The sequence below is a fragment of the Amblyraja radiata genome, chromosome 45 (genome assembly GCF_010909765.2).
Source record: "Amblyraja radiata isolate CabotCenter1 chromosome 45, sAmbRad1.1.pri, whole genome shotgun sequence".
In the NCBI taxonomy this organism is placed as follows: domain Eukaryota; kingdom Metazoa; phylum Chordata; class Chondrichthyes; order Rajiformes; family Rajidae; genus Amblyraja; species Amblyraja radiata.
In genome coordinates this window covers 5428589-5572767 of record NC_046000.1, presented here as the reverse complement: position 1 = coordinate 5572767, position 144179 = coordinate 5428589, and the positions used below count along the sequence as shown (strand labels likewise).

The 144179-nt window shown below is 45.4% G+C and overlaps 6 protein-coding genes and 2 pseudogenes across 6 annotated transcripts; 5 read left to right on the top strand and 3 right to left on the bottom strand.

The window, feature by feature from the left end:
- Nucleotides 1-19032: 19032 nt before the first annotated feature.
- Nucleotides 19033-21350, bottom strand: LOC116968444 (histone H2A, sperm-like). Its single transcript, XM_033015208.1, has 2 exons — nucleotides 21300-21350; nucleotides 19033-19427 (listed from the first exon to the last, which is right to left on the bottom strand). The coding sequence occupies exons 1-2, from the start codon at nucleotides 21348-21350 to the stop codon at nucleotides 19113-19115; spliced, it is 366 nt and encodes a 121-aa protein (XP_032871099.1). The 3' UTR covers nucleotides 19033-19112.
- Nucleotides 21351-34839: 13489 nt separating this feature from the next.
- Nucleotides 34840-35691, top strand: LOC116968442 (zinc finger protein 239-like; the record flags this gene model as incomplete). The annotated part of the gene is made up of 2 exons (XM_033015207.1): nucleotides 34840-34964; nucleotides 35043-35691. Coding segments are annotated over 2 exons (774 nt in total), but the record flags the coding sequence as incomplete, so codon positions are not given.
- A 29245-nt stretch (nucleotides 35692-64936) lies between these two features.
- LOC116968482 (histone H4) lies at nucleotides 64937-65322 on the top strand. The gene has a single exon (XM_033015250.1). It carries the CDS (start codon nucleotides 64957-64959, stop codon nucleotides 65266-65268), a length of 312 nt encoding a protein of 103 aa, XP_032871141.1. The 5' UTR covers nucleotides 64937-64956; the 3' UTR covers nucleotides 65269-65322.
- Nucleotides 65323-65799: 477 nt separating this feature from the next.
- On the top strand, nucleotides 65800-66446 carry LOC116968477 (histone H3). The gene has a single exon (XM_033015244.1). The coding sequence runs from the start codon at nucleotides 65994-65996 to the stop codon at nucleotides 66402-66404; it is 411 nt and encodes a 136-aa protein (XP_032871135.1). The 5' UTR covers nucleotides 65800-65993; the 3' UTR covers nucleotides 66405-66446.
- Nucleotides 66447-71269: 4823 nt separating this feature from the next.
- LOC116968441 lies at nucleotides 71270-71724 on the top strand (annotated as a pseudogene).
- A 3436-nt stretch (nucleotides 71725-75160) lies between these two features.
- LOC116968440 (histone H2B-like) lies at nucleotides 75161-75482 on the bottom strand. The gene has a single exon (XM_033015206.1). It carries the CDS (start codon nucleotides 75416-75418, stop codon nucleotides 75161-75163), a length of 258 nt encoding a protein of 85 aa, XP_032871097.1. The 5' UTR covers nucleotides 75419-75482.
- Nucleotides 75483-78522: 3040 nt separating this feature from the next.
- LOC116968439 lies at nucleotides 78523-80954 on the top strand (annotated as a pseudogene).
- Nucleotides 80955-88351: 7397 nt separating this feature from the next.
- Nucleotides 88352-88846, bottom strand: LOC116968631 (histone H3-like). Its single transcript, XM_033015395.1, has one exon. The coding sequence runs from the start codon at nucleotides 88812-88814 to the stop codon at nucleotides 88404-88406; it is 411 nt and encodes a 136-aa protein (XP_032871286.1). The 5' UTR covers nucleotides 88815-88846; the 3' UTR covers nucleotides 88352-88403.
- Between the last annotated feature and the right edge of the window lie 55333 nt (nucleotides 88847-144179).

Sequence of the window (144179 nt, the reverse complement as noted above, 5' to 3'; positions counted from 1 at the left end):
TAATGTATGTAAAGGAAAATGGTGGTGCGGCTATAGAATGTATGTATGCACCCATCCATGTAAAGATTGGCACGCGGTGTTTACTTCATCAAAATATGGGTGGCATCGGACCACCTATCAAACTGATAGGTGGAGAGTATATCAAAACCCGAACGAGAAATTGCCAGGACGCGTATATGTGAGCATACAGAGTGTCAAAATACAGGAAAGTGGTAGATATTGGATATGTGCAGATAAAACAGGGAAGGACGCATGTCTGAAGTTTGAGATAGAAGTAAAATGAGATGGGAAGATGGGAAGATACGAGGATAGGGGAGAGGTGTTCAAGATAGATGACAGTCAGAATAGGGATCCCGGGGCAACACCAGCACCACCAGTAGTCAGCAATGTCACCAGGGAAAATGAGTCTAAGGATCTGAAGATAATGATAGTAGCAGGAGAAACAGGATTAAGGCAGTAATATAAGAAAGGAATACCAACAGGGGGAAAAGGAGCCAACACCTGGCTTGCCTGGATGATGTACACAGCCAGAAGTATACAACGAACCAATTGTTACACCTGCGCTGGAGCTAGGCCTCAGCTGGTACCAGTACCATTTCCCCTGAATTGGGATAGAACACCTAGGGCTATGACATGTATACTACAGCTATTCACGAATCCCCTCTTACCAAAGAATGTGATATGCCAGAGTTATCATTACTTATTTCTGGCCAGCAACAACAATACGAAGGGCCGAAGGGAAGAACCTCGACCTCCTCCATTTACCATTCCTTTTGGGGAGGAGGGGTTTGAGTGCTATACAAGAAATAACCCAGAGGGACAGGACATGGGGGAGGTGCTCAACTGCAATAAGACATATAATATAACGGCTGAGGAACAGGGGCCGCTGTTCAATAGTTCCTGGCTGAGAAAGCAGATAGTCAGTAGAGCCGATGTCTGGTGGTGGTGCGGGGAGAATACCCTGTGGCCCCGGTTAACGGGAACCTGTACCCTCATACAACTGATGATGCCCTTCACCATAGCAGTAGAACATGCTGTAGAACTCGATAAAGGAAGCCGATGACAAAAGAGAAAGGTGAGAGAATCATTCGACACACACATCTATATAGATGCGATAGGGGTGCCAAGAGGGGTACCCGATGAATTTAAAGCCAGAAATCAGATAGCTGCGGGCTTTGAGTCCATACTCTTCTGGTGGTCCACAATTAATAAAAATGTGGACTGGATCAACTACTTATACTACAATCAACAACGCTTTATAAATTACACTCGAGATGCAGTTGAAGGATTAGCGGAACAACTGACAGCTACCAGCCAAATGGCCTGGCAAAATCGTATGGCCTTGGACATGCTACTGGCTGAGAAGGGAGGGGTGTGTGTAATGTTTGGCGAACAATGTTGCACATTCATCCCCAACAACACTGCTCCGGATGGGTCAGTGTCAAGAGCCCCAGCAGGCCTCACCTCTCTGTCTATCGAATTGGCTGAGAACTCTGGAGTAGACACCTCCTGGACCGGGTTTCTAGACTCCTGGTTTGGGAAATGGAAGCACATCTTTACATCTGCCCTGACATCAGTAATAGTCATGGTGGGGTTATTGTGTTTGTTCGGATGTTGTATCATTCCCTGCGTTCGGGGATTGGCTCAGCGATTGATAGAAACAGCCCTGACGAAGAACAGTGCTGCCACCATAATGGCCTTCAGAACACAGTATAATAATAAATTTTATATTTAATGGGCGCCTTTCATACAAAATCTCAAGGACACCTTACATAGTAAAACATATAATCAGAATAAAATAAGTAATAAAGACATCACAGAGACACAAATTAAAAACAGAATTCATTCCAAAAACAGAAAATCAAAAACACAGTGTGAAGAGAGAGCAGCGGCAACCAATTCGTGCCAGCGTCCACTCTCTCTTCACGGCAGCCATCTTGGACACAGACCTACAGGATTACATTAGACAAAAAAATCATCCCCCCACAGTGGATACCACTGTGGAGGAAGGCACAATGTCCAGTCCCCACCCCATGTTCACCCCAAAGTCAGGCCTATTGAGGCCACCGCAATTGCCTCTACGGAGGCCCGATGTCCCTGGCCGTTCTCACCGGGTGGTCTTGCCCCGGCGTCGGGAGAGTCCTTTCGGCGGCTGGGCCACCTGGAACGGCCGCTTCCTGGTTGGAGCCCGCGGCTGCCGAAGCCGACAAGGCCGCGCCGGTTTGGAGCTCCCAGGCTCCCGTTGGTAAAGTTGGCGCCGCCCGCTCCGCTCCGCAGACCCGCAGCCCGGAGATGTTGCTCTCGCCGGTCCAGCTCACCAGAGCTCCAGCGCGTCGCTCCAGCGCGGCGACCCAGGCAAGGCATCGCCCGCTCCACTCCGCTCCGCGATAGCGCTCCAACACTGTGCCGCCACCGAGGCCAAGCTGCTGGGCGGTGCCCGCCAGGAAACGGCGCTCCAAGCCCGCTGGTAGGCCACGAGGACGGGTCAGCGGGCAGCCCGGAGAAAAAGCTGCCTCACCGACCAGGTAGGGACCTAGAAATAAAGTTGAGACCTACCCCCCACATTAAAAAGTCCATATCCCCTACAAACGAAAAACAGGACTCACTAAAAACTATAAAAAAAACGAATGACCAACGAGAGGAGGATAGGGAGGTGAAGGATCTTCTGCGAGCATTAGAAAAGGAGGAGATAGTGTAAATCAAGGGTGCGTAGCAAAAAAGAAAAGGATGGATTGTGAGGAAAGAGTTAACAGACATGGTTGATTTAGACTAGGGATAAAAATATAACTTAGAAAGAAATAAGGTGTCAGCAGAAGCCAGACTGCTGGTAGAATAGAAAGTAACAATATAAAGAACAGAGAGAAATTCTAGATAAAAAGTAGCAATAGAAAGACTTCAGCAGGAGATAGAAGAGATTTAGAACAAAGGGGAGAGGGACACGAAGTCACGCTCAACTACGCATGCTTGATGAGATTCCATGAATATGTACTCACACCCACTATGACAAGATGCCTAATTTAAATGCACATGCGATGCATGATAGGGGAGGTGCCTTTGACGTTGGGTGGGCGTTCCACGACGTTCTCGTGGGAATCTGGGCTTTATGTTATGATTGGAAGAAGCTCAATGGGGAGAGATGAGAATGTGATAATAATGAAAAGAAATGTATAAAGATAGAAGACATCCCGATCCTCGGTGTGCCTCTAGGGGACATCAGTGGAGAGGCACCTATTCTGCAGAATATGAAATTAATAAAAACACTTCTTTGTCTGAATTTGTCTCAAGAGCATTTGTGATTTTTGAATCTCACAGTATGTTATATTGCAACTTTACATAACACTGGTTCATCCACATCTGCAGTATTGTGTACCGTTCTAGTCACCACACTATGGGAAGAATGTGGTTGGGTTGGAGTGAGTGCAGAGGTGATTCACCAGCATCTTGCCTGGACTGGAGACATTCAGTTGTGAGAAAACATTTCAGATTCTTGTTTTGTATTCCCTGCAGTGAAGGAGATTGATTATTAACCAGATGAAAGTATATAGGGCTGTAATATCTACTGATAGATGAGATCATCAAATTTTATTCACCCTTCTATGTGAATTTAAAACAAGACTTGTGTTTTGATGGTTGACACTTGAATCATGTTGCCAGAGGAGATGGTGGAATCAGGTGCCATCACCGTGTTTGAGGCAATTAGAATTAGAATTAGAATTAGAATTTCCTTTATTGTCATTCAGACCTTACGGTCTGAACAAAATTTCGTGCCTGCAGTCATACATACAATAATACAATAATAAACAACAATAAACACAAATTAACATCCACCACAGTGAGTCCTCCAAGCACCTCCTCACTGTGGTGGAGGCAAAAATCTTAGGGCTGCAGTCTCTTCCCTCCTCTTCTCCCTCTGCGCTGAGGCAATACCCCACCGGGCGATGGTACAAACAGTCCCGCGGCTCACCGAGCTCCGCGAACGGGCCGGCTCAAACACCGCGGCCCGGGGTGGTCGAAGCTGCCGCCCGCGGCTGAACCCCAGACTCAGGTCACCGCCGCCAGAACAAAATTAGACAGTTAAATAGGAAGGTCCTATAGGCCACAGTCCTAAAGAAGGCAGATAGGATTAATATAGATGAGGAAAAGAGATGGACATGGACATGGAGGGCAAAGTTCCCCTTTCTGGGCTGCAGCCTTCTGTCGCTCTGAATGTAGAAATGTCCTTGTTGGGAAAAACAGAAGCACGTTTGGACAGCTAGATCGTTAGGAAATGGCCAAGGGTACACAAATGCGACTCGCTCAGGTAGTCCCTTGGTCAGCTTGAACGTTGGGATGAAAGGCCTATTTCCAAACTGACTAACAATGATTCCATAATATGCTGCCTGTCTGAAGAAGGGTTTCGGCCCGAAACGTCGCCTATTTCCTTCGCTCCATAGATGCTGCTGCACCCGCTGAGTTTCCCCAGCAATTTTGTGTACCACTGAATCTTTTTATGGTTTTCTATTTTTAGTTCAGATTTCAGGATTTTGCTTTTCGTTTTTTTATTTTCAGAGTGTTGTATATTGGTCTGCGGGGAGGGAGCAGGGAATATTATAGTCATAGTGATACATTGTGGGAAACAGGCTCTTTGGCCCAATTCGCCGACATGACCAACAATGTCCCAGCTACACTAGTCCCACTTGCCTGTGCTTGGTCCATATCCCTCCAAAGCTGTCCTATCCATGTACCTGTCTAACTGTTTCTTAAATGATGGGATAGTCCCAGCCTCAACTACTTCCTCTGGCAGCTTGCTCCATACCAGCGATTGGTATGTTAGCTTTCATAGCAAAAGGATTTGAGTATAGGAGCAGGGAGGTTCTACTGCAGTTGTACAAGGTCTTGGTGAGACCACACCTGGAGTATTGCGTACAGTTTTGGTCTCCAAATCTGAGGAAGGACATTCTTGCCATAGAGGGAGTGCAGAGAAGGTTCACCAGATTGATTCCTGGGATGTCAGGACTTTCATATGAAGAAAGACTGGATAGACTCGGCTTATACTCGCTAGAAATTAGGAGATTGATTATAGAAACTTACAAAATTCTTAAGGGGTTGGACAGGCTAGATGCAGGAAGATTGTTCCAGATGTTGGGGAAGTCCAGGACAAGGGGTCACAGCTTAAGGATAAGGGGGAAATCCTTTAAGACCGAGATGAGAAAAACATTTTCACACAGAGAGTGGTGAATCTCTGGAACTCTCTGCCACAGAGGGTAGTTGAGGCTAGTTCATTGGCTATATTTAAGAGGGAGTTAGATGTGGCCCTTGTGGCTAAAGGGATCAGGGGGTATGGAGATAAGGCAGGTACGGGATACTGAGTTGGATGATCAGCCATGATCACATTGAATGGCGGTGCAGGCTCGAAGGGCCGAATGGCCTACTCCTGCACCTGTTTCTATATATCTATACACACACCACCCTCTGTGTGAAAAAAAAATACCTCTTGGATTCCTATTAAATATCTTCCCCTTCACCTTGAACCTACGTCCTCTGGTCCTCGATTCCCCTACTCTGGGCGAAAGACTCTGTGCATGTACCCAATCTATTCCTCTCATGATTTTGTATAGCGCTATAAGATTTCCTCTCGTCCTCCTGCGATCCATGGAATCGGGGAACTGTGATCCATGGGTCACAGTTTAAGGATAAGGGGGAAATCTTTTAGGACCAAGATGAGAAAAAAAATTTTCACACAGAGAGTGGTGAATCTCTGGAATTCTCTGCCACAGAAGGTAGTTGAGGCCAGTTCATTAGCTATATTTAAGGGGGAGTTAGATATGGCCCTTGTGGCTAAAGGGATCAGGGGGTATGGATAGAAGGCAGGTACGGGATACTGAGTTGGATGATCAGCCATGATCATATTGAATGGGGGTGCAGGCTCGAAGGGCTAAATGGCCTACTCCTGCACCTAATTTCTATTTCTATGAATAGTGGCCCAGCCCACTCAACCTCTCCCTAAAGCTCACACCCTCTAGTCCGGGCAACATCCTCGTAAATCTTTTCTGAATCCTTTCAAGCTTGACAATATCTTTCCAATAACATGGTGCCCAGAACTGAACACAATATTCTTATTGCAGTCTCACCAACGTCTTATACAACTGCAATATGACCTCCCAACTTCTATACTCCATACTTTGACTGATGAAGGCCAAAGTGTAAAAAGCCTTTTTGACCACCTGATCTACCTGCCAGTCGACCTTCAAGGAATCATGCACCTGTACTCCTAGAACCCTCTGCTCTACAACACCACCCAGAGGCCTACCATTTACTGTGTAGGTCCTGCCCTTGTTCGACTTCCCAAAATGCAACATCTCGCACTTCTCTGTATTAAATTCCATCCATCATTCCTGGCCAATCGATCCAGATCCTGTTGCAATCGTTCACAACCATCTTCACTATCTGCAAAACCACTAACTTTTGTATCATCAGCAAACTTGCTAATGTTGCCGTGTATGTTCTCATCCAAATCCTTGACATAGATGACAAACAACAACGGGCCCAGCACCGTATTCTGAGGCACGTCACTCGCCACAGGCAACCAGTCTGAGAAGCAACCTTTCACTATTACCCTCTGCTTCCTCCCAATGAGCCAATTTGCTATCCATTCAGCTATCTCTCCTTGGATCACATGTGATCTAACCTTCCAGAGCAACCTATCATATGGAACCTTGTCGAACGTCTTACTGAAGTCCATGTACACAACATCTACTGCTCTGCCCTCATCAAACTTTTTGATCATGTCTTCAAAAATGTCAATAAGATTTGGGAGACATAACCTCCCAGGTACAAACAATGCCTACTATCCCTAATCAGCCCCTGCCCATCCAAATGCCTGTATATCCTATCCGTCAGAATACTCTCCAGTAACTAAGCAACTACAGATGTTCAGCTCACCGGCCTATAGTTCCCAGCATTTTCCCTGCAGCCTTTTCTTGAAAAGAGGTACAACATTTTTCCACACTCCGGTCTTACGGCACCTGTCCTGTATTGAAGGACGACTCATGAATTTCAACCAGGGCTCCCGCTATTTCCTTTCTAGTTTCCCTCAATGCTTTTATTCCCGAGGTCTCACTCTCCCTCTAGTTACCCTTTCCCCCCTCATGTATTTATAAAATGTTTTGGGATTGTCCTTAATGCTAACCACCAGAGACATCTCCTGGCCCCTTTTTGCATTTCTGATATCGTTTTTTAGTTTACTCCTTAGTTCCCAAAACTCCTCCAGGGATCCACTTGATCCCAGCTGCCTATACCTGTCCCATGCATCCTTCTTGTTTTTGATTAACGTCTCAATTTCCCTCGTCAGCCAAGCTTCCTTACACTTGTCTGCTTTGCCCTTCACTCTAACGGGGACGTTAACATCCTGAGCTTTCTTCAGTACACTTTTAAAAACATCCCACTTGGCCGATCTTCCTTTCCCCTCTAACAACCTGCTCCAGTCAACTTGAGCGAGACCTTCTCTCATACCCTCAAAGTTGGCCTTACCCCAGTTGAGCATTTTAATACTTGGACCCTCTCCGTCCCTATCCATAACTATCTTAAACCTAATCAAACTGTGGTCACTGGCCCCAACAGGCTACTTCACACACACTTCATTAACTTGCCCTTCCCAGTTTTCCCTATTTCCCAATACTAGATCCAGCGTTGCCCTCCCACAATAGCCAATAGTTGCAGGACTAGGCCATTCGGCCCTTTGAGCCACCACATTGACTGTGATCATGGCTGATCATCCACAATCAGTACCCCTTCCCTGCTTTCTCCCCATATCCCTTGACTCCGCTATCTTTAAGAGCTTTATCTCGCTTTCTCTTGAAAGCATCCAGAGAATTGGCCTCCACCGCCTTCTGAGGTAGAGAATTACACAGATTCACAACTCTCCGACTGAAAATTTTTTCCTCATCTCTGTTTTAAATAGCCTACCCCTTATTTTTAAACTGTGGCCCCTGATTCTGGATTCCCCCAACATCGGGAACACGTTTCCTGCCTCTAGCGTGTACAATCCCTTAATAATAACCATATAACCATATAACCATATAACAATTACAGCACGGAAACAGGCCATCTCGGCCCTACAAGTCCGCGCCGAACAATTTTTTTTTTCCCTTAGTCCCACCTGCCTGCACTCATACCATAACCCTCCATTCCCTTCTCATCCATATGCCTATCCAATTTATTCTTAAATGATACCAACGAACCTGCCGCCACCACTTCCACTGGAAGCTCATTCCACACCGCTACCACTCTCTGAGTAAAGAAGTTCCCCCTCATGTTACCCCTAAACTTCTGTCCCTTAATTCTGAAGTCATGTCCTCTGGTTTGAATCTTCCCTATTCTCAAAGGGAAAAGCTTGATCACATCAACTCTGTCTATCCCTCTCATCATTTTAAAGACCTCTATCAAGTCCCCCCTTAACCTTCTGCGCTCCAGAGAATAAAGACCTAACTTATTCAACCTATCTCTGTAACTTAGTTGTTGAAACCCAGGCAACATTCTAGTAAATCTCCTCTGTACTCTCTCTATTTTGTTGACATCCTTCCTATAATTGGGCGACCAAAATTGTACACCATACTCCAGATTTGGTCTCACCAATGCCTTGTACAATTTTACAATAATAATCTGATAGGTTTCAATAAGATATCCTCTCATCCTTCTGAATTCCAGTGTATACAAACCCAGTCCCTCTATTCTTTCAACATATGACAGTCCCGCCGTCCCGGGAATTAACCTCGTGAACCTACGCAACTCTCCCAAGAATGTCCTTCCTCAAATTTGGCGACCAAAATTGCACACAATACTCCAGGTGTGGTCTCACTACGGCCCTGTACAAATGTAGAAGGACCTCTTTGCTCCTATACTCAACGCCTCTTGTTATGAAGTTCATTAGCTTTCTTCACTGCCTGTTGTACCTGCATGCTTACTTTCAGTGACTGCTGAATAAGGACACCCAGATCTCAAAGGTATCAAAGGTATTTTATTGGTCACATTCACATACACCGAGGTGTAATGAAGTGAAATGCTTTTTGCCATTTTGCAGCACACAAAGAAAGAATACAGACATAACATCTCGGTGTACTTCCCCTTTTCCTAACTTGAGATCATTCAGATAATAATCTGCCTTTGTGGGGATCTTGCCACCAAAGTGGATAACCTCACATTTATCCACATTAAACTGCATCTGCCATGCATCTGCCCACTCACCTAACCTGCATCCTCCCCTCAGTTAACATTGCCACGCAGTTTGTGCCATCTGCTAATTTGCTAATGTTACTTTTAATCCCTTCATCTACTAAATCATTAATGTATATTGTAAATAGCTGTGGTCCCAGCACCGAGCCTTGCGGTACCCCACTCGTCACTGCCTGCTATTCTGAAAGGGACGCGTTAATCCACACTTTTTGTTTCCTGTCTGCCAACCAATTTTCTATCCATGTCAGTACCCGACCCCCAATACCATGTGCTCTAATTAGTCCCACTAGTCTCCTATGTGGGACCTTATCAAAAGCTTTCTGAAAGTCCAGGTACACCACATCAGGTCCAGGTACACCACAAAAAATTCCAGAAGATTAGTCAAGCGTGATTTCCCCTTCGTAAATCCATGCTGATTCAGACCGATCCTGTTACTACTATCCAAATGTGCCTATGTCATAATTTATAATTGACTCCAGCATCCTCCCCACCATTGATGTCAGGGTAACTGGTCTATAATTCCCTGTTTTCTCTCTCCCTCCTTTCGTCAAAAGTGGGATAACATTAGCTACCCTCCGATCCACAGGAACTGATCCTGAATCTATGGAACATTTGAAAATGATCACCAATGCGTCCACAGTTGCCAGAGCCACTTACCTAAGTACCATGGGATGCAGACCATCAGGCCCTGGGGATTTATCAACCTTCAGTCCCATCAGTCCTGCTTAATAGTCCAGTCCCATAGTCAACACCATTTCCTGCCTAATGTGAATTTCCCTCATTTCATCCATCACCCTGGGTCCTCTGGTCACCAGTACATCTGGGAGATTGTTTGTGTCTTCCTTAGTGAAGTACCATGTTCAACTCATCTGCCATTTCCCTGTTCTCCAGTATAAATTCACCTGTTTCTGTCTGCAAGGGGCCCAGTTGTCTTAACTAATTCTTTCCTCTTCAGGAAAGAAGCTTTTGCTATCCTCCTATATATTCCTGGCGAGCTTACCTTCGTACCTCATCTTTTCTCCCCGTATTGCCTTTTTAGTTATCTTCTGTTGCTCTTTAAACATTACCCAATACTCTTGCTTCACGCTCATCTTTGCTACATTGTACTTCTTCTCTTTTATATTTATAATGTCCTTGACTTACTTTGTCAGCCACGGTCACGTCTTATTCCCCTCAGATTCTTTCTTCCTCTCTGGAATGAACTGATCCTTCTGAATTGTTCCCAGAAATACCATAAAACCATATAACAATTACAGCACAGAAACAGGCCATCTCGGCCCTTCAAGTCCGTGCCGAACACTTATTTTCCCCATGTCCCATCTACCTGCACTCAGACCATAACCCTCCATTCCTTTCCCATCCATATACCTATCCAATTTATTTTTAAATGATAAAATCGAACCTGCCTCCACCACTTCCACTGGAAGCTCATTCCACACAGCTACAACTCACTGAGTAAAGAAGTTCCCCCTCGTATTACCCCTAAACTTCTGTCCCTTAATTCTCGTCATGTCCTCTTGTTTGAAACTTCCCTACTCTCAATGGGAAAAGCTTATCCACGTTAACTCTGTCTATCCCTATCATCATTTTAAAGACCTCTATCAAGTCCCCCCTTAACCTTCTGCGCTCCAAAGAATAAAGACCTAACTTGTTCAACCTTTCTCTGTAACTTAGTTGCTGAAACCCAGGCAACATTCTAGTAAATCTCCTCTGTACTCGCTATATTTTGTTGACATCCTTCCTATAATTAGGCGACCAAAATTGTACACCATACTCCAATGCCTTGTACAATTTTAACATTACATCCCAACTTCTATACTCAATGATCTGATTTATAAGGGCTAGCATACCAAAAGCTTTCTTTACCACCCTATCTACATGAGATTCCACCTTCAGGGAACTATGCACAGTTATTCATAGATCCCTCTGTTCAACTGCATTCCTCAATTCGCTACCATTTACCATGTACGTCCTATTTTGATTTGTCCTGCCAAGGTGTAGCACCTCAGACTTATCAGCATTAAACACCATCTGCCGTCTTTCAGTCCACTCTTCCAAATGGCCTAAATCTCTCTGTAGACTTTGAAAATCTACTTAATTATCCACAACACCACCTATCTTAGTATCATCTGCATACTTACTAATCTAATTTACCACACCATCATCCAGATCATTGATGTATATGACAAACAACAGTGGACCCAACACAGATCCCTGAGGCCTGGTCATCGGCCTCCAACCTGACAAACAGTTATCCACCATTACTCTCTGGTATCTCCCATTCAGCCACTATTGAATCCATCTTGCTACTCCACTATTAATACCCAACAATTGAACCTTCTTAACCAACCTTCCATGTGGAACCTTGTCAAAGGCCTTATGTGTTCCATGTGTTTCATAACCTCATATACTTGCAACAGGATGTTCCTCAGTTTCCTTTATTGCAAGTAAAACAAGAAAATCCTCTCCAATTTCTCCCCATGGCTAAAGTCCTCCAGTCTAAGCAACATTCTGCTGAATCTCCAGCAAAACCACATCCTTCCTACAATCTGGTGACGTTTACTGTTCAGCCAAAATGCAACACTGTGCACTTGCGTTCAATACCATCATCCCTTCCAAGCTGGTTACGAAACTCATGGAACTGGGTCTCTGCGCATCCCTCTGCAATTGGATCCTCGACTTCCTCATCCACAGACCACAATCTGTTAGAATTGGCAGAAACACTTCATCCTCAGTGATAATCAGTATGGGAGCACCTCAAGGCTGCTCAGCCCCCTGCTCTACACTCATGACTGTGTAGCCGGACATAGTGCAAACTCAATTTTCAAGTTCGCTGACGACACCACCGTTGTGGGTTGAATTACAGATGGTGATGAGTCAGAGTATAAAAGTGAGATCGAGGGACTGACCATATGCTGCGGGCACAAGCTGGCTCTCAATATCAGCAAAACGAAAGAACTTATTGTGGACTTTGGAAGAGGAAGGTTGACCACCCACAATCCTGTTTACATCAATGGGACTATGGTGGAGAGAGTCAAAAACTTCAAATTCCTGGTCGTGCAGATTTCTGCCGATCTTTCCTGGACCCAGCACACTGATGCAATCATATAGAAAGCACATCAGCGCCTCTACTTCCTGAGAACATTACGGAGATTTCAGTCTTTACCGCTCCTGGACGTTCAAGTTACCGAACCAGGCCACAATGCACCAGTCAGTATGCTCTCTACTGTGCACTTGTAGAAGTTCAAGAGAATCCTCTTTGACATGTTTGTTCTTTTATTTCTGAGTTTTTGTTATATTATTTATTATGATTCCATATTCTGTTGAGCTGCAGCACATAAGAATTTCATTGTTTTATCCCGGTCACATGACAATAAAACACTCTTGACTTGATTAAGTTCCATTTGCCATTACTTGGGCCTCTGTCACAGCTGATGTAGACTCAGCGTCAATCTTAGATAACTTTATTCACTGTCCACTATACCGCTAATTTGTCATCCATTATTGCGGGATTAACCTGCATTAAGCAGGATGACAAATTAGGCACTTAAGGCTGCTGGCCCTGACCGCATCCCCGGGCACGTCCTCAGGGCCTGTGCTGCGCAGCTGACAGACGTCTGGACTGACATCTTCAACCTGTCACTTGCCCAAGCAGTTGTCCCCACGTGCCTTAAAACCACCTCCATTGTGCCGGTGTCAAAACACTCCACTGCGGCGAGCCTCAACGACTTCCGCCCAGTTGTACTTACTCCCATCATCACCAAGTGCTTAGAGAGGCTGGTCCTGGCACACCCCAAAGGCTGCCTACCCCCCACATTGGATCCCTATCAGTTTGCCTACCGCAAGAACAGGAGTACGGAGGATGCCATCTCAACGGCACTTCACTCCACCCTCTCCCACCTCGACAACAGAGACACTTACACAAGAATGCTGTTCATCGATTACAGCTCAGCATTCAACACCATTATACTCTCTAAACTGATCACCAAACTCGGTGACCTGGGCATCGACCCCTCCCTCTGCAACTGGATATTGGACTTTATAACCAACAGACCCCAGTCTGTTAGGTTAGACAAGCACACCTCCTCAACCCTCACCCTGAACACCGGCGTTCCACAGGGCTGTGTGCTGAGCCCCCTCCTCTACTCCCTCTTCACCTACGACTGCACACCTGTACATGGTACTAACACCATCATCAAGTATGCAGTTGATACAACTGTGATTGGCCTCATCAGCAATAACGACGAGTCAGCCTATAGGGAGGAGGTCCAGCTCCTAGCAGCATGGTGCACTGATAACAACCTGGCCCTTAACTCCAAGAAGACCAAGGAGCTCATTGTAGACTTCAGAAAGTCTAGGGGCGGCACGCACACCCCCATCCACATCAACGGGACGGAGGTGGAACGTGTTTCCAGCTTTAGGTTACTGGGGTCAACATCTCTGATGACCTCTCTTGGACCCACAATACTTCAACTCTGGTCAAGAGACTAAAGAAGGTCCATCAGTCTCGTCAGATTCTGATGAACTTCTACCGCTGCACCATCGAGAGCATCCTTACCAACTGTATCACAGTATGGTATGGCAACTGCTCTGTCTCCGACCGGAAAGCACTGCAGAGGGTGGTGAAAATTGCCCAATGCATCACCGGTTCCCCACTCCCCTCCATTGAGTCTGTCCAAAGCAAGCAATGTCTGCGAAGGGCGCTCAGCATCGTCAAGGACTGCTCTCTCCCCAACCACAGACTGTTTACGCTCCTACCATCCGGGAGGCGCTACAGGTCTCTCTGCTGCCAGACCAGCAGTTCCAGGAACAGCTTCTTCCCTGCGGCTGTTACATTACTCAACACTGTACCTCGGTGATTGCCAATCACCCCCCCCCCCCCACCCCAGGACACTCCTTCCACCAGGGGAAAAAAAATTGCACTATTATGACTGTATGCACGTAAATATATTTATTTATTGCTTATATACTATGTCGCTCTTCTAGGGAGATGCTAACTGCATTTCTTTGTCTCTGTACTGTACACTGCACAATGACAATAAAGTTTGAATCTGAATCCGTTAACTTGCTAACCATGACAATTGTAGATCATCCAAATGATGGACATAGATGATAAACAACAGTGGACACAGGTGCAATAATAATTATAATAATCGTCTATTGTAGTTCACAACCTTTGAGGTTGTAATGTTTAATAGCCTGATGGCTGTAGGGAGGTTGCTGTTACTGAACCTGGGTGTTACAGTTCTCAGGCTTCTTCCCGATGGCAGTGGTGAGGTGAGTGTGTGGCCAGAATGGTGTGGGACTTTGATGATTTTGGCTGGCTTTTTGAGGTAGCGACTACGATAGATCCCTTCGATGATGGGGAGGTCAGAGTCAGTGATGGCCTGGGCAGTGTTTACGCTACCACTCCTCCCTCTCTAGCACCCCTCCCTCTCTAGCACCCCTCCCTCTCTACCCACCTCCCTCTCTAGGGATTGAAGAGGGAGGCTGAAGAGGAGGAGGAAGGAGTGCTGGTGGATGAGGAAAAATAAGTCGTGCCTGCGTAGCTGGGGGCTATGAGTGAGTGGTGCAATATTGCGTTGGGGGAACGGTTTGCGTTGGGGGAACTGGTAAGTGGTAGGACCTCGTGTTGTGGGAGCAGACCCAATGGGTCTGCACTTGGTCTAGTGACAATTAAACGTTCTTGAGTCTTGAGAGCCCTCGGTCGGTGGGAGCGCTGCGAGCAGGCTGCCCTGCCAGCGGCGTATTCGTTATTTCAACATTTTTTGTTTTTTTTGGTGTGCCTCAATGTTAGTTAGGTGTCTCTTGGTGGGTCTTGTGTAGTGGGGGGGGAGGGGGGGGGGGGGGTGTGGGGAACAGGGAGGAACCGTTTTCGGTCGCCTCCTCGACTTACTTACCTGGTAGTGATTCCCACTCACGCTGCTGTCAACGATTTACCACCATTGCCCCTCAGGCTCACTTTGCACGGAATCACCGCTCACCTTCTCAATAAATTTCCCTTTTATTTTATCTCACCAGAATGTTTACTCTTTACACGATTCTGACTGGCTGCATCTCTCGCCTCTTACTTTGTTCTTGATCTCTTTCATTAATTTTTCGCTGATCTTTTTCATTGCTACTGCCTTGGAAACAAGATTTTATTTTGTTCACGTTTCCGTCTTGAGAAAACAGTTTCCAATTTGCTTCCCCAGTTGCAGATTTTACACCAAAATGTCTCCATGAAGCCAGGAAACAATGTGAGAGTCATGTGTTTTAACTTCTCCAGTGACTTTACCACCATCCGGCCTGCACTGCTAGGCAGCAAACTGACGATGATATGTGTGGATGCTCCATTAGTGTCCTGGCTCACCAACTACCTGACTGGATGACCACAATGTCAGGCTACAGAATTGTGTCTCGGACATGATAGTGAGCAACACGAGGGGCTCACAGGGGACAGTCCTCTCTCCCTTCCTGTTCAACATCTACACCACGGACTTCAAATATAACTCGGACTCCTGCCACCCGCAGAAGTTTTCGGATGACTCTACAATTGTGGGCAGCATTTGTGAGGAGAGAGAAGCTGAATACAGAGGTGTTTTCAACAACTTTGTTGGGTGGTGTGGATTGAATCACCCAATTTTCTAGCAAACGTGGTAGCCAGTGCCAACATCTTCACTGTTGTGTGTTGGGGCAGCAGGGCGAAGGCCGCAGACGCCAACAGGATTAACAAACTCATCAGGACCTGGGAGCAAAGTTGGATTCATAAGAGGTCGTCTTGGAGGGGAGGATGCTACAAACAAATGTAGGTCACTTGCAGTCAGCAATAGGTGAATTGATCATGGGGAACAAGGACATGGCAGACCAATTGAATAACTACTTTGGTTCTGTCTTCACTAAGGAAGACATAAATAATCTGCCGGAAATAGCAGGGTACCATGGGCCAAATGAGATGGAGGAATTGAGTGAAATCCATGTTAGCTGGGAAGTGGTGTTAGGTAAATTAAATGGATTAAAGGCTGATAAATCCCCAGGGCCAGATAGGCTGCATTTCAGAGAACTTAAGGAAGTAGCCCCAGAAATAGTGGATGCTTTAGTGATAATTTTTCAAAACTCTTTAGATTCTGGAGTAGTTCCTGAGGATTGGAGGGTAGCTAATGTAACACCACTTTTTAAAAAGGGAGGGAGAGTGAAAACGGGGAATTACAGACCAGTTAGTCTAACATCGGTAGTGGGGAAACTGCTAGAGTCAGTTATTAAAGATGGGATAGCAGCACATTTGGAAAGTGGTGAAATCATTGGACAAAGTCAGCATGGATTTACGAAAGGTAAATCATGTCTGACGAATCTTATAGAATTTTTCGAGGATGTAACAAGTAGAGTGGATAAGGGAGAACCAGTGGATGTGGATAGAGAACTGGCTGGCAGCCAGGAAGCAACGAGTAGGAGTAAACGGGTCCTTTTCAGAATGGCAGGCAGTGACTAGTGGGGTAACACAAGGCTCAGTGCTGGGACCCCAGCTATTTACAATATATATTAATGATTTGGACGAGGGAATTGAATGCAACATCTCCAAGTTTGCGGATGACACGAAGCTGGGGGGCAGTGTTAGCGGTGAGGAGGATGCTAGGAGGCTGCAAGATGACTTGGATAGGCTGGGTGAGTGGGCAAATGCATAGCAGATTCAGTATAATGTGGATAAATGTGAGGTTATTCACTTTGTTGGCAAAAACAGGTAAGTAGATTATTATCTGAATGGTGGCCGATTAGGAAAAGGGGAGATGCAACGAGACTTGGGCGTCATGGTACACCAGTCATTGAAAGTAGGCATGCAGGTGCAGCAGGCAGTGAAGAAAGCGAATGGTATGTTAACATTCATAGCAAAAGGATTTGAGTATAGGAGCAGGGAGGTTCTACTGCAGTTGAGACCACACCTGGAGTATTGTGTACAGTTTTGGTCTCCAAATCTGAGGAAAGACATTCTTGCCATAGAGGCAGTACAGAGAAGGTTCACCAGACTTTCCTGGGAAGAAATACTGGAGAGACTCGGCTTGTACTCGCTAGAATTTAGAAGATTGAGGGGGAATCTTATAGAAACTTACAAAATTCTTAAGGGGTTGGACAGGCTTGATGCAGGAAAATTGTTCTTCCTGTATCTTATAGAAACTTACAAAATTCTTAAGTCTTATAGAAACTTACAAAATTCTTAAGTCTTATAGAAACTTACAAAATTCTTAAGGGGTTGGACAGGCTAGATGCAGGAAGATTGTTCTCGATGTTGGGGAAGTCCAGAACAAGGGATCACAGTTTAAGGATAAGGGGGAAATCTTTTAGTGCGAAAAACATTTTTCACACAGAGAGTGGTGAATCTCTGGAATCCTCTGCCACAGAAGGTAGTTGAGGCCAGTTCATTGGCTATATTTAAGAGGGAGTTAGATGTGGCCCTTGTGATTAAAGGTATCAGGGGGTATGGAGAGAAGGCAGGTACAGGATACTGAGTTGGATGATCAGCCATTGTCTATGTTTCTATGTATGACCGGGCTAAACCTCACTCGGACTGGGCATACGTTTGGCTTCAAGCTGAGTTCAAAGCCGTTTTCTTGTCAGTGAGACAATAACACTGACAAAATCCCCGCCTCAGAGCCCATGCATCAACTCAGTAATATTGCCAAATCATCCGTGTTAAAAGCTGCTGAACGCTGTGGGGTGCGGGTAGGTCGGGGCGCTGCGTATAAAAAGAGATAGCACCAGTTAGATTATCACTGAGCAGCGACTCGAGTGAAGCATCATCATGTCTGGTCGAGGGATTCTTGGGCTGGTAGTTCAGTCACTGAGACCTGGCAGTACAGTCACTCGGACCTGCCATGCTGGCAGCTGAGAAACTGCCAGAAATTCAGCCCAAAACAGGTGACAGACTGTGAGATTGAAGGGGGAGAGGGTGAACTGAATGGATTATTGGGCTGACAGTTCAGTCACTTACGGCTGGTGGGCTGGCAGTTCAGTCACTTACAGCTGGTGGGCTGGCAGTTCACTTACTAACGGCTGATGGGCTGGCAGTTCACTTACTCATGGCTGGTGGGCTGGCAGTGCAGTCATTCACGCCTGGTACGCTGGCAGTTCATTCAGTTATCGCTCCTCCCTTCATCCCCCCCACTCTGCGCCTTGCCATTCCCCTCCCTCCCCCCCACACATTCAGTCCATCTCCCTACAACCTCCCCCCCCATGCACTCTTAGCAGCTCTCCCACAGAGCAGCCATTCCTGCCTATTAGGTTCCCATTGTGATGAAGAACACGCAGGCATGAAAAGTGGAAAAATGATTTATTAAAGTTTAAATTGTGAATAACTCTTAAAATATAAGAACAATATAAATGTTGAAGATGAGAGTTATTAAGTTATTTCTTGTTGTGATCTGCTGCTCACTGCCTCTTGATGGCTATTTGCTGTTGATAAAAAAAGAGACAATTTTAATATAGAGAGATTGAGCGGTTGTAATTTGTTGTAATTGGTGATGCCACTTACTGGGAACTAAGTAATTGTACTCTTGGATCCCTCTTTTCTACAACCAGCCACGGGGCACTACCATTCACTGGTAGTTGTTAAAAACATATATTTTTAAACATTTATATCAAACCAATTAACGTACAACACTGGACGTCTTTTGAGTGTGGGAGGAAACGGGGAGAACGTACAAATTGTGTTCAGGGAAGCGCCCTTAGTCGGGATCGAACCAGGGTCTCTGGCGCTGTAAGGCAGTTGGTCTACCGCTCCGCCACCGTGTAGACAACTCAATGTGCAGTCGGATTTTCGACAACAAGGAACAATTGTCCTGCACTAAACATAATCGATGATCAGCCCTTCCACAGACATGGTGAGTGGCTCTGAAAAGAGCCTTTGGGTCACTATGTTGAGTTTCTCTCGCTTACTTGCTGGCTCCACCGGTTTTCTTGGGCAACAGCACGGCCTGGATATTGGGCAACACACCGCCCTGAGCGATGGTCACCCCTCCCAGCAGCTTGTTGAGCTCCTCGTCGTTGCGGACGGCCAGCTGCAGATGTCTGGGGATGATGCGGCTCTTCTTGTTGTCCCGGGCCGCGTTGCCGGCCAGCTCGAGGATTTCAGCCGTCAGATACTCGAGCACAGCAGCCAGATAGACAGGGGCTCCTGCACCCACCCGCAGAGCATAGTTGCCTTTCCTCAAGTGCCTATGAACACGACCGACCGGGAACCAAAGATCCTACCGGGATCCGACCGGGAACGAAGATAGCCTACTCCTGCGAAATGCAATAGGAGGCCCAGTGTCGCCACCTCTCTGTCAGGCCCTTCCACATATTACTTGAGAAATCGTTCCTGGACACATTTAACAAATTCCACCCCGTCCACCAAAGCGCTATAGGATCTTTGCCGTCCACATAGCCTCGAATCTGTGGCAGACCGAGTCAGTGTAGCAGAAGTTGAAATCACCTACCTGTTATACATACAGCCTTCTGCAACCCCACTCCCTTACATCAGGTAACCTCACTAATTCACTAATTCTGTCTGCGTCTGCATGCGAGTTGTTACAAATCATGCACCAGGACCCTAAGATCACTGTGAAACTCAGACCTTTGTCATCTCTTGGATTTTGGAGTTGATTTATTATTGTCAAATGTAGCAATTTACTGCGACAAAGTTTATTTTGCATGTAATGCAGGGAAATCGTTCACTCATACAATACATTAGTGCAAAAAGAAAATAAAGTGCAAGGGGGCACAACGAGGTGGATTGGAAGATAGGAAACATATGAAAGGTGTCAAAAGTCTGATAACAGCGGGCAAATAGCTGTTCTTGAATCTGTTGCTACGTGATTTCAACCTGTCATATTTTCTACCTGACAGCAGAGGAGAGGAAATGGAATGACCAGGTAGTGAGTGGTCCTTGGATTATGTTGGGTGCTTTCCTGAGGTAGCTTGAAGTGTAGTTGAAGTTGATGGAGCAGGCTGGTTTGTGTTGGACTGGGCTGTTTGCACAACTCTCTGCATTTTTTGAGATACCGGACAGACCAGCAAGCTATGATGCTGCTGGATAAATGATTTCTATAGTGGTGCATAAGCAGAAATTGATAGTCACTGGAGAGCTGCTAAAATGCTTTGTTATTCTGAAGAAGTAGAGGCGCTGGTGTGGCACCTTAGCCCTAGTAACAATGTGGTTGTACCAGGACAAATAGTTGGTGATATGTTTGGAGAATATGCTTCTTTTCCCCACCAAATATGATTGTTATATATTCAGATGGACAGAGTTGTACAGTCACTAAATGGAGCCTTTGGCCCACCTTATTCATGCTGATCTTTTTGCCCACGTACATTAATCCCATTTGCTTGCATTGGGACTTCACCTTCTATGCCTTACCTATTTATCCATCTGTCTAAATGTCTCTTAAACCCAGTATGTATCCAGTTGCACCATGTTCTCTGGCACATGATTCTGACCATTCAATCCCTGTGTAAAAAAAACCTTCAGATTTCCTTTAAAATCCACGTGCCTGACCTCAAACCTGTCCCCTCACGTTTTTGAAATTCCGACCATGGGAAAATAATATTGGCTATTTACCTATTGAACTATTTACCCTTCCATGTGTTTCATAACCTCATATATAGCCATCAGGTTATTCCTCAGTCTCCTTCGCTGCAAGGACAACAAGATCAGCCTCTCCAAGCTCCCCCCATGGCTAAAGTCCTCCAGTCCAGGCAACATCCTGCTGAATTTCCTTTGCCCTCTCTCCAGCAAAACCACATCCCTCCTGCAGTCTAGTGACATTTACTGTTCAGCCAAAATGAAACACTGTGCACTTGTCCAAGTTAAGTTCCATCTGCCATTCCTTGGGCCTCTGTCCCAGCTGATTTAAATCCTGTGGCAATCTTAGATAACCTTATTCACTGTCGACTGTACCACTAATTTATTATTCATCAACCAAGGCAATCGCATACTCATGCAAATCATGGACAAAAATGATAATCAACAGTGGACCCAGCACTGATCCCTGCAGCACACCACTGGTCATAGGCCAAACTCTAAAACAGCTCGACACAACCACGTCTATAGCCAGTTTTCTATCGATTGAATAGCTCACCCTGGATCCCTTTTGGTCTAACTTCTGGACCTGTGTACCATACATGACCATGTCAAAGGCCTTGCTAAAGTCCACGTGGCAACATCTACTGCCCTTCCCTCGCCAATTTCCATGGTCCCTTTTTGAAAAACGCAGTCAAATTCTTGAGGCATGATTTCTCATGCACAGAACCATCATGACTGTTCCTCCTCATTCCTTGCCTTTCCAATTGCAAGTGGATCCTCTCATAATCCCCACCAGTAACTTTCCCACCACTAACATTAGGCTCACTGGTCTGTAGTTCCCCGCCTTTCCTGAACAGTCTTTCTTAAGTAAAGGCACCACATTAGTCTTCCGGTACCTCAGCCATGCCTAACGGTGATACAAATATCTCTGCAGAGCCTCTGCATTTTCTTCCCTGGTTTCACACAATGTCCAAAGATAGCCTTGATCAGGCCCCTGGGATTTACTCTTCTTTATGCAGTATAAGACCACCAGTGCCTCTTTCCAGATTGAACGTAGAACAGTACGGGTCCTTCAGCGCACAATGTTTGTGCCAAACATGATGCCTAATTAAACTGATTTCATCTGCCTGTACATGATCCACACTTCTCTATTCCCTGCACATCCATGTGCCTATCTAAAAGCCTCTTATACATCAGTATTGTATTTGCCACCACCAACCCAGGCAATGCGAACAAGACCACTATTCTTAGTAAAAAACCTGTCCCACATAGTCCTTTATGCTTTCTCCCTCTCATTTTTAGGTGACTGTAGGGATATTTGTCCCTATCTACACTAACTCTGCCCCCATAATCAGATCAGTTTTATTTTATCTCACATTTACTGTTTACACAATTCTGACTGGCTGCATCTCTCACCTCTTTCATTGTTCTTTATCTCTTTCATGAATTTTCGTTGATCTTTCTCATTGCTTCTGCCTAAGAAACTATTTATATTTTGTTCACTTTTCTATCGCAGTTAGTTTCTAGTTCATTTCTCCAGTTGCAGATTTTACAGCGAAACGTCTCTGTGATTTGCTTGTGCGCAGTGACTGCCCGCGGCTGCGCCCCTGATGGACAGCACTCTCTGCCCCTCCCCCCGGGCTGCGGCCGCCCCTGTCACGTGATGCAAGACAACTTCACTGAAGAATCCAAGTCCAAGGTGCAGCTATGGGCACCCGCATGGGCCCCAGCTATGCCTGTTTCTTTGAAGGGTACGTTGAACAATCCCTGTTCAAGGCATACCTATCCCCGAACTCTATGTCTGTTACATTGATGACTGCATCGGTGCTACCTCCTGTATTCATGCAGAACTCATGGACCAACTTCACCACCAATTTTTATCCTGCACTAAAATGTACTTGGACCATCTCCGACACCTCCCTCCCCTTTCTTGATCTCACAGTCTCCATCACAAGAAATAGACTGACTGACATCTATTACAAACCCATTGACTCTCACAACCATCTCGACTACACTTCTTCCCACCCTGCTTCCTGCAAAGGCTCTATCCCTTACTCCCAATTCCTCTGTCTATGCCCGTCCATGCATCTGTGCCCAAGATGAGATGTTCCATACTAGAACATCCGAGATGTCCTCATTCTTCAGGGAATGGGGGTTCCCCTCTCCCATCATAAACAAGGTCCTCACTTGTGTCTCCTCGCTACCCCTTGCTCTGACCTTCCTCCCCCTCCCCTAGTCACAACCGAGACAGAGTACCCCTAGTCCTTACCTTCCACCCCATCAACCGTCGCATACAACACATAATCCTCTGAAATTTCCGCCACCTCCAACGGGATCCCACCACTAGCCACATTTTCCCATCTGCACCCCTTTCCGACTCATGCAGAGACCATTCCCTCTGCAACTCCCTGGTTAACTCATCCCTTCCCACCCAAAACACCCCCTCCCCGGGTACCTTCGCATGCAACTGCAAAGATTCAACATATGTCGCTAAACCTCCTCTGTCGACCCTGTCCAGGGACCCTGACAGTCCTTTCAGGTTAGGCAGAGGTTAATTTGCACCAACTCCATCCTCATCTACTGTATCCGTATTTCAAGATGTGGACTTACAGGCGATACCAAACGCAGACTGGGCGATCGTTTCGCGGAACACCTTCGCTCAGTTCACATGGACCAACCTGATCTCCCGATTGCTGGGCACTTTAATTTTCCTTTCCATTCCTGCGCAGACCTTTCTGTCCTCGGTCTCCTCCATTGTCAGAGTGAGGCTAAACGCAAATTGGAGGAACAGCATCTCATATTCCTCTTAGGCAGCTTACAGCCCAGTGGTATGAATATTGATTTATCTCACTTCAGGAAGCCCCAGCATTCCCTCTCGATATCAAAGATCTGCTATAGGATCTTTGCTCGGTGGGGGTTGCACGCAAGGTTATCGGGTCAAAGCGCGTGATGCACGGAGCAGCTCAATCCATCTGGAGAACATGGCAGCTTCAGGCATCCACTGTTTACACACGAAACAGTACTTTCTTACCTGTTAAAAACAGCCGAAATGGCCAATTTTCCGCTGTAAATAATTGTGGAAGGTGACAGAGCGCTCTGAAACAAATGCTCTTGTATTTTTGCTCTAAACCCGAGCACCAAGGTGGCTGAAGGAGCGCATCCGTCGGGACAGCCTCCACTCTCTCCCCGGGGTCAGCCTTGTCCGGCCACGGTCACCTTCCACCCACCCTCCCCCCACCCTCCTCCTGTGTGGCTGCACTGTCACGGGCTCTGGATCAACAATCCCCACACACGGGGCCGGGTGGAGCGGGGCCGCGGCTCCGTGCAGCGGACACACGGGGACGAAAACCTGGCAACTTCCCCGTCAGCTGCAGCAGAGTTGGGGACAGTCTGGTCTCTCTACCCACCGAGAGTCACTGACCCCCCCCCCCCCCCACACCGAACTCCTCCCCACCCCCGGCCGCGGGGATATATGGCCCGGGATCCGCGAGTGTGGAACCAGTCAGCGTGGAGTCTGGATGCTGGGACAGAAGATGGGCCCGCTACACTGGAATCCATGGTAAGTGTTTACCTGCAGTTAACCGCGTGTACTCCAGTTGGTGTTGTGTGGCAACATTACGGGTCATGGGTCGTGACCCGACTGCCGTGCAACCTCCACCACCCAAGTTGCACTAGCTTCTCATTTTCACCCTATAAACATAGACACATAGAAAATAGGTGCAGGAGTAGGCCATTCGGCCCTTGAAGCCTGCACCGCCATTCGATATGATCATGGCTGATCATCCAACTCAATATCCCATCCCTGCCTTCTCTCCATACCCCCTGATCCCTTTAGCCACAAGGGCCACATCTAACCTTTTTAAATATCGTTAACAAACTGCTTACAATGGCCTGTTTCCTTTATCATCGTTACTTTTTTGCATATATTTCATTCATTGTTCTTTATCTCTCCACATCACCGACTATATCTCACGTTTCCCTTATCCCCAGCCAGTGTGAAGAAGGGTGTGGACCAAAGATCCTATAAGCTCTGCTATAGGATCTTTGGTGTGGACCAGAAACGTCCCCCATCCCTTCTCTACAGAGATGCTGCTGCCTGTCCCGCTGAGTTGCTACATCTTTTTGTGTCCACATTCACTAAGCAATTTGCGCGTTGACGTCACTTACAGAGGCCGCGACCCGTCACTGACGTCGTTGCCACGGCAACCGGCCGGTCCGGGCGCGGGTCGGCGACGAGGCCCACGGAGGGGGAGCGGCCTGGGCCCGGGGATGGAGCCTGAGGTTAAGGACGGAACTGAAGTGGGGTCGCTCGCTCGCTCGCTCGCTCGGTACTTGTGGTGTTTAGACGAATGAGAGGTGATCGCACGGATGCTCTTGTGGTTTGCAGAGATAGAGAAGGCGGCGATTGTATCAGACGAGCTGGTCCTTGCTCTCTGCCATTCTCGTGTGGATCTGCGGCCTGACTGGTGGAGTCTTGTGGGCCTAACTGCTCCTCCACTGTGGACATCCATCGGGGTCTTCTCTTCCTCCTTGCCGGGCAGTGAACAGTGAGTGTGTGTTAGTGCCTCACTCTATCGGCTCCCTCCCTCCCTCACTCACTTTTACCATTCTCATCCTTGTGCAGCAACCCCTCCTTCACCCTCTCCCCTCACTCTGCCTGTAATCTCCTCCATTTCTAGTGACCCCCTGAAACCTCTGCTCGTTGATGTTGATGTTGCTGTTGTTCACAATGTTGGTGGTGCTGCATATGTATTGTGTTCAGATTTAGTCACCAAGGTAAATGAAAGATGCCAGTAAAATGGAAAGAGTGCAGAGGAGGTTTACATGGATGTTGTCTGAACCTGAAGTTATGGGGTGAGATTGGACAGGAACCTTATTCCTTAGATCGTGGAAATCTGAGAATTGGTCTTCGAGGTTTATAAAATTCTGAGGGACATAGAGAGGGTGATCCCACATAGTCCTTTTGCCAGGGTATGGGAATCAGCAACTTGAGGGCATGGATTTGAGGTGAGACAGGAAAGATTTAATAGACACCCAAGGGCCATTGTTTTCACATGGAGGGTGATGGTATATGGAACAAGTTAACTGAGGAAATAGTTCAGGCAGGCACGAACACAATATTTAAAGACATTTTAGGACACTTAAGACATTAGGACATTTCCTAATTTGAGGAAGGACATTCTTGCTATTGAGGGAGTGCCACGTCGATTCACAAGATTAATTCCCGAGATGGTGGGACTGTCAACTGATGAAAGAACTGAGCAACTGGGCTTGTATTCACTGGAATTTTGAAGGATTAGAGGGGATATTATAGAAGCATATACAATTATCCTGCATCTATTGTCTATGTATCTATGTATTTGGATGTGTACATGGATGGGAATGGTTTAGAGGGATATGGGTCAAATAAGAGGAAATGGGATTTGGTTGGATGATATTCTTAATCAGCATGGTGAGTTGGGCCGAAGGGCCTGTTTTCCAGCTGGATCATTCTATGTTGATATTCTGAGGGACCCAGGGGTTTCAATAGAAAATACGTGAAGAAAAGGCCATTCGGCCCTTCGAGCCACATCGACTGATCATCCACATTCAGTACCCCGTTCCTGCCTTCTCATCATGTCCCCTGACTCTGCTATCTTTCAGAACTCTATCTAACTCTCTCTTGAAAGCATCCAGAAAATTGGCCTCCACTGCCTTCTGAGGCAGAGAACTCCACAGATTCGCAACTCTATGGGTAAAATAGTTTTTCCACATCTTCGTTCCGACTGGCCTACCCCTTATTCATGAACTGTGGCCCTCGTTCTGAACTCCCCCAACATTGGGAACATGTTTCCTGCCTCAAGTGTGGTCTCACTAGGGCCTTGTACAACTGGAGAAGGACCTCTTTGCTCCTATATTCAACTCCTCTTGTTACGTAGGCCAACATGTCATTAGCTTTCTTCACTGCCTGCTGTACCTGCATGCTTTCAGTGAGTGTTGAACCCCAGATCTCCTTGTACTTCCCCTCTTCCCAACTTGACACCATTCAGATAATCTGCCTTCCTGTTTTTGCCACCAAAGTGGATAACCTCACATTTATCCACATTAAACTGCATCTGCCATGCATCCGCCCACTCACCCAACCTGTCCAAGTCACCCTGCATCCTCATAGCATCCTCCTCACAGTTCATACTGCCACCCAGCTTTGTGTCATCTGCAAATTTCCTGATGTTACTTTGAATCCCTTCATCTAAATCATTGATTATATTGTAAATAGCTGCAGTCCCAGCATTTCCTCAGGTTAAATGGGATTGTACAGTACAGAGACGGCCCATGTGGCCCTCCATACTGACGATCAAGAGCCCCACTGTACCAGTCCAGTTTATCAACACTTGGTCCATAACCTTCCACACTTCAAAGCTTGAAGAGCTCTTCCAGATACTTGTTCACTAGTTCACTAGTTCACCTTGCATCCACCACATTCTCAGGTACCATGTCCCATATTGCAACCACGTTCTGAGTGTAATTCTCGCCTTTCTTACCTGGTAGTGATTCTAGGTAACTGCATACAATGGTGTCTGTCTTGTGCTTCGTGTGCGTGGTGGTGGAAAGATTGGTGGAAACAGGGCCGCGACGTGAACGCTCTTTCCTTGACCCCAGCTCAATAGATAACGGGAATCAAGGCTGGATGTGAGGTGAGAAGAAGGATCTGAAGAGGATTCACTGAAAGAGTGGGCAGGAAGACCTTCATCAGCCGAGGCACTGTACAAGGATTGGGACGCCATGTTACAATTGTACTAATGGTCCGTTAGGCTGCTCTTGGAGTATTGTGTGCAGTGATGGTCATCACACCACAGAGAGCATGTGATTAAGCTGGAGAGGGTGTAGAAAAGATTCACTCGGATGTTGTCTGCTTGGGATGGCTTGAGTTATCAGGAGAGATAGGACAGGCTGTATTCTATATGCTCTGGAGTAAAGGAGGCTGACATGACAAGATAGAAGCATGTAAAATTATGAAGCATCCTTAAAAAGTGTGTGAAGGTACACTAAATCCTTAAAAAGTTTGTGTTCACAAAATGAATGTTGGTTGTCAGGTGGCTGCTGCCCAATTGTTTGCCTCGCCTTTTAAAAAAGTTTGTGTTCACAAAATGAAATTTGGTTGTCAGGTGGCTGCTGCCCAATTGTTTACCTCGCCTTTTTAAAAAGTTTGTGTTCACAAAATGAATTTTGGTTGTCAGGTGGCTGCAACCCAATTGTTTGCCTTGCCTTTTTAACAAATTTGTGTTCACAAAATGCATTTTGGTTGTCAGGTGGCTGCAGCCCAATTGTTTGCCTCGCCTTTTTAACAAGTTTGTGTTCACAAAATGAATCTTGGTTGTCAGGTGGCTGCAGCCCAATTGTTTGCCTCGCCTTGGCTTTTAAAATCGTTGCAACAATTGGCTGCCAGCCCAAGTATCCATTCGGCCCACAATGTCTATACCAGCCCTCTGGAAACCAGTACCTTCGGCCCGCAACACCCATACTAGCGCAACAGACAGCCCCCCCCCCACTGGCGAGCAATATTGGTGGAGAGGTGGAATATTGCGTTGGTGACCAGCCCTCCCGTATGATGCTTGGACCCAACGGCTGATGGCTTATGTTCATTACATCTTACAGGCAAAAACAAAATATAAAGGCAAATATAATTGCCTTTATGGCTTATGTACATCATGAGTTGCTTTAAATCAAAGTTGCTTCTGATCCATGAGGAACTTTGAAATCTATTATCTCTATCTTGCACCTTACACACACACACCGTTCCCCCCACAACACTAATTAAACCAAAGATCATAGAATGCATATGGTCCAGACACCTTTCATTGCGCATTGTTGCTCATTTTATACGCAGTTTATTTAAAAAAATGTTTTTTAAAAGAAGCATCTTATTTATTATAACCAAAGATCATAATGGTCGCATCATAGACCAAGATAAACTGCAAAATCCAATGGACTGACGTGGATTAAACTGCGAGAGGCAGAACGGGGATCGGGGTCTGATTCCTAAAATGGCGGAGAGACGTTCCGTTGCGTACTACACGTCAGTCCATTGGTCTATCTTTGGGAAGGCAGCGCGGCTGTTACGTCATTTCCGGGCTGTGGCCCTGCTTCGGTCTCGTCTCCCAATGGGATGGTGAACGCTCTCTCTCTTCCCAGGCCAGTCGGTCGTCCAGGCGTGGTGAGCCGAGCGCCGATGGTCCTCCAGGCGTGGGCGCGGGGTGATCCGTGAACCCGGTGAGTGAGTGAGAGGCTCCGGTGGATCAGGGCGGGATTGAGCCGCGGGCGGAGCTGGGGATCGGGCGGCGGCTCCAGTCTCCGGCCTCTCTCCCCTCTCTCCCCCCACCCCTCTCTCCCCCCCCCTCTCTCTCTCTCTCTCTCTCTCCCCCCCCCTCTCTCCCCCCCTCTCTCTCCCCCCCCCCCCACCCTCCCCCCTCCCTCTCTCTCTCTCTCTCTCCCCCACCCCCAACCCTCTCTCCCTCCCTCTCTCTCTCTCTCTCCCCCTCTCCCTCCCTCTCTCTCCCTCTCTCTCTCTCCCCCCCCCCCTCTCTCCCCCTCTCCCTCCCCCCTCCCCCCCCCTCTCTCTCCACTCTCTCTCTCTCTCTCCCCCCCTCTCTCTCTCTCCCCCCCCCCCTCTCTCTCTCCCCCCCCTCTCTCTCTCCCCCCCCTCTCTCTCTTCCCCTCCCTCTCTCTCTTCCCCTCCCTCTCTCTCTTCCCCCCCCTCTCTCTCTTCCCCCCCTCTCTCTCTCCCTCCCCCCTCTCTCATTGAGGGCGGCCAGGTGAGTTTCCCCCCTACCCATTTGGTGTCGGGGATGAGGGGAGCGGGAGCGGTCCGGACTGGGAGAGAAAAAGAGAGAGACAGGTACAGTGAGAGATACAGATACAGAGAGAGAGACAGAGAGAGAAACAGGGATAAAGAGACAGAGATGGTGAGACCGAGAGAGAAACAGAGACAGAGAAAGAGAGAGACAGACACAGAGGGAGAGAGACAGAGAGAGAGTGTGAGAGAGAGACAGAGAGAGACAGTGAGAAAGAGAGAGAGAGAGAAAGAGAGCCTTGGACCTGGTACATAGTTTAATGGTAGGCTCAGAGGGGACTCGCTGGGAAGGTTTACATATTCCTCAGCTCTTGGGTCCAGCGTGGTAGACTACGCAATTACTGACATAGACCCATGCACTATCAGTGCATTCACTGTTAGGCAGCAGTCCCCTCTTTCAGACAATAGTCAAATCAATGTGTACTTAAAATTTCCTGTTCAAACTAAAGACGTAAAAAAGGAACCCAGTAAGCTGTATAAACTAAACCACACTTACAGATGGGCTTCATATAGTGGAGATAAATTCATCATGGCCCTGAACTCAGGTTGGAGGCAGGTGATTATTGGGGTGCCTCAGGGATCTGTTGTTTGTCATGTACATCAATGATCTGGATGATGGTGTGGTAAATTGGATTAGTAAGTATGCAGATGATACTAAGATAGGTGGTGTTGTGGATAATGAAGTAGATTTTCAAAGTCTACAGAGAGATTTAGGTCATTTGGAAGAGTGGGCTGAAAGATGGCAGATGGTGTTTAATGCTGATAAGTGTGAGGTGCTACATCTTGGCAGGACAAATCAAAATAGGACGTGCATGGTAAATGGTAGCGAATTGAGGAATGCAGTTGAACAGAGGGATCTAGGAATAACTGTGCATAGTTCCCTGAAGGTGGAATCTCATGTAGATAGGGTGGTAAAGAAAGCTTTTGGTGTGCTGGCCTTTATAAATCAGAGCATTGAGTATAGATGTTGGGATGTAATGTTAAAATTGTACAAGGCATTGGTGAGGCCAATTCTGGAGTATGGTGTACAATTTTGGTCGCCTAATTATAGGAAGGATGTCAACAAAATAGAGAGAGTACAGAGGAGATTTACTAGAATGTTGCCTGGGTTTCAGCAACTAAGTTACAGAGAAAGGTTGAACAAGTTAGGTTTTTATTCTTTGGAGCGCAGAAGGTTAAGGGGGGACTTGATAGAGGTCTTTAAAATGATGAGAGGGATAGACAGAGTTGACGTGGATAAGCTTTTCCCATTGAGAGTAGGGAAGATTCAAACAAGAGGACATAACGAGAAAGGTTAAACAAGTTAGGTCTTTATTCTTTGGAGCGCAGAAAGTTAAGGGGCCTCCTGCCTCACACACTGTCTACTAGCTTTCTCTATTTGTGTCCCTCCTCCAACCGTTCTAGTTTAAAGTATCCCCAGTAGCCTTTGCAAATCTCCCCGCCAGGATATTGGTCCCCCTCGGGTTCAAGTGCAACCCATCCTTTATACTTATGCATTTTAAATATGTATGTCATGTTTTATACTTTGGCAATATAACAATGTATTTTATCATGCCAATAAAGTTTTTAAATTGAAATTGAATTGATAGGGAGAGAGATACAGAGACAGAGAGAGACAGAGGGAGAGAGACAGAGAGAGAGAGGCAGAGAGAGAGAGAGACAGACAGACAGACAGACAGAGTGAGAGACAGAGAGAGGTGAGGAGAGAGGGAGAAAGGTACAGAGACAGAGAGAGAGAGGGGGAGAGACAGAGAGAGAGAGACAGAGAAAGGGAGAGAGGGAGAAAGAGACAGAGAGTCGGAGCAAGACAGAGAGAGTGTGAGAGACAGAGACGGAGAGAGAGATGGAGAGAGAGCGAGACAGGGAGAGAGAGAGAGAGAGAGAGAGAGTGAGAGAGCGAGAGACACACACAGAGGGAGAGAGACAGTCAGAGACTGAGAGAGAGACACACAGACACAGAGAGAGAGAGACATACAGAGACAGAGAGAGGGAGAGAGAAAGAGAGACAGACACAGGGAGAGAGTGAGACCAAGGGAGAGACAGCGAGAGGGATACAGATACAGAGAGAGAGAGAGAGTGAGACAGAGAGAGAGAGAGAGAGAGAGTGAGACACAGAGAGAGAGAGAGCGAGAGACAGACAGGGAGAGAGTCACAATAATCATAATATGATTAGTTTCAATCTACAATTTGAGAAGGAGAAGGTTAAATCGGAAGTGGCGATGATGCAGTTGAACAAAGGGGATTATGAAGGCATGAGAGAGGAGCTGGCCAAGGTAGACTGGAAAGGGATACTAGCAGGAATGACGGTGGAACAGCAATGGCAGGAATTTCTGGGCATAATCCGGAAGATGCAGGATCATTTCATTCCAAAAAGGAAGAAAGATTCTAAGGGGAGTAGGAGGCAACCGTGGCTGACAAGAGAAGTTAGGGATAGAATAAAACTAAAAGAAAAGATGTATAACACAGCAAAGAGTAGCCAGAGGATTGGGAAACTTTCATAAGACAACAGAAGGAAACAAAACGGGCAGTAAAAAGACAGTAAAAGCTTCTCTAGATATGTTAAGGGAAAAAGAGTAGCAAAGTCAAATGTGGGTCCCTTGAAGGCAGACACGGGTGAAATTATTATGGGGAGCAAGGAAATGGCAGAAGAGTTGAACAGGTACTTCGGATCTGTCTTCACTAAGGAAGACACAAACAATCTCCCAGAAGTACTGGAGGACAGAGGATCTAAGGGGGTCGAGGAACTGAAAGAAATTTTCATTAGGCGAGAAATAGTATTGGGTAGGCTAATGGGACTGAAGGATGATAAATCCCCTAGGCCTGATGGTCTGCATCCCAGGGTGCTCAGGGAGGTGGCTCGAGAAATAGTGGACACATTGGTGATCATTTTCCAATGTTCAATAGATTCAGGATCAGTTCCTGTGGATTGGAGGATAGCTAATGTTATCCTACTTTTCAAGAAAGGAGCGAGAGAGAAAACGGGGAATTACAGACCAGTTAGCCTGACTTCGGTGGTGGGAAAGATGCTGGAGTCAATTATTAAAGAGGTAATAATGGGGCATTTGGATAGCAGTAAAAGGATTAGTCCAAGTCAACATGGATTTATGAAAGGGAAATCATGCTTGACTAATCTTCTGGAATTTTTTGAGGATGTGACAAGTAAAATGGATGAAGGGGTGCCAGTGGATGTAGTGTATCTAGACTTTCAGAAAGCCTTTGATAAGGTCCTGTACGGGAGACGGGTGGCTAAAATTAGAGCACGTGGTATTGGCGGTAGGGTGTTGACATGGATAGAAAATTGGTTGGCAGACAGGAACCAAAGAGTAGGAGTGAACGGGTCCTTTTCAGAATGGCAGGCAGTGGTGAGTGGAGTGCCGCAAGGATCGGTGTTGGGGCTGCAACTGTTTACCATATATATTAATGATTTGGAAGAGGGAATTAGGAGCAACACTAGCAAGTTTGCGGATGACACAAAGCTGGGTGGCAGTGTGAACTGTGAAGAGGATGTTAGGAGGTTGCAGTGTGACCTGGACAGGTTGAGTGAGTGGGCAGATGCGTGGCAGATGCAGTATAATATAGATAAATGTGAGGTTATCCACGTTGGTGGCAAAAACAAGGGGGCTGATTATTATCTCAATGGGGTTAGGTAAGGGGGAGTTACAGCGAGACCTGGCTGTCCTTGTACACCGGTCACTGAAAGTTGCCATGTAGGTAGAGCAGGCAGTGAAGAAAGCTAATGGAATGTTGGCCTTCATAACAAGAGGATTTCAGTATAGGAGTAAAGAGGTTTTTCTGCAGTTGTACAGGGCTCTGGTGAGACCACATATGGAGTATTATGTACAGTTTTGGTCTCCTAATTTGAGGAAAGACATCCTTGTGATTGAGGCAGTGCAGCGTAGGTTCACAAGATTGATCCCTGGGATGGCGGGACTGTCATATGAGGAAAGATTGAAAAGGTTATTCACTGGAGTTTAGAAGGATGAGGGAGATCTTATAGAAACATATAAAATTATAAAAGGACTGGACAAGCTAGATGCAGGAAAAATATTCCTTTTGGGCGAGTCCAGAACCAGGGGCCACAGTCTTAGAATAAAGGGAAGTCATTTAAGACTGAGGTGAGAAAAAACTTTTTCTCCCAGAGAGTTGTGATTTTTTGGAATTCCCTGCCACAGAGGGCAGTGGAGGCGAAATCACTGGATGGATTTAAGAGAGAGCTAGATAGAGCTCCAGGGGCTAGTGGAATCAAGGGATATGGGGAGACGGCAGGCACGGGTTATTGATTGGGGCCGATCAGCCATGATCACAATAAATGGCGGTGCTGTCTCGAAGGGCCTCCTCCTGCACCTATTTTCTATGTTTCTAAAGTGAGAGACAGACGAAGAGAGACAGAGAGAGATAGTGAGAGAGACAGATAGAGAGAGAGAGAGAGAGACAGGGAGAGAGAGAGAGACAGAGAGATAGAGAGGGTGAGAGAGAGAGAAGAGAGAGAGAAAGAAGAGAGAGAGAGAGGGGGAGACAGACAGAGAGACGGAGACAGAGAGAGAGAGAGTGTGTACTCAGCAGGTTAGGCAGCATCTGTGGAGAAGATAGACACAAAGTGCTGGAGTAATTCAGTGGGTCATGTAGCATCTGTGGAGAGAGTGAATGGTGACATTTTGGGTCGAGACCCTTTGGTTTAGTTTAGTTCTGAGATTCAGCGCGGAAACAGATCTTTCGGCCATGGAGTCTGCGCCAACCAACGATCACCCCGTACACTAGCACTATCCTACGCACGTTAGGTTCAATTTAATAATTTTGCGGAGTCCGATTAATTTACAACGCTGAACGTCTTTGAAATGATAGAGGAAACCGGAGCACTCGGAGTAAAAACCCACGCAGGTCAAGGGGAGAATGTACAAACTCCGCACAGACAGCACCCGTAGTCAGGATTGAGCACGGGTCTTTGGCGGTGAGGCAGCAACTGTACCGCTGCGCCATTGTGACTCGCAGAATTATATAACGGTTTCCTCCGCCATAAACGCACCCAATATGTGCTGGTAATGTCCTTTTTGCCAGCGTGCTGACCCTCTGTGTTCCCCTCCTGCAGGGTTTAGGAGCTGTTGCTGTGGACGGAGAGACAGGGACGTGAGCGGCCATTGTGGGCAGCGAGGGTGCCGGTGAGCCTCCCCCTCCCCCCCCATCTGCTCAGTGTGCGGGCTGAGCTCCGAGGGGCTGACCTTTGATGGAGGACCACATGACGGGACACAACAAGGAGAAGCGTTATGAGTGCGACGTGTGTGGCAAGGCCTACCCGACGCCGGGCCGGCTGGAGACCCACCAGCGGGTGCACACGGGAGAACGCCCCTTCGACTGCCCGGAGTGCGGCAAGAGCTTCATCTGCTACGACAACCTGCTGCGGCACAACAGCGTGCACTCCCGCAAGAGGCCCTTCACCTGCTCCGACTGCGGCATGAAATTCAAGACGACGAGTGACCTGAAGGCCCACCGGCGGGTGCACACGGGCGAGAAGCCCTATTGCTGCTACACCTGCGGCAAGAGCTTTGCCCGGATGGCGGGGCTGCGGGTGCACCGGCGGGTGCACAGTAGTGAACGGCCCTTCACCTGCTCTGACTGCGGCAAAGGCTTCAAGTCTTCCACGGACCTGAAGAGGCACAGGCGCGTGCACACCGGGGAGCGGCCCTACACCTGCAGCGACTGCGGCAAGGGCTTCACCCAGTCCAGTCACCTGCTGAAGCACCAGCGCACCCACAACGGGGAGCGCTCCTACACCTGTGCTCAGTGTGGCCAGAGCTTCACCCGCTCCGGCAACCTGCTGAGGCACCAGCGCACCCACACCGGCGAGCGCCCCTACACCTGCAGAGACTGCGGCAAGGGCTTCACCCAGTCCAATGACCTGCTGATGCACCAGCGCATCCACACCGGCGAGCTTCCCTTCACCTGCGCCCAGTGCGGCAAGGGCTTCACACACCCCAGCACCCTGCTGGTGCACCAGCGCACCCACACCGGCGAGCGCCCCTACACCTGCGCCCAGTGTGGCAAGGGCTTCACCCGGTCCAGTCAACTGCGGGAGCATCAGGGCACCCACACCGGCGAGCGTCCCTTCACCTGCGCCCAGTGCGGCAAGGGCTTCACCCGCCCCTCCAAGCTGCTGTACCACCAGCGGGTGCACGCCGGCGACCATCCCTTCCCCAGCCCGGTGTGTGGAGAGCACTTTGCCAGGGGCTCCCATGCCCTGTCTCACCAGATCGTGCACACCAGTGGCCAGCCCTACGACTGCCCGTACTGTGGTGAGGAGTTTGACAGCTCGCGGGGGCTGCGGCAGCACCGGCGGTCCCACGTCGGCGAGCAGCTGCTCCCACTGTGACAAGAGAGCACGGGGGCTGCGAGAGCACCAGCTGATACACACCAGAGAGAGACCCTTTGTGTGCGCTGAGTGTTCAAGGGTTTCACCCGCATGTCCAGCCTGTGGCAGCACCGGTGTACCCACAGCGGTGAGCGTCCCTTCGCCTGCCCGTCCTGTGGTCAGGGCTTCACCCGCCTTGACCACCTGCTGGAGCAACGGCGAGTCCACACCGGCCAGTGCCCCTTCATCTGCCCGCTCTGTGTCAAGGCCTTTGCCCGCTCCTCCAGCCTGCTGGCACACCGCCACATGGATAGGCATTGTTTAGGTAAACACAAAATGGAGGAAGGAATGGGTAAGGTTTCTGGTCGTTTCTTCAGTCACCCATTCAATCTCTCCAGAGATGCTGCCTGTCCTGCTGAGTTACTCCAGCACATTGTTTTTTTTTTTTTTGTAAGCCAGCAACTGCAGTTGCTTGTTTTTAAACCATTCTGGTTAACCATCTCTGCACCTTCCCCAAAGGGGGAGGTACAGCGAGACCTGGGTGTCCTTGTACACCGGTCACTGAAAGTTGGCGTGCAGGTACAGCAGGTAGTGAAGAAGGCTAATGCAATGTTGGCCTTCACAACAAGAGGATTTCAGAATAGGAGTAGAGGTTCTTCTACAGTTGTATAGGGCTGTATACGGGGGCCCTATACAGTTGTATAGGGCCCCCGTCTCTCTCACAGTCCCTCTCTAATGCTTTCTCTCACACACTCCCTCTCTCTCACACACACTCTCTCAGACTCACGCACACACGCCGAACACTTCCGCTCGGTTCGCAATAACCAACCTGATCTCCTCGTGGCTCAGCACTTCAACTCCCCCTCCCATTCCGTAATCCGACCTTTCTGTCCTGGGCCTCCTCCATGGCCAGAGTGAGGACCACTGTAAATTGGAGGAACAGTACCTCATATTTCGCTTGGGCAGTTTGCATCCCAGCAGTATGAACATTGACTTCTCTAATTTCAGGTAGTCCCTACTTTCTACATCCCTTCTCAGTTCTCCCTCAGCCCACTGGCTCCACCTCTTCCTTTCTTCTTCCCGCCCCACCCTCAAATCAGTCTGAAGAAGTGTTTCGACCTGAAAGGTTGCCTATTGCCTCCGCTCCATAGATGCTGAGTTTCTCCAGCATTTTTGTCTACCTTCGATTTTCCAGCTTTCTTCAGTATTTTATAGTGTTTTTTTAAAGACCGTTTTGGCGCATTACGTAACACATTACGTTTTATACTAATCATTGAAACAATGTATTAACATAGAGATGTATTGTCTGGGCACAGCACCATATTAGATATCTGTCTGACCTGTCTGTCCCATCTAAGGACAAGGTAATGGATTTCATCCACGTCTTACAAGCTTGTTTTAGTTCACAGACGGATGCCCATTCTGGAACCAAGATGGAAGTCATTTGAAAACAAAATGGAGTTATTTGTTCTTCTGGAATGGGCAGCTGTACAGAAGCTGTGCCAAGATTTGAGAATAAGGCTGACAATGCAAATATATGTCCAGCCTCCCTTGTTTCCCTTAGATAACGGATCTTTCACTCAGATTTAGAAGGTGTTTTATTGATAAGAAAATGTTTAATTACATTAACTTTCCTTTGTTCTTTGAGTGGAGCCCGAGAAGCACTGAGCAACGTGTGTGCTCTTTGTAGATCTCGCCACTCCCGGTTGGCAAATTGATTAAAAGTTTGTTTTGATTTACCTTTAACAATTTTGTTGCTGTCTGCTTTCTTTAAGAGACAAACTTTGACAACTGTGCTCTTTGGAATTCTTCAGAATTCAGGTTGTGCTATCAATAATGAAAGAAAATGCCAACCATCTCCAGAAATGTTAAGAAATTATTCTTGCCTCCATGCATATCTGTAGCCGCAGGGCAGTCGGACAACTCCCCACAACTTCCAAGATTATTATCTGAATGGTGGCGGATTAGGAAAAGGGGAGATGCAACGAGACCTGGGTGTCATGGTACACCAGTCATTGAAGAAGGCATGCAGGTGCAGCAGGCAGTGAAGAAAGCAAATGGTATGTTAGCTTTCATAGCAAAAGGATTTGAGTATAGGAGCAGGGAGGTTCTACTGCAGTTGTACAGGGTCTTGGTGGGAGTATTGCGTACAGTTTTGGTCTCCTAATCTGAGGAAAGACATTTTTGCCATAGAGGGAGTGCAGAGAAGGTTCACCAGACTGATTCCTGGGATGTCAGGACTTTTATATGAAGAAAGACTGGATAGACTCGGCTTGTCCTCGCTAGAATTTAGAAGATTGAGGGGGGATCTTATAGAAACTTACAAAATTCTTAAGGGGTTGGACTGGCTAGATGCAGGAACATTGTTCCCGATGTTGGGGAAGTCCAGAAAAAGGGGTCACAGTTTAAGGATAAGGGGGAAGTCTTTTAGGACCGAGATGAGAACAAAAAATCTCTGGAATTCTCTGCCACAGAAGGTAGTGGAGGCCAGTTCATTGGCTATATTTAAGAGGGAGTTAGATGTGGCCCTTGTGACTAAAGGTATCAGGGGGTATGGAGAGAAGGCAGGTACAGGATACTGAGTTGGATGATCAGCCATGATCATATTGAATGGCGGTGCAGGCTCGAAGGGCCGAATGGCCTCCTACACCTATTTTCTATGTTTCTATGAACAGTAAGGCGGAATGAAATAATTTAATATCATACTTGTATAATATTATTCTAAATATAGAGATACTGTTGGCAGATGTAATAAGAAGAGAATGGGAACAGGAACTATCTACAAATTTCTAAAGACAGATGGAATAAATATTTGTTTTATGTGCATAAGTGTTCGATTAATGTAAGACACATCCTAATACAATTTAAAATTTTATATAGACTATATTACTCGAAAACCAAATTGAATAAAATGTTTCCAAATGTTTCCCCCATCTGTGATAAATGTCTATCTCAAGAAGCAACTATAGCACATTCCTTCATCTCCTGCATAAAACTTCAAAAATTTTGGAAAGAAATCTTTGAAATCTTCACAAATCTATTCAAAATAAATTTGGACCCCAACACAGAATTGATTATTTTCGGAACAATGGAAGCCTGCTCTGAGCTAACTTCATTTCAAAATTGTTTTCTTAACTATGGTCTGATAACGGCACCCACCCCAACGCTTAAAATGTGGATCACCAGCATGTCCGAAATATTATATCTTGATCAGAACAATTCCTAAAGATATGGTCTCCTTTCATTGGTTTATTACAAGTATAATATAGTGCAACACAACTCAGGAAATTAACAGTTTCAGAACTGGGTGAGGGGTGTGGAAAGATATGAAGTAGGTATATTCCTTTTCTGTTCTGTTTTTCTTTTTTTGTTTATCTAATTCTTCTTTGTTCTTTTTTTTCTGTTGTTTTTCCTTTCTGGCTTTCTGTTTTTCTCCACATCCTTATGGGCTCTTTTTCTTTATCGATCCACAAAATCATTAACTTTTGGGGCCCACACATCACTACTTTACTTAATCTCTTCTTTGTTCTTCTTTTCTTACATTTGTTATTTGTTTATTGATAAATTTAAAACAAGAAGTTGTACACAAAATGTATTATGTTATATGCCATGGTTTATACGACTGTACATTGCTTCTAATAAAAATATTTTAAATTTAAAAAAAAAAGATTTAGATCAGATGGTGCTGCTAGAAGGTGAGCGAAGGAATTCAAAATGCAATTTAATTCTGACAAGTGTAAGGTATTGCACCTCGATGTGTCAAACCAGGGCAGGACTTGTACATTAAATGGGAGATCGCTGGAGTGTGTTCAGAAATACTGGCTCATGGTTCCCAGAAAGTACCAAGTTAGGTGGACAGTGTGGGGAAGAAGACTTTGGCATTGTGAAGGGTATTGAGACATCAAGATTCAGCTGTACAAGTCGTTGCTGGAGTACCGTGTACAGTTCTGGTCAATCAGCTGTAAGAAGCATGTCATTAAACTAGAGAGTGCAGAATAAATTCACCTGCATGTTTTCACGACCTGTGGGCTTATGTTCTAAGAAGAGGGTGGAACTTTTAAACTTTAGGAGGCTTGAGGGGTAAACCTACTGAAGTGTACAAATTCATACGGCCGTAAATAAAGTGAATGCTGTTTTTTTGCAAGGGTAGAGGTTTCTAAAACTAGAGAGCTTGGGTTTAACGCAAGAGGAGAGAGATTTAAGAGACTCATTTCAAGAGACTGTCCAAAATAAGCCCACCTAAAAAACTCTTCTGCACTTTACCCACTGCTACCTTATCCCTCCCTGTAGCCTGCTGACCAGACATAAATAATACTCCCAAGTACAGTCTGACCAACGTTTTGTACAACAGCAATATCCCTTTTTAGTCTGAAGAAGGGTTTTGGCCCGAAACGTTGTCTTTTTCCTTCGCTCCATAGATGCTGCTGCACCCGCTGAGTTTCTTCAGCTTTTTTGTGTACCTTCTCTTTTTAATCATCTGTCTGAAGAAGGGTCTTGACCCGAAACATCACCCATTCCGTCTCTCCAGAGATGTTGCCTCACCTGCTGAGTTACTCCAGCATTTTGTGTCTACCTTCCCTTTTTCACTCTTATACTCAATGATTGGGGCTATAAAAGCAAGCACAACAAATGCTCTCTTCATTGCCCAATCCACTCTTGAGCTACGGATTTGCACCACATGTTCCTCTGTCCACAAATGTGCTTCTGATCCCTGCCAATTCCTCTACATGTTTAATCAGAATTTAATTTCCTTAAGTGTGTTACCAGAGACATGGCTGTATTCCATCTGCCACCATTCCACATGAATTACTAACTGACACACCCCACTGTATCCACAGACAACATACTTCCCTATCTGCGACTCCAACAAATTTCTTGTCATCAATATGCTGACTAATCAGACCAACTACATTCTAATCCAACATTTACATATATACTGTACTCATACTCATACTTACTTTATTAGCCAAATATGTTATGCAACATACGAGGAATTTGATTTGCCATACAGTCATACTAATAAAAAGCAACAGAACACACTAAATACATGTTAACATTAACATCCACCACTGTGACTCCTCCACATTCTTCACTGTGACCGAGGGTGAAAAAAAGTTCAATCTGTTCCCTTCTTTGTCCTCCCGTAGTCGGGGGCCTCGAGCCTTCCGTTGATGGACGATCTTGACAGCCATAGCCGGCAACGTTCAGACCCACCGCGTCGGGGCAATCAAGCTCCAGCATTGGGGGGATCTCAGCTCCCCGTGCCGAGTGATCGGACCCCGGGTCGGGGCTGGTCGAACCTCCTGCGTCCGGGGCCCGATCTACGTACAAGCTTGACAAGCTTAAGCTGAGGGCCTCGCGATTTAGGGGGCCCTCGCAGAGCCGGATTTACCACAAAGCTTCATAGGCTGAAGGCAGTACACCTGCCGTTTAACTCTGGGCGGGCTCCCCTCTCTATCTCTCTCTGTCAATCTCCGTCACCGCCCGCCATCTGTATCCATGTCCAGGCCGCCGGGCTCAACTCGCTCCTCATCCGCCAGCATGGCAGGCTGCCTTGCACATGCGCACTGCTACGGCCAGCACATCCTCCCCCCTGCACATGCGCACAACCACGGCCAGCACATCATTGGCCGCCCTGCACATGCGCACTGCCACGGCAACTGGTCGGCGCTGGGCACTTTTTCCCTCGCTTTGAATTATGGGAGTTCTGGCCGCCATTGCTGTCTGGTCGCCGCCTCGCCGCGGTCGCTGAAAACCAACGCAGAATCACTCCCTGATCATTCCCTGACCCTGGATCTGGAGTAACTCCCTGAACTCCTGGGGAAGGTAGAATGGACAGAATGAGATCGTCAGATGCTCCAGGTCCGGCGAGCAGGAACGAGAAAGCGTCTTAATATTCCTAGGGTTGCACCAGTTATTGTTGATCATGAAGCAAACTCCTCCACCCTTGGATTTCCCGGATTCTTCCATTCTGTCCGCTCGGAAACCAGTGAAGGACTCGGTTGGGCAGATTACCTGATCCGGCACCAGCGGGGTCAGCTATGTCTCAGTCAGACAGAAGATGTTGCAGTCTCATGTCCCGCTGGAATCTGATCCTCGCTTTGAGGTAATCCAGCTTGTTCTCCACGGACTGGACGTTTGCCAAAAGAATGCTGGGCAGAGGTGGGCGGAAGGCTTGGGCTCTCAAACGCGCCATCTTGTTTCCTCATCGCCGTTCTAAATGGCTTACCCCTTTTTTTAAACTGTGGCCCCTGGTTCTGGACTCCCCCAACATCGGGAACATGTTTTCTGCATCTAGCTTGTCCAATCCCTTTGTAATTTTATATATTTCTACAAGATCCACTCTCATCCTTCTAAATTCCAGTGAATACAAGCCCAGTCGCACCATTCTTTCATCAGATGACAGTCCCGCCTTCCCAGGAATTAACCTAGCGAACCTATGTGGCACTCCCTCAATAGCAAGAATGTCCTTCCTCAAATTAGGAAATGTACTAATATCTTAAATGTCCTAAAATGTCTTTAAATATTGTGATCGTGCCTGCCTGAACAATTTCCTCAGTTAGTTTGTTCCATATGGACACCTGGAAGTATGATGTTGTGGTGATCAGTGAAACATGGTTGCAGGAGGGCTGTGATTGGAAACTAAATATTCCAGGATTTCGTTGCTTCAGGTGTGATAGAATTGGAGGGGCAAGAGGTGGAGGTGTTGCTTTGCTAGTCAGGGAAGATATTACAGCAGTGCTTTGGCAGGATAGATTGGAGGGCTCATCTAGGGAGGCTATTTGGGTGGAACTGAGAAGTGGGAAAGGTGTAGCGACACTTATAGGGGTGTATTATAGACCGCCAAATGGGGATCGAGAATTGGAAGAGCAAATATGTAAGGAGATAGCAGATATTAGTAGTAAGCACAAAGTAGTGATTGTGGGAGATTTCAACTTTCCACACATAGACTGGGAAACACATTCGGTAAATGGGCTGGATGGTTTGGAGTTTGTAAAATGTGTGCAGGATAGTTTTTTGCAGCAATAGGGTGATTTCACTAAAGGTCACTGGAGCGTAGATCCGCACCCACGTGACCGCAAAATTTAACTGGAGTACATGCGTCACTTCCGGTACATGTTAGTGAATGGGAAAACACGCACTTTCACACCCGTTAAAAACATCGAAACCGGCCAGTTTTTGAGCTGCAATTAACTGTGCCAGTCGGGGTGACCGTGAGGCACAGCTACCTAAATTTACCGTCCAAAAAAAAGATAGAAACTAAGGTAAATTCAAGAGGGAGCTGAAGGTGCAAAAACAGCGGAATGCTTAGCGGACATTTGCCGTGGAGATATAAAGATCGAAAATATCGGGAATTATCGCGTTTGCTCGCTGCATTTCATCAAAAGTAAGGCATTATTGACGTTTTATCTTTATTCATTTGTTATATGAAAAGTATTAAAAGTTAAAAATCCGTCAGTAAAATTATAAAATCGCCCATGGTTCTCAGTTCAGCATCAACTTGCAGAGCTATAGATGCTTGAGCTGCAACCAAATCTGCTTTAATACTCTCTTCTTGTTGCACGTGCATGGCGTTCTTGTGCACATTGTCTATCCTGCTCACAGTGGGTGCCCAATCAGGATTGTTGACATCATTCCATGCTGCAGGCTTGTCTGTTATTAGAGGATAAAGAAATAAATAAGTAGTTTGGGTGATTGTGCAGGCTTTAAACAAGAAACATTGAGAAATATATTTTGGCAAATAATAAAATGTCCTGCTTTTGTCCAACTAACAGCTGACAATTATCCCATTCCTTAGCTTGCATCTCAGTAAAATTTATTTCAAAACGCATTGATAGTTTACGATTATTTAAATGGTAAATGGAGCTTCAGAAGCATTTTCATTTTGCATGTTAAAACCCACCTGAGAACCATGGGCGATTTTGCAATTTTACTGACGGATTTTTAACTTTTAATACTTTTCATATAACAAATGAATAAAGATAAAACATCAATAATGCCTTACTTTTGATGAAATGCAGCGAGCAAACGCGATAATTCCCGATATTTTCGATCTTTAAATCTCCACGGCACTTCCGCTGTTTTTGCACCTTCAGCTCCCTCTTGAATTTACCTTAGTTTCTATCTTTTTTTTGGACTGTAAATTTAGGTAGCTGTGCCTCACGGTCACCCCGACTGGCACAGTAAATTGCAGCTCAAAAACTGGCCGGTTTCGATGTTTTTAACGGGTGTGAAAGTGCGTGTTTTCCCATTCACTAACATGTACCGGAAGTGACGCATGTACTCCAGTTAAATTTTGCGGTCACGTGGGTGCGGATCTACGCTCCAGTGACCTTTAGTGAAATCACCCTATACATAGAGGTACAGCTACCTACTAGAGGAGGGGCAGTGTTGGTCCTCCTGTTAGGAAATGAGGCGGGACAGGTGGCGGAGGTATGCGTTGGGGAGCACTTCGGGTCCAGTGATCACAATACCATTAGTTTCAATATAATTATGGAAAGGGTCAGAACTGGACCTAGGGTTGAGATTTTTGATTGGAGAAAGGCTAACTTTGATGAGATGCGAAATGATTTAAAAGGAGTGAACTGGGACATTTTGTTTTATGGGAAGGATGTAGAAGAGAAATGGAGGACATTTAAAGGGGAAATTTTAAGAGTACAGAATCTTTATGTTCCTGTTCGGTTGAAAGGAAACAGTAAAAATTGGAAAGAGCCCTGGTTTTCAAGGGAAATTGGACATCTTGTTCGGAAAAAGAGGGAGATCTACAATAATTATAGGCAGCATGGAGTAAATGATGCTGGATATGAGTCTAGATTTACTAGAATGTTGCCTGGGTTTCAGCAACTAAGTTACAGAGAAAGGTTGAACAAGTTAGGGCTTTATTCTTTGGAGCGCAGAAGGTTAAGGGGGGACTTGATAGAGGTTTTTAAAATGATGAGAGGGATAGACAGAGTTGATGTGGAAAAGCTTTTCCCACTGAGAGTAGGGAAGATTCAAACAAGGGGACATGACTTGAGAATTAAGGGACTGAAGTTTAGGGGTAACATGAGGGGGAACTTCTTTACTCAGAGAGTGGTAGCTGTGTGGAATGAGCTTCCAGTGAAGGTGGTGGAGGCAGGTTCGTTTTTATCATTTAAAAATAAATTGGATAGTTATATGGATGGGAAAGGAATGGAGGGTTATGGTCTGAGCGCAGGTATATGGGACTAGGGGAGTTTATGTGTTCGGCATGGACTAGAAGGGTCGAGATGGCCTGTTTCCGTGCTGTAATTGTTATATGGTTATATGGTTATATGGTTAAATGAGGTGCTTGAGGATTATAAGGAATGTAAAAAGAATCTTAAGAAAGAAATTAGAAAAGCTAAAAGAAGACATGAGATTGCTTTGGCAAGTAAGGTGAAAGTAAATCCAAAGGGTTTCTACAGCTATATTAATAGTAAAAGGATAACGAGGGATAAAATTGGTCCATTGGAGAGACAGAGTGGACAGCTATCTGCAGAGCCAAAAGAGATGGGGGAGATATTGAACAATTTATTTTCTTCGGTATTCACCAAGGAGAAGGATCTTGAATTATGTGAGGTAAGGGAAACTAGTAGAGTAGCTATGGATACTATGAGTATCAAAGTAAAAGAAGTACTGACACTTTTGAAAAATATAAAAGTGGATAAGTCTCCAGGTCCTGACAGGATATTACCAAGGACATTGAGGGAAGTTAGTGTAGAAATAGCCGGGGCTATGACAGAAATATTTCAAATGTCATTAGAAACGGGAATAGTCCCCGAGGATTGGCGTACTGCGCATGTTGTTCCATTGTTTAAAAAGGGTTCTAAGAGTAAACCTAGCAATTATAGGCCTGTTAGTTTGACTTCAGTGGTGGGCAAATTAATGGAAAATATACTTAGAGATAATATATATAAGCATCTGGATAAACAGGGTCTGATTAGGAACAGTCAGCATGGATTTGTGCCTGAAAGGTCATGTTTGACTAATCTTCTTGAATTTTTTGAAGAGGTTACTAGGGAAATTGACGAGGGTAAAGCAGTGGATGTTGTCTATATGGACTTTAGTAAGGCCTTTGACAAGGTTCCTCATGGAAGGCTGGTTAAGAAGGTTCAACTGTTGGGTATAAATGCAGGAGTAGCAAGATGGATTCAACAGTGGCTGAATGGGAGAAGCCAGAGGGTAATGGTGGATGGTTGTTTGTCGGGTTGGAGGCAGGTGACTAGTGGGGTGCCTCAGGGATCGGTGTTGGGTCCTTTGTTGTTTGTCATGTACATCAATGATCTGGATGAAGGTGTGGTAAATTGGATTAGTAAGTATGCAGATGATACCAAGATGAAGAGGATTTCCAAAGTCTACAGAGTGATTTAGGCCATTTGGAAGAATGGGCAGAAAGATGGCAGATGGAGTTTAATGCTGATAAATGTGAGGTGCTACACCTTGGCAGGACAAATCAAAATAGGACGTACATGGTAAATGGTAGGAAATTGAAGAATACAGTTGAACAGAGGGATCTGGGAATAACCGTGCATAGTTCCTTGAAGGTGGAATCTCATAATAATAATAACTTTATTTATAAAGCACTTTAAACAACTACAGTTGCCACAAAGTGCTGTACATGAGAAATCATGAACAAAAAGCTATTACAAACAATTAAAAACCATTAAAAACCGTAAAACGAAGGACTATAAAAAACACACTAAAAATTAAAAGACATTAAAAGCACTAAAAACAGGAGCAATGCCTCAGCCAGTGTCGAAAGCCAAAGAATAAAAATATGTTTTTAGGGAGGATTTGAAGATGGACAGTGAGGGGGCCTGTCTGATGTGCAACGGCAAGGTGTTCCAGAGTGCCGGAGCAGTAACAGAAAAGGCTCTATCCCCTCTGAGCTTCCGCTTAGACCTTGGTACCTCAAGGAGCAGCTGATCAGCTGACCTGAGGCACCGGGCAGGAGCATATAGGTGGAGCAGCTCAGAGAGGTAAGGCGGGGCGAGCCCATTCAACGATTTAAAAACAAATAAAAGAATTTTGAAATGAACTCGAAAGTGCACTGGGAGCCAGTGTAGGGAGGCCAAAATTGGCGTAATGTGCTCCCTCTTTCGAGTTCCAGTCAAAAGGCGAGCGGCAGCATTTTGAACAAGCTGGAGACGAGCCAATGAAGCTCGTGCGACTCCAGAGTAGAGTGCGTTACAGTAATCCAGCCTAGATGTAATAAAGGCATGGATTACTGTTTCAAAATGCTCCCGCTCGAGAATGGGCTTCACCTTTGCCAGCTACCTTAGGTGAAAGAAGCTGGACTTAACCACCGCGCCTATTTGTTTGTCTAGTTTAAAATCACCGTCCATCCTAAAACCCAGGTTCAAGACGGTTGGCTTTACAGACAATGCCAGTGGACCCAAGTCAACAAAGGGAGGTTCACGGCAGCCATTGGGGCCAAACAAAATCACCTCTGTCTTCTCTTCATTAAGTCCCAGAAAGTTTAAGGCCATCCAGGACTTAATGTCCTCAAGACAAGACAGAAGTGATTTTAAAGAATAGTCTTCCTCTTTCCTGAGTGGCATATATAACTGGCTATCATCTGCATAAAAGTGAAAGGAGATGCCATGCCTTCTTAAAATTGAGCCCAGAGGAAGTAGGTATAAGGAGAAGAGCAGGGGCCCTAAAATTGAGCCCTGTGGAACCCCATATACCAAGGGAGTGGAGGAGGATTCAAAGCCAGCAAGGCTTACCCGCATGGTTCTGTCTGCCAGATAGGACCTGAACCATCCCAGGGCACTGCCACAAATGCCCACTTGGTGCTGTAGTCTGGAAATTAAAATTCCATGGTCCACTGTATCGAAGGCGGCAGATAGGTCCAGCAAGACAAGAACCACATAATTACCTGAGTCGTTTGCCAGGAGGATGTCGTTGAAGACCCTTAGCAGAGCCGACTCTGTGCTATGCATAGCCTTGAATCCAGACTGGAAAACCTCCCGAATATTGTGCTCATCCAGGAAGAGTTTCAGCTGCGCATAAACTACCTTCTCCATGATCTTGGAGATAAAAGGCAACTTGGAGATCGGCCTAAAATTGGACAGATCAGTTTGATCCAGGCCTGGTTTTTTAAGTAGTGGTTGCACTACAGCATGTTTAAAATTTATGGGGACAACCCCAGAACACAAGCTACTGTTTATAATGGCGAGAACCGACTGCCCTATACTCGGGAAAACCTCTTTAAAAAGAAGAGGAGGGACAGCATCACAGGGGGAACCCGACGGCTTAATATGCCTAACCACATCCTCTAGACCCGACAATGTCAGAGGCACAAACTTTTCAAATGCCACCAGGCATGGGGCCGGAACAGAGGGGTCAGAGGCAGGAGCTGAGATGAGAGCCCTTATAGAAACGACCTTTTTGATAAAGAAGTGCAGGAAGTCATTGCACAATTCGGACGATGCTTCCAAGCAAACAGGCTGTGGGGCATTTAAAACAGAATCAATAGTTTTGAATAATACGCGTGGGTCGTGACGCTTAGCCACTATTATATTAGACAGGTAATATCTTTTGGCCTCTTTAACAGTATTTTGATCATTTCGCCAGCTGTCCTTTAGGATTTGCGATGAAACCTGCAGCCTGTCCTTCTTCCACTTTCGTTCAGCTCTGCGACAATCCCGTCGAGCTGTACGAGTTGCGTCACTAAACCAGGGCTCGGGTTTAGCTCTGGGCTGCAAAGTTTTTAAAGGAGCCACAGAGTCCAGTATAGTTGTGCAGGAGGAGTGGAACCAAGAACTAATCTCCTCCGCACCAAGGGGAGTGGACGCAGAGGGGGCACAGAGCTGATCGAATGCAGCAGAGAATTGGCCAGCAGCAGAAGGGTTAAAGGACCGACAGCGCCGAGCAGACGATACAGGTCTAACTGCAGCACTGGAAAAACCAACATCAAACAGTACAGGCATGTGATCAGAAAACAAACTATCACAGACCTCCAAGTTTAATACAGGCAAGCCATAGGAGAGAACAAGGTCCAATGTATGTCCATGTTCGTGTGTGGCACCAGACACACACTGCACAAAATTAAAAGAATCAATAAGACTTAAAAAGTCCTTCGCCAACGGCTTATCAGGACAGCACACGTGTATGTTAAAATCCCCAACCATAAGGACACGGTCATAGTTGGGCATAATCCCAGCCAGAAACTCAGAAAAGTCAGACACAAAGATAGGGTGTCTATAGGATCATATAGATAGGGTGGTAAAGAAAGCTTTTGGTATGCTAGCCTTTATAAATCAGAGCATTGAATATAGAAGCTGGGATGTAATGTTAAATTGTACAAGGCATTGGTGAGACCAAATCTGGAGTATGGTGTACAATTATGGTCGCCCAATTATAGGAAGGATGTCAACAAAATAGAGAGAGTACAGAGGAGATTTACTAGAATGTTGCCTGGGTTTCAGCAACTAAGTTACAGAGAAAGGTTGAATAAGTTAGGTCTTTATTCTCTGGAGCGCAGAAGGTTAAGGGGGGACTTGATAGAGGTCTTTAAAATGATGAGAGGGACAGACAGAGTTGATGTGGACCAGCTTTTCCCTTTGAGAATAGGGAAGATTCAAACAAGAGGACATGACTTCAGAATTAAGGGACAGAAGTTTAGGGGTAACATGAGGGGGAAGTTCTTTACTCAGAGAGTGGTAGCGGTGTGGAATGAGCTTCCAGTGGAAGTGGTGGAGGCAGGTTCGTTGGTATCATTTAAAAATAAATTGGATAGGCATATGGATGAGAAGGGAATGGAGGGTTATGGTATGAGTGCAGGCAGGTGGGACTAAGGGTAAAAAGTTGTTTGGCACGGACTTGTAGGGCCGAGATGGCCTGTTTCCGTGCTGTAATTGTTATATGGTTATATGTATATTTTTACAATACCAGTCAAAAATGTCATATCTCCACTATTTGAAATAGTATGGTGTTATTTTTTTCAGGGATTGTTACTCAAATGTGCAAGAGATGGTAGAGATAAAATCAAGTTAGGAATTAAATAAATTCCCTGATTCAACCAGTTTATAGCTCAAAAATATCAATTTTATAGTACACCAAAAATGTGTCATGCTTTGACACAATGAAACAAAAAGGCAATTTCTGCATTAATTTCATTATAATTCAAAACATTATCAGGTTTGTTGCTTTGCAGAGATGCATGTCTCACAGTAATAAGCAAAACTGTTGATGAATTTGGCATTAAGTGCCCTGAATGGCCATATTTCAAAGAGTGTAACAGTGGCTACTCTTGGCGTCCACCCTATTTTAGAATAACCACTGTTACACCACAATGGTACATTAAGACCAAAGCTCTTCCCAAAGAGACTGAAAATGTTCGAGTTTGAAGAGCTCAATAGATAATGAAATTAGGAGCAGAAAGTAACCTTAATATCAAGATTCTCTAAAAGCTGCTGCATGCCAAAATGAATATTTTTGGTTTCCACCATCACACGTGTAACACCAACATTTTGCAGTAGCTATATTTCCATCAAATTATGTACCTCTTATTATTTATGGACAATTACTTCCATAAAGTTTATTGAAAACATGAGAAAGAAATTACAGAAAGAGAAATACTGGAAGAAACAGGAGCTACTTTCATTTTGGTGTCCGCCCTTGGACAATGTGTAACGCGCGTAAAGCACGTTTCAGTAGATAACAGGAATTTGCTCATTTGGTCACATACTCCATGTTTTTAGCAATTGTTTTTGTATGTTGAAAAACAGCAAAAGTGAAGAAATCAGCTATCATGTAACCATATAACAATTACAGAACGGAAACAGGCCATCTCGGCCCTACAAGTCCGTGCCGAACAATTATTTTCCCCTGCTTATCATGCTTTAGAAAAAATGACTCTAAATTTCATGTAATGGTTGTTATAGTGGACACCAAACATAAAGAGTAAAATAACGAATAGGAATTTTGTTCATTAATCAAATGTTCTCAAACTTCATGATCTATCTCTCGCTGTCATGTACTGCCGCTGTGAGGGATTTTGATTCATCTGAATCATGTTGAAATCAATTATTTGTCAACTTTAGATTTATTTATGATGCCACACTTTTTGTACCCAGTATTGTAAAAAAACACACCTATTCATCACCCTCCATGTGAAAACCATGGCCCTTGGGTGTCTATTAAATCTTTCCTGTCTCACCTCAAATCCATGCCCTCCAGTTCCTGATTCCCATACCCTGGCAAATGGACTATGTTGGATCACCCTCCCTACATCCCTCAGAATTTTATAAACCTCGAAGACCAATTCTCAGATTTCCACGATCTAAGGAATAAGGTTTCTGTCCAATCTCACCCCATAACTTCAGGTTCAGACAACATCCATGTAAATCTCCTCTGCACTCTTTCCATTTTACTGGCATCTTTCATTTACCTTGGTGACTAAATCTGAACACAATACATATGCAGCACCACCAACATTGTGAACAACAGCAACATCAACATCAACGAGCAGAGATTTCAGGGGGTCAATAGAAATGGAGGAGATTACAGGCAGAGTGAGGGGAGAGGGTGAAGGAGGGGTTGCTGCACAAGGATGAGAATGGTAAAAGTGAGTGAGGGAGGGAGGGGGCCGATAGAGTGAGGCACTAACACACACTCACTGTTCACTGCCCGGCAAGGAGGAAGAGAAGACCCCGATGGATGTCCACAGTGGAGGAGCAGTTAGGCCCACAAGACTCCACCAGTCAGGCCGCAGATCCACACGAGAATGGCAGAGAGCAAGGACCAGCTCGTCTGATACAATCGCCGCCTTCTCTATCTCTGCAAACCACAAGAGCATCCGTGCGATCACCTCTCATTCGTCTAAACACCACAAGTACCGAGCGAGCGAGCGAGCGAGCGACCCCACTTCAGTTCCGTCCTTAACCTCAGGCTCCATCCCCGGGCCCAGGCCGCTCCCCCTCCGTGGGCCTCGTCGCCGACCCGCGCCCGGACCGGCCGGTTGCCGTGGCAACGACGTCAGTGACGGGACGCGGCCTCTGTGAGTGACGTCAACGCGCAAATTGCTTAGTGAATGTGGACACAAAAAGCTGCAGCAACTCAGCGGGACAGGCAGCAGCATCTCTGGAGATGTTTCGTGTTGGGTCCCTTCTTCAGACTGGTTAGTGGTTAGGGATAAGGGAAACGAGATATAGACGGTGATGTGGACATATAAAGATATGCAAGAAAGTAACGATGATAAAGGAAACAGGCCATTGTCAGCTGTTTGTAGCGAAAATGAGAATCTAGTGCAACTTGGGTCGGGGAGGAATAGAGAGAGAGGGAATGCTGGGGCTACCTGAAGTGAGGGACATCAATATTCATGCCACTGGGCTGTAAGCTGCCCAAGCGGAATATGAGATGCTGCTCCTCCAATTTGCTTTTAGCCTCACGCTGACAATGGAGGAGACCGAGGACTGAAAGGACTGTGCAGGAATGGGAAGGAGAATTAAAGTGTCCAGCAACCGGGAGATCAGGTTGGTTCACGGCGAGCTGAGCGAAGGTGTCCCACGAAACGATCACCCAGTCTGCGTTTGGTCTTGCCTATGTATATGAGCCCACATCTTGAAATACGAATACAGTAGATGAGGATGGAGGAGGTACAAGTGAACCTCTGCCTAACCTGAAACGACTGTCAGGGTCCCTGGACAGGGTCGACGGAGGAGGTATAGCGACAGGTATTGCATCTACTGTGGTTGCATGGGAAGGTACCTGGGGAGGGGGTGGTTTGGGTTGGAAGGGATGAGTTAACCAGGGACTTGCAGAGGGAATGGTCTCTGCAGAAGTCGGAAACGGGAAGAGATGTAAAAATGTGGCTAGTGGTGGGATCCCGTTGGAGGAGGCGGAAATGTTGGAGGATTATGTGTTGTATGCAACGGTTGATGTGATGGAAGGTAAGGACTAGGGTGTCTCTCTCTGTCGTCACTTGGAGAGGGGGAGCAAGAGTGGAGCAAGGGGTACTGAGGAGACTGGATAGAGGCCCTCGTTTATGATGGGAGAGAGGAGCCCCCATTCCCTAAAGAATGAGAACATCTCACATGTTATAGTATGAAACACCTCATCTTGAGCACAAATGTGGTGTAGACGGATGAATTGAGAGTAAGGGATTGAGTCGTTGCAGGAAGCAGGGTGGGAAGAAGAATAGTCAAGATAGTTGTGGGAGTCAGTGGGTTTGTAATAGATGTTAGTCAATAGTCTATTTCTTGTGATGGAGTCTGTGAGAGCAAGAAAGGGGAGGGATATGTCGGAGATGGTCCAAGTGAATTTGAGTGCAGGATAAAAATTGGTGGTGAAGTTGATGAAGTCCATGAGTTCTGCATGGATGCAGGGGATAGCACCGATGCAGTCATCAATGTAACGGAGACAGAGTTCGAGGACAGGGCCAGTGCACGCCTTGAGCAAGGATTGTTCAACGTACCCTACAAAGAGACAGGCATAGCTGGGGCTCATGCGGGTGCCCAGAGCAACATCTTGGACTTGGATTCTTCAGTGAAATTGTCTCTCATTCTGTGACAGGCGTGGCCGCAGCCCGGGGGGAGGGGCAGAGAGAGCTGTCCATCAGAGGCACAGGCACGGGCAGTCACTGCGCACAGGGAAATCACAGAGACGTTTCGCTGTAAAATCTGCAACTGGAGAAATGAACTAGAAACTGTAACTGTGATAGAAAAGTGAACAAAATATAATATCGTTTCCGAGCCAGAAGCAATGAAAAAGATCATCGAAAATTCATGAAAGAGATAAGGAACAAAGAAAGAGGTGAGAGATGCAGCCGGTCAGAATTGTGTAAACAGTAAACGTGAGATAAAATAAAACTGATCTGATTATGGGGGCAGAGTTAGTGTAGATAGTGAGAAATGTCCCTACAGACAAAGTCACCTGAAACCACTGGGAATCAGGTGAGGAAGGCAAGGGTTAGAAGGGACCTAAGGGTTGTATTATACTCAGAAAGTGATTGAAATATGGGATATAACAAAATATGCTGAAAGGGAATCCAGTTTTGACCATTTTGATTAATTTATCAGTTCATTAAAGGCCATCGGGATGAGGGAACATGGGTCCACAAGGGATATTTGGGCTCTCAAGACTCAAGAACATTTATTTTATTTTTTATTTTTTTTTAAATTTATTTATTAGAAGTAGACATATTATAAAATGCAGTTACATATTATAGTAAAAAAACTTTTCATATACATCAGTCATACATTATTAAAATTTTCCATTATCAATTACTTCTGCTTCTAGTGTTTTTATTTTTTATAGAAAGAGGGAGAAAGAGAGGGTAGAAAGTTACAAATAAAAAAATAAAATAAAAAAAAAAACACAACAGAAAAACAAGGGAGGTGGTACACAAAATTGCTGGAGGAACTCAGCGGGTGCAGCAGCATCTATGGAGCGAAGGAAATAGGCGACGTTTCGGGCCGAAACCCTTCTTCAGTCTGAAGAAGGGTTTCGGCCCGAAACGTCGCCTATTTCCTTCGCTCCATAGATGCTGCTGCACCCGCTGAGTTCCTCCAGCAATTTTGTGTACCTTCGATATTCCAGCATCTGCAGTTCCCTTTTGAACAACAAGGGAGGTGGAATGGGTTACCTGTAATACGTCAATGGAGATAGGTTCGTAGGTTATAAAGTATAGCTTTTCATCTGTTCCTGAGTTCAAGTTTCAGTTGGGTCCTCGTGCTGTGCCAATCTATCCCTTCAGATAGTTAATGAATGGAGCCCAAATTTAGTGGAAAATATCTTGTTTGTCCATTAAGACAAGTCTAATTCTTTCTAAGTATATGGTCTCCGACATTTCCGTAATCCACATTTGTGGGGGTTGTAGGGCCTTTCCAAAATTTTAATATTAATTTTTTCCTGGTTATTATACTGTAGTTGAGGAAATTTCTTTGGTTTGTTGTGAGTGTTAAGCTTTGTTCTGATATTCCAAGTATTATTAATTTTGTGTCTGGGTCCAGTTTTGTATTAATAACTTCTGAAGTTATTTCAAAAATACCCGTCCAGAAATGTTTAAGTTTTATACAGTTTGCAAACGTATGTGTTAAATTAGCCTCTAGATGTAGACATTTATCACAAATAGGAGAGATTTGTGGGAAGATTCTATTTAGTTTTATTTTAGAGTAGTGTAGTCTATGTAAGACCTTGAATTGTATTAAAGTATGTCTGGCATTTAATGAACATTGATGTATTTGTTGTAAACTTTCGTCCCACATATCTTTCGTGATAGGGTGACCTATTTCATTTTCCCATTTGTATCTATATGGTTCGGTCGGTGGTACCTCGTTGTTTAGTAGGGTGTTATAAATATAAGCTATTAGTTTTTCAGTATTAGGATGTTCAAACATTCATCAAGAATTTCTGATTCCCTATTCCTGTAGACTTGTGTATTAGATTTAACATAATCTCTAATTTGTAGATATCTGAAGAAATTATTTGAGTGCAGTCCATAATTCTGTTGTAACTCTTGAAATGAAAGAAAAGTACCTTTCCCATAAAGATGTCCTATATTTTTGATTCCATAATTTTTCCATTGTGTGAAACCTTTGTCCATAAAGGATGATTTGAATAAAGGATTATTTACAATGGGAAGGCAGAGTGGTATATTATTCAATTTTAAATCTTTTTTTATTTGTTTACAAATTCGTATTTCACTGTGTATTATGGGGTTTTCTTTATAGGTTTTTTTGTGCAGTTTTGTGGGGGCAAATATGATCGGTCCAATTTCAAAAGGTAGACAGTCTTCCTTTTCCATCATTAACCAATCTGGTTGTTGATCCATTTCTTCCAGCCAGAAATTCATGTTTTTAATATGGACTGCCCAAAAATAAAATAAGAAATTTGGCAAAGCCAAACCTCCATTTATCTTTGACTTACATAAATGTTTTTTACTTATTCTATGATTCTTATAATCCCAGACAAAACTTGTAACAATGGAGTCGACTTTTTTGAAAAAAGTTTTTGGGATATATATCGGAATTAATTGAAGTAGGTACAGCAGTTGCGATAAAAAAATCATTTTTATAGCATTTATTCTCCCAAGCATAGAAATGGGGAGTGATTTCCAGTATTTAATATTCTTATGTAGTTTATTCAGTAAGGGTGGGAAATTTAGTTTAAATAAGGAGGTATATGTCTTAGTTACATAGATTCCTAAGTATTTAAATTTATCTTTAACTATTTTAAAAGGGGATTGTTGTATTCTATGTAAATTGAATTTTGTTATTGGCATGATTTCGCTTTTATTCCAATTAATTCTATATCCCGAAAACTGACCAAATCGAGTTATTAGATTTAATAGGTTTGGAATACTAGTTTCTAATTTTGTAATATATATTAGTATATCATCTGCATATAAGGAGATTTTATTCCTTGTGTCTCTAGTATTGTATCCAAATATTCCTGGATGGTTTCTAACGCTTTCTGCTAGGGGTTCGATTGCAAGAGCAAATAATAGTGGGGATAGTGGGCATCCTTGTCTACAGCCTCTAGAGAGATTAAATTTAGATGATAACACTTTGTTTGTTAATATTCTAGCTGTTGGATTAGAATATAACAATTTAACCCATGTACAGTACGTCTCTCCTAATTGAAATTTTTCCATCACCGAAAATAAATATGGCCATTCTACCTGGTCAAATGCTTTTTCAGCATCTAACGAGATAATTGCTAGCTCTGCGTTAGGGATTCTATTGGAGTATATAATATTAAATAATCTTCTCAGATTATAAAATGAATACCGTTTGGGGATAAACCCTGTTTGGTCGGGATGTATTAATTTGCTGATCACTAAGCTCAATCTATTAGATAGAATTTTAGTTAATATTTTCCGATCAGTATTTAAGAGGGCTATAGCTCTGTATGAACCTGGGTCTTCAAGATCCTTGTCCGTTTTTGGTATGAGTATGATTGTAGATTCATTTAGAGTTTCTGTTGAGTATAAGCGTATTTGCACATTGTCTGTAGGCGTGGGGAAAGCAAATCATAATTTTTTTTATAAAATTCAGAATTTAGACCATCGGGTCCTGCAGACTTTCCGTTTTTTAAGGATTTGATTGACTCTTCGATGTCTTTTATCGTAATTTCAGCCCCTAGCAATTCTCTCTCTTTCAGATCTAGACCCGCAAACTTACAATTCTGTAAAAATGTTTCCATTCCCGTTGATTGTTCTGTTATTTTAGATTAATACAATTTTTGGTAGTATTGTAGAAATCTATCATTATCTTTAGGCAGTGTTAATGTTTCTCCCTTGTCTGTTCTAATTTTGTATATTGTTTTTTCCCCATCCAATTTGCGAAGTTGACGCGCTAATAGTTGTTTTTGTGGTTTGTCACCAAATTCAAAATGTAATTGTTTTGTATGTTGATAAAGTTTTATAACTTGGTCTGAATATATCTTGTTTAATTTATATTTCAATACTGCAATTTTATTGTGTTTTATCGTGGATGGTGCTGCTGCATTTTCTGTGTCTAATTGCTTTATTTCCATTTCCAGTTTCTGTTGTTTGGCCCTATTCTCTTTATTAAAAAATGATTGGGAAGAAATTAATGCTCCTCGTACAAATGCTTTAAATGTTTCGCAAAGAAGGGAAGCAGAGATGTCAGGGCTGTCGTTAGCCTCAAAAAACATTTTAATCTGTTTTACTAGGTATTCATTACATGACTTCTCTTTTAAGATTTGGGGATTAAATCTCCATTGTGGCTGTGTCTCTGCCATTCCGTTTACTTTGATCATAAATGTTAATGGAGCGTGGTCTGAGATTATGATGTTATGATATTGTGAATTATAGGTAATTGGGATAAGTTTTGAATCTACTAAAAAATAGTCTATCCTTGAGTAAGTTTTATGTACTGGTGAGTAAAATGAATATTCTCGGCCCGATGGATTTTCAATTCTCCAAACGTCCTTAATATTAGTAGTATTAATGTATGAATTTAAAAATTCACTTGATCGAGATTTTAGTTTTCTTTGAGTTGATGATCTATCCAAACAAGCATCCAATGTACAATTTAAATCTCCACCGATTATTAAGTTTTGTTGTGTACCTTCCGGGATATTGTTAAGAATTCTCTTAAAAAACAGAGGGCTATCAAAATTTGGTCCATACACATTGAGGAGAGTCACCTTTTTTAAGTATAACTCCCCTATTATTACAATATATGCCTTCAATGTCTTCTATCGTTGATATATGTTTAAAGGGTATACCTTTACGAATTAATATTGCAACACCTCTAGATTTATGTGAGAATGAAGAGTGGTACGCTTTAGCAATCCATTTTGCTTTCAATCTGTGTTGTGCTTCCTTTTTAAGATGTGTCTCCTGGAGAAATATTATATCTGTTTTCAATGATTTTAAATGAGCTAACACTTTGCCTCTCTTGATAGGTTCATTAATTCCCTTCACATTCCAACTACATAATTTAATTCCCTCACCCCCAATGTTTATATTCATGTCTTGCATCTTGTGATTAAGTGGTAGAGCAGATGATTCAGCACACTCAACCCTACCTTATACTTGAACATCAGGTAGATGAATTTTAGGTCACGTCTGTTTTCCATCCGAACATATCTCCTTAAATAAAATATGCAATTCCATTCCAAATACAAAATATAATATGATATAAGATAAAAAAGGTGATAGCAAATTGGGTTAGTAAAGTGTGGAAAGTAAAAAAGAAAAGCAACTACAACTACAATTAGTGCAGTTAGTGATAGCCACCCTAATGTGGCTAAGCATCTATGAACTTCCGTAGCTTTCGGTTTATAAAAATACTAGCTCCGTACTTTCCTTGAAAGGAAAGTTTCCAATTCGATGCAAACAATTTGTGGGGGGGAAAGAAATAATGATTATATTCCATTAATGGTATAATTAGTAGTCTCAAATTGAAATGTTAGTTTTGTATAATATAAACATTTATCAAAGAATAATCAAAAACACAAACATCAGAGAGAGAGCCACCATACATTTCTCATTATAAAATACCTGAATCACACTTTACTTATATTTCATTCTTTTAGTTAATTCTTAAATAATCTAAATAATCTTATTATCAATAGTTAGTGTTAGTTAATATTCTTGATTATTAATAGTTGTTAGAGGTTAGTACTAGAATGTAAGTATTATATATCCGTTGCAGGATATTTACCCAATTCTTATTGCGAATTTTAGGCAATTCTTAAATATAATAGTTTAAAGTTTAGAGTTCCATATCTTCTCTGCGAGATAGCAGTATCCAGGTAGGTGTTAAGTGTTGAATATTTTTCAATCTTCGATCTTGTCCTCGATGTTCTTGGCAAATTCAAATGCTTCCGTGTGCTTGATGAAGAAGTATTCCTTCTTCTCGTAACTGACTCTTAGTGTTGCGGGGTATAACAGTCCATATCTCAGATTCTTTATGTTCTTCAGTATTCTTCTTGTTTCTGTGAACAACGCTCTTTTCTTAGCAACTTCCACAGGGTAATCTCTGAATACGCTAATCTTGTCTCCTTCATATACAAGATTTCTGCTTTTGCCAATTTTCCTCATCATGTCATCCAATACATGGTCATATTGGACCTTTACTATCATTATTCTTGGAGGGTCGCCCACCTTTGGGGGAGTTCTCGGCACTCTGTGCGCTCGGGCAAGTAATGGCGCCTGGTCCAGGTTCAAAATTGTTTTCAGTACATCTGCAGCAAATTCACGGGGGTCACGAGTCCCCTCTCTGCCTTCCTGGATGCCCACGATTCTTAAGTTCTGACGCCTCTGTCGTCCCTCCAAGTCTGTACATTTTTCAGTTATTTGATGCAATAACTTTGATAGGCGTTGGTTCTCGGTGATGAGTTGTTTTGTAGTTGCGGTGCTTGTCTCAGCAAGTTCCTCAAGTTCTTTTACAATCTTGTGGTGTTGGTTTAATGTCAGGAGAATAGGTTCAAGTTTAGAATCAAATCTGGATTCCATCTTATTCAGTTTTTCATTTACTTCTTCAACATTTTGAGTCATATTTCTTTCCATACCTAATTTCCAGTCTTCAAGGACTTTGTGTACAAACTCTGTAACATCTTCTTTAATTTGTTCTTTAATTTATTTTTAAAAAGATGTCAGCTCCTCTTTAAAGTTCTGTCTAAGATTTTTAAGTTCCTCCTTAAGAAACGTTTTTAATTCTTCCAACTCAGTCTTTTACTTCTTCTTCGAGATGTCTTCTCGGGATGCTGTTAAACCTGAGGCCGAGGCTTCAGTTGGGCCTACCTCTTTAGTCTTGCCGTCTTTTGTCTTGTGGGGGGGAGTATGCTGAGTCGACATACTGCCGGTGTCGCGCGCCTGGTGACGTCACGGGCTTACTGCAAAACAATCGGTGCCGTTTTCTGCAGGTAGGATCTGTCTTTTCCCCCCGTTTTTTCGTTTTTTTCACGGAGCTAGTTGGCGCGAGTCTCTCCTACTCCATAGCGCCACCGGAAGTCCTGACTCAAGAACATTTCATTGTCATATGTATCCGCAATGGAAAAATGACATTGACACTTGCTGCAGCTACACAGTAGCACGCAGATCATAATTAATAATTAAACATACATTAAATTGGTAACCACATTACGAGGTAACCAAAATTGTGCAACAACTGAAATCCATAGTGCTGCCAAAAACTTGGTGCACAGGAAATCACTGAGGTTGTGTCATGTTTAAAAGCACTATAATTACTGGAAAGAAGCTGTTCTTGAAACTGGTGACCATGGTTTTCAGATTTGTCAACTTTCATTCTGTTGGTATTAGCAAAATGTGTTCACAGCCAGGGTGTAGTGGGTTTTTAGCAATATTAGCTGCCTTTGCCTTCTACAGATCACTCAGATGTTGGAGAGGTTATACCTGTGAGTGACCTGGTAGTGTCTGCCCCATAGTTTTCTTTGTTCAAGAGCATTTGAGTTGCCAAACCAGACCGTGATGCAACTGTACACTTGTAAATGTTAAATAAAGTATTTGTCAACAAACTGAATTGATCAATCCTTTTAGGAAATAGAGGAAGGAAAAAAGAGGTATATATCATGTGTAGACAGATGAGATGAAGCAAATCTAGTAACTTAAGTGGAAAAGCAAAAGACCAAAAAGAGGACACTAGATATCTTTGGCAGAGAAGGTTATAAAAGGGGTGGATTTGTGTATATTAAGAGCTAAAGGTAACTCAGGAGAGATTAAGGTCGCTAAAGGATAAATGTGGATGTCTATATTTGGAGCCATGGAGAATGTTACGTGAACTGAGGGATTCAGTGAAGAGAACTACGATGTCTGGTAACATATCAACATTGAGGGGCATAGGTATGGTAGACAGTCAAAACATTTTTGCAGGTTGCAAATGTCCTGTACCAGCGGGCATAGCTGTAAGATGAGAGGGAGAAAGCATAAAGGACTATGTGGGACAGATTTTTTTACTAAGAATAGTGGGGGTCTTGTTTGCATTGCCTGGGTTGGTGGTGGCAGATACAATAGTGGTGTATAAGAGGCTTTTAGATAGGCACACGGATGTTCAGGGAATAGAGAAGTATGGATCATGCATAGGCAGATGAAATCAGTTTAATTAGGCATCATGTTTGGCACAAACATTGTGGGCTGAAGGACCCGTACTGTTCTACGTTCAATCTGGAAAGAGATACTGGTGGTCTTATAGTGCATAAAGAAGAGTAAATCCCAGGGGCCTGATCAAGGCTATCTTTGGACATTGTGTGAAACCTGGGAAGAAAATACAGAGGCCCTGCAGAGATATTTGTATTACTGTTAGGCATGGCTGAGATACCGGAAGACTAATGTGGTGCCTTTACTTAAGAAAGACAGTTCGGGAAAGGCAGGGAACTACAGACCAGTGAGCCTAATGTTAATGGGGGGGAAAGTTACTGGTGGGGATTATGAGTGGATCCACTTGCACTTGGAAAGGCAAGGACTGAGGAGGAACAGTCATAATGGTTCTGTGCATGAGAAATCATGCCTCAAGAATTTGACTGGGTTTTTCAAAAAAGAGACCATGGAAATTGGTGAGGGAAGGCCAGTAGATGTTGCCACATGGACTTTAGCAAGGCCTTTGACATGGTCATGTATGGTACACAGGTCCAGAAGTTAGACCATAAAGGATCCAGGGTGAGCTATTCAATCGATAGAAAACTGGCTATAGACGTGGTTGTGTTGAGCTGTTTTAGAGTTTGTCCTATGATCAGTGGTGTGCTGCAGGGATCAGTGCTGGGTCCACTGTTGATTATCATCTATGTCCATGATTTGTATGAGTATGCGATTGCCTTGGTTAGTAAGTTGATGGATAATAAATGAGTGGTACAGTCGACAGTGAATAAGGTTATCTAAGATTGCCACAGGATTTAAATCAGCTGGGACAGAGGCCCAAGGAATGGCAGATGGAACTTAACTTGAACAAGTGCATAGTTTTTCATTTTGGCTGAACAGTAAATGTCACCGGACTGTTGGAAGGATGTGGTTTTGCTGGAGAGAGTACAAAGGAAATTCAGCAGGATGTTGCCTGGACTGGCGGACTTTAGCCATGGGAGGAGCTTGGAGAAGCATGGTCTGTGTTTCAAAAACCTGAGGGATAGGTTTGAGGTAAGGCACATGGAGTTTTAAAGGAAATCGAAGGGTTCTTTTTACAAAGGGATTGATTGATGTCTGAATCATGTGCCAGAGGAGGTGGTGGAATCGGATACAGTCACCGTGTTTAAGAAACATATAGACAGGTGGATAAATAGGTAAGGCATAATAATAATAATAATAATAATAATAATAATAATAATAATAATAATAATATTTTATTGTCATTACACATAAGTGCAACGAGATTTGGTATGCAGCTTCCATCCGATGTCATAACGTAAATAACTAATAAAATTTAGATTTAGATACCCCGAGAACATGGTTTGTAAAAGAACAGTAAAATAGTCAAAACAGTTCAAACAGACTAAAGTGCAGATGTGTCTGTGCGACGTGACCATCCGAGGGAGACAGTCCAGGGGGGGTGGGGGGCACTCAGCAGGGCTGGTTCAGAGCCGCTATAGCTCTGGGAATGAAGCTGTTCCTGAGTCTGGAGGTTTGGGCGTAGAAGGCCTTGTAACGTCTGCCTGCCGGAGAGAAGTAGTTCAAACAGTCCGTTAAAAGGGTGTGAGGTCTTTATGGGTGCTGACGGCCTTCCTGAGGCACCGTGTGTGGTAGATGCCCTCCAAGGTTGGTAGCTGTGTCCCAATGATCTTCTGCGCCCTGTGGACGACGCGCTGAAGAGCTCTCCTCTCCGCCTCCGTGCAGCTGAGATACCACACAGAGATGCCATACGTTAATATGCTCTCTGTGGTGCAGCGGTAGAAGGTTGTCAGCAGCTGTTGGGGCAGACCAGTCTTTTTTAATGTTCTCAGGAAGAACAGTCGTTGCTGTGCCTTCTTGACCAGCGCAGCGGTGTTGGTGGACCATGTGAGGTCCTCTGAAATGTGAGTGCCCAGAAACTTAAAGCTGGACACTCTCTCCACACTTTCCCCGTAAATGGAGATTGGGGCGTATTCTCCATTATGTGATCTCCTGAAGTCAATAAACAGCTCCTTGGTCTTGGAGGTGTATAGTGACAAATTGTTACGTGCACACCAGCCCGCCAGGTTCTGCACCTCCGCTCTGTATTTTGTTTCATCACCTTTGGTGATCAGCCCAATCACTGTAGTGTCGTCTGCAAACTTGACGATGGAATGCAGAAGATGAAGTCCCAATGCAAGCAAATGGGATTAATATACGTGGGCAAAAAGATCAGCATGAATGCGGTGGGCCAAAGGCTCCATTTATTGGCTGTACGACTCTGTCCATCTGAATACAAAATGATCATATTTGGTGGGAAAAAGAAGCAGATTTCTGCTTATGCACCACTATAGAAATCATTTATCCAGCAGCATCATAGCTTGCTGGTCTGTCCGGTATCGCAAAAAATGTGGAGAGTTGTGGAAACAGCCCAGTCCAACACAAACCAGCCTGCTCCATCAACTTCAACTACACTTCATGCTACCTCAGGAAAGCATCCAACATAATCCAGGGACCACTCACAACCTGGTCATTCCATTTCCTCTCCTCTGCTGTCAGGGGGAAAATATGACAGTTTCAAATCACGTAGCAACAGATTCAAGAACAGCTGTTTGCCCGCTGTTATCAGACTGTTGACACCTTTCATATGTTTCCAATTTTCAAATCCACCTCGTTGTGGTCCCTTGCACTTTATTTTATTTTTGCACTAATGTATTAAATGAGTGAACGATTTCACTGCATTACATGCAAAATAAACGTTGCCACTGTACATTGCTACATTTGACAATAATAAATCAACTCCAAAAACCAAGAGATGACAAAGGCCTGAGGTTGACACAGATCTTGGGGTCCTGCTATCTTTGGTACTGGTATCTTTGGTCCCAAGACCAGCTCAGTTCCAGTGGGGACTCGTTTAAATACCGGGGGTTCCTTGTAACTCGCTGACATTCGCTGCACCCCCACCCCTCCCCCCGGTATCCAGTATATGGAATACAACTAAATGGTATAACCGGGCTAAACCTCACTCGGACTGGGCATACGTTTGGCTTCAAGCTGAGTTCAAAGCCGTTTCCTTGTCAGTGAGACAATAACACTGACAAAATCCCCGCCTCAGAGCCCATGCATCAACTCAGTAATATTGCCAAATCATCCGTGTTAAAAGCTGCTGAACGCTGTGGGGTGGGCGATATCGGCAGAGGGAACGGGCTCCGAGGATGAACCGGAAGGAGACAAATTAATTTGACAGGGGTAATATCACTGACTGACTTTTACCACGGAATGTCTGTCTGAAAGTTCGGCCGGAGCGCTACATTTCGGGTCGTTTGTGGGCAAAGCGTTTGAAAAATGTTTTCAGGAATCTGGGGCGTGGAGCTGGAATATGAGAGGAAGCTGTTTGTCACTTTCTCTCCTCCTCTCCCCGCCTCTCACTCTCTGCGTATCTCGGGCAGGTCGGGGCGCTGCGTATAAAAAGAGATAGCACCAGTTAGATTATCACTGAGCAGCGACTCGAGTGAAGCAGCATCATGTCCGGTCGAGGGAAAGGAGGCAAAGGATTAGGCAAAGGCGGAGCAAAGCGGCACCGCAAAGTGCTTCGCGATAACATCCAGGGCATCACCAAGCCAGCTATCCGCCGCCTGGCTCGGCGTGGTGGGGTCAAGCGGATCTCGGGTCTGATCTACGAGGAGACCCGCGGGGTGTTGAAGGTTTTCCTGGAGAATGTGATCAGGGACGCGGTCACCTACACCGAGCACGCCAAGCGCAAGACGGTCACTGCCATGGATGTGGTGTACGCTCTGAAACGACAGGGCCGCACTCTCTACGGGTTCGGCGGCTAAATAACTACCCCCTTTATTCCAACACAAAACAAAGGCTCTTCTAAGAGCCGCCCACCGCCTCACAGAGGGAGCAGAGACTATGGAATTAGAGTAGAGGCAGATTGAAATGTGTTTCATTAAACTAGTTATTCAACCACTGAACATAACCGTTTTTAGCTTAATCACCGCTGTAATTAGAATGCAAAGTCGACAGTAAAAGATCGTACACAATGGCGATGTCAGTTAAACCCTTTTACCGATATACCTCATGATTAATGCAGCAACGGGAGGGTCGACTCCAAACCGTTCCCTGGGTAACAGTCGCTTATTTCCAGTCACGAGCAGAGCTAAATTCCGTCTGCACCGGGATCCGGTCTGTAAATCCGCGCCGCATATTCAGTCATGATTTAAGCGAGAAGTTAAAGTGGATTTGATATTAAGTTGACAGAAACTGAATTCAATTTGAAATTCAACCCACAACCAATGATATTGCAGTCCGTGCTCTCTGGTTGGCCGAGCTTCCCCCACCCCACCCGGCCGGCCCCCCTCAGACCTTCTGAAACAGCCGCCTGGTGCTGACAAACCTGCAGCCACTCGCAGGGATGGGACACCGTGAGTGACATCTCTGCTCCATCCATTCAGAGGCTGTGGGCCGGCCCTTCACCAACGCTTTAAAAGCAGGTCCCAGAGCCGGCTCCGTCATTCAGTCCCTGTATTTCACACTGTGCTCCCACTGTTGAAGGAGAATGGCCCGGACCAAGCAGACAGCGCGCAAATCGACCGGTGGGAAAGCTCCTCGCAAACAGCTGGCGACCAAAGCGGCGCGGAAGAGCGCTCCAGCCACGGGCGGAGTGAAGAAGCCTCATCGTTACAGGCCCGGCACCGTGGCTCTGAGGGAGATCCGGCGCTACCAGAAATCCACCGAGTTGCTCATCCGCAAACTGCCCTTCCAGCGCCTGGTGCGGGAGATCGCTCAGGACTTCAAGACCGACCTGCGCTTCCAGAGCTCGGCCGTCATGGCCCTGCAGGAGGCCAGCGAGGCTTACCTGGTGGGGCTCTTTGAGGACACCAACCTGTGCGCAATCCACGCCAAGCGAGTCACCATCATGCCCAAAGACATCCAGCTGGCCCGCCGCATCCGCGGGGAGCGCGCCTAAACTCCACCTCCACCAACAACAAACGGCTCTTTTAAGAGCCACTAATCCGGCAGAAGAAAGAGCTGGGACTTTCTAATGTCCCTTTTACATCAATGTTCTCTTCTTTCTGCGGGCTTTTATCTGAATTGATGCCGCAGAGACTGCTGCTGAGTGGAGTCTGACCAGTCATTCAAGTGTAACTGGTTTCGATGTAAATGCCAACACGGCTCATAATGGTGTGTACACGACCAGCCCCTGTTCGCTCTGCGCCCCCTTTTCTCACGCGCTCCGGGTTCAAGGACAACAAACGCCTTTATTACGCACTTTCCACGCGCGCCCCTCAGTCGCTGATCAGTCCTTCCACAGACACTGAGTTACACCATCTCCATAATGATGAGGCCGGTTGGAGGGACAAAGGCGGCGACCAGATACTCCAACTCCAAGTAACGACCCACACAGCGCTGACGCTGGGCTTGTACACTCTGGAGTTTAGATGGATAAGAGGGGATCTTATTGAAACATATAACATTGTTAAGGGTTTGGAAACGCTGGAGGCAGGAAACATGTTCCCAATGTTGGGGGAAGTCCGGAACCAGAGGCCACAGTTTAAGAATAGGGGGTAAGCTATTTAGAACGGAGACGAGGAAACACTTTTTCTCACAGAGAGTTGTGAGTCTGTGCAATTCTCTGATCAATGGACAGTTCTGTGGAAGCCAGTTCTCTGGATACTTTCAAGAGAGAGCTAGATAGGGCTCTTAATGATAGCGGAGTCAGGGGATATGGGGAGAAGGCAGGAATGGGGTACTGATTGGGGATGATCACATTGAATGGCGGTGCTGGCTCGAAGGACCGAATGGCCTACTCCTGCACATATTGTCTATTGGAAAATGATTACCAATGCATCCACGATTTCTAGGGCTACCTCCTTGAGTACTCTGGGATGCAGACCATCAGGCCCTGGGGATTTATGTGCCTTCAGTCCCAACAGTTTACCTAACACCATTTCCTGACTAATGTAGATTCAAGTCAAGTCAAGGTTATTTGTCACATACACATACGAGATGTGCAGTGAAATGAAAGTTGCAATGCTCGTGGACTTTTGTGCAAAAGACAAACAACCAAACAAACTATAAACACAATCATAACACACATATTCTTTTACATAATAAATAATGGAAGGAAAAACGTTCAGTAGAGTTAGTCCCTGGTGAGATAGGCGTTTACAGTCCGAATGGCCTCTGGGAAGAAACTCCTTCTCAACCTCTCCGTTCTCACCGTATGGCAACGGAGGCGTTTGCCTGACCGTAGCAGCTGGAACAGTCCGTTGCATGGGTGGAAGGGGTCTCTCATGATATTGTTGGCTCTGGAATTGCACCTCCTGATGTATAGTTCCTGCAGGGGGGCAAGTGAAGTTCCCATAGTGTGTTCGGCCGAACGCAATACTCTCTGCAGAGCCTTCTTGTCCTTGGCAGAGTAATTCCCAAACCAGATGGTAATGTTCCCGGACAAGATGCTTTCCACCGCTGCTGCGTAGAAGCACTGGAGGATCCTCGGAGACACTCTGAATTTCCTCAATTGCCTGAGGTGGTAAAGGCGCTGCCTTGCCTTACTCACGAGTGCTGAGGCGTGTGATGCCCATGTCATATCCTCGGAGATGTGGACTTCCAGATATTTAAAACAGTTCACCCTATCCACAGGATCCCCATTTATCCTCAATGGAGTGTACGTCCTCGGATGATGTGCCCTCCTAATGTCCATGATCAGCTCCTTCGTTTTTTTGATGTTCAAGAGGAGGCTGTTATCCTGGCACCAGAGTGCTAGACCTGCCACCTCCTCCCGGTAGGTCTTCTCGTCGTTGTCTGAGATCAGACCCACCACCACAGTGTCATCAGCAAACTTAATTAATGAGTTGGAGCTGAACCTAGCCACACAGTCATGTGTGTACAGGGAGTACAATAGGGGGCTGAGGACGCAACCCTGGGGCGATCCTATGCTCAGGGTGAGGGATTTCGATGTATTCCCTCCCATCTTGACTACCTGGGGCCTATCGTGTTGAAGGCTGAACTGTAGTCTATGTAGTTCTCTTCAGTTCCTCCCTCCCAATAGATCCTCGGTCCCCTAGTATTTCTGGGAGATTGTTTGTATCTTCTTCAGTGAAGACAGAACCAAAATACTCATTTAATAGTTCTGCCATTTCCTTGTTTCCCATTTTCAAGTCACCTGACTCTGATATTTGTCTTCATTAAACTTTTCCTTTTTCCATATCTAAAGATGCTTTTAGTCAAATTTTATTTCCCCACAATCTTTCTTTCATGCTCTTATTTTTATCCCTCTTAATTAACCCCTTTATCCCTTGTTGAGTTCTATCATTTCTCCCAGTCCAGTTTGCTGCTTCCTCTGGCCAATTCCCAACTTCTTCCTTGTTTTAACACTATCCTTGAATTCCCTCATAAGCCACAGTTGAGACCCCATCCCAGTTTTATTTTTTTGCCTGATAGGATTGAACAATTTTTGGAGTTCATCCATGCGGTCTTTAAAACTTTGCCATTGCATCTCCACCGTCAACCCGTTAAGTATAATTTGCAAATCTATCCTAGCCAATTCCCGTCTCATACCTTCAAGGTCTCCTTTCTTTAAGTTCAGGACCATAGTATGAATTAACCGTGTCACTCTCCATCGTAATGCAGAATTCCACCATATTATGGTCACTGTTGCCCATGGGGCTTTGCACAACAAGATCACTAACTAATAATTCCTCATTACACAATACCCAGTCCAGGATGCCCTGCCCTCTTGTCGGTTCCACAACATATTGGTTTAGAAAATCATCCCGTATACATTCCAGGAAATCTCCTCCTCAGCGCAGTACCAATTTGGTTGGTTCAAACTGTATGTAGATTAAAGTCATCATGATAACTTCAGTACCTTTGCTACATGCATCCCTAATTTCCTGATTAATGCTATCCCCAACCTCTGTACTGCTGTTTGGTGGTCTGTATACAACTCCAACAAGCGTTTTCTGCATTAAGCTCCTCTTTAACAACCAATACCACCCCACCTCCTCTTCCTTTCTGTCTTTCCTTCCTGATTATTGAATACCCCTGGATGTTTAGCTTCCAACCTTGGTCACCATGGAGCCATGTCTCTGTAATTCCAACTATATCATATCCCTTAACTACTAACTGCGCATCCAATTCATCCACCTTATTACGAATGCTCCTCGCATTAACAAACAAAGCTTTCAGGTTTGTTTTTCTTATCTCCCTTCTACATTTTGCTTCTGTCCTCCTTTTAAGGCCCTCTGTCTCCTTGCATTGGTTCCCATCCCCCTGCCCTGTTAGTTTAAATGTGACCTTTACTGCACTTATTCTCGTTAACAGCACTCATACGCTGCACGTTGTTGACCCCCCCACTGTTTAGTTTAAACTCACCCGTGTCGCACTAGCAAACCTGCCCGCCAGAATGTTGGTCCATACCTCCATTAAGGTACAACCCATCCCTTTTGCACAGGTCACCCATGCCCCAGAAGATATCTCAGAGGTCTAGAAATCCAAATTCCTGCCCCCTGCACCAACTCCTTCTCCCTGTTTAAGAAAGAACTGCAGATGCTGGTAAAATCGAAGGTAGATACAAAATGCTGGAGAAACTCAGTGGGTGAGGCCGCATCTATGGAGAGAAGGAATAAGCGACATTTTGGGTCGAGACCCTTGTTCAGACTGATGTCAGGGGAGGGGGTAGGACAAAGAAACAAAGTTGGCAGAGACAATGGGACTAGTGGGAGGATTGGGAAGGAGAGAGAGAGCAAGGGCTACCTGAAGTTCTCTAACTTCAGGTAGCCAACGTTCATACCGCTGGTTTTAAATTAACCAAGCGAAATATGTGCTGGTCCTCCAATTTGCGCTGGGCCTCACTCTGACAATGGAGGAGGCCCAGGACAGGAAGGTCAGATTAGGAATGGGAGGGGGAGTTGAAGTGCTGGGCAACCTGGAGATCAGCTTGGTTGATACGGACTGAGCGGAGGTGTTCAGTGAAATGATCGCCGAGCCTGCGCTTGGTCTCGCCGATGTAGAGAAGTTGACACTTGGAACAGCGGTTGCAGTAGATGAGCTTTGAGGAGGTGCAAGTGAACCTCTGCCTCACCTGGAAAGCCTGGTTGGGTCCTTGGATGGAGTCGAAGGGGGAGGTAAAGCGGCAGGTGTTGCATCTCCTGTGGTTGCAGGGGAAAGTACCTGGGGAGGGGGTGGTTTGGGTGGGAAGGGACGAGTTGACCAAGGAGTTACGGAGGAGCGGTGGAAAGTAGAAAGGTGTGGAGATGGGAAGATATAGCCAGTAGTGTGATCCCTTTGGAGGTGGCACCAGGGAGACAACATGCCATCCTTGAATCTCGCCTGTCACCACAGAATCTCCTGTCCGCTCCTGACAATGGAGTAACCCACCACTGTTGATCGTCAATAGTCTAATGTCCTTTATGCAAAGAGCGATCCCAAACATTTCTATGAATAGCGATTGTACCCATAAGTTAGGAGTTTAAAATGGTAAGAATGCGTTCTTAAGAATCTCTCACGTAATTAATTCACATTGGGTGTGTCTTGTTGGTGGGTTAGGATAGAATAATTGGGATGCGGGGATCCAGTATCACACACAGATGTGTAATTATTTTTATTTTATTGCCTGAAAAGACATTTTCTTTTTGGGCGGGCTTTTCAAACCTGTTATTTTGGGGCCAGGCGGTTATTTTCCGCGCATCTCCGGTTGTTGTCTGCTCATTGGAGAAAGAGGCAGCTGTACGATTGGCCTATTTGAAATCACCAATGAGATGAAGCTCTGCGCCACCAATGGGAAGCGCTCCACCGCATTCCTCTAGAGGCTACAAGAAGGGCGAGTGCGGGAGGATTTCCTCATTCTTTGTGCGTAGAAGTTGGTGGAAATGACTGGACGAGGGAAAACCGGCGGCAAAGCCAAGGCTAACCCTAAGTCACGCTCGGGCCGGGCCGGACTGCAGTTCCCGGTGGGCCGCGTTCATCGGCTCCTGAGAAAGGGCAACTATGCTCAGCGGGTGGGTGCAGGAGCCCCTGTCTATCTGGCTGCTGTGCTCGAGTATCTGACGGCTGAAATCCTCGAGCTGGCCGGCAACGCGGCCCGGGACAACAAGTAGAGCCGCATCATCCCCAGACACCTGCAACTGGCCGTCCGCAACGACGAGGAGCTCAACAAGCTGCTGGGAGGGGTGACCATCGCTCAAGGAGGGGTGCTGCCCAATATCCAGGCCGTGCTGTTGCCCAAGATAACCAGCGCAGCCTCTGGCACCAAGAGCAAGAAGTTCAGCGAAACCTCAATCTAACGACTCTTTTCAGAGCCACCTACAGTGTCTATCAAAGGGCTGAGCACCGGCTGGGTATTTCCGTTCAGAGGACGGCTTCGTATGTCTTGTGTGGACGCGCCTCCACTCGCGCGTCTTGTTATAAACCACTCGGGCTAACACCCACTCCCCGTTACGTCCTCATGAATAAAACCATCATCTACAGCAAACAACAATTCACTACTGTCCGGGTTCCAGAATCACAGATGTATAGATATGTGTTTATAGTTTGATATTCTGTTTAGAGCCTTATTACACTCCTGTTCCGATCTCAGTACTTATGTGATTCAGAACAGTTAAATAAATGAGGACAGAAGTTAATAAACCGCAATACCTTCAGCAAATAAAACAGCAACAATAGCACTAATCGGCTCCCCGTGGACACAACTTATGATGACTGGCATAAGCTGATTCGAAGGAAGGGCGTGAAGTTTCATGTCTGGTTGATGGCCGGGAATGTAACCGAGACACCAGGAATGTCCGGGGTACTGAAACCACATTTAATCAGTAAACAGCATCTGAAATAACTAAGATAACATTCAGAAAGTATTCTGCTGTAATTCAATGTCGAAATATTACTGCAGCAATTTTAAGTGAAAATATGAGTGGCTCTTAAAAGAGCCTTTCGGTTTTCGGTGTTTCGTCAGCATTGAGTGGATGTTTACTTGGAGCTGGTGTACTTGGTTACAGCCTTTGTCCCTTCCGACACGGCGTGCTTAGCCAGTTCCCCGGGCAGCAGCAGGCGCACGGCGGTCTGAAGCTCCCTGGAACTGATGGTCGATCATAGAAACATAGAAACATAGAAAATAGGTGCAGGAGTAGGCCATTCGGCCCTTCGAGCCTGCACCGCCATTCAATATGATCATGGCTGATCATCCAACTCAGTATCCCGTACCTGCCTTCTCTCCATACCCTCTGATCCCCTTAGCCACAAGGGCCACATCTAACTCCCTCTTAAATATAGCCAATGAACTGGCCTCGACTACCCTCTGTGGCGGAGTTCCAGAGATTCACCACTCTCTGTGTGAAAAAAGTTCTTCTCATCTCGGTTTTAAAGGATTTCCCCCTTATCCTTAAGCTGTGACCCCTTGTCCTGGACTTCCCCAACATCGGGAGCAATCTTCCTGCATCTAGCCTGTCCAACCCCTTAAGAATTTTGTAAGTTTCTATAAGATCCCCTCTCAATCTCCTAAATTCTAGAGAGTATAAACCAAGTCTATCCAGTCTTTCTTCATAAGACAGTCCTGACATCCCAGGAATCAGTCTGGTGAACCTTCTCTGCACTCCCTCTATGGCAATAATGTCCTTCCTCAGATTTGGAGACCAAAACTGTACGCAATACTCCAGGTGTGGTCTCACCAAGACCCTGTACAACTGCAGTAGAACCTCCCTGCTCCTATACTCAAATCCTTTTGCTATGAAAGCTAACACACCATTCGCTTTCTTCACTGCCTGCTGCACCTACATGCCCACTTTCAATGACTGGTGTACCATGACACCCAGGTCTCGCTGCATCTCCCCTTTTCCTAGTCGGCCACCATTTAGATAATAGTCTGCTTTCCTGTTTTTGCCACCAAAATGAATAACCTCACATTTATCCACATTATACTGCATCTGCCAAACATTTGCCCACTCACCCAGCCTATCCAAGTCACCTTGCAGTCTCCTAGCATCCTCCTCACAGCTAACACTGCCCCCCAGCTTAGTGTCATCCGCAAATTTGGAGATATTGCCTTCAATTCCCTCATCCAGATCATTAATATATATTGTAAATAGCTGGGGTCCCAGCACTGAGCCTTGCGGTACCCCACTAGTCACTGCCTGCCATTGTGAAAAGGACCCGTTTACTCCTACTCTTTGCTTCCTGTTTGCCAGCCAGTTCTCTATCCACATCAATACTGAACCCCCAATGCCGTGTGCTTTAAGTTTGTCAACTAATCTCTTATGTGGGACCTTGTCGAAAGCCTTCTGGAAGTCCAGATACACCACATCCACTGGTTCTCCCCTATCCACGCTACTAGTTACATCCTCGAAAAATTCTATAAGATTCGTCAGACATGATTTACCTTTTGTAAATCCATGCTGACTTTGTCCAATGATTTCACCACTTTCCAAATGTGCTGCTATCCCATCTTTAATAACTGACTCTAGCAGTTTCCCCTGTATGTTAGACTAACTGGTCTGTAATTCCCCGTTTTCTCTCTCCCTCCCTTCTTAAAAAGTGGGGTTACGTTTGCTACCCGCCAATCCTCAGGAACTACTCCAGAATCTAAAGAGTTTTGAAAGATTATTACTAATGCATCCACTATTTCTGGAGCTACTTCCTTAAGTACTCTGGGATGCAGCCTATCTGGCCCTGGGGATTTATCGGCCTTTAATCCATTTAATTTACCCAACACCACTTCCCGGCTAACCTGGATTTCACTCAATTCCTCCAACTCCTTTGACCCGCGGTCCCCTGCTATTTCCGGCAGATTATTTATGTCTTCCTTAGTGAAGACGGAACCAAAGTAGTTATTCAATTGGTCCGCCATATCCTTGTTCCCCATGATCAACTCACCTGTTTCTGACTGCAAGGGACCTACATTTGTTTTAACTAATCTCTTTCTTTTCACATATCTATAAAAACTTTTGCAATCAGTTTTTATGTTCCCTGCCAGTTTTCTTTCATAATCTATTTTTCCTTTCCTAATTAAGCCCTTTGTCCTCCTCTGCTGGTCTCTGAATTTCTCCCAGTCCTCCGGTATGCTGCTTTTTCTGGCTAATTTGTACGCATCATCCTTCGCTTTGATACTATCCCTGATTTCCCTTGTTATCCACGGATGCACTACCTTCCCTAATTTATTCTTTTGCCAAACTGGGATGAACAATTTTTGTAGTTCATCCATGCACTTTAAATGTCTTCCATTGCATATCCACCGTCAACCCTTTTAGAATTAATTGCCAGTCAATCTTGGCCAATTCACGTCTCATACCCTCAAAGTTACCTTTCTTTAAGTTCAGAACCATTGTTTCTGAATTAACAATGTCACTCTCCATCCTAATGAAGAACTCAACCATATTATGGTCACTCTTGCCCAAGGGGGCACGTACAACAAGACTGCTAACTAACCCTTCCTCATTACTCAATACCCAGTCTAAAATAGCCTGCTCTCTCGTTGGTTCCTCTACATGTTGATTTAGATAACTATCCCGCATACATTCCAAAAAATCCTCTTCCTCAGCACCCCTGCCAATTTGATTCACCCAATCTATATGTAGATTGAAGTCACCCATTATAACGGTTTTGCCTTTGTCGCACGCATTTCTAATTTCCTGTTTGATACCATCTCCAACTTCACTACTACTGTTAGGTGGCCTGTACACAACACCCACCAGCGTTTTCTGCCCCTTAGTGTTTCCCCGCGTTTTCTGCCCCTTAGTGTTTGCTGTAATGGGCCAGGCGGGAAGCCTCGCCCGCGATGCGCTCGAATATATCGTTCACGAACGAGTTCATGATGCTCATGGCCTTGGAGGAGATGCCGGTGTCAGGGTGAACCTGCTTCATCACTTTGTAGATGTAGATGGCATAACTCTCCTTCCTTGACCTCCTGCGCTTCTTGCCCGCCTTGCCAACAGCCGGTTTCGCCAATGCTTTCTTGGCGCCCTTCTTGGCTGTTGGTTTCGGCTCAGGCATTTCCTCGGTGAATTTCAAACACAAAAGTAACCAAAGATACTCCGCTCTATGATCCTCTATGAAGTGACCAGAAACAGTTCTTTGGTTCGGAGCGCGAATTAAATAGGCAGCGACGTCACCCTATGCTAATGAGGGATGGAGCAGGAGCGGATCGTCATTGGGTGGTCGGTGACATGAATCACACTTCGCTATAAACCTTCTGATTGGATATCTGCGGTGAAACATTGCAATCCCTCGCTCCCGCAATCAGAAGCCGCATCCTGCCCGTCCGTCACACCAAACTCCAGTATCTTTGGCGTGACACTACAAGGTTTATAGGGATACTAGATGAAGTGGGACCCGTTGGGTGCCATCTTCACACGGGAGGGCTAGTCCCCCAACGCAATATTCCACCTCTCCACCAATTCCAATATTGGTGGCCAGTGGGGAGGGGGCTTTCTGGAGCGCTAGTATGGGTGTTGTGGGCCGAAGGAACTGGTTTCCAGAGGGCTAGTATGGACATTGTGGGCCGAATGCATTCTTGTGCTGGCAGCTCAGTCAGTCAGGCCTGGTGCGCTGGCAGCTCAGTCACTCAGGCCTGGTGGGAAACTGCCGGAAATTCTGCCCAAAACAGGTGAGACTCAGAGAAGGGGCATTATTTTCCGCTGCTGGATGCTCAAGTTGCCGAACCAGGCCACGATGTAACCAGTCAGCATGCTCTCTACTGCACACATTTAGATGTTTGAGAGAGTCCTCTTTCACATACCGACTCTCCGTAATATTCTCAGGAAGTAGAGGCGCTGATGTGCTTTCTTTATAATTGCATCTGTGTGCTGGGAACGGGAAAGATCTTCGGAAATATGCACGCCTACGAATTTGAAGTTGTTGACCCTTTTCACCATCGTCCCGTTGATATAAACGGAATTGTGGGTCCCTATCCTACCCCTACCTTGGTTTTGCTGGTGTTGAGAGCCAGGTTATTGTGCTGGCACCATTTGGTCAATAGGTCGATCTCACTTCTATACTCTGACTCGTCACCATCGGTGATTCCTCCCACAACAGTGGTGTCATCGGCAAACTTGATGATGGAGTTCGCACTATGTCCGGCTACGCAGTCATGAGTATAGAGTGAGTAAAGCAGGGGTTGAGCACGCAGCCTTGAGTTGCTCCCGTGCTGATTGTTATCGAGGATGACACATTTCCACCAATATGGACATTCCGTGGTCTGTGGATGAGGAAGTCGAGGATCCAATTGTAGAGGGATGCGCAGAGACCCAGATCTGAGAGCTTGGTAACCAGCTTGGAGGGGATGATGGTAATAAATGGCGAGCTGTAGTCAATGACTAACAGCCTGACATATGAGTTTTTGTTGTCCAAGTGGTCCAGAGCGGAGTGGAGAGCCAGTGATATCACATCTACCATTGATATGATGTGGCGGTAAGCGAACTGCAGTGGGTCCAGGTTCTTGTTGAGGTAGGAGTTGATGTGCACCATAATCAACCTCTCAAAGCACTTGATCACCACACACGTTAGTGCCACTGGTCGATAGTCACTGAGGCACGTCCCCTTGCTCTTCTTGGGCACCGGTATTATTGATGCCCTTTTAAAGCAGGTGGGAACCTCAGACCCCAGAAGTGAGAGGTTGAAGATGTCCGTCAAAACTCCAGTCAGTTGGTCCGCACAGGTTTTTAGAACACGACCGGGTATGCCATCAGGCCCAGGCGCTTTCCGAGGGTTCACCCCCCTGAAGGATCTTCTAACATCGGCCTCTGTGACTGAAATACCACCACTGCGAATGGGGGCTCGGGAAGGCACATCAATGTTCTCCCTATCAAACCGTGTGTAAAGCGCATTGAGCTCATCAGGGAGTGATGCTTCGCTGACAATTGAGCTGCCTCCTGATTTCGCCTTGTAGGAGGTGATGGCATTCAAGCCCTGCCACAGTTGCCGAACATCCGTCTCATCCTCCAGCTTGGAGCAGAAGTCCCTTTTGGCCTTTTTGATGGTCTTACTAAGGTCATATCTGGACTTCTTGTAGACCTGTGCATCTCCAGACCTGAATGCCCGGGATCTGGACTTCAGAAGAGTGCGGATTCATGGTTCATCCAAGGCTTCTGGTTAGGAAACACTCAGAAGGTTTTTGTTAGGATGCAGTCCTCCACACATATATTTATGAAGTCTGTAACAACTGTGGCGTATTCATTCAGGTCCATTGCCAAGTCCCTGGACATTGCCCTGTCGACAGACTCCAAACAGTCCTGGAGTTGTTCCTCTGCACCCCCCCCCCCCCCCCCCCCCCCCCCCCCCCCCCCCCGACCAACTCTGTCCAGTCCTCACATCCGGGGGGGTGCGCTCTTCAACTGCTGCTCAATAGGCTGAAAGAAGCGGCACCACATCAGTGATGTGGATGAGAGACTCAGTGTAATATATCCAATTCCGCTGGTGTTACAGAGCTGGGTGGCAATGTCAATGGTGAGAAGATTGCAGAGAGGGTTTGGGGGACAAGGACACGAGCGGTGAATGTGACAAATGGAACAGAGTAGGGATAAAATGTAAGGTTGTCCACTCCGAGAGGGAAAATAGTAAAGACAAGAACTTTTATATGGGAACAGAGTGAGATGTTAAGAGTCATTGTTAACAAAGAGATGAAAGTTAACATGCAGGCTCAGCAAGTAGTTCAGGAGAACATTTGTATTTTGCCCTGTGACTAGGATTTGTGATCAGTGTAGAGATATCTCATTGGGATCACGTGGAGACCTGGTAAGACGGCATCTTGTATGTTATGTCCAGGTCTATCATAGGAAGAATGTATGTGCAATAGAGGGAGTGCAGTGACTGTTCACACAGTGTGTATGGTCTGTGGGGTTGGAAATTGAAGGGGTTTGAAGGACAGTTGATCTGAAGAAATCTGAATATTTTATGATGTTTGTGCATCCAAGATGGTTGATTTGCACATTGGCGCATAGTGTGACAAATCAGGTTGATCTGAGGTGTGAAAACATGGCATCTGTGTGACCTGCAAGTTTATCCCAAGACTGTGTCAGTGACAGGATTGAGTACAGTTGTTGACAAATGCTTTAGTGCCCGACAGCTGCTGGCAGTGGGACTCACTGGGAACTTGTGTCATGGCCGTGCTGTTGATGAGAAGCGACAACTCTGATGTCAATGTGAAGAAATGTTGGACATGTTGGAAAACTCAGCAGGTCAGACAGCATCTGTGGAAAGAGAAATGGCTGACATTTTAACTCTGACATGCTTGATTGGAACAGAGGAAGAAAGAAATGTGTCTCAGCAGCAGAGAGGGCTGGGAAGGGCAGTGGGTGGAACAGAGTGAAGTTCGCTGATAGTTGCACCAGGGCTACTCAGTAGTTAATCTAGTGATGCAAGGGGCTGGGATCCACAGTGACTCTGATCAGGTGGGCTATGTAGAAAATGGGACAGTAAAATCCAGTGGGATGAGTAGACAGAGACAGGAGGGGAATCTCATGAAGGGCCGGTGGGGTTAACTGCATTTACTTGAATGAAAGGAGCCTCACGGGTAAGATGTGTGAGCTGAGAGTTTGTGGATCAGCACATGGGAGAATACTGTTGTTACAATCACAGAAACATGACTGAAGGAAGGGCAGGACTGGCAGCTTCACGTCCCTTTGAGGAGAAGTTAAATTCTCCCCGGGTGAATTCAGAGCCGGATGCAAAAGGACAGAAGCTTTGCATTTCTAATCAGGGAGAGCATTACAGCAGTACCTTGGATATCCTGGAGGGTTCGACTCATGGAACTGTATGGTTACAATTTAGGAATAAGAATTGGACAATCACTTTGATGGGATTATACTGTCTGCCTCTCAATAGTCAGCATGCATGAGGAGGCCAGACATGTAGGCTGAATGAGGAAGGATGTGAAATCAATGTGTTTGCAGTTGTGGGGCATTTTAACTGTTTTAAGAGTCTTCCAGGCCTGTTATTTCTTTATGGCCTTGCTCCCTATGGGAGTTTCAACGGGACTTTTCCCCCTGTGTAAAATAGTTATTTCTTTACAATCGACTTTTTAGTCGGGCGTCCGCTACTCTCAGACACTTTGTCTTATTGAGTGCTTACTGCGGTGCGCTTACTATTCTTCCTCCCACCTTTCTCCATACATAAGACTTGCCTGTGTCTCTGCACGCAGTCTCCGGAGAAAAGCAGCCTGAAAGTAAAAGTAGAAAATACTTACATTCTGGTTTTCTTTCATTCACCGCTTGGAGGTTCCACACCTCCTACCGTGGTCGCAACGCAATGCGTCTGACGAGATGACGCGCGTGCGCCTGGACGGCCTTCTTCACGTAGTCACTCACGTGACTCCGAAGTAAAATCCGAGACTGTTTACACAGTGACCGATCGCTAATTGATGCCGAGGATAATTTTTTGTAATCGGTTACCGACCCAAATAAATCGTAAATTATATGTGTTGTGCTGTATTGCCCGGGGTTCAAGGTGGTCAACAATCAAAAGTATTTAATTGTCATATGTACCGTGAACGGAACAATGAGATTCTTACTCGCAGCAGTATAATTAACATCTTAACGCAATGCACTTACATAAAAAATGATAATGAAAAAAGCAATGATTATGTGATGTAGCAAATTGTATTGACATACAGATTTATAGTTTGGCGGCTATTTCAAAGTTCGAGTTTTGGAGGGACTGGCAGTTATTTTCAGCGCTTTTCTGTTGTGGGTTTTGATTGGTAGATAAAACAGTTCTGTGATTGGGTCATTCTTCACACCAATGAGATCATGTCCTTTTTCACCAATCACCAGCGGTTCTCTGGATTCCTCAAACAGGTATAAGAAAGGCGAGTCTGTGATCATTTTCTCATTCTGCGTGTACAAAACATCAGGAGATGTCTGGACGAGGAAAGACCAGCGGCAAAGCTCGGGCCAAGGCCAAGTCTCGCTCGTCCCGGGCTGGACTGCAGTTCCGGTCGGTCGTGTTCACAGGCAAAGATCCTATAGCGGATCTTTGTTCACAGGCATTTGAGGAAAGGCAACTATGCTCAGCGGGTGGGTGCAGGAGCCCCTATATCTGGCTGCTGTGCTCGAGTATCTGACGGCTGAAATCCTCGAGCTGGCCGGCAACGCGGCCCGGGACAACAAGAAGTATGGGGCCGCATCATCCCCAGACATCTGCAGCTGGCCGTCCGGAACGACGAGGAGCTTAACAAGCTGCTGGGAGGGGTGACCATCGCTCAGGGCGGTGTGTTGCCCAATATCCAGGCCGTGCTGTTACCCAAGAAAACCGGCGGAGCGAACAAGTAAGCGAGAGAAACTCAACAGAGTGACCTAAAGGCTCTTTTCAGAGCCACTCACCATGTCTGTGGAAGGGCTGATCATCGATTATGTTTAGTGCGGGACAAGTGTTCCTTGTCGTTGTCGAAAACCGACTGCACATTGAGTTGTCTACACGGTGGCGGAGCGGTAGACCAACTGCCTTACAGCGCCAGAGACCCTGGTTCGATCCTGACTACGGGCGCTTCTCTGTACACAATTTGAACGTTCACCCCGTTTCCTCCCACACTCAAGACGTCCAGGGTTGTAGGTTAATTGGTTTGATATAAATGTTTTTCAAACACTTATCATTTGTAGGATAGTGTTCTTGTGTGGGGATCGCTAGTCGGTGCGGACTCGCTGGTCCGAAGGGTCAGTTTCCGCGTTGTACCTCAAAACTAAACATGAAACAGCGGTTGGCTGATGCGGGAAAATACATTTACGCAGATATTCCTCAGAACATTGGCAGCGGCCTACAGTAAGAGATCCTCCTCGAAACCAACTCAGTTTCCCTCTCACCTACAGAACAATTAATCCAGCACATTAACACCGACTCAAGGTTTCTCTCCGAAAACAGCGACTAATATCCAGCCTCGGGCAGAGGTGAATTCCTTCAGTTTCGCTAATGGATCAGTAAATTCCGCACCGCATACAATTTATGCGGACATTAAAGTCGATATAAATTGATGGAAACGATATTAGGATAACATTTGCCTCTGTTCTTGTTTGCACTGAAATTGATCGGCAATCACACTGCAGTCTTTCTCCGATTGACTGAGCTCCGACCACCGGAGAGAGGAGAGAAGCAGCGAGAGCTAGTATTGGCTGGAAGTAAGTGAGTCAAAGGGAAAGAAGATTTAAAAAGAGCGCCAAAGGCCCAGGTTCAAGTAATTTACTATTCACCGTAAATTAGTTTATTAGGTAGGTGTGTGTGTGCGTGATCAACAAATAACAAATAGTACAAATAATATAGCATTTCGTAGTTCAGAGCTTATTCGTTATGTTTAATAGCCTAATGTAGGTATGTTGCAAAGCCTACCTGAAGTTCGCTGAAAATCTGTCCCAGCCCGTGTGCGCGATTTTGGCGCCGTTCAGAGGGGGGCGGGTTTAAAACTCGATTTTCCCTAGGCTGTTCAAATCGAGTTTTTTCAGCCTAGTTAATTATTAACGAAAAATCGCTGAAAGATTCCGTAGCTGGAGCTACTTTTAGTTTTAAGGGTTTTCCTTACTTGTTATAGTAGGTTAAAAATTAACCTCTAAACCCGCGACCGCCGACAACGGGCCGCATCTCATACTGGGGAAAATGGAAGGTAGGCTGTTTATTTTTACGTTAAAACGGGCTTTTTAAGATCCCCTTATCCAAAGTTTAATGTTGCGAGTAGCTAATTTGGGCCCCAATATATCCCGCAGTATTTTTCTGGGCATTTGAGGGCACAAATCTACCGCAATGTGAACGTTCTAAACCAGCGCGTTCACAGGATCCCACTAGAAAGCTGATTTAAATGGACTTTAATTTACAGCAATTGAACACTAAATTCCTTCCATTTGGCCAATAAATTAATGTAAATGAGATTTAAAAATCATGTTTTATTGTGAATTATTTATGAATATTATTTGCACACTTAGGCTATTTAAAAATGTTAATCATTTATTAAGAAATGGATAGATGTTTAGATCTAGTAATTGAAGTTTGAAATTAGCTACAATTGGATAACTAACTGATTATATGCTTTAATTTCAGGTCATCCAAGTAAGATTATTTTATATTTGTTTCAGAATGCTTCAATGTATGATAACTGAAAATTTCATTCAGTTCTCTTAATATTTAAGAAAGTTATGGGCTTTTGACTGTCCACGATCACAGCTTTTTTGTTATGTCCATAGAAAATCAATAGGGAACAAGATGCTGATTTCCGAGTATGAAAATGGCCATAACTTTTTTAATACTTGAGATATGAAAGTGAATTAGGTGTCAAATTAAACTTATTTTTATGCTTTATCTGATGGGATAAATTGCAGACTTGATTTTTAAAATCTCAAAATTTTGTAACATTGCTACCTAATGGCTGTCAGGAAGAAGCTGTTCCTCAATGTGGATGTTACAGTTTTCAGTTTACAAAAGTCGGACATGATTCCAGAAGACGGGCATGTCAGTCAGTCCACAAGCTGTGATTCAGTCTGTCAGTCCAGAGGCCATGAGTTAGTCAGTCAGTCCAGAGACCATGAGTTAGTCCCAAGGCAGTGAGTTCAGAGGCCATGAGTGGGTCACTCACTGACCCCCCCTGGCATCCCCACCTCAAGACGCTGCCCTCCGCCTGGCTATAGGATGCTCCCCCCACGAGAGCCCCCGCCTGAAGCCGTCCCCCTCTCTCGGCTGCAGGACGTTTGCCACCCCCGGGGTGGAAGTTTGCAACCTTCACGTGATCCGCCCAGTTTCGAGTAAAGCAATCAACTCGACGTGCACAAACAAGATCAAATAGGACAAGTTGTCCTACAACTTTAGGCTGTGCATGCCACATGAAATAAGAAGCCACCCCCCACCACACCTTGACAGCCCCCGCCTCAAAAAAATGTTTTGCACAAATTCTTCAGTGAGTCCAGAGGATTGAGAATTACAACAAATTACAACTGCTCAATCTCTCTATATTAAAATTGTCTCTTTTTTTATCAACAGCAAATAGCCATCAGGAGGCAGTGAGCAGCAGATCACAACAAGAAAAAACTTAATAACTCTCATCTTTAACATTTAATTGTTCTTATATTTTAAGAGTAATTCACAATTTAAACTTTAATAAATCCTTTTTCCACTTTTCATGCCTGCGTGTTCTTCATCACAATGGGAACCTAATAGGCAGGAATGGCTGCTCTGTGGGAGAGCCGCTAAGAGTGCATGGGGGGGGTGGGGAGGTTGTAGGGAGATGGACTGAATGTGTGGGGGGGAGGGAGGGGAATGGCAAGGAGCAGAGTGGGGGGGGATGAAGGGAGGAGCGATAACTGAATGAACTGCCAGCGTAGCAGGCGTGAATGATTGCACTGCCATCCCACCAGCCGTGAGTAAGTGAACTGCCAGCCCACGAGCCGTTAGTAAGTGAACTGCCAGCCCACGAGCCGTTAGTAAGTGAACTGCCAGCCCACGAGCCGTTAGTAACTGAACTGCCATCCCACCAGCCGTAACTGACTGAACTGCCAGCCCAATATTCCATTCAGTCCATCCTCTCCTCCTTCTCTCTCACAGTCTGTCACCTGTTTTGGGCAGAATTTCTGGCAGTTTCTCAGCTGCCAGCATGGCAGGTCCGAGTGACTGTACTGCCAGGCCTCAGTGACTGAACTGCCAGCCCAAGAATCCATTTGGCCCACAACACCCATATTAGTGCAACAGAACACCCCCCCCCCACCCCCACCCCCCACCCCCCCCCCCCCCCCCCCCCCCCCCCACCCACTGGCGAGCATCCCGTGTGATGCTGAGACCCAACGGGTCCCACTTAGTCTAGTAGATTTTAAATATGTGATGTGGTTTAGCCACTTCACTTGATCCCGATCCATTTACAATACAGACTGCGAGGGAATTAATTATCTGATAGGAGATTCTGGGAATGTAACCTCCCATTAATTTCACCTGCTAACCATTCGAAACAAATACGATTCATGGAACATAACAGCGGTTGGAATTTTGTGCAAAGGGGATTAGGTTATGGACAGGTTTTTATTCATAAACCGGGGTCAAATCCTCACTTAGGTGTAAAGGTTGGTTCAGTGAAAGGACCGAGAACTTGTAGTGATCTTGATAAGAAGTGAGATTTCAGGGGACTTACAACACAGGAGGTTACAGTTAATACATCATGTTCACCACAGCAATTAAACCACATCAACAGCAGCAAAATGCAAATGCAGTACCTTGTTCATATTAGTCTGCTCTATATGTAACGTTATGGGTGAAATATTTGGAGACTGAGACAAGCTGAGAGGGAATAAGAAGATAAAGTTTCCGTGTCAGTGCAGAGGGCGGGAACGTAACAGCGACACCAGGGCTGTGAGAAGAACCGTAACATTTAGAACTCACTGGAGGAGGACAAAGGCGTTAATTAAGAGGGTGCAAAAAGAACATGAATGAAAGCTTGCGGGAATATAAAAATGACTGTAAAAGCTTCTTTAGATATGTAAAAAGGATCAGATTAGTGAACACACATGTTGGTCCCTTGTAAGCAGAGACAGATGAATTTATAATGGAGAAACAAGGAAATGACAGAACAGTTAAATTAGTATTTTGGTTCTGTCATCACTAAGGAAGATACAAACAATCTCCCAGAATTACTAGGGGACCGAGGATCTAGTGGGAGGGAGGAACTGAAAGAAATCCACATCAGTCAGGAAATGGTGTTAGGTAAACTGTTGGGACTGGAGGCAAATAAATCCCCAGGTCCTGATGGTCTACATCCCAGCGTACTCAAGGAGGTGTACCCCACAAATCATGGATGCATTGGTGATCATTTTCCAATTTTCACTCGAGTCTGGATCAGTTCCTGTGTACTGGAGGGTAAACACTGTAACTACATTTTTTAAGAAAGGAGGGAGAGAGAAAACGGGGTATTATAGACCAGTTAGCCTTACATCGGTAGTGGGGAAGGTGCTTGAGTCGATTATTAAAGATGTTATCGTTGCACATTTGATAAGCAGTGATAGGATCAGTCAAATTCTGCATGGATTTTGAAGGTGAAATCATGCTTGACTAATCTTCTGGAGTTTTTTAGAGGATGTAACAAGTAGAATGAATAAGGGACAGCCAGTGTAACTAGACTTTCAAAAAGCCTGAATCTGCGGAATTCTCTGCCACACAAGACAGTGGAGGCCACTCCACTGGATGTTTTCAAGAGAGAGTTAGATTTAGCTCTTAGAGCTGTAGGAATCAAGGGATATGGGGAAAAAGCCAGAACGGGATACTTATTTTAGATGATCAGCCGTGAATGGTGGTGCTGGTTCGAAGGGCCGAATGGCCTAGTCCTGAACCTTTTTCTATGTTTCTCACTTTATGTAGCCCTGACATTTTCTCTCTCTCTATCCCTCTCCCACCTACAGTAAATCGCACTAGCTTCTCATTTGCACCCGACAAACAGCTAAGAATGGCCTGTTTCTTTTAACATCGTTTATTTTTGTGCATCTTTCGTTCATTGTTCTTCACCTTTCCATATCTCTTGTTTCACTTTTCCCTAACCAGCCTGAAGTATGGTCTTGACCCGAAATACCACCCATTCCTTCTCTCCAGAAATGCTGCATGTGCCACTGAGTTACTCCAGCTTTTTGTGTCTATGGACTGGGCAGTGTTCATCCATTTGTGCAATCATCTTTGATTCTGGTCATTCAAGTTGCTGAACCAGGCCATGATGCAATTATAGAAATTAAATACGTATTTGTTGGCAGACTGAATTTCCCCAGTCTTAGAAGTAGAAACATTGATGCACTTTCTTTATGATTGCATCAATGTGCTGGGGCCAGGACAGATCTTCAGAAATATGCATGCCCAGGAATTTAATACAGTTGCATATGGATGTGCAGAGACCCAGTTCCCTGAGCTTGGTCTTGGACTGTGGCTGATTTCCCTTTGTCCACCTCCCTGCTGTCAGTGCTGGAGCTGTACTGGGCAGTCTCCATGCAGTTCTGAGGTGGTTTGTGCAGGTCTGTGCCCTTACAGTGTTGGGAGTGGCTGGTGCAAATCTCTCAGACCACAGGCTGTGTGGTCTGTACTGGGCTGTGACTTCACAGTGTAGTGCAGGGGGTGTTCCTGTCTTTATCTGTACAGGAGGGGTTGGTGTTAGAAATCTGTTGCCCCACAGGGAATTGTGAGGTCCATGTCATTACATTATTGTGCGGTGTGATGGTCAAATAGTGTGTTTTCCAGGCCTGTCTCCTTGCAGTACAGTGCAGGGAAGTTTTATTGTTTCCTGTTGGTACACGTAACAATAATAAACCTAAATGTTTTTAATTCACACAGTGAGTGCCAGTCATCTGTCATTGTATAAAATACAAGTCATAAAGTGATAGAGCTGTACAGCATGGAAACCTTGTCCATACCAACTAAGTTGACATATTGGGCTAGTCTCTTTTACCTACTTTTGGCCCATACCCCTCTAAAACCTTCCTGGCCTTGTATCTGTCCAAATGTCATAATTGTATCCACTCCTATAGATTCTTCTGGAAGCTCATTCCAGATGTGGACGACACTCTGAATAAAAGTGTTGCCCTTGAGGTTTCTCTTAAATTTATTCCATCTCACTTTCATCGTGTGCCTTTGATTTTTTGAATCTTCTACCCTGGGGGGAAAAAACTGTTCATTCAGTTTATCCTGCTCATCAGTTTCTTGTACACATCAAAAAGGTCACTGTTTAGCCTTCAATGCTGCAAAGTATAAAGTCCCAGCCCATCCATCCCTGCACTGGCCCTGCTTGTAGCTTCTAGAGAGGAATGTGGTGGGGCGCTTACCATTGGTAGCGCAGCGCTTCATCTCATTGGTAATATGAAATAGGCCAATCGTAGAGCTGCCTCGTTCTCCAATGACCAGACGCCAATAGGAAAACAACCGTCGCTCCACAAAAGAACTGACATTTGAAAAGCCCGCCCAAAAATAACATATATTTTCAGCAATACCTTAGACTTTAAGAAATTAATGACACATTTATGTATGATAATGGATCCCCGCATCCACAATTATTCTATGCTGACCCACCTACAAAACACACCGAGTGTGAATTAGTTTCATGGTGAGAGACTCCAAGGAATGCATTCTTACTATTTTAAACCGCTAACCTATGGGAACAAGATCGCTCTTTGCATAAACGACATTAGAGTATTGACGGTAGACAAACATGCTGGAGAAACTCAGCGGGTGAGGCAGCATCTATGGAGCGAATAGCACTATTTTCGGTCAACTATTGACGATCAATTGTCTAATGACTCTCGGAGCCGTCGCAGCAATGTTTCTCGAATAGAAACCGGGACTCACACGTTCAAAACAACAGACTGCAGTCAATAAAAGTCAGTCACTTCACAAGTAAAACAGCGGCAGCAACAAACACACAAACATCTTGTTTACGTTAATTCAATCTGAAGGGATGGATCACTGAGAGAAGTGTATGAAGATTGAGACAGACTAACGAGAAAGGCGAGGGTGAAGTTTCTGTTTCAATGAGGTGGGCAGGAATGTACTCGCCTCGAGATTATACCGGGTTTCGACTGCTAATTTGATCAAATTAAACAGAAGAACTATCGCCTGCGATTGAAATATCGAACCAGTTGGAATATGTGGTCGCCGCCTTTGTCCCTCCAACCGGCCTCATCATTATGGAGATGGTGTAACTCAGTGTCTGTGGAAGGACTGATCAGCGACTGAGGTGCGCGCGTGGAAAGTGCGTAATAAAGGCGTTTGTTGTCCTTGAACCCGGAGCGCGTGAGAAAAGGGGGCGCAGAGCGAACAGGGGCTGGTCGTGTACACACCATTATGAGCCGTGTTGGCATTTACATCGAAACCAGTTACACTTGAATGACTGAAGTCAGACTCCACTCAGCAGCAGTCTCTGCGGCATCAATGCAGATAAAACCCCGCAGAAAGAAGAGAACATTGATGTAAAAGGACATTAGAAAGCCACAGCTCTTTCTTCTGCCGGATTAGTGGCTCTTAAAAGAGCCGTTTGTTGTTGGTGGAGAGGTGGAGTTTAGGCGCGCTCCCCGCGGATGCGGCGGGCCAGCTGGATGTCTTTGGGCATGATGGTGACTCGCTTGGCGTGGATTGCGCACAGGTTGGTGTCCTCAAAGAGCCCCACCAGGTAAGCCTCGCTGGCCTCCTTCAGGGCCATGATGGCCGAGCTCTGGAAGCGCAGGTCTGTCTTGAAGTCCTGAGCGATCTCCCGCACCAGGCGCTGGAAGGGCAGTTTGCGGATGAGCAACTCGGTGGATTTCTGGTAGCGCCGGATCTCCCTCAGAGCCACGGTGCCGGGCCTGTAGCGATGAGGCTTCTTCACTCCGCCCGTGGCTGGAGCGCTCTTCCGCGCCGCTTTGGTCGCCAGCTGTTTGCGAGGAGCTTTCCCTCCGGTCGATTTGCGCGCTGTCTGCTTGGTCCGGGCCATTCTCCTTCAACAGTGGGAGCACAGTGTGAAACAAAGATCATAGAGGAGATCAAAGTTCACCTCCTCTATGATCTTTGGTGTGAAATACAGGGACTGAATGACGGAGGTACACAAAATTGCTGGGGAAACTCAGCGGGTGCAGCAGCATCTATGGAGCGAAGGAAATAGTCGCCTATTTCCTTCGCTCCATAGATGCTGCTGCACCCGCTGAGTTTCCCCAGCAATTTTGTGTACCTTCGATATTCCAGCATCTGCAGTTCCCTTTTGAACACTGAATGACGGAGCCGGCTCTGGGACCCGCTTTTGTAGCGTTGGTGAAGGGCCGGCCCACAGCCTCTGAATGGGTGGAGCAGAGATGTCACTCACCGTGTCCCATCCCTGCGAGTGGCTGCAGGTTTGTCAGCACCAGGCGGCTGTTTCAGAAGGTCTGAGGCGAGAGGGGGGAGTGGGGAGGGGAGGAGGAGGGGAGGGAGGGGGGCGGGGCGGGCGAGGGAGGGGGGAGGAGGGTGGAAGCGATACAGAGATGTGTGACCTGCGGGTGGGGTGGGGGAAGCTCAGCCAACCAGAGAGCACACACTCTATGTGGGGACACTAGAGGCGCTGCACTGGCAGCAGTTATCTGTTATTTCTATCTTTTTATTTTTATTTTTAGTTAGTCTAAAGTTTTGTGTTGGGGGAAACTTTTACTTTTCTATGTGGGGGAGGGGGGCAGGGTAAGGGGGAAACCGTTTCCCAGTCTTTTCCTGGCGGGGACGCGACTATTTCTCCGAGTCGCGTCCTCGCCCCCCACCTCGCGGCCTACCAGCTGGATCGGAGCGGCCTTTCCTGCCGGGGACCGGGAACTGGACCGGGGCTGCTACAGCGGCGGCGCAGCGCTGGAGTCACCGCGGAGCGGGCGATGCCCACCTGGGTCGCCGTTTGGAGCTCCGGAGCGTTGAGCCGCTGCTCCAACGTCGAGGAGCTCTGGTGTGGAGAGCTTCCAACGCGGGCGGCGCTGAACAACATCGGGGAGTCCTGGGGCGCCTTGCAGAGGGTCTCTAGCAGCAGTCTCCACCCGGCGCGGCCTGCGGACTTTGGAAGCCGCCGACTCCGGTAGGAGGGGGCCGACTCTGGTGTCCACGCCGCTGAGGACGTCCCGCAGCCCCGACGTCGGACTTACAACACTCCGGCGAGCGGTCCTGAACATCGAGCCGCCCGTAGCGGCAACTGCGGAGGGCACGGGGAGGCCCTGACCACGGGGAACAATGGAGGTAGAGACTGACTTTGGTGCCTTCCCACACAGTGGGAAACTTTGTTTCTGCTGTGTGGGGATGTTTTATGTCAAACCCTATAGTGTGTTGTGTCCCTTTTTTTATTGTATGGCTGTATGGGAATTTCATTTCACTGTGCCATCTGGCACATGTGATGAATAAATCTATCTTATATCTCTCTTGTATCTTGAGTGTTATTGGTTGAGGATACATTTTCAAATTGCCCGCCAATTTCGGAGCAGCCGGTAAACGAGGCCAGTCTTTTGTCTTAGAATTTTGAATTCATTCAGATTCTGTCAACATGACATCAAATTCCCTTAAATAATTGACCGAATATGCGGCGCGGATTTACAGACCGGATCCCGGTGCAGAGAGAATTTGTCTCTGCCCGTGACTGGAAATAAACAACTGTTACCCGGGGAACGGTTTGGAGTCGACCCTCCTGTTGCTGCATTAATCACGAGGTACATAGGTAAAAGGGAAACTGACATCGCCTTGTGTATGATCTTTTACTGTCGGCTGTCGATATTCTTTGCATCGCTAATGAACGCGGGGTTCAGTGGTTGAACTAAAGGTTTTATTAAAGTACATCGCAATCTGCATCCACTTTCATCCCGGGTCACTGCTCTCTCTGTGGTTGGCTCTAAGAGCCTTACAAGAGCGTCTGAAGAAGGGTCTCGACCCGAAACGTCACCCATTCCATCTGTCCAGAGATGCCGCCTGACCTGCTGAGTTTAGCTTTTTGTGACTATCTTCAGAGCGTACCTTCACATCCACGGCAGTTACGCTTGGCGGGCTCAGTGTCGGTGACCGCATCCCTAATCATATAGGGTGATTTCACGAAAGGTCACTGGATCATAGATCCTCACCCACGTGACCGCAAAATCCAACTGGGGTACAAGCGTCACTTCCGGTACATGTTATTGATGCTGAAAACGCGCACTTTCACATCCGTTAAAAACCGCGAAACCATTTGTTATATAAAAAGTTGTAAAAGTGAAAAATCCGTGTGGATGTTTCCGACGGATTTGTCGGATTTTTTCCGGATTTTTCGGATTTTTCCGACATCCGACGGATTTTTCACTTTTACAACTTTTCATATAACAAATGAATAAAGATAAAACGTCAATAATGCCTTACTTTTGATGAAATGCAGCGAGCAAACGCGATAATTCACGATATTTTCGATATTTATATCTCCACGGCGAATGTCCGCTAACCACTTCCGCTGTTGTTGCCCCTTCAGCTCCCTCTTGTATTTACCTTCGTTTTTATCTATCTTCTGGACTGTAAAGTAAGATAACTGTGCCTCACGGTCACCCCGACTGGCAGTTATTGACAGCTCAAAAACGGGCCGTTTTCACGGTTTTTAACGGGTGTGAAAGTGCGCGTTTTCAGCATCAATAACATGTACCGGAAGTGACGCTTGTACCCCAGTTGAATTTTGCGGTCACGTGGGTGAGGATCTATGATCCAGTGACCTTTCGTGAAATCACCCTATACAGAGAGAGGGGGGTGGGAAGAGAGGGACAGCGAGTTAGGAGGATGAATCCCGGGTTAATTGCAATGATTTCCGCCTCGCACTGAGCCTGATCCCGGGATCGCTTGAGTTTAGATCAGCTCTTTTCCGATAGCCGTGGGTGGCTCTTAAAAGAGCCGTTGGGTTCTGGTCTTTACAGACAGTGCTTTTTATTTCACTTTTTGGTCGCTGCCTTCTTGGATTTCGCCTTCACCTGGCGTTTTACCGGCTTCTTTGCTACCTTTTGGGTGGTTTTCGTCGCCGCCTTCTTGGGCGATGCTTTCTTCGCCGCCGTTAGTTTTGCCGCTGGTTTCTTGGCCACAACTTTCTTAGTGGAAACTTTCTTGACCGCTGGTTTCTTGGCCCCAACTTTCTTGACCGCTGGTTTCTTGGCCCCAACTTTCTTGACCGCTGGTTTCTTGGGGGTAGATTTTTTTGCCAGTGATTTCTTGGTCGGGGATTTCTTGGTCGTGGTTTTCTTGCTCTTGGATATTTTGGCTGCTGAAAACTTCGCTTTCGTTACTGATTTCACGCCCGCTTCTCCCTTGCCGGTCTTGAAGGAGCCCTTGTTCTGGACCAGTAAACCGTTTACTAATCTCCTCTTGATGCACATCTTGATCAGGTGGCGGCACTTGTCCACATCGACGCGGTTGGCAGCCAGACCCTTCTTTATCGCAAATAAAGACAACCCTCTGCGATCGCGGCAATCCGCCACAAGCTTGTCGATCTGTTCGCCCAGCTTGAGACCGGCTGCCTTGCTCCGGGCGGGCGGCTTCTTCTTCTTGGGAGCCTTAGTTTGAGCGGTGGGGACGGCTTGAGGAACCGCTTCAGCGGCTGCGGTCTCCGTCATATCGGCCACTATGCACAAGCTCTCTCTCACACTCAGAACTGAGTGAGAAATGAAGCGAGTGGCGGCGGCACTGAGCAACTTAAAGGCAGCGAGCGGACGGGGCGGAGACATCCTTCTGTCAACTCCCGGCCCCTCCGCCTCGCTGTGTTTCTCTGTCTTCAAAAATCATGTAATTCCAATTAAAATCGGACAGTTCGGAGACCTAAACTGGCCTCGGTACATCTCTGAGACCGGAATGTTTATTGTCGAGTAAGTTTGATACGAATTAAAGGCAGCGCTTTCCATTTAGCCCCGTTTCACTGATGCACTGAGCGCGTTATCTGTCAACATCACTGACATGCTCGCTGCTTTTCGACAGAAATATCCAAACCAACGTAAACTTTGCAGTTAATTCCCACTTCAGGACTGAGCTGGCAAGTGGGGCGATTACCTGCCACTGATATATTTACATTTTTTCACCAGAGGGGCTGGGAAATCCGTCCAAGTGTTCGGACCCACAAACACAGTGACAGCAGCCTGAGCCGCCCGCCCCTTTAATACGACGCCGCTCATCAGAGTCTCTGATCCCTGGATTCTACTGCTGCTTCTTCTTTGGAGTTTTACGGCAGCCGGCATCCACAATGTTGTATTGTGCTTCACTCCACAGTCCTCATGTCTTTACATTATATCATTTTTATAAGGCCAGAGGCCCTCAAGAAATTAAACAACACCTTTACTCCTTTTCCTTCCCCTCCATACTCTAGAATGTTCTTTTCTGATATATCTGTCATTCCAATTTTCTTCATTTCACTGATCAAAACTCTTCTTTCTGTTTCATATCTTCTACATGCAACTAGAGCATGCTGAACTGTTTCCGGCTGATGGCATTCCTCACACAGCCCAGTAGGGTGTTTTCCCAACATTTTTAATGTGCTGTTCAGGTGAGTGTGTCCTATCCTCAATCTTGCTAATACTACCTGTTCTCTCCTGTTCCCCCCTCTTCTTGCTGTAATGCCCACTCTATTTTGTAGCGAATAGAGGTGTCTCCCCTTTGTCTCCTGTTCCCAGTATTGTTGCCATTCCTGATTTATTTTCTTCCACACAATGTGTTTTCCTTCAGATTTGGATAATTGTAAGTTTACCTCTATGTTCTCTTCTTTAACGGCCTCTTTTGCTAATTTATCCACTTTTTCATTTCGTAGCACACCAATGTGTGCTGGGACCCACAACAAAGTCACATCACTGCCCTTCCTTGTTACTTGGCTTAATAGTAGTAGGATTTCATACACTAGGTCAGGCCGCCTATGGGATGCACCAGACCCAATACTCTGGATTGCAGACAATGAGTCGCTACATATTAATACTTTGCATGGTTGCACCTGTTCTATCCACCGAACTGCCATCAAAATAGCGTACAGTTCCACTGTATACACTGCCAAATAGTTATTTGTTCTTTTGCAAATCTCAACATTCATCCCTTGCACTACCACAGCTGCCCCTGTTGTTTCAGCTACTGGGTCCTTTGATCCATCTGTGAAGATTAAGAGGTGTTCCCTGTATCTATTATATTAAGCTTCCAGACTGAGCCACCCCTCTCTCCCAGCACTCCTGTACTACCTGTTTTGTTGGGTGGTTCTCTCCATGACCCTTAAGGCTTAGCCAGTAATTAGCCATTAGTTGTCTGCGGCACAGTCTCAACGGCATCTCCCCAGTTTCCACCTGTAGTGCACATACAGGTGACGCCCGCACACCTCCTATACAGATTCTTAGAGCTTCCGCTTGGACTTTGTCCAACTCGGACAACACTGACTTAGATGCTGATCCATAAGCTATACTGCCATACTCTAGTCTGGATCGGATCAGTGATACATAGATATGTTTAAGAAATAATATATCTGCTCCCCACTCTAAACCTGCTAAGCATCTCATTACATTGATGGCTTTTTTGCATTTTCCAATTATTTTTGTAATGTGGACCCTCCATGTTAATCTGGAGTCAAAATGGACTCCCAGGAAACGGAAATCTTTTACTCTTTCCAAATTGTTGCCGTATAGTTTTAACTGGACATCCTCTTTAATTTCCTTCCTTGTGAAAACCATTGTCTTTGTCTTCTCTATAGAGAATTTAAAACCCCATTTCACTCCCCACTCTTCCACCTGGGCTATCCCTTGCTGCATTTTTCCCACGATAAAATCTATATTCTTCCCCTTTCTCCATAGGCTGCCATCATCTGCAAAGAGCGATCGCCCCATCTCTGGTTGAATGTTTGCAAATATATCATTGATCATGATTGAGAATAGGATCGGGCTTATCGCACTTCCTTGGGGAGTTCCATTCTCGACTACACATTTACTAGAGATGTCTGACCCTATTTTAACTTGGATACTTCTACCGTTAAGAAAATCCATTATCCAGTTAAAAATATTTCCTCCTACTCCCATTAAATGCAGCTTTATTAGAAGACCTTCTCTCCACAACATATCATAAGCCTTCTCTACATCAAAAAATACAGTAACTACAGATTCTTTTTTAACTTGTGCTTTCCTTATATCATCTTCCAAGCACAGAACTGGATCATCAGTACCTCTCCCTTTTCTAAAGCCACTCTGATAATTAGCCACTATACCGTTTTCTTCCATTAGATGCATTAATCTTTCATTTACCATTCTTTCCATCAGTTTACACATGTGTGCTGTTAAAGCTATAGGTCTATAATTTACTGGATTACTTGCATCTTTCCCTGTTTCTAATAGGCACAATGATCGCTTCCTTCCACCTCTCCGGTATTCGCCCTTCTTCCCACACCTTGTTATATAGTGCAAGTACCTTTTGGAGTCCCTCCTCACTTAGATGCTTTATCATTATGTAGCAAATATCATCCTTCCCTGGGGCTGAGTACTTACACTTGGCCAGAGCTCTCTTTAGCTCCCCCAAATTAAATGGAATATTGTACTTGTCCTCTGTGATACCTTTCCTTTGTAAGGCCTCAACATTTTCCTCTCTTGTTCTTTCCCTACCTCTTCTTCCTTCATCTGATAAGTTGTGGGAGCTGTGAACCCTACTAAAAGTGTTAACCATTAGTTCTGCTTTGTCTTTATTTGAGACTACAGTTTGATCTCAATTTGTTAGGATAGGATAACTCCACTCCCTTTTATCACCTTCCATTGTTTTAATCATCCCCCATATCTCCCCTACCTGTGTTGTGTTTCCAATTGAATCACAATACTTCCTCCAATATGCTCTTTTTGTTTGTCTTATAGTCCTCCTTACAATTGCCTGAGCCTGTTTGTAATTAATCATGTGTTGGTAGTTATGAGTTCTTTTTAATAATCTGAATGCTCTGTTTCTATTCACCACCGCCTCTTTACATTTATTGTCCCACCATGGCACAGCTTTCCTTTTTGATCTTCCTTTACTTTTAGGTATGGAAACTAATGCTGCTCTTTTGATACCTTCTGACAATTTATTCTCAAAGTTTTCTATATCTGTCTCTTCTTGTATCGGTTTTACATATCTATCACTTTCCTCCTTAAATTTCTCCCAATTAGCCTTTCCAAACACCTATCGTCCACTTCTGTTTTCTTTACTCATAGTTAAAGTAATATTTATTTTGCATAGCACAGGATGATGATCACTTCCTATGGTACCCTTTTCATATACTTCCCAGTTACATTTAGCAGCAATCCTATTAGAAACAAGTGTAAGGTCCAACACAGACTCCTTCCCTGTCCTAACATCTACCCTGGTCTTCTTTCCATCATTTAGACACACTAGATTACCATCATTTAATAATTCCTCAATTATCTGTCCATTATTATCTGATTTTCCACTGCCCCATAATGTATTATGTGCGTTAAAGTCCCCACACCAAATAACATTAGATTTGCTCTGGCCTTCTACTTCCTGTAACTTACTGACCTCTAATCGCTTACATGGATTATAGTAATTTATTACCACTATTTTCCTCCTCTCAGACCACACTTCTATTACCACATATTCCTGTTCCTGCCCAATTCCTAATACCTTGTATGGTATCCCTTTTTTAATGAAAGTGGCACAACCCCCTCCTCCCCCATTTCCCCTATCACATCTCACTGCAACATAATCATATAGAACAAAATCTAAACTTGGTTTCAACTTGGTTTCCTGGATACGACATCTGGTTTTTCCTTCCTACTGTCTATGAATTGCTTAAAGTCTTGCCCATTGGCTAACAAGCTTCTTGCATTCCATTGTAGGATTAACATTAATATTATTAACCCACACATGTTGACTCTTGGCTCGCCTGGATACTGAGACCATCATGTATTTCCTCCCACTTCAATCCTGCCATGCCCAAGTGGTGGACTGCAGCCTTTACAATGATTTGGATCCTTTCTGTTTTGGATTTTACTTCTGCTGTCGCATTTATTACTCCTGCTATAAATATAACCAGGTTTTTCTTTTCTTTCCATATACTCTTTTCTTTTTCTTTTATTGTTTCCATTATGCCCATATCTTGCTCCCTCCTGATCCTTCTTTCATTCATCTGTTTTGTAGGGTCAGCCTTTTTTGCTGCCTCTGCATAGGAGACCTTTTCCTTCACTCTTATGTTTTGTACTTCAGCTTCACGTTTCATCACCTCACAGCCCCAGTAAGCCACACTATGCTCTCCTCCACAATTACAGCACTTTGGTCTGACCCCCTCTCCACACTGACCATATTCATGGTCCCCACTACACCTTGCACATTTCCTCGCCCCCTTGCACATTTTAGCTATATGCCCAAATTTCTGACATTTGAAGCACCTCATTGGTTTGGGTATGTACTCTCTTATGCTATATCGCATGAATCCAAAATGGACCACTTTTGGAAGGGATTCTGTCTTGAATTCAAGCAGGACTGACTCAGTTTCCTCTTTCTTTGCTCCTTTGGTCATTCTTTTGGCATTCATAATTAATTCACATTTCTTTCTGAGTTCCTGAACCAGTTCACTCATATTGACTTTGAGAGGGATTCCATAGATAACCCCTTTACACCCTGCCCTCCTCCGTTCTCCCACTCTCACTACTTTGATTATTTTGATTTTGTCAATCTTGTTCATTTTCATTGCCTTTTCAACTTGAGCCTCAATGTTGCACCCTATTAGCATGTTTCCATCTTCCAGCGCTCTTGCATACTTTACTTCCCCAACCTGGGCTCTGATTATTTTTGTCAGCTTCATTGGCTCTATCTTCTTTACTCCTCCTTCTCCTTCAAACCTCACCACTACATTTAACGAAATTTCCTTTTCTGGTTCCTTTTCTGGTTCCTTGTCTTCACTCTCCGATCCACCAATATTGCTTTTCCTTCTTTTACGGCTGCTCTTCCTGGGACTACCCCGTGTTCCCACGGTTTCCCACTCCTTCTCAACATTTCCTTCATTATCCTCTCCTCCACTGGCCTCCATACCACTAGACCCACTCTCTCCTGTCATTTTGTAACAGCAGGGAATATTGCCAGAGCACCGTTTACCGGACCTATACAGGCCGTCGGCCGATACTCCAATACAATATCTCCCTACTATTACTACTCATTGTCTCCTCTCTCTCTCTCCCAACCTCCGGACCGGCGCGGTCCCTCCCTGCAGCTGCACTCAATCGACAGCCAAACTCCGTGAGCGGCGTTCAACCCGCTCCTCAATCAACACCGTCCCGGCACCAACTCCAGTCGCGTCAATGGGCGACGTTTCAGGCCGAAACCCTTCTTCAGACTGACGATCCCTGGATTCGAATTCGTCTCGTCTCTTTCTTACATGAGCGACCCTGCATTTTTAAACAGTCCAACACCGGACACAAACTCCAGTTGTGGTTTCAACAACTCACTGTATGTAAGAAACGTAATTGATTTAGTTTTTTATATAACGGATAGTATTATGGTCACTGTCTCCCCACCGACTCTTCAGTCACTTGCTCTGGCTAATCTCCCAATAGGAGACCCAGGGTCGCCTCTCTGTCAAGCCCTTCCACATATTGTTTGCAAAGTCTTTCCTGGAATTCTACCCCTTCCATAGCCTCAAATCTATGGCAGTCCCAGTCCCAGAAGTTTAAATCGCCTACCAGTATAACCCTGTTATACTTGCAGCTTTCTGCAACCCCCCTCCCCTACATCAGGTAACCCGTTAAGTTCACTAATTCACTAATTCTTTCTGCGTCTGCTTGCGAATTGTTGCAAATCAGGCAGCAGGGCCCTAAGATCTCTGTGAACCTCGGGCCTTTGTCATCTCAGTATTTGGAGTTGGTTTATTATTGTCACGTAGCCATATACTGTGACAACGTTTATTTTGTATATAATGCAGGTACATCGTACAGTCACAAAATACATGAGTACAAAAAGGAAACAAAGTGCAAGGGGCCACAACGAGGTGGATTGGAAGATTGGAAACATATGAAAGGTCTGTTCAAGTGTCTGATAACAGCGGGCGAATAGCTAATCTTGAATCTGGTGGTATGTGCTTTCAAACTGTCATATTTTCGCCTGACAGCAGAGGAGAGGAGATAGAATGACCAGGTTGTGAGTGGTCCTTGGATTATGTTGGTTGCTTTCCCGAGGCAGGGTGAAGTGTATATTAAGTTGATGGAGCAGGCTGGTTTGTGTTGGTCTGGACTGTTTCCTCAACTCTCTGCATTCTATTGAGATCCTGGACAGAACGGCAATCTATGATGCTTCTGGATAAATGATTTCTATGGTGGTGCATCAGCAGAAATTGCCAGTCATTGGAGAGCCGCTAGATTTATTTGGTATTCTTTGAAGTAGAGGCATTGGTGTGGCGCTTATCATAGAATCAATGTATTTGTACCAGAACAAATAGTTGGTGATATCTTTGCAGAACATGCTTCTTTTCCCCCCCAAATTTGATAATTATGTATTCAGATGTACATATTCATACATCCAATAAACAGAGCCTTTGGCCCACCACATCAATGCTGACCTTTTGACCCATCTATATTAATCCCATTTGCTTGCATTGGGACTTCATCTTGTGTGTCTTGCCTATATATCTGTCTGTCCAAATGTGTCTTAAACATGGTGACTGTATCCAATTCCACCACCTTCTCTGTCATATGATTCAGATATCAACCAATCCCTGTGTAAAAAAATACCCCTCACATTCCCTTTAAATTTCCTTATGCTTTACCTCAAACCAATCCCCTCATGTTTTTAAAATACTGACCATAAGAAAACAATATTGATTATTTACACTTCCATATAACCATATAACAATTACAACACGGAAGCAGGCCATCTCGGCCCTTCTAGTCCGTGCCGAACACTTACTCTCACCTTGTCCCATCTATCTGCAGTCAGACCATAACCCTCCATTCCTTTCCTGTCCATATACCTATCCAATTTATTTTTAAATGATAAAAACAAACCTGCCTTCACCACTTCCTCTGGAAGCTCATTCCACACAGCTCCACTCTCTGAGTAAAGACGTTCCCCCTCATGTTACCCCTAAACTTCTGTCCCTTAATTCTCAAATCATGTCCTCTTGTTTGAAGCTTTAAACTGCCCCATTTGAGACATCCGACAAATTTCAAATTTCAAATATCTGCGATGTTGCACATGCACCGCAACAGAATAATGCATCTTGGAGATCTATGCTTGCCATATAGCATTCTGTTGAAATTAATTGCAAAGCATTAGTAAAAGTCTCCATATTGAAATGTTTATACTGCACAAAAGAGTTAAGACTTGTGAGGTCCAAAATGATTCTAGTACCCCCATCCTTTTTTGTTCTCGAGAAAATACTAGATACAAACTGATGGTTTTGATAAGTTGTTTTCTCTATTACCCCTTTTTTACTCAAAATCTCAATTTCTATTTGAATTCTTCTCATCTCTCCTTTAGAGAAGGAATATATTCTTTTTGGAGTATGTTGTGTAGGGGGATTTTGATTCTGGTAAAATTAAATTCTAAACCCCATAATACTGCACAGTATATATGCATCAGATGTTATTAGTTTCCATTCTTTTAAAAAAGAATTGTAATCTACCCCCAACTTGTAAGTAGGATACATCTGATATGTTTCTTTCAGAACCAGAGGCACCTACCTCAGAGTTTACTGGTGTTACTTTTTGTACCTTGCCCCTTGTGGAAATACCATGGCCTCCACGTCCTGGGGTTGTATGTCCATATCTTGTATGTGAGTACGAGCGACTTGTTCCTTCACCAGTTCCCCTTCGGTATGGATATTGCCTTCTAGCTGTGCTGCCAAACATCGGTGGTTTCATCATCCCGATGGTTTTTGATTCTTTATGATAACCTTTAGTTTTTTGGCAAGCTCTTCTCCAGAGTAAATTTGGCAATTGTATATTAGATGGTTTACAGAGCCCTGCAAACTTAGGATGTATGTTAGGTCTTATCACAGTTTTACAAATACAGTTTATTTCAAAATGTGCATTACACATCATTCCCATTACATCCTGTTGTGCCATTGTCACATTTCCTTCTTCCAGATCTTTGGCAAATGCCGTAATACTGAACCCAATCAATCTTAATACCCGCTGTAATCTCATTTCTTGAGCTTTTACTGCAATGCCCATATACTTCCACACTTCTTTGTGAACAGCTGGCACTCCTAGCAGAGCACAGTTCTGCGGGATTTCATATTAGTTCATAACTTCATCCATTGTTGTATATTCTGATTGATGAGAAAGCAGGTAATTTATACTCTCTGCTATTTCCTCTGGAAGAGGTTGTCCCTTGTGTCTGGGACTAGAGAACCTTTGGGTCAGCCCTGGCTTTTTTTTTTTTTTTTTTTTGCATTGGGTTCTGGCCCTCAAATGGTTCATTATCAGAGTATTCTGGATATTCCTCAAAATGGGTTTCACCTGGATATTCATCATCAGGTATTTCATGCGATGGCTCTATTATAGGCCAACGCTTTTTTGTCGCTCTTTGGGGTACATCAAGCTCTTCATTTGAGCTGTATATTGGCAGCCCACTTTTGGGTGCTGCTCCATATTCTGGGTCTCCTGTAGACCAACGTCTGTATTATCTATCAGACATTTCTGGTGCTGCCTCCCTGTCAGGCCAGCCCTTTTATCCTCTTTGAGGTACATCAAGCTCTTGCATTGAGCTGTATATTGGCAGCCCACTTTTGGGTGCTGCTCCATATTCTGGATCTCCTGTAGACCAACGCCTGTATTGTCTTTCAGACATTTCTGGTGCTGCCTCCCTGTCAGGTCAGCCCATATATTCATCTTTATCATCAGGCATTTCGGTCGCTGGCTCAAATCTGGGCCAACTTTTCCCAGAACCTCTTCTGGGTTTTCAAAGCGGTTGCTCTTTAAGCCCGCGTCTTTTATACTCATTCTGGAGTTTGTTTTACCCATGAGGAATTCCAGTTTATAAATTCTATAGTTCAGACTCCTCAGAGTCTTCCAGGCCTGTTATTTCTTTATGGCCTTGCTCCCTATGGGAGTTTCAACGGGACTATTCCCCTCCCGTGTAAAATAGTTATTTCTTTTCACTCGACTTTTTAGTCGGGCGCCCGCTACTCTCAGACACTTTGTCTTATTGAGTGCTTACTGCGGTGCGCATACTATTCTTCCTCCCACCTTTCTCCATACATAAGACTTGCCTGTGTCTCTGCACGCAGTCTCCGAAGAAAAGCAGCCTGAAAGTAAAAGTAGAAAATACTTACATTCAGGTTTTCCTTCACTCATCGCTTAGAGGTTCCACACCTCCTACCGTGGTCGCAGCGCAATGCGTCTGACGAGATGACGTGCATGCGCCTGGACGGCCTTCTTCACGTAGTCACTCACGTGACTCCGAAGTAAAATCTAACTGGTGCTATCTCTTTTTATACGCAGCGCCCCGACCTGCCTGAGATACGCAGAGAGTGAGAGGCGGGGAGAGGAGGAGACAAAGTGACAGACAGCTTCCTCTCATATTCCAGCTCCACGCCCCAGATTCCTGAAAACATTTTTCAAACGGTTTGCCCACAAACGACCCTAAATTTAGCGCTCCGGCCAAACTTTCACGCAGACATTCCGTGGTAAAAGTCAGTCAGTGATGTCAAATTAATTTGTCTCCTTCCGGTTCATCCTCAGAGCCCGTTCCCTCTGCCGATATCGCCCACCCCACAGCGTTCAGCAGCTTTTAACACGGATGATTTGGCAATATTGCTGAGTTGATGCATGGGCTCTGAGGCAGGGATTTTGTCCGTGTTATTGTCTCACTGACAAGGAAACGGCTTTGAACTCAGCATGAAGCCAAACGTATGCCCAGTCCGAGTGAGGTTTAGCCCGGACACACCATTTAGTTGTATTCCATATACTGGATACCAGGGGGAGGGGTGGGGGGTGCAGCGAATGTCAGCGAGTTACAAGGAACCCCCGGTAATTTAAACAAGTCCCCACTGGCACTGAGCTTATCTTGGGACCAAAGATACTAGTACCAAAGATAACAGGATCCCAAGATCTGTGTGAACCTCAGGCCTTTGTCATTTCTTGGTTTTTAGAGTTGATTTATTATTGTCAAATGTAGCAATGTACAGTGACAACGTTTATTTTGCATGTAATGCAGGGAAATCGTTCACTCATACAATACATTAGTGCAAAAAGAAAAGAAAGTGCAAGGGGCAACAACGAGGTGGATTGGAAAATTGGAAACATAAGAAAGGTGTCAACAGTCTGATAACAGCGGGCAAATAGCTGTTCTTGAATCTGTTGGTACGTGATTTCAAACTCGTATTTTCCACCTGACAGCAGAGAGGAAATAGAATGACCAGGTTGTGAGTGGTCCTTGGATTATGTTGGGTGCTTTCCTGAGGTAGCATGAACTGTAGATGAAGTTGATGGAGCAGGCTGGTTTGTGTTGGACTGGGCTGTTTCCACAACTCTCCACATTTGTTGAGATCCCGGACAGACCAGCAAGCTATGATGCTGCTGGATAAATGATTTCTATAGTGGTGCATAAGCAGAAATTGATAGTAACTGGAGTGCTGCTAAAATGCTTTGTTATTCTGAAGAAGTAGAGGCGCTGGTGTGGCACCTTATCCCTAGTAACAATGTGGTTGTACCAGGACAAATAGTTGGTGATATGTTTGGAGAATCTGCTTCTTTTCCCCACTAAATATGATCATTTTATATTCAGATGGACAGAGTCGTACAGCCAATAAATGGAGCCTTTGGCCCACCACATTCATGCTGATCTTTTTGCCCACGTATATTAATCCCATTTGCTAGCTTTGGGACTTCATCTTCTATGCCTTACCTATTTATCCATCTGTCTAAATGTTTCTTAAACACGGTGACTGTATCCGATTACACCACCTTCTCTGGCACATGATTCAGATATCAATCAATCCCTTTGTAAAAAGAACCCTTCGATTTCCGTTAAAACTCCATGTGCTTTATCTCAAACCTGTCGCCTCATGTTTTTGAAACACAGAACATGCTTCTCCAAGCTCCCCCCATGGCTAAAGTCCTCCAGTCCAGGCAACATCCTGCTGAATTTCCTTTGTACTCTCTCCAGCAAAACCACATCCTTCCAACCGTCTGGTGACATTTACTGTTCAGCCAAAATGAAAAACTATGCACTTGTTCAAGTTAAGTTCCATCTGCCATTCCTTGGGCCTCTGTCCCAGCTGATTTAAATCCTTAGATAACCTTATTCACTGTCGACTGTACCACTAATTTATTATCCATCAGCTTACTAACCAAGGCAATCACATACTCATACAAATCATGGACATGGATGATAATCAACAGTGGACCCAGCACTAATCCCTGCAGCACACCACTGGTCATAGGCCAAACTCTAAAACAGCTCAACACAACCACGTCTATAGCCAGTTTTCTATCGATTGAATAGCTCACCCTGGATCCCTTATGGTCTAACTTCTGGACCTGTGTACCATACATGACCATGTCAAAGGCTTTGCTAAAGTCCATGTGGCAACATCTACTGCCCTTCCCTCGCCAATTTCCATGGTCCCTTTTTTGAAAAACCCCGTCAAATTCTTCCGGCATGATTTCTCATGCATAGAACCATCATGCCTGTTCCTCCTCAGTGCCTTTGATGAATGAATGAATTACCTTTATTGTCATTCAGACCTTACGGTCTGAACGAAATTTCGATGAAGTCCAAAACGGGAGATTAGTGGGCAAAATTAGAGCAGGGTATTGACATGGATAGAAAATAGGTTGGCAGACACGAAACAAAGAGTAGGGATTAATGGGTCCCTTTCTGAATGGCAAGAAGCGACTAATGGGGTGCCGCAAGGCTTGGTGCTGGGAGCGCAGCTATTTACAATATACATAAATGATTTAGATGAAGGAGTTATAAGTAACATTAGCAAATTTATAGATGACACAGTGCTGGGTGGCAGTGTCAACTGTGAAGAGGATGCAGGATGACTTGGACAGGTTGGGTAAGTGGGCAGATGGGTTATCAACTTTAGTGGCAAGAACGGGAAGCATCTAATGGTCACCTAATGGTCAAATAATTTGAGGGAGGATGTTCTTGCTATTGAGGGAGTGCAGCATAGGTTTACAAGGTTAATTCCCGGGATGGCGGGTCTGCCATATGTTGAGAGAATGGAGCGGCTGGGCTTGTACACTCTGGAGTTTAGAAGGATGAGAGGGTTTCACATTGAAACATATAAGATTGTTAAGGGTTTGGACACACTAGAGGCAGGAAACATGTTCCCGATGTTGGGGGAGTCCAGAACTAGGGGCCACAGTTTAAGAATAAGGAGTAAGCCATTTAGAATGGAGACGAGGAAACACTTTTTCTCACAGAGAGTGGTGAGTCTGTGGAATTCTCTGCCTCAGAGGGCGATGGAGGCGGGTTCTCTGGATGCTTTCAAGAGAGAGCTAGATAGGGCTCTTAAACATAGCAGAGTCAGGGGATATGGGGAGAAGGCAGGAATGGGGTACTGATTGGGGATGATCAGCCATGATCACATTGAATGGCAGTGCTGGCTCGAAGGGCCGAATGGCCTACTCCTGCACCTATTTTCTATTGTCTATTGCCTTTCCAAGTGCAAGTGGATCCTCCCATAATCCTCACCAGTAACTTTCCCACCACTAACATTAGGCTCACTGGTCTGTAGTTCCCTGCCTTTCCTCAACAGTCTTTCTTAAGTAAAGGCACCACATTAGTCTTCCGGTATCTCAGCCATGCCTAACGGTAATACAAATATCTCTGCAAGGTCTCTGCATTTTATTCCCTGGTTTCACACAATGTCCAAAGATAGCCTTGATCAGATCACAGGGATAGAAACATAGAAATTAGGTGCAGGAGTAGGCCATTCGGCCCTTCGAGCCTGCACCGCCATTCAATATGATCATGGCTGATCATCCAACTCAGTATCCCGTACCTAAAGATTTACTCTTCTTTATGCACTATAAGACCACCAGTGCCTCTTTCCAGATTGAACGTAGAACAATACGGGTCCTTCAGCCCACAATGTTTGTGCCAAACATGATACCTAATTAAACTGATTTCATCTGCCTGTACATGATCCAAACTTCTCTATTCCCTGCACATCCATGTGCCTATCTAAAAGCCTCTTATACACCACTATTGTATCTGCCACCACCAACCCAGGCAATGCAAACAAGACCCCCACTATTCTTAGTAAAAAACCTGTCCCACATAGTCCTTTATGCTTTCTCCCTCTCATCTTACAGCTATGCCCGCTGGTACAGGACATTTGCAACCTGCAAAAATGTTTTGACTGTCTACCTTATCTCTGCCTCTCAACATTAATATGTTACCAGACATCGTAGTTCTCTTCACTGAATCCCTCAGTTCATGTAACATTCTCCATGGCTCCAAATAGAGACATCAACATTCATCCTTCAGTGACCCTAATCTCTCCCGAGTTACTTTTAGCTCTTAATATACACAAATCCACCCATTTTATAACCTTCTCTGACAAAGATATCTAGTGTCCTCTTTTTGGTCTTTTGCTTTTCCACTTAAGTTACTAGATTTGCATCATCTCATCTGTCTACACATGATATATACCTCTTTTTTCCTTCCTCTATTTTCTAAAAGGATTGATCAATTCAGTTTGTTGACAAATACTTTATTTAACTTTTACAGGTGTACAGTTACATCACGGTCTGGTTTGGCAACTCAAATGCTCTTGAACAAAGAAAACTATGGGGCAGACACTACCAGGTCACTCACAGGTATAACCTCTCCAACATCTGAGCGATCAGTAGAAGGCAATGCTATAAAAGGCAGCTAATATTGCTAAAAACCCACTACACCCTGGCTGTGAACACATTTTGCTCCTACCAACAGAATGAAAGTTGACAAATCTGAAAATCATGGTAGCCAGTTTCAAGAACAGCTTCTTTCCAGTAATTATAGTGCTTTTAAACATAGAAAATAGGTGCAGGAGTAGGCTATTCGGCCCTTTGAGCCTGCACCGCCATTCAATATGATCATGGTTGATCATCCAACTCAGTATCCCGTACCTGCCTTCGCTCCATACCCCCTGATCCCTTTAGGCACAAGGGCCACATCTAACTCCCTCTTAAATATAGCCAACGAACTGGCCTCAACTACCTTCTGAGGCAGAGAATTCCACAGATTCAACACTCTCTGTGTGATTTTTTTTTTTCTCATCTCGCTTTTAAAAGATTTCCCCCTTATCCTTAAGCTGTGACCCCTTGTTCTGAACTTCCCCAACATCGGGAACAATCTTCCTGCATCTAGCCTGTCCAACCCCTTAAGAAATTTGTAAGTTTCTATAAGATCCCCCCTCAATCTCCTAAATTCTAGCGAGTACAAGCCGAGTCTATCCAGTCTTCCTTCATATGAAAGTCCTGACATCCCAGTAATCAGTCTGATGAATCTTCTCTGTACTCCCTCTATGGCAAGAATGTCTTTCCTCAGATTAGGAGACCAAAAGTGTACGCAATACTCCAGGTGTGGTCTCACCAAGACCCTGTACAACTGCAGTAGAACTTCCCTGCTCCTATACTCAAATCCTTTTGCTAAGAATGCTAACATACCATTCGCTTTCTTCACTGCCTGCTGCACCTGCATGCCTACTTTCAATGACTGGTGTACCATGACACCCAAGTCTCGTTGCATCTCCCCTTTTCCTAATCGGCCACCATTCAGATAATAGTCTACTTTCCTGTTTTTGCCACCAAAGTGGATAACCTCACATTTATCCACATTATCCACATTAAACATGACACAACCTCAGTGATTTCCATTGCGGATACATATGACAATTAAACGTTCTTGAGTCTTGAGAGCCCAAATATCCCTTGTGGACCCATGTTCCCTCATCCCGATGGTCCTTTAATGAACTGATAAATTAATCAAAATGGTCAAAACTGGATTCCCTTACAGCATATTTTGTTTTATCCCACATTTCAATCACTTTCTGAGTACAAAACAACCCATAGGTCCCTTCTAACCCTCGCCTTCCTCACCTGATTCCCACTGGTTTCAGGTGATTTTGTCTGTAGGGACATTTCTCACTGTCTACACTAACTCTGCCCCCATAATCAGATCAGTTTTATTTTATCTCACCTTTACTGTTTACACAATTCTGACCGGCTGCATCTCTCACCTCTTTCATTGTTCTTTATCTCTATCATGAATTTTCGTTGATCTTTTTCATTGCTTCTTGCTCGGAAACGATATTATATTTTGTTCACTTTTCTATCGCAGTTACAGTTTCTAGTTCATTTCTCCAGTTGCAGATTTTATAGCGAAACGTCTCTGTGATTTCCCTGTGCGCAGTGACTGCCCGTGCCAGTGCCTCTGATGGACAGCTCTCTCTGCCCCTCCCCCCGGGCTGCGGCCGCGCCTGTCATGGAATGAGAGACAATTTCACTGAAGGATCCAAGTCCAAGATGTCGCTCTGGGCACCCGCATGGGCCCTAGCTATGCCTGTCTCTTTGTAGGGTACGTTGAACAATCCTTGCTCGAGGTGTGCACTGGCCCTGTCCTCGAACTCTGTCTCCGTTACATTGATGACTGCATCGGTGCTATCCCCTGCATCCATGCAGAACTCATGGACTTCATCAACTTCACCACCAATTTTTATCCTGCACTCAAATTCACTTGGACCATCTCCAACATCTCCCTCCTCTTTCTTGATCTCACAGACTCCATCACAAGAAATAGACTATTGACTAACATCTATTACAAACCCACTGGCTCCCACAACTATCTTGACAATTCTTCTTCCCACCCTGCTTCCTGCAAAGACTCTACCCCTTACTCTAAATGCATCCGTCTACACCACATTTGTGCTCAAGATGAAGTGTTCCACACTAGAACATGTGAGATGTCCTCATTCTTTAGGGAATGGGGGTTTCCCTCTCCCATCATAAACAGAGACAGAGACCCATAGTCCTTACCTTCCATCACATCAACCGTTGCATACAACACAAATTCTCCCAAATTTCCACCACCTCCAACGGGATCCCACCACTAGCCACATTTTCCCATCTCCACCCCTTTCCGACTTCTGCAGAGACCATTCCCTCTGCAACTCCCTGGTTAACTCATCCCTTCCCACCCAAACCACCCTCTCCCCAGGTACCTTCCCATGCAACCACAGTAGATGCAACACCTGTCGCTATTCCTCCTCCGTCGACCCTGTCCAGGGACCCTGACAGTCCTTTCAGGTTAGGCAGAGGTTCACTTGCACCTCCTCCATCCTCATCTACTGTACTGTATTTCAAGATGTGGGCTCATATACATAGGCGAGACCAAACGCAGACTGGGCGATCGTTTCGCGGAACATCTTCGCTCAGCTCACCATGAACCAACCTGATCTCCCGGTTGCTGGACACTTTAATTCTCCTTCCCATTCCTGCACAGTCCTTTCAGTCCTCGGTCTCGTCCATTGTCAGCGTGAGGCTAAAAGCAAATTGGAGGAGCAGCATCTCATATTCCGCTTGGGCAGCTTACAGCCCAGTGGCATGAATATTGATGTCCCTCACTTCAGGTAGCCCCAGCATTCCCTCTCTCTCTATTCCTACCCGACCCAAGTTGCACTAGATTCTCATTTTCACCCAATAAACATCTTACAATGGCCTATTTCCTTTCTCATCGTTACTTTTTAGCATATCTTTCATTCATTGTTCTTTATCTCTCCACATCACCGACTATATCTCACGTTTCCCTTATCCCCAACCAGTGTGAAGAAGGGTGTGGACCAGAAACGTCCCCCATCCCTTCTCTACAGAGATGCTGCTGCCTGTCCCGCTGAGTTGCTACATCTTTTTGTGTCCACAGTCACTAAGCAATTTGCGCGTTGACGTCACTCACAGAGGCCGCGTCCCGTCACTGACGTCGTTGCCACGGCAACCGGCCGGTCCGGGCGCGGGTCGGCGACGAGGCCCACGGAGGGGGAGCGGCCTGGGCCCGGGGATGGAGCCTGAGGTTAAGGACGGAACTGAAGTGGGGTCGCTCGCTCGCTCGCTCGCTCGGTACTTGTGGTGTTTAGACGAATGAGAGGTGATCGCACGGATGCTCTTGTGGTTTGCAGAGATAGAGAAGGCGGCGATTGTATCAGACGAGCTGGTCCTTGCTCTCTGCCATTCTCGTGTGGATCTGCGGCCTGACTGGTGGAGTCTTGTGGGCCTAACTGCTCCTCCACTGTGGACATCCATCGGGGTCTTCTCTTCCTCCTTGCCGGGCAGTGAACAGTGAGTGTGTGTTAGTGCCTCACTCTATCGGCTCCCTCCCTCCCTCCCTCACTTTTACCATTCTCATCCTTGTGCAGCAACCCCTCCTTCACCCTCTCCCCTCACTCTGCCTGTAATCTCCTCCATTTCTAGTGACCCCCTGAAATCTCTGCTCGTTGATGTTGATGTTGCTGTTGTTCACAATGTTGGTGGTGCTGCATATGTATTGTGTTCAGATTTAGTCACCAAGGTCAATGAAAGATGCCAGTAAAATGGAAAGAGTGCAGAGGAGATTTACATGGATGTTGTCTGAACCTGAAGTTATGGGGTGAGATTGGACAGGAACTTTATTCCTTAGATCGTGGAAATCTGAGAATTGGTCTTCGAGGTTTATAAAATTCTGAGGGACGTAGAGAGGGTGATCCCATAGTCCTTTTGCCAGGGTATGGGAATCAGGAACTGGAGGGCATGGATTTGAGGTGAGACAGGAAAGATTTAATAGACACCCAAGGGCCATTGTTTTCACATGGAGGGTGATGGTATGTGGAACTACTTAACTGAGGAAATAGTTCAGGCAGGCACGATCACAATATTTAAAGACAATTTAGGACATTTACTATTTTGAGGAAGGACATTCTTGCTATTAAGGGAGTAGGTTCACAAGGTTAATTCCTGGGATGACGGGACTGTCATCTGATCAAAGAATTGAGCAACTGGGCTTGTATTCACCGGAATTGAGAAGGATTAGAGGGGATGTTATAGAAGCATATAAAATTATTAGGGGATTGGACAAGCTAGATGCAGGAAACGTGTTCCCGATGTTGGAGTCCAGAACCAGGGGCACAGTTTAAGAATAAGGGATAGGCCATTTAGAACTGAGATGAGGAAAAATCTTTTCACACAGATAGTTGTGAATTTCTGGAATTTTCTGCCTCGGAAGGCAGTGGAGACCGATACACTGGATGGATTCAAAAGAGCGTTAGATGGAGCTCTTAGGGCTAGCAGAAAGATTCAAGGGGTATGGGGAGAAGGCAGGAAGGGGGTGCTAACTGTGGGTGATCAGCCATGATCATATTGAATGGCAGTACTGACTCGAAGGGCCAAATGGCCTACTCCTGCACCTATTGTCTATGTACATATATGTATTTGGATGTGTACATGGATGGGAATGGTTTAAAGGGATATCGGTCAAATAAGAGGAAATGGGATTTGCTTGGATGATATTCTTAATCAGCTTGGTGAGTTGGGCCAAAGTGCCTGTTTTCCAGCTGGATCAAGTCAAGTCAAGTCACTTTTATTTCTATAGCACATTTAAAAAACAACTCTCGTTGACTAAAGTGGGGTTACTAACGTTGTACAACATTGGTTCATAGATTAAGTACATACATCAATACATACATATAGCCCTCCCTAAGAGGACGTCAGGAAAGGTTTGAGAGTAAAGATGAGTTTTAAGTCTCAAATTAAAGAGTCGATGGAGGGGGCATTTCTGATGGGAAGAGGGATTCTGTTCCATAGTCCAGGAGCTGCAACCGCAAAGGCACGGTCGCCCCTGAGCTTATGCTGAGACCTCGGGATGTTCAGTAACCCCAAGTCGGCCGATCTGAGAGACCTGGAGTGGTGTGGTGGGTAAGCAGACTTTTGATGTAGGTGGGTGCAAACCCATTAAGGGATTTGTAAACATAAAGAAGGATCTTGAAATTTATTCGGAACCGCACAGGGAGCCAGTGGAGAGAGGCCAGAATCGGGGTGATGTGGTCCCTTTTTCGGGTGCCCGTTAGGAGTCTCGCTGTGGCGTTTTGGACCAGTTGCAGGCGGGTCAGGGAAGATTGGCTGATGCCAGTGTAAAGGGAATTGCAGTATGTTGATCATTCTATGTTGATATTCTGAGGGACCCAGGGATTTCAATAGACTACAGACAATAGGTGCAGAAAAAAGGCCATTCGGCCCTTCGAGCCAGCACTATCATTCACTGTGATCATGGCTGATCATCCACATTCAGTACCCCGTTCCTGCTTCCTCACCATATCCCCCGATTCTTTAAGAGCTCTATCTAACTCTCTCTTGAAAGCATCTAGAGAATTGGCCTCCAATGCCTTCTGAGTCTGACGCAGAGAATTCTACACATTTGGAACTCTCTGGTAAAAATGTTTTTCTTCATCTCCATTTTAAATGGCCTACTGCTCTTACTCTTAAACGGTGGCCCCTGGTTATGTACTCCCCCAACATCGAGAACATGTTTCCTGCCTCTCACGTGTCCAATCCCTTAACAATCTTATATGTTTCAATAAGTTCCGCTCTCATCCTTCTGAATTCCAGAGTATACAAGCCCAGCCGCTCCATTCTATCAATATATGACAGTCCCGCCATCCCTGGGAATTAACCTGGTGAACCTACTGCACTCCCTCAATAGCAAGAATGTCCTTCCTCAAATCTGGAGACCAAAACTGCACACAATACTCCAGGTGTGGTCTCACTTGGGCCCTGCACAACTGCAAAAGGACTTATTTGCTCCTATACTCAACTCCTCTTGTTATGAAGGCCAACTAGGAAAATGGACAAGGGAGAGACAGTGGATGTAGTGTACCTGGACTTTCAGAAAGCATTTGATAAGGTCCCACATAGGAGATTAGCGGGCAAGAGGGGTAAGGGGGTAGAGTGCTGACATGGATAGAGCCGTGGTTGGCAGACAGGAAACAGAGTAGGGATTAACGGGTCCCATTCAGAATGGCAGGCAGTGACTAGTGGGGTACCGCAAGGCTCGGTCCAGGGACCACAGCTATTTACAATATACATAAATGATTTGGATGAAGGGATTCAAGGTAACATGAGCAAATTTGCGGATGGGCGGCGCGGCTCTCGTCAGCAGCGGCCTCTGCAGTCCGTCTGTGTTTTATTATTTTTTGTCTCGTTTTTATGTAGGTTTTTTTTTTTTTTTTTGGGGGGTATGTGTGTGGGGGGGGGAGGGGGTAACTTTAAAATCTTTCCCCTGCACGGGAGACCCGACCTTTTCTTTGTCGGGTCTCCGTTGTCGTTGGGGCTGCAACGTGGAGCGGCCTCCAACAGGAACGACCTGGGGTTCCAGCTGCGGAGCTGCCGACTACTCACCGTCACGGGGCTGGCCGAGTCCGGAGCGGTGGTGGAGCGCTGCTGCCACCCGACCTCCGGAGTTTCGGAGGCTGCGACTGCGAGTTTGGCGGTCGGGTGCACCGGGAGCCCGCGGGTCCCTGCTGGGTAACCGCTTTTCGGGGCTTCCGCAGCGGCGACTTCTCCCGCCCGAGTTGCGGGGTTGAAGAGCACCTGAGCGGGGCCTTACACCATCGTCCCGCGCGGCTTGGAATGGCCGCGGGACTATGCGAGCGCACGCCGGGGGCTCTAACACCAAGACCCGGTGCGCGACCTTGCATCACCCGGCGTGGCTTTGGTGGCCGCGGGACAATCGCCATCGCCAGCCGGGGGCTTTGACTTTGACTCTGACTCTGACACCGGGGGGGAGAGTGCAGTGGAGAGATAAGTTTTTGTTTTTTTTTGCCTTCCATCACAACAATGTAATGGATGTTTGTGTAAACTGTGTTGTGTCTCGGGTCTTTTTGTTTTGTAATGTATGGCTGCAGAAACGACATTTCGTTTGGACCTCAAGGGGTCCAAATGGCAATAAATTGAATTGTATTGTATTGTATTATACAAAGCTGGGTGGCAGTGTGAACTGTGAGGAGGATGCTATGAGTGCAGGGTGACTTGGACAGGTTGGTGGAGTGGGCAGATGCATGGCAGATGAAGTTTAATGCGGATAAATGTGAGGCTATCCACTTTGTTAGCAAAAACAGGAAGGCAGATTATTATCTGAATGGCGCCAAGTGTGGAAAAGGGGAAGTACAACGGGATCTGGGGGTCCTTGTACATCAGTCTATGAAAGTAAGCTATGAAAGTAAGCATGCAGGTGCAGCAGGCAGTGAAGAAAGCGAATGGCATGTTGGCTTTTATAACAAGAGGAATCGAATATTGGAACAAAGAGGTCCTTCTGCAGTTGCACAGAGCCTAAAGCGGCCTTTTCACGGGGCGAGTTGACGCAAGATGTCACCAGAGTGAAGAGGTCGTGGTCCAGCACGAGTCTCGCACGATATAACGGCAGTAGATAAAGAGTTCCCACGGTACTCGGCATTTCTGCTATTTGTGCGAGTGACTTGTCCGTTTCCCGAGCTGTCCCGTTAAATCTTGAATGAACATCGTGAACTACACGTGACACAAATGATGTAACTTTTTTTTTCACACACTATATATATCCTCCCTTGGTTGAATTGGCTCATTTGGAGACATATTTTACTGTGTATGTGGGAGACACAGATGGATTGAGCACAGTACCTCGGTCTTACTGTGTGTGGGAGAGGGGGAGAAAGAGACGTACACTCACAGAGGCAGAGTCTCTCAGCCTGTGTAAGAGGGAGGGAGAGAGAGAGAGAGGCACACACAAGGTGGATGTGAAATCTCACCTGCCTGTTTCAGTGACAGACACCCGCCGTCAGTAAATGAAGACACCCCCATCTGTCTCCCCCTCCTCTCCCTCGACTCCCCCACCTTTCTCTCCCAACTCCAGTCCCGTCCCGACCCCCTGGGAAACTGAATAGAGCAACAGTCAACTGCTGCCTGTGCGCTGATATGACAATAAAGGCTACTTTACTTTACTGAGTTAAAGAGTTCCCACGGTAGACTGTAAAACTGGGACCCTGGTTCTGGACTCCCCCAACACCGGAACCCTTCTTCAGACAGCCTAATCGGAATTGAGTCTGAAGATGTGTCTCGTCCCGAAACATCAGCTTTTTTTCTCCAGAGATGCTGCTTGACTCGCTGAGTTACTCCAGCTTTTTGTGTCTGTCTTCGGTTTAAACCAGCATGTACAGTTCACTCCTTACACGGGTCTCTGTACAACATTGATTGGTAGCGTTCCGGACCCCTGGACCCGAGGACTCCGACCTGTATCTCTCAAAGAAGTACATGTGAAAAATTTCTCACGGACCATAAAAATGCGTAACCTTTCAGTAAAGTCCCTTTTAAAGTCCCTTTTAAAGATTATAGTTATTTTCTTGAATCTCATTAACATAACTCATGAATAAGTTGATGTCCATATGCGGATGCAAATCTTTATTTTTATTTATTTTTTAAATTCAATCCCACATAAGATAATTTTTACTCACCTTCTGTTCCCTCTGTCCAGCTTCCGGGTTCACCGTTCGCAGGAGTTCCCACGGTACCCGCAAGAGTTATTACGGATATCGCACTGGCCACTACGTTCATATAATGTTGCAATACTCAACCACAAGTGTACAAGTCAATCTTGGAGAAATTCAAACTTTCTTGAATTTTCTCCCGAGTGACCAAGTTACACGATGACCTGCCGTTAGCGCTACGGTGGTCCACGGTGGTCCACGAATGCCGCACTGTTATCGCACGAGGTTCCCACGATGTTAAACTCCGGTTAACTCTTGCGTCAAGTCGCCCCGTGAAAAGGCCGCTTTAGTGAGACCACACCTTTTGGTCCCCTAATTTGAGGAAAGACATTCTTGCTATTGAGGGAGTGCAGCGTAGGTTTACAAGGTTAATTCCCGGGATGGCGGGACTGTCATATGCTGAGAGAATGGAGCAGCTGGGCTTGTACACTCTGGTGTTTAGAAGGATGAGAGGGAATCTCATTGAAACATATAGAATTGTTAAGGGTATGGACATGCTAGAGGCAGGAAACATGTTCCCGATGTTGGGGGAGTCCAGAATCAGGGGCCACAGTTTAAGAATAAGGAGTAAGCCATTTAGAACGGAGACGAGGTAACACTTTTTCTCACAAAGAGTGGTGAGTCTGGAATTCTCTGCCTCAGAGAGGCGGGTTCTCTGGATGCTTTCAAGAGAGAGCTAGATAGGGCTCTTAAAAATAGCGGAGTCAGGAGATATGGGGAGAAGGCAGGAACGGGGTACTGATTGTGGTGACAGTGGCGGCGCGGCTCTGGCTGCAGCGGCTCTCCGGCAGTCCTGTTTGTTTTGTGTTTTTTGGTTTGTTTATTTTCGTTTTGGTTAGTCTAGTTTTGGTTTTTAGTTTGTGTTTTGGGGGGGGGGGTTGAAACGGGGCTTGCTGTCTCTCCCTGCGGGGGAATGCGACTTTTTGTCGTATTCCCCTTCTCTGCCTCCGTCTGCGCTGAGGCCTAATGGCGGAGCTGGCGACCTCGAGGCTCAGGAGGCAGAGCCCGCCAGGACACGCACTGAGCTCGCTCCCGTGAGGACGGCCCGGCTCGGGGCTGGAACAGGGCTTTCGTGAAGGGCTGTGACGGCCGGCCAGAGGAAGGAACGGTGCTCCCATCGGAGTGGCCGAGCTCGGGGAGGTACGGCGTTCCCAGCCCGAGGGAGGAGCAGCGCCCGGTCGGGGCGGCCCAGCCCGAGGGAGGAGCGGCGCCCGGTCGGGGCGGCCCAGCCCGAGGGAGGAGCGGCGCCCAGTCGGGGCGGCCCAGCCCGAGGGAGGAGCAGCGGCCTGGCGCGAGGCTGAGACGGTGGCAGTACTCACGTGAGGGCGATCCGGCTCGGGGCTGGAACGATGCTCCGGGGGCTGGGACGGCAGTTCTGGTGGCGGTGACCTGAGTCCGGGGTTCGGCCGCGGGCCAGCGGCTGCGTCAGCAGGTCTGGTGAGCGGCAGCTTCGACCACCCCGGGCCGCGGGACAGGTTTTAACATCGCCCGGGGGGTATCGCCTCAGCGCAGAAGGAGAAGAGGAGGGAAGAGACTGCAGCCCTAAGACTTTTGCCTCCATCACAGTGAGGAGATGTTGAGTGGACTCACTGTGGTGGATGTTAATATGTGTTTATTGTTGTTTTTTATTGTATTGTATTGTATGTATGACTGCTTCAATTTCGTTCAGACTTCGGTCTGGATGACAATAAAAGGCTATCTAATCTAATCTAATCTAATCTGATTGGGGATGATCTACCATGATCACATTGAATGGTGGTGCTGGCTCGAAGGGCCGAATGGGCTACTCCTGCACCTATTGTCTATTGTCTATAACATGCCATTAGCTTTCTTCACTGCCTGCTGTACCTGCATGCTTACTTTCAGTGAGTGATGAACAAGGACTTTCCCTTTTCCCAACGACACCATTCAGATAATAATCTGCCTTCCTGTTTTTGCCATCAAAATGGATAACCTCACATTTATCCACATTAAACTGCTTCTACCATGCATCCGCCCACTCACCCAACCTGTCCAAGTCACCCTGCATCGTCATAGCATCCTCCTCACAGTTCACACTGCCACCCAGCTTTGTGTCATCTGCAAATTTGCTGATGTTACTTTGAATCCCTTCATCTAAATCATTGATGTATATTGTGAGTAACTGCAGACCCAGCATTTCCCCAGGTCAAATGTCTGGATTCAACGTTCAGAGTAAGGGGCAGGCATTTTTGACTGGTGCAAAATCTCCTCACTAGGAGTGCACTGATTTACCCCACAGAGATTGGTGAGGACTTGCATAGGAAGTGTCAGGGACAATAACAACTTTAAAAAATACACTTGGACAGGTACATTGGTCAGGACATTTCAGAGTGATATGGACCAAATGCAGTAATAGAGCTGCTCCATGCCTTGGTGCCAAAACCGGCTCATATTCTAGCTTTGATTCCAGCGGAAGCTAAGATCTTTTCTATTGTGGACCTGCAACATGCCTTCTTCTCATTACCTCTGGACAAGAACAGCCAGTATCTATTTGCCTTTACTCACAGGGGACAATGATATATGTGGACAAGACTACCGCAGGGATTTATTAATTTGCCTACCTTGTTTTCTCGATGTCTTCAAGAACAGTTAAGCACTTTGAGTTTTAAAAGGAAACCCACTTTAGTACAATATGTGGACGATTTGCTGGTGGCTGATGTAGATCAGCAGAGCATCGTGAGGACACTGCTCAATTATTGAATCATCTGGCAAATGTAGGATATGTGGTCTCTCAGTCCAAACTATTGATGGCTCAACAAAAAGTAATGTTTCTCGGAGTAATAATTTAGGCTACGGAGAGAAGCATAGAAAAGAGCAAACTGGAACCAATTTGCGAATTTCCTATTCCAAAAGAGGCGAAGCAAATGTTACAGTGGCTCGGTATGGTGAACTACTGCCGACCCTGAATCCCTAATAATTGTGCTGAAGGGCCTGTTTCTTTTATGATTCTTTGACTCTTTCAATCTTTACGACGGTCCACCTTGGGAATGTGGAGCCTCTGTCACTGATGCCACTCGAAGCCCAGCTCAATAGATCTTCTTCTTATTGAGTCCACACACAAGATTAGAAGTTGTTCAGCCCGAGCTGAACACCCCTCTCGGTAACTACATACAATGGTGTCTGTCTTGTCGCTTCTTGTGCATGGCGGTGGAAAGATTGGTGGAAACAGTGCCGCGACATGAACGCTCTTTCCTTGACCGCAGCTCAATAAGCGAGTTCGGTATTCCGAAAAATGCAAGGAATCATGGGATTTGTCAACGGTCACAAGCGATAAAAACTCTCGGCAGCTGTGCCGTGGCATGGACATAGACCTGTGCCTCATCCACAGCCAGGATCGATCCCGGTTCTCCAGCGAAGCAATCGCTGCCGAACCGCCAATGGACCTTCCCCGTCCACTACCGAATGCCTCCCTCCCCCGTCCGTCCGTCCGGGGGCGGCCAGAGACGTCGGGAGTCAGACAGGTGCTGCGCCCCCAGGCATACAGCCAGCGCGGAGAAGCTGCGCTAAATCCAGCACAACTCTGCGTGTTAACCTACCAGTCCTGCCTGGACTTGCGGCAACGATGGCCCAGGCTTATAGGCAGCGCGGAGAAGCAATGCTAAATCTAGCTCAACTCTGCCTGTCTCACCGGGTTAACCTACAGCCCTGCCTGGACTGACGGGACACTAGCCCGGAGCCATGGAGTTAGCCCTGCTTCTCCGAGCTGGCTGTAAGCCTGGGCCGTCATTCCCGTAAATCCAGGCAGGGCTGTTAGGTTAATAGGCAGAGTTGAGCTGGATTTAGCGCTGCTTCTCCGCTCTGTCTGTGGGCGCCGCTCCTGGACGGGGGTAGGGGTCACTCGGGAGGGGACGAGGATAGTCCAGTGGAGGTTCGGCAGAGATTGCGGCGCCGGAGGCCCGGGATCGATCCTGGCTGCGGATGCCGAGAATGTTTTCCTCTTGTGATCTATGACCTGGGCATGTGCAGTCAGAATACCGAAATCGCTTATAGTTGAACGGAATCAAGGCTGGATGTGAGATGTGAGAAGGATCTGAAGAGGATTTGCTGAAAGAGTGGGCAGGAACACCTTCATCAGCCGAGGCATTGTACAAGGATTGGGACGCCATGTTACAGATGTACTAATGGTCCGTTAGGCTGCACTTGGAGTATTGTGTGCAGTGATAGTCAATGCTCCACAGAGAGCATGTGATTAAGCTGGAGAGGGTGTAGAAAAGATTCACTAGGATGTTGCCTGCATCGGATGGTTTGAGTTATCAGGAGACATTGGACAGGCTGTATTCTATATCCTCTGGAGTAAAGGAGGCTGACATGACATGATAGAAGCATGTAAAATTATGAGGCATAAACAAACTAGATGGCCAGGATCTGCCTCCTATGGTAGGTCTAAACGTGCATCAGTTTAAAGTGAGAGAGAGGAGGATTAAATGAAACATTTTTCACATAAAGGTTAATTGGCATCTGGAATGAGCTGCCAGGGCAGAGCAAGAAATGTAACAACATTTCAGATGCATTTACAAAACGATACGATATAAATTTATTCATCCCAGGAAGGAAATTAATCTGCCACTAGTCATAGAATTATAAAATACTTGAAACATGAAATTAAAATTACGAGTGGAAACGATTGGGGATGTGCAGGTTGTCTACACAGTGGTGCAGTGGTAGACCTACTGCCTTACAGCGCCAGAGACCTGGGTTCGATCCTAACTACGGGTACTTATCTGTACGCAGTTTGCTCCTTCTCCCCATTTCCTCCCACGCTCAAAAGATGTCCAACGTTGTAGGTTAATTGGTTTGATCAGAATGTACAAAAATTCCTTTGTGTGTTGGATGGTGTTCATGTGTTGGGATCTCTGTTCCGTGTGGAATCGCTGGCCCGAAGTGCCTGTTTGCGCGCTGTACCTCTAAACTAAACTAAATTGATGTACATGTTTGTCATATACATCAATGATCTGGATGATGGTGTGGTAAATTGAATGAGTAAGTATGCAGATGATATTAAGATAGGTGGTGTTGTGGATAATGAAGTAGATTTTCAAAGTCTACAGAGAGATTTAGGCCATTTGGAAGAGTGGGCTGAAAGATGGCAGATGGAGTTTAATGCTGATAAGTGTGAGGTGCTACATCTTGGCAGGACAAATCAAAATAGGACGTACATGGTAAATGGTAGCGAATTGAGGAATGCAGTTGAACAGAGGGATCTAGGAATAACTGTGCATAGTTCCCTGAAGGTGGAATCTCATGTAGATAGGGTGGTAAAGAAAGCTTTTGGTGTGCTGGCTTAATCAGAGCATTGAGTCTGAAGATGGGTTTTGGCCCGAAACGTTGCCTATTTCCTTCACTCCGTAGATGCTGCTGCACCCGCTGAATTTCTCCAGCTTTTTTTGTGTACCATTGAGTATAGCAGTTGGGATGTAATGTTAAAATTGTACAAGGCATTGGTGAGGCCAATTCTGGAGTATGGTGTACAATTTTGGTCGCCTAATTATAGGTAGGATGTCAACAAAATAGAGAGCGTACAGAGGAGATTTACTAGAATGTTGCCTGGGTTTCAGCAACTAAGTTACAGAGAAAGGTTGAACAAGTTAGGTCTTTATTCTTTGGAGCGCAGAAGGTTAAAGGGGGACTTGATAGAGGTCTTTAAAATGATGAGAGGGATAGACAGAGTTGACGTGGATAAGCTTTTCTCATTGAGAGTAGGGAAGATTCAAACAAGAGGACATGACTTGAGAATTAAGGGACATAAGTTTAGGGGTAACATGAGGGGGAACTTCTTTACTCAGAGAGTGGTAGCTGTGTGGAATGAGCTTCCAGTGGAAGTGGTGGAGGCAGGTTCGATTTTATCATTTAAAAATAAATTGGATAGGTACCTGTATATGGACGGGAAAGGAATGGAGGGTTATGGTCCGAGTGCAGGTAGATGGGACTAGGGGAAAATAAGTGTTCGGCACGGACTTGAAGGGCTGAGATGGCCTGTTTCCGTGCTATAATTGTTATATGGTTATATAAACATGAAACAGCAGATGACTGATGCGGAAGGGTAAATTTAGGCAGATATTCCTCGAAACAAAGTTTGGCGGCGACTTACAGTAAGAGATCCACCTTGAAACCAACTCCGTTTCCCTCTCACCTACAGAACAATTAATGCAGCAACTCTAAATTTGACTCGAGGCTTCTCTCCCAAAACAGTGACTTATATCCAGTCTCGGGCAGAGCTAATTCCTTCATTTCAGCTAGCGGATCAAATACACACCGTATACGATTTATGGGGACATTAAAGTAGATTGAAATTGATGGAAACAATATTATAAGATAGCATTTCCCTCTGTTTTTGGTTGCAGTGAAATTGGCAGGCAATCACAATGCAGTCTGTGTTCTTCGATTGACTGAGCTCCGACCACTAGTCACAAATAACATTTGGTCACAGATAATATTCCCTGCCCCCTGCCCGCAGCCCAATATATAACACTCTGAAAATAAAAAAACGAAATGTAAAATCCAGAAATCTGAACTAAAAATAGAAAATGATAAAAAGGTTCAGTAGGTCAGGCAGCATATTACGGAATCATTGTTAGTCGGTGCGAAAACAGGCCTTTTGTCCCAACGTTCATGCTGACCTAGGGACATCCTGAGCGAGTCGCATGTGTGTATCCTTGGCCCTTTAACCATTTCATAGAAACATAGAAACATAGAAATTAGGTGCAGGAGTAGGCCATTCGGCCCTTCGAGCCTGCACCGCCATTCAATATGATCATGGCTGATCATCCAACTCAGTATCCCGTACCTGCCTTCTCTCCATACCCTCTGATCCCCTTAAGGCCACAAGCCACAATCTAGCTGTCCAAATATGATTTTAAACTGTGAACTATACTTGCCTCTACATCTGGCAGCTCGTCCCAAATACCCATCTACCTCACTGTCGTCATCCCTCAGCCTGTGTTGTTTCAAGGCAAGCAGTCTCTGGGGAAGGTAAAACAGAGATCACGATTCAGGGCAAAGATCCTTCATCAGTTAACATTCTGGTCACCTTCCTAGTTGGTTATGTACCTGCCTATGAGTCATTGTAATTCAGGCAACAGGACCCCAAGATCCTTCTGAACCTCAGAACTCTGTCATGTCTCACATTTTAGATAGCATGCTTCTGTCTTTCCCAAAGTGGACAATTCTACATTCAGAGCGACAGGAGGCTGCAGCCCAGAAAGGGAAACATTGGCCCTCTGTGTACATGCCCACCTCTTTACCCATCTCATCATCATATCAGCGGTCACTCGAACGAGTATGACTGTCCTCTCCTCTCCATAGAGTCGTCTACTTGTGGGTCTGCAGATGTCTGTAGAGGCCGATCCGCAATCCACACACCTTGGTGCAACGCGGGCAGTGGAGTCTGGCAGTGGTTGGTAGTCGTCGAGCCCCCTTCTCTCTCTCCTTACGGTGCTGTCACTTTGTCTTTCCAACACTGCGTAGTTCCATTTCGTGACGTGCAGCTCCTTCCTGCACGGAATTCTTCCAGGAGCACCTGTCCAATGCAATGTGCTCCCAGTTGCTCAATGTGATGTGGAATTTCTACAGACTGTTCTTGATGTTGTCCTTGTAGCGTTTCTTAGGCCCGCCGGGGGCTCGCCGACCTTCCTTCAATTGAGAGTACAGCCTTTTCCCCATATCCCCTGACTCCGCTATCTTTAAGAGCTCTATCCAGCTCTCTCTTGAAAGCATCCAGAGAACCTGCCTCCACTGAGGCAGAGAATACCACACACTCACAACTCTCTGTGAGAAATGGATGGGTCCAATGGATGCACTCCCATCTACGTACAGTGGCATATTAAGGTCTTCCAGAGGAGCGTCTTTTAGATCTTCACTTACAGATGTTTCTTCTTGTATTATGAACAAACAATTTTGTCCTGATTCTGACTGTTCCACTGGAGGTGAATGAGGAAAGATGCCAGATTAATAGTTGTACAGTCTGAATTGAAGTTTAGGATTATTCAATAGAAAAATGTCACATTTGTTTTGATGAGCCATTGTCAGTGCTGAGTTTGCAGTTATCCTAACAAGGCTGCCACCAAATGGTAACTGTACACTACTATTTCCTGCTGTAAGGTCAGGTTTGCAGCAGACTGCAGACTATTATAGATTGCTGTTAAGATCTGGGTGCATATTGGGTGTCCTCTCGCTACGAGGTTAAGCTTTGAAGAATAATAAACCACTGGTCTGTGCTTATCCCATGTTTTTGGGTGAGGACTGCAGTTGAACATTCGGAAAGGATGGTACAGTAAAGTTGGAAGGGTCTATCGTAGAGTGGCCTTCCTAGAGCTGGATCCTGCATTAAAGATCTCTTTAAATTCTCGAAAGCTTTCTGAGCTTCCTTGGACAACTGAAATTCGCCCTCTAGGCTAGTATAAGTAGTCATATTAGGGATCCAGGGTCGGCAGTAGTTCACCATACCGATCCACTGTCTCATCTGGTTCGCCTCTTTTGGTACAGGAAATTTGCAAATTGATTCAAGTCTACTACCCTCTAGACTTCTTTCCGTGGCCAAAATTATAACTCCCAGAAACGTTACCTTTTGTTGAGCCATTAATACTTTGGACTGAGAGGCCACATATCCTATGGTTGCCAAGTGGTTCAATAATTGAGCAGCATCCTCACGATTGCTCTGCTCATCTAAACTAGCCAATAACAAGTCGTCCACATACTGAAGGTGGATTTTCTTTTAAAACTTAAGGTGCTTAACTGTTCTTGAAGACATCGAGAAAACAAGGTAGGCAAATTAATGAATCCCTGAGGTAGTCTTGTCCATGCATATTGTTGTCCCCTATAAGCAAAGGCAAATAATTACTGGCTGTTTCTGTGCAGAGGTAATGAGAAGAAGGCATGCTGCAGGTCTACAATTGAAAAAATCTTCGCTTCCGCTGGAATCAAAGCTAAAATATGTGCCAGATTTGGCACCAATGCATGGTGCGGTTCTACCACTGCATTGACAGATCGTAAGTCCTGAACCAGTTTGTACTGGCCCTCTTTCCCTTCCTTGGGCTGCAAGGATTGGGGTGTTTCAAATAGACTGGCACTTTACTAAGATGTCTTGTTCCAGCAATCCTCGAATCAGCTTGTCTATACTCGGAATTGCCTGTTGTTTCAATGGGTAATGCTGTATCAAAGGCAATGTCACCCCTTTCTGGAGAGCTACCTGGATGGGATAAATGCGAACACATCCTACCTGAGTTGCGTCCTCTGCCCAAACTTGCGGGTCCTCATACTCACATACCTCACTCCCCAGATGTTGGCGTAGCTGGGCAACAACTGTCCTCGGGGTCTAATAAAACAGAGTACATTGGTTAGAAGTTTTATTCTTCATATATTCTATTCTTCGTATATCAGATTCAGATTCAGATTCAGATTCAATTTAATTGTCATTGTCAGTGTACAGTACAGAGACAACGAAATGCATTTAGCATCTCCCTGGAAGAGCGACATAGCAAATGATTTAAATAAATAATAATAAGTGATAATAAGTGTCCGGGGGGTGGGGGGGTGATTGGCAGTCACCGAGGTACGTTGTTGAGTAGAGTGACAGCCGCCGGGAAGAAGCTGTTCCTGGACCTGCTGGTTCGGCAACGGAGAGACCTGTAGCGCCTCCCGGATGGTAGGAGGGTAACAGTCCATGGTTGGGGTGAGAGCAGTCCTTGGCGATGCTGAGCGCCCTCCGCAGATAACGCTTGCTTTGGACAGACTCAATGGAGGGGAGCGAGGAACCGGTGATGCGTTGGGCAATTTTCACCACCCTCTGCAATGCCTTCCGGTCGGAGACAGAGCAGTTTGCCATACCATACTGTGATGCAGTTGGTAAGGATGCTCTCGATGGTGCAGCGGTAGAAGTTCACCAGGATATGAGGAGACAGATGGACCTTCTTCAGTCTCCTCAGGAAGAAGAGACGCTGGTGAGCCTTCTTGATCAGAGTTGAGGTATTGTGGGTCCAAGAGAGGTCATCGGAGATGTTGACTCCCAGGAACCTGAAGCTAGAAACACGTTCCACCTCCGTCCCGTTAATGTGGATGGGGGTGTGCGTGCCGCCCCTGGACTTCCTGAAGTCTACAATGAGCTCCTTGGTCTTCTTGGAGTTAAGGGCCAGGTTGTTGTCAGCGCACCATGCTGCTAAGTGCTGGACCTCCTCCCTGTAGGCCGACTCATCGTTGTTGCTGATGAGGCCAATCACCGTTGTATCATCTGCATACTTGATGATGGTGTTAGTACCATGTACAGGTGTGCAGTCATAGGTGAAGAGGGAGTAGAGGAGGGGGCTCAGCACACAGCCCTGTGGAACGCCGGTGTTCAGGGTGAGGGTGAAGAGGTGTGCTTGTCTAACCTAACAGACTGGGGTCTGTTGGTTAGAAAGTCCAGTATCCAGTTGCAGAGGGAGGGGTCGATGCCCAGGTTACCGAGTTTGGTGATCAGTTTTGATGGTATAATGGTGTTGAATGCTGAGCTGTAATCGATGAACAGCATTCTTACGTAAGTGTCTCTGTTGTCGAGGTGGGAGAGGGCGGAGTGAAGTGCCGTTGAGATGGCATCCTCCGTACTCCTGTTCTTGCGGTAGGCAAACTGATAGGGATCCAGTGTGGGGGGTAGGCAGCTTTTGAGGTGTGCCAGGACCAGCCTCTCGAAGCACTTGGTGATGATGGGGGTAAGTGCAACTGGGCGGAAGTCGTTGAGGCTTGCCGCAGTGGAGTGTTTTGGCACTGGCACGATGGAGTGGATTTAAGGCACGTGGGACAACTGCTTGGGCAAGTGACAGGTTGAAGATGTCAGTCCAGACGTCTGTCAGCTGCGCAGCACAGGCCCTGAGCACGCGCCCGGGGATCTGCCAGATCAATTGCTTTCTTTACCATTGCTCCCAAGTCTTTCGCACTTGCTGGAAAATTCACTTTCCTTGTGATGTGTGGAGCAACCTCTGAAGCTCGTTTCCATATGACATGGGGTATTTTAACGTACTCTGCAGTTCCTTATTGTCCTGTTACCCGTGCCAAATATTCACATTCCAATTTTTCCCTTCAATGGTGCAAGGGGGAGGGATTCAAATTTTTTAGGGCATTGGAACCAGTTCTGGGGGAGGTGGGACCAGTACAAACAGGACGGTCTGCACCTGTGCTGGAATGGAACCAATGTCCTTGGGGGAGTGTTTGCTAGTGCTGTCGGGAAGGATTTAAACTAATGTGGCAGGGGGATGGGTACAAGAGCAGAGAGGCAGGGGGGTGTTAAAGGGAAGGGTTTCTTAAATGTGTGAGCGTAGAGACAGAGGGGTGTAAAATGAAGGTAGAAGCAATAGGTAGCAAGGTGAAAAGTAAAAGTGGCAGGCAGGCAGACAAAACCAGGGCAAAAATCAAAAAGGGCCACTTTTCAACATAATAGTATAAGGGGTAAGAGTGTTGTAAAAACAAGCCTGAAGGCTTTGTGTCTCAATGCAAGGAGCATTCGTAATAAGGTGGATGAGTTGAATGTGCAGATAGCTATTAATGACTATGATATAGTTGGGATCACGGAGACATGGCTCCAGGGTGACCAAGGCTGGGAGCTGAACATCAGGGATATTCAATATTCAGGAGGGATAGAGAGAAAGGAAAAGGAGGTGGGGTAGCGTGCTGATTAGAGAGGAGATTAACGCAATGGAAAGGAAGGACATTAGTTTGGAGGATGTGGAATCAGTATGGGTAGAGCTGCAAAACACTAAGGGGCAGAAAACACTGGTGGGTGTTGTGTACAGGCCACCTAACAGTAGTAGTGAAGTTGGAGATGGTATCAAACAGGAAATTAGAAATACGTGCGACAAAGGCAAAACAGTTATAATGGGTGACTTCAATCTACATATAGATTGGGTGAATCAAATTGGCAGGGGTGCTGAGGAAGAGGATTTCTTGGAATGTATGCGGGATAGTTATCTAAATCAACATGTAGAGGAACCAACGAGAGAGCAGGCTATTTTAGACTGGGTATTGAGTAATGAGGAAGGGTTAGTTAGCAGTCTTGTTGTACATGCCCCCTTGGGCAAGAGTGACCATAATATGGTTGAGTTCTTCATTAGGATGGAGAGTGACATTGTTAATTCAGAACAATGGTTCTAAACTTAAAGAAAGGTAACTTTGAGGGTATGAGACGTGAATTGGCCAAGATTGACTGGCAATTAATTCTAAAAGGGTTGACGGTGGATATGCAATGGAAGACATTTAAAGACTGCATGGATGAACTACAAAAATTGTTCATCCCAGTTTGGCAAAAGAATAAATCAGGGAAGGTAGTGCATCCGTGGATAACAAGGGAAATCAGGGATAGTATCAAAGTGAAGGATGATGCGTACAAATTAGCCAGAAAAAGCAGCATACCAGAGGACTGGGAGAAATTCAGAGACCAACAGAGGAGGACAAAGGAACTCCTTAGGAAAGGAAAAATAGATTATGAAAGAAAACTGGCAGGGAACATAAAAACTGACTGCAAAAGTTTTATAGAGATGTGAAAAGAAAGAGATTAGTTAAAACAAATGTAGGTCCCTTGCAGTCAGAAACAGGTGAGTTGATCATGGGGAACAAGGATATGGCAGACCAATTGAATAACTACTTTGGTTCCGTCTTCACTAAGGAAGACATAAATAATCTGCCGGAAATAGCAGGGGACCGCGGGTCAAAGGAGTTGGAGGAATTGAGTGAAATCCAGGTTAGTCGGGAAGTGATGTTGGGTAAATTGAATGGATTAAAGGCCGATAAATCCCCAGGGCCAGATAGGCTGCATCCCAGAGTATTTAAGGAAGTAGCTCCAGAAATAGTGGATGCATTAGTAATAATCTTTCAAAACTCTTTAGATTCTGGAGTAGTTCCTGAGAATTGGCGGGTAGCAAACGTAACCCCACTTTTTAAGAAGGGAGGGAGATAGAAAATAGGGAATTACAGACCAGTTAGTCTAACATCGGTAGTGGGGAAACTGCTAGAGTCAGTTATTAAAGATGGGATAGCAGCACATTTGGAAAGTGGTGAAATCATTGGACAAAGTCAGCATGGATTTACGAAAGGTAAATCATGTCTGACGAATCTTATAGAATTTTTCGAGGATGTAACTAGTAGCGTGGATAGGGGAGAACCAGTGGATGTGGTGTATCTGGACTTCCAGAAGGCTTTCGACAAGGTCCCACATAAGAGATTAGTATACAAACTTAAAGCACACGGCATTGGGGGTTCAGTATTGATGTTGATAGAGAACTGGCTGGCAAACAGGAAGCAAAGAGTAGGAGTAAACGGGTCCTTTTCACAATGACGGGCAGTGACTAGTGGGGTACCGCAAGGCTCAGTGCTGGGACCCCAGCTATTTACAATATATATTAATGATCTGGATGAGGGAATTGAAGGCAATATCTCCAAGTTAGTGGAAGACACTAAGCTGGGGGGCAGTGTTAGCTGTGAGGAGGATGCTAGGAGACTGCAAGGTGACTTGGATAGGCTGGGTGAGTGGGCAAATGTTTGGCAGATGCAGTATAATGTGGATAAATGTGAGGTTATCATTTTGGTGTCAAAAACAGGAGACTATTATCTAAATGGTGGCTGATTAGGAAAAGGGAGATGCAGCGAGACCTGGGTGTCATGGTACATCAGTCATTGAAAGTAGGCATGCAGGTGCAGCAGGCAGTGAAGAAAGCGAATGGTATGTTAGCTTTCATAGCAAAAGGATTTGAGTATAGGAGCAGGGAGGTTCTACTGCAGTTGTACAGGGTCTTGGTGAGACCACACCTGGAGTATTGCGTACAGTTTTGGTCTCCAAATCTGAGGAAGGACATTATTGCCATAGAGGGAGTGCAGAGAAGGTTCACCAGACTGATTCCTGGGATGTCAGGACTTCTTATGAAGAAAGACTGGATAGACATGGTTTATACTCTCTAGAATTTAGGAGATTGAGAGGGGATCTTATAGAAACTTACAGAATTCTTAAGGGGGTGGACAGGCTAGATGCAGGAAGATTGTTCCCGATGTTGGGGAGGTCCAGGACAAGGGGTCACAGCTTAAGGATAAGGGGGAAATCCTTTAAAACCGAGATGAGAAAAACTTTTTTCACACAGAGAGTGGTGAATCTCTGGAACTCTCTGCCACAGAGGGTAGTTGAGGCCAGTTCATTGGCTATATTTAAGAGGGAGTTAGATGTGGCCCTTGTGGCTAAGGGGATCAGGGGGTATGGAGAGGAGGGCAGGTACGGGATACTGAGTTGGATGATCAGCCATGATCATATTGAATGGCGGTGCAGGCTCGAAGGGCCGAATGGCCTACTCCTGCACCTAATTTCTATGTTTCTATGAGGTCTGAAAAAGGTTTCTAATTCTTTATTTTCCCCTCATCTATCATAGGCCAATGTCATATCAACTGGTGGCTTCATTAAGTCTAAGGACCACCATTGGGGGTGTCACTGTTGAATAGCATTGCTTTTCGGGAGCCCATGGGGTTACTATTATCCACCGTCCCTGCATTCAATTTTCAATTGAAATGCGCAGAGCAAATATCTAGTCATTAAATTGCAATCCAATCCAGTTGTTATTATGAATCTATACTTTATTGCCTTGCTCAGATACACCACTTCAACAGGCTTAGAGATGGGATACTGGGAAACTGTCCCTGAAATCCAGACAGGCTCTGACACCACTTCACTAGACTTGGAAGGGTATAAATGGATTGAAGAGATGACATGGATGCCCCTGTATCTACCAAAAAGGTGCATATCCTTCCTTCTACTCGCAATGACAGTACAGGTTCTACGTCGGATTTCCATCCATTCACCATCAAGTTAGCTAATCAGGAACGTGAGAAGGGATTATTTTGAGAGAGAAGGGTTTATTTGCCAGATTCCTCTTTGCACTCTGTGCTTTCTCTGTTGGCCCCCCTCCTTCCTGTTGTTTCGTGTCATCCACTCCCTACTTCCAGTGACCTAGCCCGCCGTGAGTAACCATTGTCTGGTCACAATATTCCATTTCCAGTGTTGTGTTCGGTAAATTGGTTCTAAGGGAGGTGTTCATCAGAGACCTGGATAATCCGGTTCTGGCGCCCTTCTCCAATGTGGCGCATCATTGCCTTGCTCTTGTCTGAGGACTATTCCATAAGTCTAAATTAGATCTTGGCACCTCCTTTTTCGTTACATATTCAGTTTTTGCCTTAACTACTGGCTGGTTCTCTTGTTTTTCTAATATCTTTCCAGTGATACCTAACTGAACGAGCCATTGACTTGCACTGTTCTCTAACCAATCCATGTTGTTTGTCTTAATTGCTTCTGCTACATTAGTTGGCAGACAGTTTAACAATATTGCTCAGTACTGGGGAGAATTCGCCCCATTCCGAAAATGTAAATCTCCCGACTGATCCATATATAGTTCCGAGAACCTTTCTAAAAACTCATTTGCTCCCTTTCCTTTTCTTGGTCTAACATACAGAATCCTAGCAGTGTCTATGGGTTTTGGAGGGCTAGTGGCAAGGGCAGTTAAAACTGCATCATCTCTTGCGTTGTTATCAGCGATTACATTAGCCAGTGCCTCGTGAGTTGGGTGTCCTAAAGTGGCTAGGAAGCTGGTATGCTCTGTAGAAGTTATGATCTGTTGTATTACAGCCCACAAATCTCTCGAATCCCCATGATACACAACGCGTAGTAGTCCAGAGATAGTCCACAAAGGAAGCAGGTGATTCTTTCTGTCAGATATTTTACTCAGTACTGCCATCATTACTCAGAGCTACCAGCCTTGGAGGGCATCTACCACACGCGGTGCCTCAGGAAGGGCCCTCAGCATCCATAAGGATCTCATCACACCCCTGCCACGATCTGTTTCAACTACTTCCCTCCGGCAGACGTTACAAGGCATTCTAAGCGCCCGAACCTCCGACTCAGGACAGTTTCATCCCAAGAGCTATAGCGGCTCTGAACCGGCCCTATGAGTGCCCCCCCAGCCTTTGGACAGTCTCCTCAGATGGTACAGTGAATCAATTCAGCTTGTATTATTTATGTATTGTAATTTATTTACCTTTCTTGTACATCAGTGGAGCTGCACACTAAATCTCGTTGCACTGACGTGCAATGACAATAAAAGATATATTATTATTATTATTATTATTATATATTTCATTGGTTTCCATGAGGAATACACATCAATGGTTCGAGATTGTTTGCACCAACGGCATATCCGGATCAAAGGCTGGGTTAGGGATCTTCCTAACTGGGGGACTGACGACAGATAGTTGCCCTTCCTTCATAATATTTCCTATGTCTGACTCACGCTCTGTGTCCCAGAGACTACTTTACCCTCGATGTATCATCCTCATCACTAGGGGGAAGGCGGTATTTTTTAAAAGGCATATCTTGTCTCTCTAGGTGGTCGTTTTTATTTTCCTAGGTTTAGCTTCGTAAAATGGTTCTGGTGATCGCACTCTGTCTTTAAACACGGGAGCTATTTCTTTGTCTTGCTCCTTGTACTGAGCACTACTGGAATATCTGTTAGTGCTGGAGCTGTTGGGGTCAAAGAACTCTGTGCTGGTGCTGCTGTCTGGTGAGCAGGTGATACTATAGGATCAGTAGGGAATGTGAGGGTGCTGCAGGCACAGGAGTTGATCTGTGAGGCACATGAGGTGTTGGATGTGGAGGTGGCATGTAGGGAGTGCAAGGGGAATTAGGTGGAGGCTGCACGCTTTCTTAATTCGAATACTCTCCCCAATCTTCCAAATATTCTTCATCTCCTCCTTCCAAACCAAAGCCAACCAACTTACAATGGAAACAATAGCTCAAGCTATTCACACTTCACTCACAAAACTTTACAAATTTAACACATGACTTAACAAGTTCGCTCACAAAACAATGGCCAAAAGTTCTTCAATGCACCAGTAAGTCTCTCACACAATCAATCTATCTCCTTTCAACCGGGTACCGAAGAATCTTTCACGCAAATCTCACACACAGAAATCACACAAGCTTTATCATTGTACCGCTGCTCACAAATTCATTTCACTTGCACTTTATGTGCAATGTGACGAATAAAACTGATGATTGATTGATTGATTGATTGAGCTTTTAAATCGGTTAAACACTCTCAGCTCAAAGTGGGGACCACCTTCTCAACGGAACAATCAAACACACTTCAGCAGCAAATCTCCTACACTTACACACTTCAATCCAAACAGTTTAAGAATAAGGAGGTAAGCCATTTAGAACGGAGACGAGGAAACATTTTTTCTCACAGAGAGTGGTGAGTCTGTGGAATTCTCTGCCTCAGAGGGCGGTGGAGGCAGGTTCTCTGGATGCTTTCAAGACAGAGCTACATAGGGCTCTTAAAATAGCAGGAGTCAGGGAATATGGGGAGAAGGCAGGAATGGGGTACTGATTGGGGATGATCAGCCATGATCACATTGAATTGCGGTGCTGGCTCGAAGGGCCGAATGGCATACTCCTGCACCTATTGTCTATTGTCAAACAAAAGCAGATAAGGTTGCAACACGCAAGCAAAATCGCATTTAAACAAGAAATAATACTACTAATACCTCTCATGCAAAAACGCACTGTAATATAAAATACAACATTCAATTAATAAGCATTCAATACAATACTGTCTAAAGTATATCACAATATTCTAAATTATGCTCTCGCCCGGACTGCGGCCGCGCCTGTCACGTAACGCGAGACGACTCACCCAGCCAATTGCGATCTGACGTCACGAGATCTTGCAGCATCGCTGACGTCGTTCACTCGGCAACCGATAGCGAGGCCCACAGAGGAGGCCCACAGAGAGTTCCCCCAGGCCGGAGGTGTTATGAACGACCAGGGGCCCGTGTCCTCGGTGCCCAAGCGGGGTCCAGCTTGTCCCGGGGCCGCACTGAAGGGAGCAAGGGTGAGAAGGGGCGGATGGAGCCTGGACATTAGCACGCAGGAGGAGAGAAGAGCTGCGAGGGGACTGGAGCCAAATTGGACAATAGACAACAGACAATAGGTGCAGGAGTAGGCCATTCGGCCCTTCGAGCCAGAACGATATTCACTGTGATCATGGCTGATCATCCATACTCAGTACCCCTGTCCTGCCTTCTCCCCATATCCTTGACTCCGCTATCTTTAAGAGTTCTATCTAACTCTGGAAAGCCTCCAGAGAATTGGCCTCCGCTGCCTTCTGAGGCAGAGAATTCCACAGATTCACAACTCTCTGTAAAAACGTGTTTCCTCATCTCCATTCTGAAGGGCTTTATTCTTAAACTGTGGCCCCTGGTTCTGGACTCTCCCAACATCGGGAACATGTTTCCTTCCTCTAGCGTGTCCAATCCCTTAATAATAATTTATGTTTCAATAAGATTCCCTCTCATCCTAAATTCCAGAGTGTACAAGCCCAGCCGCTCCATTATATCAAATATGGCAGTCCCGCCATCCGGGAATTGACCTCGTGAACCTACTAATGATAAGAATGTCCTTCCTCAAATTTGGAGACTAAAACTGCACACAGTACTCCAGGTGTGGTCTCACTAGGGCCCTGTACAACTGCAGAATTGTTAGTTATTTTTGATTTAACATATAACAACACAAAATGTAGTAATACAATAATGTCTTTACTTCGTCAGGCGGGTGTGGGAGTCAACTCTCACAGTATGTAAAATATACACTACAGAGTCTCTTTCACAGAGAAATGGCATCACCCCCAGCTCCCCAGACTCAGCGGTCCAGCCTGAAGGGTTCTCCATCCACCGTATGGACCGTACTCTGGCATCTGGGAAAGGGAGAGGATGGGGGCGTCTGCCTCATGGTCAACTCTGCGTGGTGTTCAGACGTGGCAGTCCTGTCCAACTCCTGCTCTCCGCACCTGGAAACATCTGCCGTGAAGTGCCGTCCCTTCTACCCCCAAGAGAATTCACCTCCATTATCTGACCGCGGTCTACATCCCACCGCAGGCAGACGTTCGTCTGGCACTGGAGGGAGCTGCAAGCCGTGGTCAACAAACACCTGACGTCTTACCCCGAGGCATTTTACCACCATTGCTGGGGACTTCAATAAGGCGAACCTCAAGAAATCAATCCCCAACTTCCAACCACATGTCCCTGCTGCACCAGAGGACCTAACACCCTCGACCACTGCTACACCTTCCGATCCCCCCATTCGCGTGTGATGGCATTTCAGTCTCAGTCACAGAGGCCGACGTCAGGAAATCTTCAGAGGGGTGAACCCCCGAAAAGCACCGGTCCTGCTGGTATACCCGGCTCGTGTTCTAAAACCTGTGCGGACCAACTGGCTGGAGTTTTACGGACATTTTCAACCTCGCACTTCTGAGGTCTGAGGTCCCCACCTGCTTTAAAAGGCATCAATTATATCGGTGCCAAGAAGAGTAAGGTGAGCTTGCCTCAATGACTATCGACCAGTGGCACTAACGCCGTGGTGATGAAGTGCTTTGAGAGGCTGATCATGGAAGCAAATCAACTCCTGCCTCGACAAAAACCTGACCACTGCAGTTGGCTTACCGCCACAACAGATCAACGGTGGATGCGATCTCGCTGGCCCTCCCACTCCGCACTGGACCACTTGGACAACAAAAACTCATATGTCAGGATGTTATCAAGATTACAGCTCGGCATTTACCACAATCATCCCATCCAAACTGGTTACCAAACTCGAGGAACTTGGTCTCTGCACATCCCTCTGCAACTGGATCCTCGAACTTCCTCATCCACAGACCACAGTCTGTTCGTATTGGTGGATAGTGTCAGCCTCGATAACAATCAGCACGGGAGCACCTCAAGGCTGCGTGCTCAGCCCCCTGCTGTACTCACTCTATACCCATGACTGCGTAGCCAACCACAGTGCGAACTCCATCATCAAGTTCGCTGAGACACCATATTGTGGGGGCTATCACTGATGGGGATGAAGTCAGAATATAGAAGAGAGATCGAGCAACTGTCACTATGGTGCCAGCGCAATTGAGCACCCTGGGAGGAAAAGACTACAAAGTAGTAAACATGCCCAGTCACTCATCGGCTCTGAGACCTTCCTTCCCATCGAGGGGGCATTTCCCTCAAAAAGGCTGGCAGTATCATCAAAGACCCACACCATCCTGGCCACACACTCATCTCCCTGCTACCTTCAGGTAGAAGGTACAGGAGCCTGAAGACTGCAACAACCAGGTTCAGGAATAGCTACTTCCCCACAGCCATCAGGCTATTAAACCTGGCTTCGGACAAAACTCTGATTATTAATAACCACTTTCTGTTATTTGCACTTATCAGTTTATTTATTCATGTGTGTATATATTTATATCATGGTATATGGACACTTATCTGTTTTGTAGTAAATGCCTACTATTTCTGTGTGCTTAAGCAAAGCAAGAATTTCATTGTCCTATACAGGGACACATGACAATAAACTCACTTGAACTTGAACTCTCTACACACACAGAGGTAAGGTTCAATTAGATACTATTTACACCCTAATAATCAGCAATTCCGCAATTCTTTATCTTACAGAGCATTGTACAGCCGCTTGCCTTGTCCATATACGGAATAAATCAGGGGAATGGACAGGTTCATTCCAATAGAGGAAAGGTTAACCCATATATGGTTATGCTGAAGGTGCTATTTTTTTGCAGATTCAAGCACTCTTGTTTTTTTTACCTTGTTGTTAAATTGTTTTGTACCTGCATAGATACATAGATACATAGAAAATAGGTGCAGGAGTAGGCCATTCGGCCCTTCGAGCCTGCACCGCCATTCAATATGATCATGGCTGATCATCCAACTCAGTATCCCGTACCTGCCTTCTCTCCATACCCCCTGATCCCTTTAGTCCACAAGGGCCACATCTAACTCCCTCTTAAATATAGCCAATGAACTGGCCTCAACTACCCTCTGTGGCAGAGAGTTCCAGAGATTCACCACTCTCTGTGTGAAAAAGTTTCTTCTCATCTCGGTCCTAAAGGATTTCCCCCTTATCCTTAAGCTGTGACCCCTTGTCCTGGACTTCCCCAACATCGGGAACAATCTTCCTGCATCTAGCCTGTCCAACCCCATAAGAATTTTGTACGTTTCTATAAGATCCCCTCTCAATCTCCTAAATTCTAGCGAGTATAAGCCAAGTCTATCCAGTCTTTCTTCATATGAAAGTCCTGACATCCCAGGAATCAGTCTGGTGAACCTTCTCTGCACTCCCTCTATGGCTATAATGTCCTTCCTCAGATTTGGAGACCAAAACTGTACGCAATACTCCAGGTGTGGTCCACCAAGACCCTGTACAACTGCAGTAGAACCTCCCTGCTCCTATACTCAACTCCTTTTGCTATGAAAGCTAACATACCATTCGCTTTCTTCACTGCCTGCTGCACCTGCATGCCTACTTTCAATGACTGGTGTACCATGACACCCAGGTCTCGCTGCATCTCCCCTTTCCCTAATCGGCCACCATTTAGATAATAGTCTGCTTTCCTGTTTTTGCCACCAAAGTGGATAACCTCACATTTATCCACATTATACTGCATCTGCCAAACATTTGCCCACTCACCCAGCCTATCCAAGTCACCTTGCAGTCTCCTAGCATCCTCCTCACAGCTAACACTGCCCCCCAGCTTAGTGTCATCCGCAAACTTGGAGATGTTGCCTTCAATTCCCTCATCCAGATCATTAATATAAATTGTAAATAGCTGGGGTCCCAGCACTGAGCCTTGCGGTACCCCACTAGTCACTGCCTGCCATTGTGAAAATGACCCGTTTACTCCTACTCTTTGCTTCCTGTTTGCCAGTCAGTTCTCTATCCACATCAATACTGAACCCCCAATACCGTGTGCTTTAAGTTTGTATACTAATCTCTTATGTGGGACTTTGTCGAAAGCCTTCTGAAAGTCCAGATACAACACATCCACTGGTTCTCCCCTATCCACTCTACTAGTTACATCCTCGAAAAATTCTATAAGATTCGTCAGACATGATTTACCTTTCGTAAATCCATGCTGACTTTGTCCAATGCACCACTTTCCAAATGTGCTGCTATCCCATCTTTAATAACTGACTCTAGCAGTTTCCCCACTACCGATGTTAGACTACCTGGTCTGTAATTCCCCGTTTTCTCTCTCCCTCCCTTCTTAAAAAGTGGGGTTACGTTTGCTACCCTCCAATCCTCAGGAACTACTCCAGAATCTAAAGAGTTTTGAAAAATTATCACTAATGCATCCATTATTTCTGGAACTACTTCCTTAAGTACTCTGGGATGCAGCCTATCTGGCCCTGGTGATTTATCGGCCTTTAATCCATTCAATTTACCCAACACCACTTCCCGACTAACCTGGATTTCACTCAGTTCCTCTATCTCCTTTGACCCGCGGTCCCCTGCTATTTCCGGCAGATTATTTATGTCTTCCTTAGTGAAGACGGAACCAAAGTAGTTATTCAATTGGTCCGCCATATCCTTGTTCCCCTCTCTGCAATCTATAGAGCAGAGAGAAAGAACTGTTGTCTGAACATCTCGCTTGTGCAATAGAAGGGTAAAACATTCATGTTATTGTGCTGTAATGTCGCTAGTGTAGTAGGAGAAAGGTTAGGCATTCATTTTCTAACTTCTAAATCTACAGCAGAATCCATTTTGTAACTTCTAAATCTTTAAATTATTTGAGAAGGACTACTTTGCTCCTATACTCAACTCCTCTTGTATGAAGGCCAACATGCCACTGGCTTTCTTCACTGCCTGCAGTACCTGCATGCTAACATTCAGTGACTGATGATCAAGGACCCCCAGATGTCCCCTTGTACTTCCCCTTTTCCCAACTTGACACCATTCAGATAATAATCTGCCTTCCAGTTTCTGCTACCAAAGTGGGTAACCTCACATGTATCCACATTAAATTGCATCTGCCATGCATCTGCCCACTCACCCAATCTGTCCAACTCATCCTGCCTCCTCATAGCATCCTCCTCACAATTCACCCTGCCACCCAGCTTTGTGTTATCTGCAAATTTGCTAATGTTAGTTTTAATCCTTTCATCTAAACCATTAAATGTATTATTGTAAATAGCTGTGTCCCAGCACCGAGCTTTGCGGTACCCCACTAGTCACTGCCTGCCATTCTGAAAGGGACCCGGTAATCCCTACTCTTTGCTTATGTCTGCAAACCAATTTTCTATTCATCTCCACACCCTACCACCAATACCATGTACTCTAATTTTGCCCACTAATCTCAGGTTATGTGGGACCTTATCATGCTTTCTGAGAGTCCAGGTACCCCACATCCACTAGCTCTTCCATGTCCATTTTCCTAGTAATATCCTCAAAGAATTCCAGAAGATTAGTCAAGCATGATTTCCCCCTTCGTAAATCCATGCTGACTCGGACCGATCCTGCTACTGCTATCCAAATGTGCCACTATTTCATCTTTTATAATTGACGCCAGCATCATCCCCACCACCGATGTCAGGCTAACTGGTCTATAATTGGAAAATGATCACCAATGCATCCACAATTTCTAGAGCTACTTCCTTAAATACTCTGGGATGCAGACCATCAGGCCCAGGGGATTTATCGGCCTTCAGTCGCATCAGTCTACCCAACACCATTTCCTGAATTTCCTTCAGTTCCTCCGTCACCCTAGATCCTCTGGTCACAAATACGTCAGGGAGATTGTTTGTGTCTTCCTTAGTGAAGACAGATCCAAAGTACCTGTTCAACTCGTCTGCCATTTCCTTGTTGCCCATTAAAAAAAAAATCACCTTTTTCAGTCTTCAAGGGTCCAACTTTGGTCTTAACTAATTTTTTCCTCTTCACATACCTAAATAACCTGACGCATCCAATATTCCCTTCTCCCTCTCAAATTGTAGATTAAAACTTATCATGTTATGGTCACTACCTCCTGATAATAATAATAATAATAATAATAATAATAATAATAATAATAATAATAATAATAATAATAATAATAATAATGGATGAGATTTATATAGCGCCTTTCTAATACTCAAGGCGCTTTACATCGCATTATTCATTCACTCCTCAGTCACACTCGGTGGTGGTAAGCTACTTCTGTAGCCACAGCTGCCCTGGGGCAGACTGACGGAAGCGTGGCTGCCAATCTGCGCCTACGGCCCCTCCGACCACCACCAATCACTCACACACATTCACACACAGGCAAAGGTGGGTGAAGTGTCTTGCCCAAGGACACAACGACAGTATGCACTCCAAGCGGGATTCGAACCGGCTACCTTCCGGTTGCCAGCCGAACACTTAGCCCATTGTGCCATCTGTCGTCCCAATAATAATAATAATACATTTTATTTTTGGGCGCCTTTCAAGAGTCTCAAGGACACCTTACAAAAATTTAGCAAGTAGAGGAAAAACATGTAAGCGGAATGAAATAAATAGTAGAGACATGACTAGTACACAAATTAAAACAGAATTCAATTCAAAACACAATATGAGGCAATTCAAGCACAGATGAAAAGGGAGGGGGACGTGGGGCTAAGGATAGGCAGAGGTGAAGAGATGGGTCTTGAGGCGGGAGTGGAAGATGGTGAGGGACACAGAATTGCGGATCAGTTGGGGGAGGGAGTTCCAGAGCCTGGGAGCTGCCCTGGAGAAGGCTCTGTCCCCAAAACTGCGGAGGTTGGACTTGTGGATGGAGAGGAGACCGGCTGATGTGGATCTGAGGGACCGTGAGGGTTGGTAGGGGGAGAGGAGGTCAGTGAGATATGGGGGGGGGCAGATGGTGGAGGGCTTTGTAGGTGAGGACCAGGATTTTGTAGGTGATCCGGTGGGAGATGGGAAGCCAGTGAAGTTGTTTGAGGACTGGAGTGATGTGATGCCAGGATTTGGTGTGGGAAATGTGATGGTAAAGGTGTTGGCTCCTTTACCTTGAGTTATCATTGAGGTAAAACATGGGTCCGGCCGTAGCTGTCCCAGGATGGAAGTGTGGGCCCTGGTCCTGATCTTCGGCCCGAGGATGCAGGACCATGAGGTTTATTCCACGTCCTGGGACCAGGGATCGTGGGATAGGAAGGGGAAGTATTGACTTGACTGAACTGAAACGGTCGATGCAGAGAAACTGCTCCCTGCAGCAGGTAAGTCTAAGAATGGTCGACAGGCACTCCCACTGAGAAATAAAAGTAGAACATTTTGTAAACACTAGGCTGGTCGATCAGCATCTCTTGGAGAAAAGCAGAGTTTCGGTTCCAGGTCTCAGCTCTGTTTCTATCACCGCAGTCACTGACTGGGCTGCTGAGAACTCCCAGCAGGTGTTCTGTTCATCTCAGACTTCCAGCATCTACAGATTTTATTTTCTTGCCATCTAAAAAATGGAAGCTGAGGTTAAGGACTGAAGTGAACTGGGGTTGGTCTGTACTGCTAAAGTTTAGAAGAATGAGAGGTGATCTCACGGCTACTCTTGTGGTTTGTAGACTGACCCGGAGGGATGAACGAGATGACGATTGCATCGAACGTGCCATTCCCATGTGGATCTGGGACCTGACTAGTGGAATCTTGTGGACATGAGCGCTCCTCCACCATAGACATCGGGGTCTTCTCTTCTTGACTGCCGGTGAGTGAACAGTTCGTGTGTGTGTTGGTACCTTACTCCACCAGTCCCTGCCTCATGTTTAACAATGCCATCCTCGTGTTCAAATCCCTTCTTTGCCCTCACCCTTTCTGTAACCTCCTCCACTCTTCTGGCCCTCTGAAATCTATGCTCTCCTCCACCTGTGTCAATGTCATGTCCCTTCCCTTTTCAGATTGGAGGACTCTGACCAGTGGGAATTATTACTTGGTCTTTTCTTGTGTGTAAATAACTTAATAACCATAGATGCTTAGCCACATTAGGGTGGCTATCACTAACTGCACTAATTGTAGTTGTAGTTGCTTTTCTTTTTTACTTTCCACACTTTACTAACCCTATTAGCTATCACCTTTTTTATCTTATATCACATTATATTTTGTATTTGGAATGGAATTGCATATTTCATTTAAGGAGATACGTTCGGATGGAAAACAGACGTGACCTAAAATTCATCTACCTGAAGTTCAAGTATAAGGTAGGGTTGAGTGTGCTGAATCATCTGCTCTACCACTTAATCACAAGATGCAAGACATGAATATAAAAATTGGGGGTGAGGGAATTAAATTCTGTAGTTGGAATGTTAAGGGAATTAATGAACCTATCAAGAGAGGCAAAGTGTTAGCACATTTAAAATCATTGAAAACAGATATAATATTTCTCCAGGAGACACATCTTAAAAAGGAAGCACAACATAGACTGAAAGCAAAATGGATTGCTAAAGCGTACCATTCTTCATTCTCACATAAATCAAGAGGTGTTGCAATATTAATTCGTAAAGGTATACCCTTTAAACATATATCAACGATAGAAGACATTGAAGGCAGATATATTATAATAATAGGGGAGTTATACTTAAAAAAGGTGACTCTCCTCAATGTGTATGGATCAATTTTGATAGCCCTCTGTTTTTTAAGAGAATTCTTAACAATATCCCGGAAGGTACACAACAAAACTTAATAATTGGTGGAGATTTAAATTGTACATTGGATGCTTGTTTGGACAAATCATCAACTCAAAGAAAACTAAAATCTCGATCAAGTGAATTTTTAAATTCATACATTAATACCACTAATATTAAGGACGTTTGGAGAATTGAAAATCCATCGGGCCGAGAATATTCATTTTACTCACCAGTACATAAAACTTACTCAAGGATAGACTATTTTTTGGTAGATTCAAAACTTATCCCATTCACCTATAACTCACAATATCACAACATCATAATCTCAGACCATGCCCCATTAACATTTATGATCAAAGTAAACGGAATGGCAGAGACACAGTCACAATGGAGATTTAATCCCCAAATCTTAAAAGATAAGTCATGTAATGAATATCTAGTAAAACAGATTAAAATGTTTTTTGAGGCTAACGATAGCCCTGAAATCTCTGCCTCGCTTCTTTGGGAAACATTTAAAGCATTTGTACGAGGAGCATTAATTTCTTCCCAATCATTTTTTAATAAAGAGAATAGGGCCAAACAAAAGAAACTGGAAATGGAAATAAAGCAATTAGACACAGAAAATGCAGCAGCACCATCCACGATAAAACACAATAAAATTGCAGTGTTGAAATATAAATTAAACAAGATTTATTCAGACCAAGTTATAAAACTTTATCAACATACAAAACAATTAAATTTTGAATTTGGTGACAAACCACAAAAACTATTAGCGCGTCAACTTCGCAAATTGGATGGGGAAAAAACAATATACAAAATTAGAACAGACAAGGGAGAAACATTAACACTGCCTAAAGATATTAATGATAGATTTCTACAATACTACCAAAAATTGTATTCATCTAAAATAACAGAACAATCAACGGGAATGGAAACATTTTTACAGAATTGTAAGTTTGCGGGTCTAGATCAGAAAGAGAGAGAATTGCTAGAGGCTGAAATTACGATAAAAGACATTGAAGAATCAATAAAGTCCTTAAAAAACGGAAAGTCGGCAGGACCCGATGGTCTAAATTCGGAATTTTATAAAAAAATTTATGACTTGCTTTCCCCACGCCTACAGACAGTGTACAAATATGCTTATACTCAACAGAAACTCCCAGAAACTCTAAATGAATCAACAATCATACTTATACCAAAACGGACAAGGATCTTGAAGACCCAGGTTCATACAGAGCTATAGCCCTCTTAAATACTGATCAGAAAATATTAACTAAGATTCTATCTAATAGATTGAGCTTAGTGATCAGTAAATTAATACATCCTGACCAAACAGGGTTTATCCCCAAACGGTATTCATTTTTTAATCTGAGAAGATTATTTAATATTATATACTCCAATAGAATCCCCAACGCAGAGCTAGCAATTATCTCGTTAGATGCTGAAAAAGCATTTGACCAGGTAGAATGGCCATATTTATTTTCGGTGATGGAAATATTTCAACTAGGAGAGAAGTACTGTACATGGGTTAAATTGTTATATTCTAACCCAACAGCTAGAATATTAACAAACAAAATGTTATCAACTAAATTTAATCTCTCTAGAGGCTGTAGACAAGGATGCTCACTATCCCCACTATTATTTGCTCTTGCAATCGAACCCCTAGCAGAAAGCGTTAGAAACCATCCAGGAATATTTGGATACAATACTAGAGACACAAGGAATAAAATCTCCTTATATGCAGATGATATACTAATATATATTACAAAATTAGAAACTAGTATTCCAAACCTATTAAATCTAATAACTCAATTTGGTCAGTTTTCGGGATATAGAATCAATTGGAATAAAAGCGAAATCATGCCAATAACAAAATTCAATTTACATACAATACAACAATCCCCTTTTAAAATAGTTAAAGATAAATTTAAATACTTAGGAATCTGGGTAACTAAGACATATACCTCTTTATTTAAACTAAATTTCCCACCCTTACTGAATAAACTACATAAGAATATTCAATACTGGAAAACACTCCCCATTTCAATGCTTGGGAGAATTAATGCTATAAAATGATTTTTTTTACCGCAACTACTGTACCTACTTCAATTAATTCCGATATATATCCCAAAAACTTTTTTCAAAAAAGTCGACTCCATTGTTACAAGTTTTGTCTGGATTATAAGAATCATAGAATAAGTAAAAACATTTATGTAAATCAAAGATAAATGGAGGTCTGGCTTTGCCAAATTTCTTATTTTATTTTTGGGCAGTCCATATTAAAAACATGAATTTTTGGCTGGAAGAAATGGACCAACAACCAGATTGGCTAATGATGGAAAAGGAAGACTGTCTACCTTTCGAAATTGGACCGATCATATTTGCCCCCACAAACAGCACAAAAAAACCTATAAAGAAAACCCCATA

What these genes read in the sequence shown, in the direction of transcription:
- LOC116968444 (XM_033015208.1), bottom strand. Translation starts at nt 21,350, where the DNA reads ATGGTCATGTATGGTACACAGGTCCAGAAGTTAGACCAAAAGGGATCC. An exon ending in TAGACCAAAAGGGATCCAGG is followed by an intron (nt 19,428 to 21,299) that starts GTGAGCTATTCA and finishes GGATCCCGGTAG; the next exon opens with GATCTTTGGTTCCCGGTCGG.
- LOC116968482 (XM_033015250.1), top strand. Translation starts at nt 64,957, where the DNA reads ATGTCCGGTCGAGGGAAAGGAGGCAAAGGATTAGGCAAAGGCGGAGCA.
- LOC116968477 (XM_033015244.1), top strand. Translation starts at nt 65,994, where the DNA reads ATGGCCCGGACCAAGCAGACAGCGCGCAAATCGACCGGTGGGAAAGCT.
- LOC116968440 (XM_033015206.1), bottom strand. Translation starts at nt 75,418, where the DNA reads ATGCCTGAGCCGAAACCAACAGCCAAGAAGGGCGCCAAGAAAGCATTG.
- LOC116968631 (XM_033015395.1), bottom strand. Translation starts at nt 88,814, where the DNA reads ATGGCCCGGACCAAGCAGACAGCGCGCAAATCGACCGGAGGGAAAGCT.